Source organism: Populus nigra, chromosome 3 (assembly GCF_951802175.1).
Source record: "Populus nigra chromosome 3, ddPopNigr1.1, whole genome shotgun sequence".
NCBI classification, from domain to species: Eukaryota; Viridiplantae; Streptophyta; class Magnoliopsida; order Malpighiales; family Salicaceae; genus Populus; species Populus nigra.
Window position 1 is genome coordinate 20,226,204 of NC_084854.1, and position 140,755 is coordinate 20,366,958.

The window sequence follows — 140,755 nt, forward strand, 5'->3', positions numbered from 1 at the left end:
CGACCAAATAGTATGCGATTCAGATTATCTGCAGGACTCAAGCCATGTAAGGTCTTATACTTGTGCTTTCTGCAAGAGAGGCTTCTCAAATGCACAAGCATTGGGAGGCCACATGAATATCCATAGAAGAGATAGGGCAAAACTTAAACAAGCTTCCAACGAAAACTTTCTTTCTTTGGACATCACAAAGTCCACTGAGGAAATAAGTAGAGCGCCTAAAACGCCATGTGCTCTGCCAGTTGATCAACATGTTAGTTTTAAGCTTAGAAATAAAGCTAGCGAAGAAGTTCAGCCGCTACCCTTTATTGTTGATGTGAAGGCAGGCACTGATGGCGATGAAGATAACAAGATGCAATTGAATCAAGCTACGATGCAGGCGGGATTGGACCTGGAGCTTCGATTAGGGTCCGATCCACACGAATCATCTACAAGGTCGAGTCCCAGAGAATTCCTTTGATCGTAGTGAGCTGCAACATGTTTGGGATCTGCAGAGAGGTTTTTTCTCTTGCCCTTTCATTTTTCTAAGAAATTTTATCAAGTACTCCACGTTTTTATCACAAAACCAAGGGAGGTTATGTTTCTTCTTCCTTTTCCATAAATTTCAACTGTTGTGTTGTAAGAGAAAAAGTTTAATATACTTCTTCTAAAGTTATTCACTCATGGCTCCATTCATTTAAAGCATCAAACTTTCTGTATATTCCACTTTGCGAATTAATTGCTGCTTTTATGACTTTATTGTTAATTTATTTGCACTATCGAACTTAATTTTGATGCTTATAAAACTTATATCGCATATGAAATGAATGATACAAGGATCAAAATATTTTTATTGAGCTACCAAGTTAACTTTGCTGGTTCATATTCGAATCTTGGATAGTACCAAGAAATTTGTTGCCTACAATGACCAGAAAAAAATTAGAATTGATGTCAAATTAATCTGACAATTATATGGATTTTTAAATTCAATTTGCTTGCAGGCAATTAATGCATGTAGTCATTATGCACGCTCCAGGAGATCCAAAGCATATACTTGACTAGCAATGATCAATCAATCAGTAACGTAAGATAATTCATAGACTTTATCATAATCTCGTATCTAGATAGCAAGTATTCACTTTACTTCGACATAAGAAATGCTTCATATAAAAAAGAAAGTTACAATTAATTAATAATGGCATAGTTTTCTACTCATTTTTTGTAGTTATATAATTTCTTGTTTTTTTTTTACTTTCATTTGTAATCATTCACTAGTCCCTTCAAGGCTTCAAATCATTCTAAAATTAACTATGCTAATAGTTGTTTGGCCAATTTATCATGAGATAGTTGGAAAGTGGATGTAAGATCTTAAGAATTTTAACTTACCTTTTAAACTTTACCAGATGCTTGCTAGATGAATGATCAACACCCAAATTCATCTAAATTATCTCGTACTATATAGTATTCATTATTGTGGTACGTACGTACTTATAATTTCTCTTAATCGAATTCAATGGATAATGAGTTTATCATCCAAAAACTGCAAGTCAGTCCAATTTCTTGCATGCCTTTTAGCCTTGAATATTATTACAAGAAGTTAGGTTTAGGGGTTTTCACATTTTGTGAAAAATGTTTTTCTCATATGATTGAGAACCGAATAATTAAACGGTGTATATATGCTGTATTGTAAGGTACAAGTATATAGTACTTATAAGAAAGAATTGCATAGTAGAAGTCCGTTAGCTGTAACGCCAGATGGTGGAGCGGATCTTACACTGTTACACGACTTAAAACACCATAGAGAAACTGATTTGCAGGTAGGGGCTTCGTCAAATTTTATATCCACAATCTGATCACAATGAAATGAATTGAGACCTAGGGATCATAAGCATGTCATACACATAGGGATCGTGGACGTGCTTGGCATAACCATGAAAAATAAGATTAATTAACAATTACATTGCACCAATTATCAAACTAGAGCATAGGAATGCGGGGGAAAATTAATAAATGTTCGCTACTCGATTTCAGTTTCGAGTACTTTTGATTTTGTTATGGGAAAGTGAAGAGATCGAGATGTTAGAGTTGTTTTATTATGTAGATTGAAGAATATTGCTCGGCTCTTTGGTGCACATGACCAAGAGTTGTGTTCTCATTCAATGCACGCTTCTATGTTTTTTCCTCGTGGTTAGCATAAGGCAGACCAAGTTTGATTAGGAATTAATGTATTTGAGTGTAGTAGTTAGCTTTGTATCAGCCTGCCCAAGGTTTGCTCTTCATAAAATCCTAGCGAACCTCTTATCTTAATGTACTGTCTTGTTAGACCATATAAACACCCGGATCTAATTTGATGGTGTATGATTTGGACTTATTATAATTTTTTTTTTTTTGAAGAAATCAATATATTGAAGGGGCTTACTATAAAGTAGCAAACAATAAGATACAGGTAAAAAAATAGAAAAGAAAAAAGAATAATACAAAAATAGAAAACATACAATAAAATATAAAAAGTCAACAGATACAGATCAGAAAAAGAATATTGGGACTGAAGGAGTTGATGCGTCATACTTAAAGCCTTGATTTGGTGTTATTATACCAATCTATAATATCTTCAGGGCCCGTAATTAAATAAGTTATAGTAGTCATGGAGAATTTATCAACAGACTTGAGCCAATTTGAGAGACAATATAGAATTAAGAAGAAATTGTCTTTGAAGGTCGCGGTTCCATCATTGAAGATAACCTTGTTCTTCATAGGTCATATACTTTAGCTAACATAATAAGAAACCATACACCAAGCCTTACACTGAAATTTTCCAAACACTAGGTTGGGCCACTAAAGTAATAGATCATCCACACAGCAGGGAAGACAATCACTAATACCCCATCAATCAAAGAATTTCATCCATCATTTCCACACTGGTCTACAATGAATGAGAAGATGATTTGAAGTCTCAATCTCATTTTCACAAAAAATACAATGGCTTGATCAACTGAGATTATATTACGTTAAAGTAAGAGTATCTTAGTGCATAATCTATTCTGAATAGCTAGCCAAAGAAAAGATTGAACCTTAAAAGGGACCCCTTTTATCCAAATCGAAGCCTTAAGAGTTCTAAGCCTTGGATTCATAATTTTGTCAGTAAGTAAAGAGCAAGTTTTAATGTATAACCTTCGTTTACTAATGTGGACCAAATTTTCTTATTTGAAGTTGTTACCTTTAGCTGAAAGTTTTCTAGAAATAAAAGAAGGTAGACGACCTATTTAGATTTGAAGAGAAAGAATTGTCTCCTCCAAGATAACTCCCCCTTCCATTCCCCTCGCTCCCAATTTTCCATATCAGCAATTGTGGCATTCAGTTTAGTGGAGAGAAAATAGAGTCGTGGGTAAGTGACTTTCATTAGAGAGTTGTTAAACCAAACATCATACCAAAACTGAGTTAGAGTCTCATTTCAAACTACAAATTTGCAGTTATTGGCTAAAGCTGAAGATATAATGTCTAATGAAATCATAAGGGATATGATGTCCCTTCAGATACAAGACAATCTTCTTTAAAAAATAAAAAGATCATTTTCAAACAACAATTTGAATTTGTTGTATATCATTTTCTTCCATAGCTCATTACTAGGAAGACAGAGCCTCCAAATCCATTTCAAAAGCATTACTTTATTCTTGGCTATCAATGACCCAATCCCAAGGCTACCCTTATCCTTATCTCGAACAACCACACTCCATTGGACTTTGTAATTTTTTCTTATTTTGATAGTTCTTGACTATAAGAATTTGCATCGGATGAAAGTAAGCAAACAACACATACCTTTTGGTATAAGAAAGATAGACATGAAGTACAAAGTAAGGGAGTTTAACACACTTTTCATAAGGCAAATGTGACCCGTTATGCTTAATATTCTCCATTTTCCACGAAGTGAGTTTCTTTTGAAACTTATCAATGGACTTGTTAGGTTTTTTAGGCTTCTCAGTACTCAAATTGATAATCATTATTCTAGAAGAATATTAGGTCACATATGATACTCACAAACTTGAATAGATGTGAGCTTTATTTAAGTTTTGAATACATGGATGAGCTTCATCATCATAACTTTGAATTTATGTCCCTTATATGTATAATTTTGAGCATTATGGCATAAACCATATCCCACGTATGTATAATTTTTAGCATTATGGCATAAACCATATCCAGAGGGTCCATCACATGTTATACTCATTGTTTTTACAAAATCTAAATAGTATCTTTGGTGATGTAATTTTATTTATTGATTAATAATAAAATTTCATAAAAAATCACTAATTGGGATTAATGTGGATGATTCTCTAGTGTGAATTGCAACCTAATCAATTGCACATAAAATGAAAAAGTGACAAAATAAAATTAAGACTTGCTATATGGAAATGCTTATATTTTCATTTTAGACCAGATGACTTTAATCAAGTCAATAATAATAAATCTGCATTTCTATCACTTATTTTCATTCAAAATTCCAAAGGATTTAGAAAGTACATTAAGAAGATCTTAAGGTCATTTTTCTTAGGTAATGATGATGAGGCTAGCAAAAATCATTTTTATTAGTTGAAAACACTTCATAAAAAAAACAAAGAGTGAGAAAGATGAAGGTTAAGGTATTTGATCAATACTTGATAATAACAAGATTCTTATTTAATAGTTGTGGAGGTTTGGCTCAAAAAAGAATATTATAAATTGTTAATATTGGTGTAAATGAATTTTTCTTGGAAATACGGGTCCAACCAAAAACACATTTGTTTTTGCATAACAATAATTATGGATAGACTATGTATTTTTTTCCCATTGATAACAACTAGGTGTGTCTTCTTGACCTTTTAGACCTCTGTGCATCTAGAATTTTTTCTGAAGCTAGGCACACCTGGCCTTCTTATGGATATTTGTTTTTTTTTTTTACAAGAAAATTATTTAAATTAATTTATTATAATAATATTTAAGTGATTCTTAAATTATGTCTTTATTTTTTATAAGATTCAGCATTTTTTATTATGATATTATCAATTTCTTTATAAATAATTATGTATTGGCCTAATATTTAGACTTCTTAAAATACCTTTTCTCATTAATATGGAATTAGAATAATATATATTTTTTTTTATTATAATTGTTTTATATAATTTCCCAAATTTATTTTTCCTAATTTTTTTCATATTAGTGCATGAAAAATGATTGATTCATAAATATAATTTTTAATTGAAACTATACGTCTTTAACTATCATAATAAGTCTTTTACTTGAAAAACAATGCTTTTAAAAAATCATGAATAAGAAATTTTTGTTTTTGATTAAAAATATAAGTTTTTCCCTTTTTTTGCTTCTGATTCCTATCACTTTTTATTCATTGAACTATGTTCCTAATTAAAAACAAATTATCAAAACAATAAAAAAAATTATATGAATCAAAAAAGAAAATTATAAAAACACATTTTTCCCTATAATTTTATTTATTGTCTTTTCAGTGTATATTTATTTTTCTTATTTTATAATTAAATTAAAAATAAATTTCAAATAGTTACTCATGGAAGCACGGGAGTAACTATGATATTACATTCTAAAACTGAAAGGAAAAAAAAAGATAGGAGCTACCCATAATAGACAAATAATTTAATTTGGCCTCATATAATGCGGTTATTTAAAAAATGTTATATTATTTCAAGCTAAACACTTAATATTTAATCTATAAAAGAGAGATAGATATTATTAGAGAGAATACTAAAAATCATATTTTAAAATATTATTTAAGTATTTATGCTTTCGGGTTAAGATAGTTTTTGATATGTTATCCAATACTAAAAAGAGTACAAGGCTTCAATTAAAAAAATAGACAGAGTATTGGGACCAAATTTTGGCAAAACTCAAGAAAATATAATTATGTCAAATTGGATAGAAAAATTGGACAAAGAAAATCTTGGAGAATTGGATGTTATACAAAGACATAATGGACACGTTTAGAAATATAGAAAATTATCAGAGATTTCCCCAATATAGGATATATTGTGTCATTTTCCCTGTAAAAATCATGAAGTACATGCACATATGCCATTTATCTTTGTCAATTTCTAATACTTAGCCCACTTTGCATGGAGATAAGTTTCATATTAGCATATTTGTAACAAATACTAAAAGAGATGCTTGATTTATCAATTTTTTTGAATACAAGTACTTTAATAAAAAAAATCATATAGGTACTAAAATAGAAATAATGATAAAGTACAGGTACTTTAAATGTTATCACCTCTAAGAAAATAAAAAAATATTAAAATAATATCTAATTGGACTCACCTAACAGAGGGTTAATCAACACATTAGCATTTTAGTAGCAAAATTAATAAGGTACTTCATTGATCAAATTTTAAGAGTTTAAATACTTAAATAAATAAATAAAAACAATTAGGTACTCCAACAGAAAAAAACCAGAGTACATGTACTTATCATGTCATTCTCTCTTTCGTAGACGTGAAAGGGGTTTTTGTCAAATCATTAAACTTTGGAGCAATTTCCATCATTTTACAATACTTTATGGGGTTATCTTAATTTATCAAAGTTTTAATAAACATCACATATTCACATGTCATAATACTAACTCGCGACATCCCAACTAAGGTACAATTAAATGTTGTATTTACAAAAAAAACCGATTGAGAATTTTTTAAATATTTGATATGAAATTGATAGAAATTATAGATCTGAGACTCAATTAAAAATGCGAAATATATTTGGACTAAATTGAGATTTTTCCGATTCCTTTTCTCTTTCTTTAAGGATCCAATCGGAATATCACCTATAGTCCAAGGACTTCGTAGTAATAAAACCACCAACCTCTCGCTGATTGACACGAAGTGTAGAGACAAGCACCCAATGCTCCCATTATCCCATCCACACATTAAACTTGGATATAATAGTTTTGTCGTTAAAAATAAATTTATAAAGTATATGTAATTCGCAGGTGTAATTTATGTTCATATATTTATTATGATATATTAAAAAAAAACATTTACTGAACAGAAAAATATGTTGGAAACAAACATAGACAGAATTATTTTCTCTATATTATTAAAACATATATATATATATATATATATATAAAAGTTTTTTGCTAGATTTATATGTTGGAAACAAACATAGACAGGTTTGGAAACAAACATAAAATAAGGTTTTTGTTTTTTTGTTAGATTTATTATGGTTGAAGCTACTTGGATTAATGTCAGACTATTTTTGTTGCTATCTAATTTTTTACCCATATTTTGATAAATTTTCAGAAAAAATCCAAAAATAAAGAAAAAACAAAAATCCAAAAAAATATGTTTTTTTAATATATTTTTGTCATTTTAGCATTTTCAACGTCGTCTAAAAAAAAGGAATTTATATTTTCATGATTTTCCTCATCGAGTCGACGTTGATATTGCTCGTTTTCAAAAAATACAAAAAAATAAGAAAAATCAAAATTTACAAAAAAAAGAAGTTGAGGGACCAATTTTGAAAACCTAGCAATATTTTTATCTATAAATACTGGTCCGTTCAACACACTCAGGGGGGCATTTTGTAATTTGGGAGAGGCAACACAAAAAAAGGGGGAAAACCTAACCCTAAACCTATCTAACCCAAAAAGCCGCCCCCCTCTCCTGGGATTTTCTTCTTCCCCTCAGCAGCGGCGCCCACAGAAGCAGCCCACTTCCAACCGAGAACCGACGGCCGGATCTGCAACCAGCAGAGAACAACGAACCTAGAGAAAGAGAGAAGCCAGAAAGGATCAGATCAAAAAAGGGGGGGAAGAACCGAGACTTGGCTTGCTTTTTTTTCTTCTTTGCAGGCGACGGTGACCTTCACCGCAGGCATAGGAAGACGGAGAAGAGCAAGGAGGCCCCGATCTACTGGTTCTGCCACCTTTATCGGCGGCGGCACGTGAATCCATGCGCCGCCAGTGGCGGCGGCGCGTGGGAAAACGCGCCACCACTGTTCCTGCTGTCCTTTGGCTTCACAGAACTGGTCCCAGCACTGTTATGGATTTTTGAATGGCTGTTTTGTAATTTATAATTGTTTGATGTAATTTTTGTTTAATGTAATATTCGTTAAGTTTTGAGTTTTTTGTAATTTGTATTTTGTAAACATGGAAGCAAAAAAAAAAAGAAAAGAAAGAGAAAAGAAAAAAATACAGTAAAGAAAAAGAAAAAGAAAAAAAAATATAGTGAAGGTGCATGTGTGTGTTTGTATTTTTTTTTATGGATGTTTTTATTTATGATAAAATTGCAAAGATTAAAGAAGAATTTAATATTTTGATTTACTCACGGTCCAAAATTATTAACTTATACTTAAGTTATATTTCTAATTCCGATGAAAAGATAAAATTTTTAAAACTTTTTTAACATGTCAAAATCACGAAGCAGCTTACCTCAGGTAGGGTGTGTTAGGGGTGCTAATACCTGTCCTAATCACAACCTGTCCCTTACCCGCGAATCTCTGACAAGACCAGTACATCCGGTTTCCTAGTAGCCTTTAATAAATTACTAGGTGGCGATTCCAATGAACCAAATCAAAGCAAAACGCATAACAAGAAAAAAAATCGCCAGTCGACGCCACGCGGATTTTGACGTGCGACAATGTTAATGCTATTGAAGAACAATTCATGTAATTTTAGCAACAAACCTGAAACATTAATAACCATTTGTTTTTAGCTAACTTAATTACCACAACTTAGCTTACATAAATCCACTTCATTAGTATCCTAATAAAAGGTTGAAATGCACTAAAGGGACAATTTTTTAAAATTAGCACAATATTTTAAAAATTTGATAAAATAACATCATTTAAAAAAAATAGCGAAATAATATATTTTCACTTTATCGTGCTTCAAAAACACGACAGAGTAAAACTCCAATCATCTAGCCCAACTAGTGGACTGGTTGGATCCAATTATATGAATCGGTAGGCTATTTCACACAAAAACCATAATTTAATGAACTTTTTTTTCTAAAAATTTTTTATGAGTCAAAACATACATTTTTGTCTAACTTGTAGACTCAAAAATAGACTTCAATTAAAATTTCAAAAAGGTATAGTAATTGTCCTATGTTTTTCAATGTTAATGATATAGTTGAACTTATGATAATGAGTGATTTTAAACATTCTGGTGTGTCTGTCATAACTAAATAAAAATTTGTCCAAACATGTTATGTGGATGGCTTAACATATGCATTTTTAGACTAGTAGTACAAGTCTAGACTCAAGAGGAGGTATGGTCACACTGGACTAGACCGAAGGCTCAAAAGGGCTATAATTTGTTATTCGATTATTAGATCACACTCAAATTTTTACACGAGTTTCTGGAGATCGTTTGTTCTATAATAGACACTGTTTCACTACGCGGATAATCGGATCTTTAGACATTAAAAATCTCGCCGAGATCCCCTGATTTTAGCAGTTTTAAGATTTTTCTTGTTATTTTTAGAATCGGTCAACTAATTTCATTGATCATTACAAACCACTCAATCAGTTAAGTTAGATATTTAGATTTTTACTTTATCACGCTTCAAAAGTGCGAAAATTATTAAATGTGACTATTTAGAAATGTAACATCTTATCAAATAACAATATTTAGTAAATGTCAGGTAAAAAAAATTTATTTAATTTGCTCGATTCACCAATTATTTTTTTTGATTTTGTGTGATAATTTCCTAATTTACCTTTGAAAAAGATCTCCTGTACCTAAATTACTCGAATTGACGTATTAACCCTCGGAAAGACAAATGTGCCTGCCACTTCCCTGTTTGTTAGGAAAAGAAAAAACTTTGAAAGATTCTTAAGTGTTATTATCATGATCAACTAATTCATTGATTTTCACTTCAAAAAATCCCCTTTAAAAAGGAAACCTTCAAGGCGACAAAAACTAAAGTACGTAATCTGCTTTACATAAAACTCTTCCTTATTTTCTTCTTTATCAAAAACCAATATATCTCTCTGAAACTCTTCCTTTCAGGGGAAAAAATGCCATCTCCAACACCATCTATTCAAGATCCTTTCAAAGCTTGGAAATTCTTGGTTTTGCCGACGCTAAAAGTAAGTGATGTCTTTTCTTTATTTCTAAAAGCAACCATAGCTATTTGCACCTTCATTTCAATCTCCCTCGTCTTCTACTCCTTCCTCAATCAATCTCAATGGCAACCTTGCCCAGAATGCCACAAGAGTTTAATCTCTGATCACTGGAAGATAACAAACGGTAATGTTTCTGGTGATTTCTATGAGAAGACAAATATTTCACACGTTTTATTCGGCATTGGTGGCTCCGCAAAGACGTGGAATAAACGCAGGCACTACACTGAGCTATGGTGGATGCCTAACATCACCCGTGGCTATGTCTGGCTCGACCAGAAGCCTCCAGAGAATAGAACGTGGCCAGAAACTTCACCCGAGTACAAAGTCTCAGCCGACACGTCACGGTTCAAGTACACCTGCTCGTATGGCTCTCGGTCAGCGCTACGGATTGCGCGGATAGTGAAGGAGAGCTTTGAATTAGGAGAGGAAAATGTGAGATGGTTCGTGATGGGAGATGATGATACAGTATTTTTCATAGAGAATTTGGTAATGGTATTAGCAAAATATGATCATAATCAGATGTATTACATCGGCGGCAATTCGGAGAGTGTTGAGCAAGATGTGATACATTCATATACAATGGCATACGGTGGTGGTGGGTTTGCTATTAGTTATCCACTAGCAAAAGAACTCGTCAGGGTTTTGGATGGCTGTATTGATCGGTACGCGTCGTTTTACGGCTCTGATCAGAAAATTCAGGGTTGCATGAGTGAGATTGGAGTTCCTCTTACTAAAGAGCTCGGATTCCATCAGGTTAGTTTCTTTATATATTTTTTTAAAATTTTTTCTCTCTAGAACTATACAATCTCGTGCTAAAAGTAAATTTTGTTACAGCTTGATTTTCCATACGTTTCTTTTTCAATTAATTCTTATTGTTTTCTGTTGCAATGGATGATGATTAATTCACAGGTTGATATAAGAGGAGATCCATATGGTTTACTGGCAGCGCACCCATTGGCGCCATTGGTGTCCTTGCACCATCTAGACTACGTCCAGTCAATATTTCCAAAGCTGAACCGCATTGACTCAGTCAAGAAGTTAATATCTTCTTATAAAATGGATCCGGGTCGGGCTTTACAATATAGTTTTTGTTATGATTTGACGCGTAATTGGTCTGTTTCAGCATCTTGGGGTTACACCATACAGATACATCCTTCTTTGATGACGGCAAAGCAGTTGGAATCCGCGTTCAGAACGTTTCAGACGTGGAGGAGTTGGAGCAATGGACCGTTCACATTTAACACCCGACCCATGAGTCAACATCCGTGTCTAAGACCAGTTGTGTATTTCTTGGATCGGGTTGAAAGAGTCGGGGATGGTACATTGACCACGTATAAAAGGTCTCTGCAAGAGTTTGGTCAAGTTTGCGACCTACCGGAGTATGCTCCAGTTTTGGCCGTGAAGGTAGTCAATGTCACAACTTCTACATCGTTGAAACCTGACATTTGGAATTTGGTGAGCTACTTTTCTCTCTTAGCATTCCTTGAAAAACTTTAAAACTGAAAACCCAAATCAAATGGCTTCTAATCTGTTAGGCTACAGAAGATTTGGTGGGCCTGTTAGGTCAAAATTTTCAAGTCCGATAGCCTTAATTTAAGGTAGGAAAGTGTTACGTAATTTGGTTGGTTACTGGTCGGAAGGCCTTGACTGTATCACTCATTCTCGAAACAAATTTAACACCTTAGCAAACATAGCAAAATCTAATTAGCTTTGCAACGTGGACCCCCTCTAAGGAATGTTGGACGCACAAACGTTCAAACCATGAAAAAACAGCACGTCAATATTTTTTTATACGCCACTCATCAATTTATGCGCAATTGGTGCTGGAAATATGAAAAGATGGGTTGAATATTTTTGTATTGATGCATAGTAAACATCGGCTGTTTGATATCTTTGATGGATCTGTAAAACCATTAGTGTCTAACACGTTTGAAAAATAATTGAACTATCAGGCACCACGTAGACAGTGCTGCGAAGTAATCAAGGGAGAAGACGGGGTGAACAGCGTGGTACAGCTCAACATTAGAGGGTGCAATCAGTTTGAGAGCGTGACTCCTCCATAGAGAACATGTCCGATTTTACCTCCAATTTTCACATCGAACTGAAGCCCTTGCAAGAATCCCAACCGCATACCATGATTATGGGAGAGAGACACTCGATAGCTTACGTACCATTATTAATTAGCTCCAGCTCTCCATGTAAATATACTTTTTATTTTATATTATTTGCTACTTTTGTTGCTACCCTTTGGCATCTATAATGAAGAACAGTTTTAATTCATAAACTTACTCTTTTGTTTTCTTAGTCTGGCACGACTTGAAGCATAATTTAATTTTGACAATCTATCTTGCAACCACGCTTTACCAAACTGTTATATATCTTACCTACTTGGAACGGCTATGAAGTAGATGGATTAATTCCTTTGTGATATGCCCATAGTTATTAAACCGGAACCGGCCCGACGGGTCGACCTGAGATCCGGTTAACCCGGTAGCTGGACTGGTCTGGATATGTTACAAGACTGACCGGTGCAAAACCCAGTCGACCTGGCGAGTTGACCCATGACCCGGGCGACCTGGGTGAACCCAGACATGACCTTTTTTTTTCAAATATGATTTTTCTTCTATATCCCTATTTTTTTATATTTTTTTAGTTGGTTATTAACACTTTTTAAAGTTCACTATATAAATATTAAAAAAATATTTTATTTTTTTAATATGGGATTTGAAACCCTTTAATATATATATATATATATATATATTCTATGTTCCCAAGAAAAAAATTATTTTTTCAATGTGGGATTTGAAGCCCTTTCGTATATATACTCTATGTTCACAAAAAAAAATCATGTTTTTTTAATGTGCGATTTAAAAACCTTTTAGTATATACACTCTACGTTCCCAAGAAAAAAAAATAATTTTTAAATGTGAAATTTGAAGCTCTTTCGTATATATACTCTATGTTCACAAGAAAAAAATTATGTTTTTTCAATGTGAGATAAAAAAAAACTTTTTGGTTTAAATACTTCAACTTAAAAGAATAACATAGTATCTTTTCAATGTGGGATTTGAAACCCTTTAATATATATATTCTATATTCCCAAGAAAAAAGTTATTTTTTCAATGTGGGATTTGAAACCCTTTCGTATATATACTCTATGTTCACATAAAAAAATTTATGTTTTTTCAATGCGGGATTTGAAACCCTTTAGTATATATACTTTTTGTTTCTAAGAAAAAAGTTATTTTTTCAATGTGAGATTTGAAACTTTTTCGTATATATACTCTATGTTCACAAAAAAAAAAGTTATTTGTTTTCAATGTGGGATAAAAAAAAATTTTAGTTTAAATACTTCAACTTAAAAGGATAATATAATATCTTTTTAATGTGAAATTTGAAACCCTTTAATATATATATATATATATATATATATATATATATATATGTTCACAAGAAAAAAATTATGTTTTTCCAATGTGGGATAAAAAAAAAATTTTGGTTTAAATACTTTAACTTAAAGGGATAACATAGTATCTTTTTAATGTGGGATAAAAAACTCCTTAAAATATTCGTTTAAACTTCATTATTTACAACATGTATAACATATATTCACATGGATTTTTTTTTTCATATGAAATATTAAAACTTTAAATATTGTTTTTAATTTTTTCGAGTTGATCCGGGTTGACCCATGAAACCCGAGACCCGACCCCTTAGCTGGGTCAACCCCCGAGTCAGGTTTGATAACTATGGATATGCCTGCCTTGTGGGCTTTAAACAACTTGTAACCTCTCATATATATATATATATATATATATATATATATATATATATATATATATATATCAAGTGTAAAGTTACTTTGATATGTTTTTTATATAAAAAAATTTAAAATGCAAATTGAGAAGTTTATGAACGCATCTAATTAAATAAATTGATAACTATCTATGTAAATAAATACAAAAAAATCATTAACAATAACCAAAAGAGAAATTTAAAAAATTAAGAAATAAATGTAAATCAAGATATTCAATCATACAAAATAAGACATTCACCAAAATATGTTCATTGAACTTGTTTATTTAAATTAATAAAAGATAAATTTACACCATAAAAAACATATGATCTAAAAGATAAACACAAATGAAACTGAATGAATAAACTCGCATCCTAAAAACATATTTTACGCAAGACTGAACACATTAGAAATATTGTTTAAGATCATAAGAACCAAATCCCTAACAAATCAAATATTGAAATATGAAATTAGAAAAAAAATCAATAACACAAAAGGATCTAAAAAAGTGAGAGTGAAAATAAATAAAAAATCAGAGGGTAAACAAAAATTTTCAATCAGAGAATTAAACTGAATTGAAAATAGCTTTAACTAAAGGAAAAATCAATCAAAAGAAAGAGTGTCAAATTAAAAAAAAAACAATAAAAATTTTGATTGAAAGATAAAATTGAAAGCCAAAATAAACTTCAACAAAAGAGCAAAGAAAAAAAAATCAAAAATCAAAAGAATAAAGACCGAAATGAAAAACAAAACATACGAGAAATTGTAATTGAAGAAAGAAAAAACTTCTATAAAAGGAATAAGAACAAAATAATAAACTAAAAGAATGAGGACTAAAATTGATAAAAAAAAAAAGAGGATAATCATGCACTTTACTTGGTTAGAGAGAGAAAATAAAGAATAAAAAAAGAAATGATCGTCGATGACAATCCAACTACCATACGTTGTCACGCGCCACACCATATGGTAGAGAACATGGTGGGGCATCCAAGCAGATGATGAAAGGTCAGGTTTAGACACTAGGTGACGTTACACTCATTGCTTGAATGACACAGACGCCACCCACTTGTCAATGCCTGCTGAGCAGGCGACAACAACTTTTCTAATTAAAAGATAAAAAAAGTCAATGTGAAAATACCAAAACCCCTATGACCTTAATAATTACTAAAAACCCGTGTAAAAGTACAAAAATACCTCCAAATACAAACCTGAATTTTTGTCTTATCTAATGCCAAAAAATCACTTTTACTATACATGAATATTGGATAAACAAAAAATACATGTCCAACAGCTCAACAATTTTTGGATCATATAAGTAAAGAAGTATTTTTATTATTTAAAAATTTATGAAAAATTAAAAAAGCTCATGGTCAATTACTTTAAGTTTTGTTGACTACAGGGGTAAGAATATTTTTACCGTGCAAATAAAATGAAAAAAACCTAGACACCCTCGAACAAGTTTTTAATAACCAGTGAACTAGTAAAAAAGTCTAAAACATGTCTAACCTCAAGACTCTCTTTTTTTCCCACACAAGGATAAATAATTAATTTCACTATAACCATTCACAATAAGCTAAACTATGTATATAGGTATAGTAAAAAACGCACTCCCGTTAATGTTATGGGTAATATGAAACCACAAAGTTGTTGTCTTGGGCTCCATTCCATTTACGTGGATGATCATTTATGATGTTGGGCTTTTATTTTTATTTATTGGGGTAGTTTTTTATTTTATTTGTAATATAGGGCTTTTCAGCTGCTAGTTTTTGGGTGTGTTTAGTAATAATAATAAAAAAAAAGGAACAGAAGGTGGGGGCAAAAAAGCACCAGGAGAAACAATTACAGAGAATTAAATTAACAAAAAAAATAAAAGCATAAGACCTTAGAGAGGTATGAAAGAAAAACCAAGATAAAATTATAAATATTATATACACACACACTATTATACACAAACACGTGTATATGTTTTATCAAAATTAAAATATGTATATGTTATATTATATTAAAAAAATCTAAATATTTTAAAAATATATCTATATAATATAAATATATATTAAATAAAGTTTGAATTTAATAATATTCATATCTCCTCTTCAAATAAGATAAATATCCATAAAACACACATTTATTTGGATTGTGTAGGAAGCCATCATATTTGGATTGTCTAGGATTGTGTAGGAACACACATTTAACAACTCAAGTCTTGGATTTTTTTTTATAGTAATCGAGAATATTATAAATAAAGCATCCCCATTAAGAAGATGAGGGCTGCTAAGGAAGATTACATAGGGAATTTAAAAAACATAAAGAGAGCAAGGAATCTATAGCTCAAACTAGTTAGTCCAATTCATGATACATTCAGGATTCCTATAAAGATCAGAGCCTGTATAGCTGAAATTTTTAACAGAGGACTTCAACCAAAAGGCTAACCGATGAAAGGTGAGGTCAAAAATCACATCCCAGTCAGGATTTTTGGTGTCAAAGATCATATGGTTACGCGCTATCCAAATTGACCAGTATAATCTTTTACATAGAAGAGTAATTGCCTGACGCTGAAATTTTTCTTTTACCAGGCCGGACCATTCCTGAAGGTTATGATTTGGGTCTTTTGGCAGACAACCTACACACCCAAACCAACTAAAGAGTCTACCCCAGAGAGACCATGATGTAGGACAAAGATGGAAGAGATGATGTATAGTCTCAATCTCCTTACAGCAGAAAGGACAAAGAGCTTACTCATAATTGATGATTCTCCTCTCAGCTAAGAAACCTTTTATGCAGATACTGCTGTTTAAGATAAGCCATATGAACACAGCTATTTTCAGAGGTGCAAACCCTTTCCAAATCAGAGTAGAGGAGTGAAGGTTTGCTGAAACGTTAAAACCATAAAAAAGATGGCACCCAGAGGAGACTGTGTAAACGTTGGAGCTGTGGGATTTCCAAATCTTGCTGTCTTCACCATTAGAGAAGACTAGACCACGTTCCACTTCTGCTATCAAGCTTTCACGTATGCAAAGCTCTTGGGATCGAAAAGGTCTTCTCCAAGAAAGATTGATTGAGTTATCTGTTGGGTTATGAACTTCTACAACATTTAAAGATTGCTGCAGGGAGAGATTGTAAAGCCTAGGAAACATGAACTGGAGAGGAGCTGCGTAGGCTAGCCAGGAATCAGACCAGAACCTGATGTTTCTCTCATCACCCACCTTGAACCCAACATTGGATTGGAAGGGAGCGACTATGCTGTGATTTAAAGAAATTGCAGATATCGTGCCACGCCAAGTTGGAGATAAAGAACCTACAAACACAGGAAGACCATTTGCAAAATGTGGCTGGTACATTCGTAGGATAAGTTCTTGCCAACCTCCTACCACTCCTTTATCAAGGTTCCAAAGCCATTTAAACATTAGAGCTAAATTTTTGCTGTAAATAAAACCCAGCCTGAGACCTCAAAGCGGCTTACTCTTAATTACCTTGTTCTAAGCAACCATACAAATACCATGTGAATTTGAGGTGCCCTTCCAGAGAAAACAACGGTTGATGGAGGATATAGTTTTTGTAATGCCCATTGGCATAGTAAAAACCGATATGTAGTATAGAGGTAGAGAGTTTAAGACAGACTTAATAAGGCATATCCTCCCAGCCATGCTCAAAAGCTTCCCTTTCCATTTGCTTAACTTTGCTCTGATTGTGGACAATACCGGTTTTCCTAGTGAAAAGCCTATTTGGGTTAGCACCAAGAGGCAGCCCAAGGTATCTGATTGGGAAGGTGTCACTACGACAGAAAATTGCATTAGCCAGACCTGAAGTGTATTCATTATCCAAATTAATTCCTATAAGAGAGCTTTTATAGAAATTAACTTTCAGTCCTGAAATGATCTCAAACCAGTGTAGGATCCTCTTAGCATGCAGTAGAGAGGAATAATCATTTGGCAGGAAAATCAGATTGTCATCTACATATTGCAAATGGGTTATGTGATGTCCTTGAAAAGTCTGCAAGCCTTTAAAGTAACCCGAATCCGATGCCTTGTTGAATAAAACTGTTAGCCCTTGGACTGCTATGTCAAAAAGGAAAGGAGAGAGGGGGTCCTCTTGCTTGAGACCCCTTTCCATATTGAATTCTCTGCTAGGAGAGACGTTAATCAGGATGGCCAATTTATATGTGGACAAACATTCAAAAATTAATTTCCTCCAATGAGAGCCAAAACCCATATAGCCCATGGTAGAATTAATATGCTCCCACAAAATCGAGTCGAAGGCTTTATGAAAATCTACCTTTAGCAAAAACCTGTGGTCCTTCTTGCTATGAATACCATGGACAACCTCGTTTGCTATCATGAACCCATCTAAAATCTGACGCCCGGCAATGAAAGCAGACTGGTTTACACTTATCACATCTGGAAGAATGCTTCGGAGCCTAGTGGACAAGAGTTTTGCCACTATTTTATATAACCCATCAATCAAGCTAATCGGTCGAAATTAGGAGAATCTGCTCGGTCTCTTAGTGTTCCGGATCAAAGTCATGAAGGACGAGTCGATCCCCTTTGGTAATTTACCTGTTCTAAAAAATTCTTTGACCATCACAAAGATGTCGGAGCTAATAAGATTCCATGCCTTTTTATAGAAGAAGAAGGTGAACCCGTCAAGACCAGAGGCTTTTGAACCATCACAATCCCATACGACTTGCTTCACTTCCTCCAATGAAGGCAGTCTTTCTAACCAAACTGATCTTGCTTTTGAAATTTTAAAGAACCCCGAGCCTCCCATTTCAATTCTTCTGCATTGTGGCTTGGCAAAAATAGAGTTAAGAAGAAGTTGACAACACCCTCTTTGATGTCATTTGGAGAGACTAAAAATCTGCCGTTCTGCTCAATCTTGCTAATGTGGTTGTGATGATTCCTCAAACTTGCCAAAAAGTGGAAGAAATGAGTGTTTTTATCCCCCATTTTGCACCAGTTTTGGCTGGATTTCTACCTCCAAATATCCTTAACCTTTATGCTAACCTCCCAAAGCTCAAAGCTTAGATTCTTGAGCTTTGTTTTTTCAGTCTCAAACAAGAGGAGCACCTCGCTTACATCTTTGATGGTTATGATGGAGTTCTGAATGTCTGCAAGTTTTGAATTTTTGATTACCGAAGGTGGATTTGTTCCATTGTCTCAGTCTTTTCCCCAGAGTTCCTAGTTTCTTTACCAATCTATAGGTACCTGGAAATTCCTTGCAGCTATCAAACCAGAAGATCTCAAAATCAGTTGAGAATGAAGGGTGTGACAACCAACTATTTATGAAGCGAAAAGGCTTTCATCCCCAATCTACCTTTGGTGTCTGAAGAAGCAACTGACAGTGATCAGACATCCCCCTAGGGTAGCGGCAAAGAGATAAGAATGGAAATTGAAGGTGGAACTCTGGAGATGCAAAAGCCCTGTCGATACAGCTCATGAAACCCCCCCTAAACCAAGTGAAATGGCTGCCCTGCAGTTTGAATTCAATTAGAGCACAATTGGACAGGAAATTACGGAGAGCAGTTGACCCTGAATGATTAATGTAGCCTCTACTTCTCTCATGAGTATGAAGAGTTTCATTGAAATCACCTATCACCACCAATGGTAATTCAAAGGCAAACTTCAGAGTGGTGATGTCTTCCTACAGCTTAGCATGATCTTGCACAGAAGATGCAGCATATACACCAACTACCATACAGTTAAAAGAAGAAGTAACATGTTTGCCGCATAGGCTGATCCATTTCCCCCCAAATTCTATGGAATTAACCTCAAAGATAGAACTATCCCACATCACTATGATCCCTCCTGATTTGCCTACAGACTCTAGAAAAGCCCATTTAACAGTTACAACATTCCACAAATTTCTGATGTAGGAATCACAGCAGTTATCTTTTTTTGTTTCTAATAGAAAGCAGATATCAACATTACTGTTGAGCAACCTATTCCGGATGGAATATCGTTTGTTCAACATACCTAACCCACAAATGTTCCAAGCAAAGATATTCATAGATAGAGCAAAACCATGACAGATCAAAACTTAGCAGGGTGAGGAACTTACAACTGATTGGCTGATGTCCACTCGTCTACTTCTCTGTCAATGTTCCCTCGAACTCCCTCTTCATACCCTATAAGATCTTAGAATATTCCCAAGCCCAGATTTGCTGCATCATGTAACATCTGGGTCTCCTTTTCTCTATCAAAACCATCAGCTTGATTATTCTCGTAGGCTGTCTGGAACCGAACATTTCCTTGCTTAATTCCTAAATTGAAGGAATCAGAAGAGACACCTTTCTCAGTAGTGTTAGCTACACTACCACTAGCTTGCAACAGTTTTAGTTTCCTTGTTTTGCTTCTAGCATTCCTATTGTTTTCATTGATCGCTTCTGAGGAGGCCTGCTGGCTGCACTAAGAGCTCAAGGGGATTGGTAGACGAGCCTGTGTGTCACTGGTCTCTGTATCCATGGATGCATGTTTAGAGGTAATGTCTTCATGTTTCTCAGTAGATGACTTAATAGCAGCGGATGAGCCGTTGTCTTTTAGAGATGTGTTTCTGTAAGAGTCAGGTACAACATCTGATATGCCGCTGTGAGCCAAAGCATGTCTGTCTTTCTTCACTTTCTTCCCTTTTATGTATGTATATTTAGGGCCAAGTCTTCTGGTTCGTCTAAGCTTCTTCCTTTTTCTTTTCTTTAGTTCCATTTCCACTACTTCTTGGGGCTCTGCAGGTCACGTATGAAATCAGAGAAGGAGTTCTGCAATTGGTTCTGGTCTAAATTCAAGGCTCTGGCTGTTTTGGAGGAGGGTCTTAAAACCTGGGCTGAAGAAGTGTTAAGCCCTATTACACATTGGGTTTATTGCCTTGTTGATTAGCCTTATTCCTTTCACCTGGCCTGTGATTACCCTTTTTTACAAGGCCCACTCCTGTAACTAAATGTGCTAAGACATTTGTACTGCTATCACTGTCGGCTGCCTCTTGCGTGTTTTCCTTTAATTTGTTATCGTGTGACATGGAAGAGGGCGATTGATATGTAGCAGAGTGCAGTTGCTGATCTTTCATCTGGAGGTTACGTGTTTCCTTTGTTTCAGGAAAAAGGCAGGCGGTTTTTAAACTTGTGTCAGTATGATTCAAATTGTTTGTTGGTCTAGTGTGCCATTGACAGAGGATGAGAGAGAAATCGCTATCCGTATTCGCCTTCTGTTGCTCTGTTAAAGTAATATCCGTTGCACAACGGTCACCGCCAGGGTCAGTAATCTTTATGCCCGTTATCGTAACCTCATCTGAAGCTACAAATTCGCTGCATGACTCTTCATCTAATGTTTGAATGCTTGTTGCATCCATTGAATGTTTGATTGTAGACAACAGGGGACTAAAATCCGGTTTGATTTCCATGATTGAGATTTCAAATTCATCGCCATCTAAAACCAGCAAAACACTTTCATTTAGAGTCTCAAATGAGGTTGTGCTCAGCAACACTTTTACTCCCGTGAGAGATCATTGGCTCACGCTGGTAATGTCATATCCAACCATCTTCCCTGCTTTTTTAATAATGGATTTAATACATCTGCGGTTCCATCCTATCAAAGGTAATCCTAATATAGACACCCATACAAATCTATCTATAGCTTTAGCTCTCTTTTCCCATGGTTTCAGATGAAAGAATGATGTTTCCAAAATAGAGGATCCATTTACCAGCTCTTTCTCCATAGATTCTCTATTTGTAAAGGTGATGACTACTTGGCTTGCTCCCAAAAAAAAAAGCCAACTTTCTGCTTGACATTTTTTAGAACCATATGCTCAAGGTGGGCATAGTCCACGTCTGTGGCTATGAATCCCACTAAACTTCTCAGAAACCATTCCTTGTCATTGGGGATAGACTCATACACCACCGTCTTCTTTGGATGCTTTGTGACAGAGAGAGCTTCAGCAAAGGTCCGGGTGTCCCTAAAGGTGAGTTTGGGCATGGTTTTTGGTTGTGGTTTTATAACAAGGTCTGGTTTTGTTTTCTGGAGGTTTTTGAAATCTGACTGGGTTTGCACGAATTTTGTATGAATCGAACCAGATAAGGTTCAAGTTGTCACAAATGTTTGATTCTTTTAAGGTGGAGAGGAAGGAAACAAAACCAAACCGTCTCCCTCATAATGTTTTTTTCCTAGAGACAAAAAGATTGGTAACAGGACCAATCTTTGAAAGTGTCTTTTTGAGGTCATGATAATCTAACCATGATGGGAAACATTCAAAAAAGAACTTAGAAGGGGCAAAGGCCGGGAAAGTTGTGTTAGAAGGTTTGTTGTTCTGGACGTTTCTTGTGTGGTGCACAGGTCCCGGTAAGCTTAGTGTAACAGGGAGAATGGAAGGTTGTTGTAGGTGTTTAGAAGGGGTAGGGTGAGGATCTGTGAGCTTGAAGGTTGTGTTTGCAGGTGTTTGAAAGGCTAGATTATTCAGGTGAGGTTTGAATAACGTTGCTAGGGTCTGGTTTGCAGGGGTGAGCGAAGGCTTTTTTGGTTGGGAGCATGTTTGCCTCATGAGTGCAGCTTTACCTTATATGGTGCTCTTCATTTATCCACACAGCAGGTGTTGATAGATTGAATCGATTTAAGTCTTGGATTTGTTCTCTAAAAATTACTAGTACAAGTTCCACAAACTTCAGGGTCACTGAAGACTTACATGGTCATTAACTTCAAAGCTCGTGGGATTAGTCGAGATGTGCGCAAACTAACCTGGATATCCATGTTAATTAAAAAAAAACTATGTAGCATTATTTGTTAAGGAAGAAAAAAAGAAAAACTTTTTGATGTTGTACATTTTTAAAATAAAACATGTATTATTGTTTGTATCACATATAAAATTAAAAAAATATAAATATAAATTACAATAGCCTAGGTAAAACATTATAAAAATACAAAATCATTGAAAAAATAACTATTATTTTTAAAAAATCAACTGAAAAATTTTAAAAATAAGAGAGATGAGGTATTAATTTAAATTGAAATAGGAAATTATATAAACTTAAAATACATAAAAAGGGAGGATATTAGCTAAAAATTTTACAAAAACTTTTAATAAAAAGAAAAAGAAAGAGAGGCAGGTCACTACTAGGCCTAGCAAGTCAGGCCGAGTGCTCAGCAAACTACCCCGGCCAGGTTTAGATATTTTTTTAATTCAATATAGAGCAGATGATATGTTGTCTTCCTTTTTATTTTGTTGCTTAGTTTCTGGCTACCTTCATCTTAAGTAGTTGGAAACCGTTGGAAGGTTGAATTTTAGGGTTTCGGATAAAAAAATCTATTTTTAACCAATTGTTCACCTTAAAACATTTCAAAAATACTTTACAAACCTTAATAAACCCATATAAGTCCTTAAAATAAAAAAAAAATTAAAATTGCAAAAACAACCCTAGATCACAAGACTTCTCTAAGCCTGATCTATTTATTTATAAGATAAAATTAAAAAAAAAACAATAATTGAACATTTTGACTCCAAACTTGATTGTTTTGATCATTAGAATTATGATAACCAACAACTTTATCTTTAACGTTATATTTCGATGAGTCTTTATATTTTTTTTTTAAATGCAGGAATTGAAAAATAATTTTTTAGATCAAAATCAAATTTATAAGAACTTTGGAAATGCTAACTATATTCTCCATGCTTTACATTTAAGCATTCTTTCTTTTAAATTTTTTTAACACAATTTTAAACTTTATTTTATCTCAAAAAAATTAAATGACAGCAAATAAAAAAAATAGAGATTCAAAAAATAAAAGTTATGAATAGTGAAGCTAAACAGGAAAATTCAAATCTCTCATTTGTATAGGTAATAGTACTATAATTAACCATCAAATCCAATTGGAAAATTAAAAAGTTCAATCCTGACCATTTTCTAGTTTCAAGGGAACATATTTGTTTTTCCTCGCAATAACTTTCCGTATGGATGCCATAGCTATCAAATCTGGTGTACCCCGAAAACCTGGAGCATATTTCCAACCGAGTTTAATTTTGATTTTTCTAAGATGATTGAAGTAACTTGGTGACTCAATTAAAATCTAATTAATTTTTTTTATATATCTAAAATCACATTATTATTATTTTTCTTTTTTTTTTTGAAATGAAGGTGGTTCTGGCTCTATAATGTTGATTCTTCCATGAAATGATTGATTTGGTCCGAGTTGTGAATATATATATATATTCTCCTGACGTTAGAGTTAAGAATTTTAATAGAATAATATGATAGAAATATTATCATAACAAATGACATAATACGGATATTCTTAATATAAATGGGAAGTGTACAGTGTTAGAGTCTAGGGAAGAAGGGGTAATTGTTGAGTCTAATGATAAAAATATGTTTGTTTTTATCCTAGTTTATGAAGAATGAAGAGAAGTAAGAGATGAAGTAGATTATAGAAAATCAAAATGAGGTAAGAAAGGGCACGATGTGGGACAGAAACTTTAGAGATGAAAAATCCCTCCTTAATAACAATATCTCATTCCACTCACTGACAAAAGTTTGCAAGATTCCTCTATTTCTTTATCATTTTATTTCGGTTGATCCAAGTAAGTTTAGTTTAAAATACCCTGAGATTTAAGAAACAAGACTTCCTTCTTGTAATCATCGAACAATTATACCGACAAAATATAATGTTAGAGAATAATATAAATCATATCATGTGATCTCATCTAACAGTTTAAGCTATTGGGTTGAGATGATTCTTTAACATGGTACCAGAGTTTTGATAACCAAGCGGTCACGAATTCGAATTTCATCATCTCCACTTATTTGATAAAATTAAGCATAAGGTAATGTGAGTCTATGTAAGTTTCAAGCTCAAAGGGCTTTCATTTGAGGGGGTGTGTTAGAGAATAATATAAATTATATCTTAAGACCTCACCTAACAGCTTAAGTTATTTGATAGAAATGGTTCTTTGACAATCGATCATAAAAAAAAAAAAAAAAACTAACAAAACATTTTGATTTGGTTTTAAAAGTTTTCATAGTTGGATTTAATACCATCAACTTATGATTTGGTAGCTAGATTAAGGAAATGAGCTTGTATGAAGTCCAAAATAGATCCAAAATTTATTGTGTCGAGCCACCTAGGGTTTAAAGCCCGAACTTGGTCACAGGCATTTGGAAAAAGTCTTGAGCACTTATGGTCAAGCCGAGAAAGAGTATAGGAAGCCTGAGTAGTTAAAGTTGAGTGGAGTCCAAGGTGCCTAAATGTTGGACGGGAATCGAGTTCTGCACACCTAATGATCTAGGGCGTCGGGAGTCGAATTGTGTCTGGTCCAATGCACCCAGGCTGGGTTTTTTTGTTTTTATATAAGAAAAGGTAATAAAGCCTAAGAAAGGCACAAACCACAGCCCATAAGGACACATGGAAACAATTACATCATAACTCAAAAGACCAAGCAAAATAAATAATCAACCGGGGTAGAATATTGTTAGAGATCCATCTCTTGCTCGATTCTATCTCTTATCAACTACCACCAGTCTACTTCTTCTCGGAAATTAATGAAATCAAAATATCAATCCAAACTTTAAAGAAGCCAAAAACATGAAAATCTCCGTGGTGATCATAACATATATAAGTAACCTGAAAAAAGAATGGTTAAAACCAAGTCCTCAATTCATAATCTGTAATAACACCTTGTTTTGCAAGGGCATCTGTCATACTGTTACCCTCCCTCAAAAAATATATGTGAATACTTTACCAGTCTTAAACCTGAAGAAAATCTAGATGCAAGGATGAAAAGCACATGGAATTTCCATGGTCTATTAGACTCTTTAATTATCCGGTTGATCACATTGGAGGAATCAGATTCAATTATAATTCTCTTCCCTATACATTCTTCTCTAGTAGATGATAGTTCCAATGCTTTAATCACTGCAATTGGCTCTGCTTCATTGGAATCTTTAATCCCTACTGGTATAGATCTATACAGACATTGTACGATACCCTTATGATCTCGAAGAACACCCTCAATACCAGGATCACTAGGTTTTCTAGTGGAAGAACCATTCACATTGTCACACGTATACGGCGTTGCGGCGATCGCCCACCACTCTCAGGTAAATGATGGAAATGTGGATGTTGTAGCAAAATATGAAGAGACAAGGAATTCTTATCTCTTATCAGTGGAAAATTTGAATGGAAGTCGTCACCTAGTATTCTGGTCACTATGAACCTCAACTGGTCTTAGAGATCGGGTACGGAGACTGGTTGTGTAAAGGGAAGGTATTAGCACTCCAAATATACCCTACCTAAGGTAGGCTGCATTGTTTTGTCTGATAAAATCTCAATCGTGTTATGGTTTCTAATTATTGGTCCAGTTTAGGGTTCAAGACAAGCCCTCATTTAGAAGGAGGTTCTTATCTTAATGCGATAAAAACTAACCGTTCTATTATCCGAAAAAAAGAATTAAATATCCGAAATACGCATTACGTGTAATGTCATACCCCGAGTTCTATTGTCCGGAAAAAAAATTAAATATCCAGAATACGCATTACGTGTAATGTCATACCCCGGATACTAAAAGACAAACAAAATAAAATTTTTGCTGTTTTTGAAATTTTGGCCAATGTTCTCTTGACTTTCATAAACTAGTTATTAAAGCCAAAATGCATGCTAAACATTGTTTTTTGGTGTATGAAAAACACAATATAAATTTTTTAGCTTCGAGACAATTGATCGTATGCACAAATTTTTTTTCCTATTTTCTATTTTTTTTGTATTTTTAAAAGTTTTGATGAAAAAAATCTGGTATTTTAATACCAGATTTTATATTTTGAACGACATAAAAATATATTCCAATACTAATAAAAAGGAGTAAAAATACGCGAGGAAATAGTACAAATCCCAAAAAACTAGGCTGGGCCTGGCCCAAAAGAAACTAGGCCAAGATCAGCGCAAAAGAAAATTGGGCTAGAACCGGCCCCTAGATAGCTAGTTACTGTGTTGTGCGCATAGTAACCAGTGAATTATAATTAGGTAGTTACCGTGCTCTGCACAGTAACTATCTAATTATATTTCATTTGCTGCAGAACGTGAATTGCTCACGTTCTGCATGCAAATGCAAATGAACACCAAAACAAGGACAGAAGAGGAGGAGAAGATTACCTGGAGTGGAGGAGCTTGTTTGCTGTCGTTTGCGGTGGCTTGCAGTGGCAGAGGCGGTGGTTAGAAAGCTCGGTGGCACAAATGGTAGTGGCTCCAGGCGATGATCTTTCTCTCTTCTCTCCTCTGCTTCTATGCGTTTTTTTTCTTCCTCTTTTTTTCTATTCTTTTTCTCTTTCGGTCTTCAGCTCCTTCCCTTTATACTCTCCTCTTCTACTCCCCTTCCTCTCTTTTGTTCTCTCTTTTTTTTTCTTCTCTTCTTTTGGTTCCCGGTCTCTCTCTCCTCCTCTTTTTTTTTTTCCTTCCCATTCCCTTGTTTTTTATAGGCAAAATCAGGGGAGGGAGACATGGCTGGGGCGGCCACTATGCTTCCGCCCCTCCACCGGCTCTTCAACAAGTGGAAAGTGGGTTGTGTCGGTGTCTTTTTGAAGTCATTGGGGGGAGGGAAGTAGGTGAGAAACAGAGGAAAAAAACAAATCTTCTTCCCCTGTTCTCTGCTGTCCAGGGGAAGAAGATGATGGTGCCATTCCAAAAGGGCACCATTTCTAGCTTTCTTCTTCTTCTTCTTCTTCTTTTGTGAATAGTAGATGAAACAACGCCGTTTTCCCCAAAACACGCCGTTTCATTTAAATAGGAATTGGTGCCAAAAACACGTCAGATTCAAAATCAAGCCTTCAATTTGCGCGTGTTTTACAAGTTGGTCCTTGGTCTCAGATTCCTTCAATTAAGTCCCTAATTGGCCATCAAACATCAATATTTATGCAATTAAACCTCTGATTTGATCAAATTAACTCTAAAAAATTATATTTTGATCTCAGAACTTGAATTTCTTCCAATTAAAGCTCAAATTAACTCCAAAATCAATTTTTCTTGCAATCAAAATCTCCATAAATTCAATTAAACCTTCAATAAAATTTAGTTGAGTCCATAAACATATGATTTTGGACTTTTCTTCCTTAAATTGAATTTTCTTTATCAACAAGGCTCTCATCAGTCAACAAAATATTGTCAAATTTTAATTTTTGTATTTTTAAACCTCCTCAACCAATTTTTGATCATTTTCTGAACATTTTGACATCCTTTTTTCACTGTTCTATTTTTTTGCTCATATTTTTTTTGATTTTTTTATATTTTCTCCTTTTTTGTGTGGGGACCCAAAAATGGGTTGTGACACACATTCCATATTAGCCATTGATTTACCCGTGAAGACCATATAATAAGAGGTCTAACACTTTTAAGATTAGTCCATCAAACCAACCCATCAGCAGATATAAGCGAATCTAGGACATTATATGAAAAAATAGAAAAAATAGCTATTAACCACACATTAAGATAAGAGGAAACAAAGTATCATAACCTGGCTTTTTTTTTATTATTATTAAAGATCAGGTCATTACGAATGAGCTATAAAGACCATATAATCACAAAAAAAAAACATAAATTATACCTTCCTTTGAAATTTTCCTTCAATCATAACTTCTCATTGGTAAAGAAAAGCTGATAAACTACTTGGACAACACCGGGATAAAACCCACCATTCCATGAATTTTCTAGTGGTTTTGACAATGAATAAGGAGATGTTCCACTAACTCTTCATATAGAAACATATTAGACAAAATGCATCCTCAACTCCAATAATGCATTTTGTTTTTGCTAAAACTCCTATGGTGTTGATCAAGGTTGTTAAAATCACGATTTGACTCGTAAAATCGTACGATTTTAGGAGTCAATATATATAGGCTTAACGTGTTAAATCGTTCAAAAAACTCGAAAATGGGTGAAATCAGGTTGAAATCGGGTGAAATCGTATAAAAACACAATTTCAGAACCGTTTTAACGATTTTGGCAGAAAACATATATTGCTCGTAACCTTTGCCTCCACGCTCCAGCTATCCAGCGACTATTTGGCGATTTGGGTGTTCTTTCATCTCTTTCAGCTGCTGATACACAAACAATCTACAAAAAAGAAACAAAATCTAAATCCCTAAGCCTAAAATTTTAAATCCCTAAATCTAATCTCTTTCTCTATTAATAGCTCACGACCTAACGCTAAGACGACTTCCTCTTTCTCTTCATCAACAACGATAGCGCTCTCCTCAACGATAACGCTAAGACGACTTCCTCTTTCTCTTCATCAACAACGATAGCGCTCTCCTGCTAAACACCGACTCATGCCTGCCAAACACCTACTCACGGCTCACGGCTTCCTCTTCCCCATCATCAACGGCTCACGGCTTCCTCTTCATCAACAACGGCAACGCTCTTTAATCTTCAAACTGTTCACTCTTCATCAACCATGGTCTTTGTTTTTTCCATCATCAACGACTTCCTCTACAGTCTACACCATAGTTTTAAGACTCGGCCCGGTCCAAGGCCCGGGTTTCAGGTTTTGACCGGGTCAGTTCGTTTTAGTAAAAAAAACAAAAGTCAATGGGTTTGCAACTCGTTAGGTCAGCCGAGTCACATCGGGTTTTTCCTTCCTTTGTTTTTTCTTCAACCCGGCTCGGTTCCAACCCTGGGTCGGCCGGGTCCCGGGCGACCCGCCGAGCCGGGTTTCAAAATTATGGTCTACACTCTACACCGTAAGTTCCATTTATAATGTCATTTTGTTTGGTTGCTGAGAAAGTTTTTGAAAAAAAATGTCACCTTTTTATTGTTATATGCTGATTAGTTGAACTAAATTTAATTAATTTCTTGATAAATTATTGTGCTTAATATCGATTTGGTTTGCTAATGATTTAGAGGTGATGAAAGTTTAGATTTTTGATAGACCAGAAGTAGACTGTGATAAGAAAAAATGTATACAACATGAAATTATTCAAATCGGGAAGAAATTTGGAGGATTTTATGGGTTTTTTATTATTATTATTTTCTGTTGATTTTATGGGAAGAAATCGAAAAGAAATTTTGATAGACCAGGGGGCTATGTTTAACTTGATGGTTTTGCTCTGTGAATAAGCTGTGATTGATGGAAAGATTTCAAAACGACTTGTGTTTGTTTGATTTTAGAGTTGGAAATCGATTATACAAAGAATTGGTTGGTGTGGATTATTTGAACTTAGAGCTTAAAAAAGGTTTTGAAATCCTGGAATGAAAATATGGTTCTAGAGTGAAATCACTGGTCCAAATTGATAGTAGTTTTTGTTTTCTATTTTTGTTGATTTGCCCATGTGATTGATTGATATATTGGCATTGATTCTACGTGTACTGTTGAATTATTTGTTTTTGGAAAATATGGTTTTAGAGGAGAATTACTAGTTGAACATGGATAGTAGGCTATTTTTGTTGATTTTCCGTTGTGATTGATTATTTTCATTGACTATGGGATGCAGCTATTGAATTGTTATTGGTTGATTGATCAATAATCATGCTAAGGTTGTTGAGACACAGTCAATGTTGCTTCAACTTATACTGGTGTTCGTCATCTTCTCAGGCTTTCTCAAGAATGGAAATGTTGGGATAACGAGCGCTTTCATTTGGTCAGAATGGCCATCTATTGACATCCTTCTTGATAATGAAGTATTTGTTGTCCCAAATGGTCATAATGCACCACAACAAGTAAACAATTGGAATATCTTGTGCTTAAAAGATCTGTGATGAGATTGCATATGGGTATATGGATCTGCTTGATTATCTTGTATGTTCTGCCCAACTTTAATGCTCATAGAATTATCATGCAATTATGTGAAGATAGAAAGGGAAAGAAATGACGTTTTGGTGCATGTGCATATTCTTAAACACCAGCAGATTATTTGTTTTAAGTTTGCTAATTGTTAGTTAATGAAAAGTTACTTCAATTATGTATAAATTTTATTTAAACCATGTATTTTAACATGCTTAAACTATGTATGAATTTTTATTTGATGCATGTATTTTAAGGTGCTTGAAGCCTTGAACTATATATGAATTTTTATTTGAAGCATGGATTTTTATTTTTTTAATGTATTTTAAAATTCCTTATGATTTTATAATTTTACGATCCGTTTTTACAATCCGAGTTTATTTTGCATTTTCCGTACCGTGTCAAAAATACATTTTTAACAACCTTAGTGTTGATTCTATTAAGAATAACCAATCAACAAAAAAAAATCCACTTTAGGAGGGACTAAACCTTTTCATAGACCATCGAAAGAAAAAACAAGTACCATATTGAGAAGGAGATGATAAGACCCCACACATGGACTTGACAATATACATCCTAATAGAGTTTGGCTTCTATATCAATTTATCCTTCACCTCACAAGATATTACCACTTTGGATAATAAATCAGATAAAAAGATTAATAGATTTCTCCTCCAATCTCCAAGGGGCCTTCTCCACTTAAACTTTTAAATCTAGACTAAATCATCTCATACACCTATATTTGCAATAGATGAATCTTTGTCCTTATTAGGGGTTATCATTTTCAGTTCGGTTCGGTTTTTACCTATAAAAACAACCAAACAAAAATTTGATCGTAGGTTTGGCCTGTTTACCTAAGTTTATGAGATTTTTTTTATTTTTTAAAATTGATTTTTTCTAGGGTTTATGGGCTTTTTAGTCTTTTAACTTCTTTTTGCACAATAAAATGAAATAAACATATTTTTTTAAGAAAAAAAAAGCTGGTTACATGTCACTTAGTATGTGTGAGCTAGGTACATGTTGCATATTTTGAGTAAAAAGATGCAATAATGGGATGATAGAACTTCTTCCAAAAGGGTCACAATGAAATTAGATCTCAAGTAAGAAATATTCTACTAGTGAACTTAAAAATCCTTGCGCCTTGGGCTCGAGCTAGTAAGCTCATACCTAATATATAGTTGGGGCTCAAAGAGCATAAGCTCAGGCATGGCAGCTTGAGCCCATACTAGGCATAGATGCATGGGCCCAGACAACATGCTCGAGCCTATTTTGTGATGGGCACACACCTATCCTATTGTGCATGTTGTCATGCCCAGTAGGTGTTGGGTATACACTCAGCGCCTAGTAGAGGGGCTGGGCACCTCAGCACCCCCTTGGACTTAGGCATGCACCCAAGCCCAACATGCTCAGGATCGGGAGCGCTTCTCGAGCCCAACATGCTTGGGTTCAAACAGTACACCTGAACCCATTTCTCACTTTAAATGAGCTGGAGCCCAACACCTTCCAAGGATTTTTTAGGGATTCCACACGAGTCTCTTAGTATTTTATATTGATCTAATATGTATTATTTTAAGTAGAATACAAGTTAAAATATCACAATAATGAAATTATATTTTAGCCCCTCCTCTCCATAAAAAAAACAAGATTTATGAGCTATAAATATGTTATGAATCCTTCAAGTCAAAGGTTCACAATCTCTTCATTCTTAACATTTTTAGCATACATATTTTCAGAGTCTATCTTTCTAAAATATCATTGTATTTTTTCTCTCTATAAAGTTACTGACCCATCAGAGAGTCTCCACGTCCATAATAGGGGACTTTTTGCAGGTGTCAACTACCAACTACCTGGTTTACTAGGCACCACTTGGTACTACCATAACTACCGATCACCAGATTTACTAGGCACCATCTACTACTAGCACAATTATCGATTATTTGGCTTACCGAGCACCACCTGCTGCCAGTTACCAACTCTTTAGGCTTTCTATATCAAGTCACTGGATACCATGATTACTTCTTTTTCTCTAGGTGCTTCACCTTGTAGGCACGTTTAGGAGTGAGTTTCAATTTTCTTTTTGTTAAAATTTGAAAATTGTTTTTGCTTCAAATTATTTTTTTAATGTTTTTGAATCATTTTGATGTATTGAGATTAAAATTAAATTATAAAAATAAAAAATATATATTATTTAAATGTTTTTTAAATAAAATATACATTAAAATACAATCACTGTCACATTTTCAAATAATTATTTATGATACCCTCCTGGGCTCACTCCCAGGGTAGAAAGTAACCTCAGGACCAGCAATGATTTCAAACACTAACAACACCAGCAAGCTACACCGAAAAGAACCAATCAAAACACAGTAATTAATTTTTTCTAAAAAAATAATAATAAAATGGACAGTACTTGGTAGAAATCAGCATAGGAGAGGATGGGTAACTGCCCCTTGATGGGCTCAAGGAGTCTGACAGCAATGTCGAGACCATTGTTAGCGCCATGTGCCAGCTCTGCCGAGTACCTCATGGTAACAAAGGGCCCACTGGTTTTTGTCTTAACACCGAAGGTTCCAGCTGAGTACCATCTGAATCATAACCACAACAACCAATCCGATCGGATCCGATCCAATCAAACATTTACATGGAAAGAGGAAAAAGAAAAGGAAAAATAGAAAGGGGAAGGGGAAGGGGAAGGGGAATGGGAATATACGCTAGACAAAGACTGAGATGAGCGCAGTTCATCTTAGCAATCAAGCTTCTCAGCTTCTTCTTGGCCTTTTCAACGGCTTTGCTGTAATCTTTTTATTTTGAATAGAATTGAAGATACTTATTTACAATAATACAATGAAAGTCTTGCAACATGAGGGAGGAAATTCATGAAAAAACATGCTGTCAACAATTAGCTAGCTTAGTGCAAAATGCCTACTTAACATGCGTGCAGGCTGGTGATCTCATCATAACTAGTATGGCAGCAGAGTGAGAAAGTGCTGCTAGAACAATAAACACTTGAAAAATCTGATGGCTGTGCCCTGCAATGACAAATGCACCAATATGGAGGTTAGATAAAAGAACCGTGGATTGGGGTTGCAATAGAAGGTATAATAGATGGGAGCAAGGAATGAAGAAACTATCACAAGGGAGATGCCAGCATAATCTAGGCGCCGAAAGAACAAATTGTAACGTTTGCTGCAGACCAAGCACACCATCGTCCCAGATAAGAAAACGAACCATGGCCATCTAGGAATACCATCACCAGAACCATCCTCTTTATGGTCAAGGGGCTGGATCCCGGGTTTCATGGGTCAATTTAGATTAATTCAAGTCAATCCGAATCAACTCGAAAAAATTAAAGTTTTAATATTTTATATAAAAAAATTAAAAAAAAATTCATGTAAATATAAGTTATACATATTCTAAATAATGAAGTTTAAAAAAATATTTTAAAAAGTTTTTTATCCCATATTAAAAAAATATTATGTTAAACTTTTAATTTTAAGTATTTAAACCAAAAAAATTTTTTATCCCACATTGAAAAAACATAACTTTTTTTTTAGAACATAGAGTATATATACTAAAAAGTTTCAAATCTCACATTGAAAAAGATAATTTTTTTCTTGGGAACATAGAGTATATATACTAATGAGTTTCAAATCTCACGTTTAAAAAAGATAACTATTTTCTTTCGAATATAAAATATATATATTAATAAGTTTCAAATCCTGTATTTGAAAAAAAAAAACACCTGATCTCGCAGGTTGTCCGGGTCACAAGTGGACCCGCCGGATCATCGAGTTTGAGGTTAATAACCATGCAGAAATCTATGTATAACCGTGAAATTTCACGGAAGAGTTGCCGAAATTGACTAGTTTTTCATATTTCCTTAAAATTAGGGTTGTGCTTTCACATCACCTGAAAGTTTGAAAAGTTAGATTATCTCAACCATTGAATGCAAAGTTTCTCCTCATTGTTTGGCTAATTGGCTCCATCATTAACTCTTGGATGGTGTGGATACTCCATTATAACTGACGAACATGAACAAGAAACTGTTGGGTGGAGATAAATACAGTTGCAATGTTATTCAGGATTGTCTTAATGGTGCGTCTCTTGGTTAGCTTAGCAATAGCAGCCTCTCAAGATCTCAACTTCACCTTCTCTGGCTTCCGATCCACTAATCTAAGCCTTGACGGCGTGGCTGAGTTAACCTCCAATGGCCTTTTGAGGCTAACCAATGAAACCTACAACCGAATGGGTCACGCCTTCTATCCAAACCCAGTAACCTTCAAGAACTCTATAAATAGCACTGCTTTCACCTTCTCCACTACCTTTGTTTTCGCTATCATACCTGAATATGCACGTTTTGGTGGCCATGGTATTGCCTTTGTCATTGCACCCACAAGAGGTCTCCCAGGAGCTCTTCCAAACCAGAACCTTGGTCTATTTAATAACACCAACAATGGGAATCCGACCAACCATGTTGTTGCTGTGGAGCTTGACACGATATACAGCACCGGGTTCAATGATATCGATGATAACCATGTTGGGATTGATATTAATGGTTTAGTGTCTGAACGATCTGCTCCAGCTGGATATTATTCTCAACTTAATGGTAAGCTCACAAACTTGACACTAATTAGTGGCCATCCAATGCAAGTTTGGATAGAATATGATGGCATGGAGAAGCAAATGAATGTCACTATAGCTCCGATTGATGTTGATAAACCCAGTAGACCACTTTTGACTCTGTCTCGTGATTTGTCGCCAATCTTAAACAGTAGTATGTATATCGGATTCTCATCATCCACCGGTTCTGTTTTCGCGTCCCAGTATGTGTTGGGTTGGAGCTTCAGGATGAATGGCCTAGCTGAAGCACTAAATATCTCTCGCCTTCCTAAACTTCCTCGGGTAGGACCAAAGAAGACATCCAAATTCTTAACCATTGGACTGCCTGTGCTTTGTTTAAGTTTGGTTTTAGTAGCAGTCTCGAGTATATCTTATTCCATACGAAGGACAAGGAAGTTTGCAGAAGTGCTAGAAGATTGGGAGCTTGACTATGGGCCTCACCGATTTAAATTCAAAGATCTTTATACTGCCACCAAAGGATTTAGAGACGAGGAGCTGTTGGGTAGTGGTGGATTTGGTAGAGTCTACAAAGGTGTCTTGCCAACCTCTAAGATTCAGATTGCAGTGAAAAGGGTGTCTCATGAATCAAGACAGGGGATGAGGGAATTTGTGGCGGAAATTGTCAGCATTGGTCGCCTTCGTCATCGGAATTTAGTCCCTCTCTTGGGGTACTGCCGGCGTAAAGGAGAGCTACTTTTGGTATATGACTACATGCCTAATGGAAGTTTAGACAAATACCTCTATGACAATCCAACAGTCGCTCTCAATTGGAGCCAAAGATTTAGAGTCATCAAAGGCGTAGCTTCAGGGCTATTATATCTACATGAAGAATGGGAGCAAGTTGTGGTTCATAGAGATGTCAAGGCTAGTAATGTCTTGCTAGATGGTGAATTGGATGGAAGATTAGGGGATTTTGGCCTTGCAAGATTGTATGACCATGGAACAGATCCTCAAACGACCCACGTTGTCGGAACTCTTGGGTATCTCGCACCTGAGCATGCACGAACTGGAAAGGCCACGACAAGCACTGATGTGTTCGCTTTTGGGGCCTTCCTGCTTGAGGTTGCTTCTGGTAGAAGGCCAATACAGCCAACTGAGGATATAATCTTGGTTGATTGGGTGTTTAGTCGATGGCTTGGAGGTGAAATTCTGGAGGCAAGGGATCCCAATTTGGGTACAGAATATATTGCAGAGGAAATGGAATTGGTATTGAAACTTGGTTTGATGTGCTCTCATTCTGAGCCTGCAGCAAGGCCAAGCATGCGCCAAGTAGTGCAGTTCTTAGAGGGGGATGTTCCTCTGCCTGACATTTCACCACTTTGTCTTTCTGCAAGTGGCCTAACATTTTCACATCGTGAAGGTTTTGATGACTTTGCCATTTCTTATCCTTCTTCTATGGACAAGGCATTTGCACATTCGTCCTCGGTTGCAGAGTCCCTCCTTTCAGGTGGCCGTTAATTATTACTTTTCTTGAAGGACCTTATCAAGAACTCATGTAAGATATTTTTGGTGAATCAGAGGAGTTCCTGTATGCAATACATTACCTTATGAGCGGGTTTTTTTAAAAAAAAAAGTTTAGTAAACTGCCTTTAGGAGATGTACATGAAAGATCACCTGCGAAACAATGATGCAAATTAAATCTAATGGATAACACAGTATCTCTCCCTTTAGTTTATGTTGATGAATCACATAAGAAAGCAAACATGGTAACAAATCATGAAGCATTTTACTAAGCATGAAGCAAGAGGTAATGTTTAAAAGACTAAGCATGAAGCATTTTACTAAGCATAGTTATAGTTGGAAGTAGTACAACAAGTTACTGAATTAATCTTCCAAGTAGCAAGTCTGTCTGTCAAAGAACCAATTTAAGTAATGGTTTTACAAAGAATCAGAGTGTTTTGAGGCATTGATTTTTGACCAACTTTATTCAAGTTGGCTAATTGTATAGTGAACACACTAGAGGTTAGTGGAGTGCAAGGATATCCCTTCTGATGGTCCATAATAACAGTAACATGGATGGATGGATGGCCTGAACTCAAAGACGAGTTCTCTCCAATATAGAAACATTTATGTAGAAGATTTTTTTTTTAATGTATAATTTTATGTTAACATGTATAAATTTTAATCCAATTGTTAGATCAATTGGAAATTTTGCTAAAAGCTTCTAGAGATCTTGGTTTTTTTTAGGGTTAAATTTTCTAGCAATCAGTGTCGAGAAAACTTTATGATAATGCTTAGAAGTTTCTATTTGAGATTTGCTATATTTTACTTAGTTTATTTAGGATTCTTTCTTCTATTTGATTTAGAAGTATTTTATTATTTTTTCAACTTTGTTTAAGACTTTTTACTAGTATAAAGCAACTTAAAAGAGCTATAATAGAGAGTTTTGATCAAAATATTTGTGTGGTGAAATATTTAGTAACAAAATTTCAAATTAGAGTTTGTGTTGTACATAATTTTTGTGTCGCTTGTTCTTCTAGCTTTCTTGTGTTGCTTCCTTTTGCTCTTAATGTGGAACTGGGCTTGGTGGGCACCATTCAATTGAATTTCAGGATCTCTTGGAATTCCTACTTGGAAGTGGGAATACATTCTGATACATACAGAAACTTCAGAGATGAAAAATCCCTCCTTGATAACAATATCCCATTCCACTCACTGATAAAAGTTTGCAAGAGTACTCTATTTCTTTATCATTTTGTTTCGGTTTATGCAAGCAAGTTCAGTTTAAGAGACCCTGAAATTTAAGAAACAAGACTTCCTTCTTACAACCCATAGTGAATGACATGAAAAGAGAAGAAAATGATATCACGCAACATTCACAGGCAAATTGACGTACCTATTACAAACACAAGGTAAACCACATAGCCAATCCAAGATCGACTTATAGACTCGGTACATTCTCATACACGAAAGCAAGATTAACCAATTCTAGGAGCTCTCTCGATTTTGCCTAAGGAGTCAACGTGTAATCGTACTCTATTCTGTCGAAAATCCATGGTCACAAAGCAATCAGGTTGAACAACTTGAATTTGAGCACCTGGCTTCTCCTCCTTTATCTTTCTTTCAGCTTCTTCCGCTGTTAAGCCAACTAACTCAGGCCATGTTGTTTTTGCAGCAGGATTTGATCCCAACCCGTACATTCCTAAAACTTGTCCAAAGTAAAGCATTCATAAATGGAAAACATAGATGTCATAATCGTGTGTAAGAAAAAAAGAAAAGAAAAGAAAATTAAAATATGCCATAATTGTTAGCAAATTAAAAATATTACTACTAGGAAACTAATGTTTAAGATTATCCGAATATAATGGTTTTGAATTACTGATAGAATCTTAGGTATATCATCCTTTCCCCTTGTTTTTCCAGAGAAACTATAGTTGTTAAAATCAGGACCGAATGGTCGGATCATATAAAATTAAGAACCTTCAAGACCTCGATGGAATAATATTTTTGGATCTCTGCCTTCGATCGTGATCGCCAGAATCACGTGATGGGACTTCTTACAAACAACAAAACATCAAAAAATGATTTTTCTTTGTACTTACTTGGCAAGGGTGGTACTGCTTGATCAGCAGGTGGTTCTTGAGGGGACTTGATCTGTTGATTTTCTTCGGTCATAGCAAAGCTCTGAACAGGAGGGGACAGCTGGTTTCCTTGTATTTGAGAGTGCCGATGAAATGAAAACAGCATACCCATTTATAGATCACACAACAAGGTCTCACTATTTCACTTTCTAGATGCAATTGAACACTCGGTTTTCCCGACATAAAATTTGAGCAGAACAAACAAAGGCACTATATTCTCCCATTTTGCGTCAAGTCCGTCCAAAAGCAAAAATATGACAAGAGATAACTACAAGTAAATCTCCAAACTATATAGGGTTAGTTTCAGTTAGTCCTCAAAGTTTAAAATTAATCTATTTTGCCCTGAACTATTGAGCATTATCCTTTTTGTCTCCCTAATCAGCACGCCTTGAAAGCAATCAACAAAATTAGTATATTACGCATGTCTTTTGTAGTTTCCTATTTTGCATCGACATCTATTTGAAATTCAATCTTAATTTCTTGCCACAACAAATATAAAAATGATTGAACATACTCGATTTTTATTATTATTATTATTATTATTTTGCAAAGACTTATAATTATAATTAGGTTTTATGCTTTGTTTGTTAGGAGGGTTGGAGGATGGATATGATCAGGGGAGGGACTAGTGAGGAAGCATTTAGTATCATTTGGCAAAAAGGATAAAAACATTAAAAAAAAAAGGATTGGAAGGTTCCTTCAATCCTTCCTCACTTATAATTTTCAATCCTTTTAATTTGGGTAGATTGACTCTTATCCTTTCATTCATTTATAATTTATGTGCTTGATATTAGCCTTTTACTGCACCTTATTTTAGCCATTTTAGTTTTGAGAGGCTAATTTAAGATAAAATAAAGAATTAATGCCTTTTGTTTTATTTTTTCAACTTTTGAAAACAAAATGTAAAAACCTATTCGTTTTTGTTTTTAAAAAAAATCACAAAAAAAGTAACAATACATTTTGATTTGGTTTTAAAAGTTTTCATAGTTGGATTTAGTACATCAACTTATGATTTGGTAGCTAGTTTGGATTCGATAAGTAAGCAAATGGGCTAGTTTTAAGTACAAAATAGATTCAAAATGTATTGTATCGAGCCACCTAGAGCTCGAACTTTGTCAGAGGCATCTAGAGGTCAAGCCAGGAAGAAGTCTTGAGCACTTATGATCAGTATAGGAAGCCTAAATAGTTAAGGTTGATTGGAGTGCAAGGTGCCCATTTGTTAGACGAGATTCAAGTTCTGGACGCCTAATGATCTACTAAGACGTGTTTAAAATTATAGTAATGATGATAGTTTAAAGTATTTTTTATTTAAAAATATATTAAAATATTTTTTTATTTTTTAAAATTATTGTTAATATCAGCATATCAAAATAATTTAAAAATATAAAATAATATTATTTTAACAAAAAAAAATTAAATTTTTAAAAAATATAGTTTGCACCTCATTATTCTTTTTAAATAATCCAATGCTCCAAGACTCAGGTAAGGGGTTGAGTCTGTTTTTGTTTATAAGCATAAGTAATAAAGCCTAAGAAAGGCACGAACCACAACCCATAAGGACACATGGAAACAATTACATCATAACTCAAAAGACCAAGCAAAAGAAAAAATCAATGTCATGCTCGATTCTATCTCTTATCAATTACCAACAGTCTGCTTCTTTAAGGCATAAACTCTATATCCCTCATAAATTAATGAAATCAAAATATCAACCTCAACTTCAAAGAAGCTAGAAACCTGAAAATCTCCATGGTGATCATAGCATATATAAGTAACCTGAAGAAAGAATTGTCAAAACCAAGTCACCAATTCATAATTTCTAGTAGCACTTTGTTTTGCAAGGGCATCTGTCATACCGTTACCCTCCCTTAAAATATGTGAATACTTTACCAGTCTTAAACCTGAAGAAAATCTAGATACAAGGATGAAAGCACATGGAATTTCTAGTCTATTAGACTCTTTAATCATCCAGTTGTTCACATTGGAAGAATCCGTTTCAATTATAATTTTTTTCCCTGTACATTTTTCTCTAGTAGATGATAGTTCAAATGTTTTAATCACTACAATTAGCTCTGCTTCATCGGAATGTTTAATCCTTACAGTATAGATCTATACATACATTGTACCATACCCTTATGATCTCGAAGAACACCCTCAATACCAGGATCACTAGGTTTTCTAGTGGAAGATTCATCCACATTCCATTTTAGCCGTTGATTTGCCCGTGAAGACCATATAATAAGAGGTCTAAAACTCTTAAGATTAGTCCATCTAACCAACCCATCAGCAGATATAAGCAAATCTAGGACACTAAATGAAAATTTAGAAAAAAAAATAGCTATTAACCACACATTAAGATAAGAAGAAACAAAGTATCATAATCTGGCTTCCTCTTTTTTTTTTTTTATTAAAGATCAGGTCATTACGAATGAGCTATAAAGACCATATAATCACAAAAAAAAAAAAAAAAAAAAAACGTAAGGTATACCTTCCTTTGAAATTTTCCTTCAACCATAACCTCTCATTGCTAAAGAAAATCTGAACTGCTTGGACACCACCGGGATAAGCCTCACCATTCCATGAATCTAGGCCAAATTTTCTAGTGGTTTTGACAATGAATAAGATGTTCCACTGACTCTTCATATCAAAGCTCAATAGTTCTAAATTTGAAAAATTGGAACAACTTTTTGAAAAGGTTTTGTGAGACTCATACGAAAAATATAGAAGTCCAAGCTTTTGTTAGGTAAAAACTGGTAGACCAATATCGTTTCATCTCTTTAAATGCCTCACTGGATTCTAGTGTTGAAGTTTCAAAACATCTTTTACTTCATTTTTTAACTCATCAAGTCCTTGTCTTGAACTATTAGAGAGCCTTTTGACAGCTATTTCTTATCCATGGATGTTCCACGCAAATAATGACTCGGCATCCTAAGAAAATCCTGTGTTGTATTTCTTAGAAGAATTTTTTCTTATTACTTAATTTGTTTTTAAAAAAAAAGCATGGTTTTTTTTTTCAGTTTGTTTTTTATAGAGTTATTCTAGTATTATAACCAAGGTTGTGAATTTTATGGATTAATATGAATTGACTTATTTGAATTGTTTTTTTTTAATTTATGTTCTTTTCAATTTTATAGTTCGACAATAGATTGATGAAGAACCAGTCTTTGAGTTTTTTTATTTGTTTTCTATATGATTGTCGCACCCGACATCGCGGCAGCCTACAAAATAGCAGCCCTAAAAAATTTACAGGTAAAAAACAGATTTCTAGCATCTTATTCTTTTAGGAGAAAAGATCTTATTTGAGGAGTCGCCACCTAGTATTATGGTCACTAGGAACCCTAACTGGTCAACAGAGATTATATGGTTTGGGATTGGTTACGTAAAAGGAAAAATATTATCACCTCTTAAACGTTCTGCCTAAAGCAAACTGCATTATTGGTTTTGTCTTCAATTGCTAAACATTTATTCGCTTATACTATGATGATTTGTTTATAATATTCCTGACTCTGACGCCAATGAATATTCAAGCTCGAATAATTCCAACTCTGGCGTTGGTAAAAATTCGTAGATACGAAGAAAAATTAGATCAATATTTTTTTATTCCCTACTCTAGCGCCAGTAAATAAATAAATAAAAATAAATTTATTTTTACGTATGCACATATTTTTTATTTTTTGTATCTAAATAAAATAAAATACGATGAATAAAAATAATAAAAATTTAAACCAATATTTTTATTCCTGACTCTGACGTTAGTGAATAAACCAATAAATTTACATTATTTTTATTCATGCATGCCCATTTTTTATTTTTTCTACCTTTTTTTATTGGATCCCAGCCCGTACATTCCTAAAACTTGTCCAAAGTAAAGCATTCATAAATGGAAAACATAGATGTCATAATCGTGTGTAAGAAAAAAAGAAAAGAAAAGAAAATTAAAATATGCCATAATTGTTAGCAAATTAAAAATATTACTACTAGGAAACTAATGTTTAAGATTATCCGAATATAATGGTTTTGAATTACTGATAGAATCTTAGGTATATCATCCTTTCCCCTTGTTTTTCCAGAGAAACTATAGTTGTTAAAATCAGGACCGAATGGTCGGATCATATAAAATTAAGAACCTTCAAGTCCTCGATGGAATAATATTTTTGGATCTCTGCCTTCGATCGTGATCGCCAGAATCACGTGATGGGACTTCTTACAAACAACAAAACATCAAAAAATTATTTTCTTTATACTTACTTGGCAAGGGTGGTACTGCTTGATCAGCAGGCGGTTCTTGAGGGGACTTGATCTGTTGATTTTCTTCGGTCATAGCAAAGCTCTGAACAGGAGTGCCGATGAAATGAAAGCAGCATACCCATTTATAGATCACACAACAAGGTTTCACTACTTCACTTTCTAGATGCAATTGAACACTCGGTTTTCCCGACATAAAATTTGAGCAGAACAAACAAAGGCACTATATTCTCCCATTTGGCGTCAAGTCCGTCCAAAACATTTGTAAGCAAAAACATGACAAGAGGTAACTACAAGTAAATCTCCCAACTTTATAGGGCCGTTAGTCCTCAAATTTTAAAATTGATCTATTTTCCCTGAACTATTTAGCATTATCCTTTTTGTCTCCCTAATCAGCACGCCTTGAAAGCAATCAACAAAATTAGTATATTACGCATGTCTTTTGTAGTTTCCTATTTTGCATCGACATCTATTTGAAATTCAACCTTAATTTCTTGCCACAATAAATATAAAAATGATTGAACATACTCGAATTTTTATTTTTTTTGCAAAGACTTATAATTATAATTAGGTTTTATACTTTGTTTGTCAGGAGGGTTGAAGGATGGATCAGAGGGGAGGGACTAGTGAGGAAGCATTTGGTATCATTTGGCAAAAGGGATAAAGACAAAAAAAAAAAAAAAACTAACAATTCATTTTGATTTCGTTTTAAAAGTTTTCATAGTTGGATTTAGTACCATCAACTTATGATTTGGTAGCAAGATTGGATTCGATACGTAAGGAAATGGGCTAGTAACAAGTCCTAGATAGATCAAAAAATGTATTGTGTCGAGCCACCTAAAGTTGAAGCCCGAACTTTGTCAAAGGCATCTGGAAAAAGTCTTGAGCACTTATGGTCAAGCCAAGAAAGAGTATAGGAAGCCTGAGTAGTTAACGTTGAGTATGAAAAAAATATTCAACTGTAACTCAAAACTATGCCTAACCGCGAAATTTCACAGAAGAGTTGCCGAAATTGACTAATCTTTCATAGTGCCTTAAAATAAGGGTTGTGCTTTCACATCAACCTGAAAGTTTGACAAGTTAGATTATCTCAACCATTGAATGGAAAGATTCTCGTCATTGTTTGGCTAATTGGCTCTATCATTAACACTTTGATGGCGTGGATACTCCATTATAACTGACAACATGAACAAGAAACTGGTTGGTAGAGACAGACACAGTTGCAATGTTATTCAGGATTGTCTTAATGGTGCGTGTCTTTTTTAGCTTAGCAATAGCAGCCTCTCAAGAACTGAACTTCAACTTCACCTACTCTGGCTTCCGATCCACTAATCTAAGCCTTGACGGCTTAGCTGAGTTAACCTCCAATGGCCTTTTGAGGCTAACCAATGAAACCAAGCAACGAACGAGTCACGCCTTCTATCCAAACCCAGTAACCTTCAAGAACTCTATAAATAGCACTGCTTTCACCTTCTCCACTACCTTTGTTTTCGCTATCATACCTGAATATGCAACTCTTGGTGGCCATGGTATTGCCTTTGTCATTGCACCCACAAGAGGTCTCCCAGGAGCTCTTCCAAGCCAGTACCTTGGTCTATTTAATAAGGCCAACAATGGGAATCAGACCAACCATGTTGTTGCTGTGGAGCTTGACACGATATACAGCAGCGAGTTCAATGATATCAATGATAACCATGTTGGGATTGATATTAATGGTTTAGAGTCTGTACAATCTGCTTCAGCAGGATATTATTCTCAACATAATGATAAGGTCACAAACTTGACACTAATTAGTGGCCATCCAATGCAAGTTTGGATGGAATATGATGGCAAGGAGAAGCAACTTGATGTCACTATAGCTCCGATTGATGTTGTTAAACCCAGTAGACCACTTTTGACTCTGTCTCGTGATTTGTCGCCAATCTTAAACAGTAGTATGTATATCGGATTCTCATCATCCACCGGTTCTGTTTTCACGTCCCATTATGTGCTGGGCTGGAGCTTCAAGATGAATGGCCTAGCTGAAGCACTAGATATCTCTCGCCTTCCTAAGCTTCCTCGAGTAGGACCAAAGAAGACATCCAAATTCTTAACCATTGCACTGCCTGTGCTTTGTTTAAGTTTGGTTTTAGTAGCAGTCTTGACTACATCTTATGCCATACGAAGGACAAGGAAGTTTGCAGAAGTGCTAGAAGATTGGGAGCTTGATTATGGGCCTCACCGATTTAAATACAAAGATCTTTATACTGCCACCAAAGGATTTAGAGACGAGGAGCTGTTGGGTAGTGGTGGGTTTGGTAGAGTCTACAAAGGTGTCTTGCCAACCTCTAAGATTCAGATTGCAGTGAAAAGGGTGTCTCATGAATCAAGACAGGGGATGAGGGAATTTGTGGCGGAAATTGTCAGCATTGGTCGCCTTCGTCACCGGAATTTAGTCCCTCTCTTGGGGTACTGCCGGCGTAAAGGAGAGCTACTTTTGGTATATGACTACATGCCTAATGGAAGTTTAGACAAATACCTCTATGACCAACCAACAGTCGCTCTCAATTGGAGCCAAAGATTTAGAGTCATCAAAGGCGTAGCTTCAGGGCTATTATATCTACATGAAGAATGGGAGCAAGTTGTGGTTCATAGAGATGTCAAGGCTAGTAATGTCTTGCTAGATGGTGAATTGAATGGAAGATTAGGGGATTTTGGCCTTGCAAGATTGTATGACCATGGAACAGATCCTCAAACGACCCACGTTGTCGGAACTCTTGGGTATCTCGCACCTGAACATGCACGAACTGGAAAGGCCACGACAAGCACTGATGTGTTCGCTTTTGGGGCTTTCGTGCTTGAGGTTGCTTCTGGTAGAAGGCCAATACAGCCAAATGAGGATATAATCTTGGTTGATTGGGTGTTTATTCGATGGCTTGGAGGTGAAATTCTGGAGGCAAGGGATCCCAATTTGGGTACAGAATATATTGCAGAGGAAATGGAATTGGTATTGAAACTTGGTTTGATGTGCTCTCATTCTGAGCCTGCAGCAAGGCCAAGCATGCGGCAAGTAGTGCAGTTCTTAGAGGAGGATGTTCCTCTGCCTGACATTTCACCACTTCGTCTTTCTGCAAGTGGCCTAACATTTTCACATCGTGAAGGTTTTGATGACTTTGCCAATTCTTATCCTTCTATGGACAAGGCATTTGCACATTCGTCCTCGGTTGCAGAGTCCCTCCTTTCAGGTGGCCGTTAATTCTTACTTTTCTTCAAGGACCTTGTTGAATTAATGTCTCAGAAGCTGCTGATGTGGAAGATGGAAGAGTTTAGAGTCAAATAAAACTCATCCTGGTTTGAAGTTTTAGAAGTTTGTTAGGATTTGCATAATCTTCTTTTCTGTTATGTAACAAACAGCAGCAGAGGAGTTCATGTAAAATCTATTCGGTGAATCAGAGGAGTTCCTGTATGCAATACATTACCTTATGAGTGGGTTTTTTTTTAAAAAAATATATTATGTAGTAAACTGCCTTTAGGAGATGTACATGAAAGATCACCTGCAAAAAAATTATGCAAATTAAATAAAACGCATAACACAGTATCTCTCCCTTTTGTTTATGTTGATATCACAAAAGAAAGCAAACATCGTAACAAATCATGAATCATTTATTTACTAAGCATGAAGCAGGAGGTAATGTTTAAAAGACATGCATAGTTATAGTTGGTAGCTCAGCAAGTTATCTAAATTAATCCGCAAGGGTTATCTATTTTATGGAAATAATTTAATTTAATAATTTAAATTATTAAATAACATCTTAAAATATGATTTATATTATCATCTAACATACTATTTCAAGTAAAAAAAATTTAAATTTGAAACTTACACAGATTCATATTCTCTTATACTTAATTTTTATTTTATAAATAGAGATGATGAGATTTAAACTTGTAACGGCTTGATCATTAAGACTCTAAACTCTGATAATATATCGAATAATTATTTTAATCTAATAACTTAAATATTAAATAAAATTTTAAAATATAATTTATATTATTTTCTAAATACGTTAAAACCCATGAGTTTTATAAATAGTCCAGCTCTGCATCAATTCTAACTAGCTACGTGTCAGGATTGAATACCACATGGCTGGAATTGACTCGACACCTAGCTAGTAACGTTACAACTAGTCGGGGTCAACCGAAACAACCTTTTCAATCATCACGATCACTCTTTCCCTAACCTGGAAGACACGCAACTCAATAAAACAGAGAAGACCACCACAATTACTTGCGTTGTTATTGTTTTCCTGTTTTGTAGCAGGAAATTAGGACAAACTAAACTGGTAGCACGCGTTACGTCTTACGCTATCGGTCAAAACTAGTATTTCTCAGCATAAAAATAGGTATTCGGGCAAACGTAAGTCATTTAAAAATATATAAAAAAAATAACTGAAACTCAGGTTATTAACTAACTCCATAGGATTCAATAAATTATGATCCTTTTGTCATACTGATTAGTCCACGTAACGCAGATTCTTCTCTAACTTAAATATCTGTTTATTTTTATATTTTAAAAATATTTTTAAAAAAAATTAATATTTTTTTATTTTTTTCTTCAAATTAATATTTTTTTAGTATTTTCAGTTTATTTTTCATGTGCTAATATAAAAATAATTTTAAAAAAATATATTATTTTGATACATTTTCAAGTAAAAAACACTTTAAAAAACAACTATAACCACATTCTTAAAATACTCTTAACATTACCCATAAATATTTCTAAAAGCCATCAGGTTATAATATATCCATAATCTGAGTGGTTAAAATTACGTTCATTAAATTTGAGATAAATAATTTAATTGATTAAATTTTAAATTTATTTTTTAGTAGTTATTAGTTTAAAAAATCTCATAATTATAAGAAATTTATATGGTTATTAATTTTAAAATTTTTAAAAATTAATTAAAATATACATAATTCAAATATCCTCAATTATCAAAGAACAAAATTACCTGCATCACTTGAACTGAAATCCACAGACGAAAGAAGATCACATTTCAATTTATTTTATTAAATATTTACATTAAATTTCCGGTTCATATATATATATATATATATATATATGCGCGCTAGAAAATGCTTTGAAAATTAAAGTGTGTATTTGCCTTCATAAAAACTTTTTCACCCAACTCACTCAACAGACCAGTAGTTACTAGACGAAGCGGCAGTAAATTAATCCCATGATAAATCGACCGATCATCACTTTGAGACGTGGGCCCATGACCAGCTGGATAACGAGAAGTTTCGTGAAAACGCAGGACCCACTTAAACCAAAAAAAAAATATCTTTCGATCCCAGACCACTAGGTCCACTACTACTCTCCAGACTCCAGCTAGCTCCTCTTCCCGGCCCTGCTCGTAATCCCTGTACATGACTACAGTGTGCTCTTCCCCTACAATGAAGGCTTGCACATTTATGTATCCTCGTGCGCTCACGTAATTGGTTGCTGCAGTAAAAAAAAAAAAAACCCTCCATGCAGCAGCATTTACCCCATTTCATGAGGGACGTCGTGTCCACCTTTCTATATCCATCCACGACGTCTAACCACCCCACCATTCCTAATAACTACCCTAAACCGCTAATCCTCTCTCTCCCTCTCTCTCTTACATACACTGCACATACACAAATTAATGATAATATACTGTATGGTGCTATAATTTATACACATAATAACTCTAGCTTGAATGATTTTCATGTCAGACCATTTCCCGTGTCCCCATCCATATCAATATTAATTCGTTCCGGCTCTATATATATATATATATGAGAGAGAGAGAGAGAGAGCCTTGTGAATCACTAGCTCAATAATATGGATAGCTTGCTCTGTGATGAGGTCTGGCTTTCTAGTCCTGCAACTCCCGATCACCACAATCAACCACGGTATAGCCATGGAGACAACTACGCAGCTGCTTCCTCATTCTACACAACCAAAGAAGACTGTGAGAAGGCCGTCTCTATATACCTGGAGAAGGAGTTCACTTGCATGCCTGAACCCGGATACGTAGAACATCTTCGGACCAAAAATTTGTTGTTTGCTAGGCTCAGAGCCATTCAGTGGCTCATCAAGGTTTGTTTCTCAACTTGCATATGTAGAAACATAGTAATCAAATAGAGTATTGCTTTTACGTACAAGTCACAATCACCCCTCGCTCTCATTATCCGATGCATATGTATATATGTTTTCAGTCTCGTCAAAGGCTCAGTCTCTCTTTTGAAACTGTCTTCAACGCTGCCAATTACCTTGACCGATTCATGTCGATGAATCAGTGCCATGTAAGGGCTCGATTAGCTCTTAAATTTTCATTTATATTTTTGTCTTAAACTCTGAGATTTGATTAGTTATTGTCTTAAGATAACTAATTAAATCTTATGATCCCATTGATGTCCAGGGATGGAAGTGTTGGATGGTTGAATTGCTGTGCGTGGCATGCTTATCAGTTGCATCCAAATTTACTGAGACACGTACTCCTTGCTTGCATGATATTCAGGTGATTACTGTTACATTAATTACTGTTGGCCTTTCTTGATTATTATACTTTAATTACTAGCCACTAGCTATTTATGCATCGATCTATTCTTGTGATTAAATTAAGATGGAAGACCTGGATCATTCATTCCAACCAATCACTATCCAGCGGATGGAATTGGTGCTGTTACGGGCTCTTGGTTGGCGCCTTGGCTCTACCACTGCATATTCTTATGTAGAGCTGATGATGATGAAAATTGACTTCTTGCAAAAGGATTTAGTTGCCTGCAGAGTCACTGAGCTGCTTCTTGGAGCTATGCAAGGTACGTGTGGGTGTGCGCATGCATCCCCATTGATTGATCGAGATGATGGTACAGGAATACGAGTCAATAAAAATAACTAAGAGATGTCCCTTGAAACTCAACACATATATGATTAAATGATATTGCATGCACGCAGATTGCAGCATGGTGGAATTTCGACCATGTATAACCGCTATATCAGCTCTCTGGTGCAGTCTAGAGGAGTTCGTTCCATCTAAATCCGATGCCCACCTTGCCCATATTAAAGGGTTGTTGAATGCTCTAGATCACAAGGTAATTAAAGACTCGAAAATCCTTATTCGGATAATTAATATGAATTGGAAATTAATTCATACCATCATCAATGAACTAGGGTGATGTGGTGATCAAATGCCATGGCATCATGGAAACACAGTTAATCAATCCAGTGTACAACGTGCTAGCCTGTGGGAAGAAGCACTCCTACTGCTGTCCTTCAAGTCCTGTCACTGTTTTGCCCACGGAGCGGATTGGCATTTACGACTGCGATGTTGATCTCTCTTTCTTTAACGATTCAGGATCGAACAACAAGCAAGAAACAAGCAAAAAGAAGCGAAAGTGGCACGAGAAATCAATTAAGGATGATGGTTTTCCAGAAACGAATCAAGTAATTGTAGATTTGTGGAGTGTTTAGTGTTTGTTAAACCTTGATTAGGGCAAACAATGTTGCCGATAGAAACAAACCGAGAAATTAAGGATTGTTCTAACAACTCCATCTTCCATTCCTTTTAGTTTGGAAGGATATCAAGTGTACATCAAGGTGGAGCTCATTTCGGTCCATGACTTACTATTTTCTTTTTATTTAATTAGGGGCCATGCCATTCAATTAATCCCATCAATTACGTAGCTTAGAAATAAGATCCATCAAACCAATTTGGTTGAAGCTAAGCCATCCATGCTAGATACCAGCTCGACCTTTAAATTACTTAATCTTTAAATGGCTTCTTAACTATCCAAAAGTGGTTCTCCGCATGCAAAATTAAAGGGCATATTCAACATCTTAGTATTTGGATTGTTTGAAATATTTTTTTTATTTTTAAAAAATTATTTTTAATATTAATATATTAAAAAAATATTATTAATTTAAAATAAAAAATATAAATTATTTTAAAATATTTTTAAAACACACAAATAAACTATGTCTAGCTAGCTAGCTAATTGTTGGCTGGTTTCCTTTCTTGACCCCATTGTTATAGGTTATATAATGGTATTTTTCTTTTTTCGGTGATGTGCAACATGTACTTGCCTTGCTTTTTGTTTAAAACCTCAATTTAGTCCCAAATATATACACATATTCTTAATTAAACTTTAAACCTCTAGATTTTATCAATTAGATCCCCCAATGCTTCAAAAATTCTCAATGGAGTTTTTTTTCTAATATTCATCAATATTTTATCAAATTCTCTTCAAGTTGATACTGTTTTAGTGTATAAATAAGCACATTGGACCCGAAATATTAATTTTACTATCAAGCCAATGACTTTGTGAACTATTAACTTGATGGAATCAATATTTTAATCAGACTTAATAACATTAGATTTTTTACATACTAATTTTGGGCTATTCATTTTTATTTCTCTTAAATATATCACTCCAACTAGTTGTTTTGCGTTTAGCATTCTACTTATTTTGTTTAATCCACTTGAAAAACAGGAATCAAATCATTATTGCTGCAAAAATCATGAAGATAGGCCGGACACGGATACAACTTTATAAGACAAAGTTAAGGGGTGGTAATAGAAAGTGGGCCGAACAACTCCAACAATTTTCTTGCAGGGCCGGACCCCTGCCAGCCCCTCCTCTCTCCGCCCCTGAGTTGAGCTATGCCGTTAGGACAATAAAGTAATTTACTCCAACATTATGAGTATACATTTCTTATCTCAATGATCTAAACATAAAACTTTTTTACCATATTTATTCTTAGCTTAAAACTTTCATCACCACAAAATGTTCAACCGCATATGGAGATTCAATGTAGTGTAAATCATGTTTTTAAAAATTTAAATTTGTTTTATTAAAATTTAATATGTTTTGAATCGTTTTGATGTGCTGATATTAAAAATAATTTTTAAAAAATAAAAAAAAAATTATTGGCATGCATTTCAGCACGAAAAATTATTTAAAAAGTAATCACAATCACACTGTCAAACAAGATTAGAAAAGTAAAAATTATCTGTTGTGCTTGTCCCCTTAAGATTGATTTTTTTAATAATAATCTAATCCTAACACCATTTAGATTAGGCTTATCTTCTAATAAAATTCAACATTGCATAAAATTATAATTTTTTAATGTTTCTTTTTTTATATAATTTATGTGGTTTTAAATTAGCTTGTGAAAAAAAATATTTATAGTGAATTACATAATTACAAAATTAATTTTAAAAATAAATCAAACTTTGCCCCTTAAAACACAATTACAAACGGGGGCAATCATGAACAGCATTTAAAGAGATAAAACACGAAGGGTGTGAAAAGCAAAGCGAAGAAAGGGCCATCGTTCATGAGCATCCCATCTCCACAAACTTAAGAAGTGGGCCTGGCAATATATGAAAAGATTTTGCTTGGTGTAGATTGAGATTGAAATGGGGATTAGATAAGGGAGTGGTGGAAAGAAGTCAAAACACAAAATGGCTTCTCCTTCATCTCTCCTTTCATCATCTTCTCTCCTCCTCACAAAACCTGTAACACTTCACCCTCGTAAAGGGAAAGTCTCTCTGTTCAACCATCGTAGTCAAATTACCAAAACCTCCAAGGAGCCGGTCTTTAGAATTCAAGCTGCAAAACTTCCTCCTGGAGTATGTGCGCTGTTTGATTTTGCTCTTTCTTTTTCTTGCTTTTGTAGGTTCTTTTTTGTTACTTCCTTTTTAATTCCCTGTGCATAAAAATGATTGTTTTTTTTTTGTCTTCTTTTTTTTCCCAGGTGGAATTGCCAAAAGTGGAGCCAAAATTCCAAGCCCCATTTCTTGGATTTACTAGGACTGCCGAAATATGGAATTCTAGAGCTTGTATGATGGGCCTCATTGGAGTTTTCGTTGTAGAATTGGTGAGTTTTCTTTTTTTTTTTTCATTTATATAATATGTTAATTAAAGAAATAATTATGCCTTGCCAAGATTATAATAATGGGATATTTTAATTAATCTTTTCAGATAATAAACAAAGGAATACTGCAAGTGATTGGGGTGGATATTGGGAAAGGTCTTGATCTTCCTCTCTGAAAATACAACAATATATTGGATGACTAGCCTGCAGCAGCTCGTGTTACTTTGCTCGACTCTGTTGTAACTATGAACTCCATATGCATTGGAATTCAATACTTTCTTGTAGTTCATGAATTGTTTCTCTGTAATATGCAAATTTCATTTCAATCCTAGTCTATAATCCCAGACTGATGCATCTTGTTGAGATGACACATGAATACAAATTTCAGATAGGGTAACCTCAAATTTAACCCCCCATCTATTCATTTATATTTATCAGCAGTGTTGTCAAAAGGCGCGCCCAAGACAGAAGATCTCTCCCAAACCTTTTTTTGTATGGAGAGAATTAGGTAAAAAGAGAGAAATACTTCACATAAATTTGCAGAATCTGTTTCTATTGTCATGAGAAATTTATTTGACAAGGATTGTCAAATGAATTATGGTTACTGTACAACACTACTCAGCAGACGATTACATGATAACAAACTTACAAGCCACGAGGTGATACATTCATTCTTTCTAAAGAAACTTCTCATGTAACCTCGCTGAAGCATCAAATCAACATTGAATTGTCTCTTCCTTTCCAAGAGATAACTTATCGATTTGAGCATTATAGCAGGTTGTTTCTCCATGCAAGTTGCCCACCTTTCAATAATCTGCCAACCAAATGATAAAATGAGCATTGTGGTGGTTGAATGCGAGGGGAAAAATATCCACCTTTCAATAATCTGCCAACCAAATGATAAAATGAGCATTGTGGTGGTTGAATGCGAAGGAAAAAATATCTGCAAAAATTTTCCCTGGCAATGGGCCTTTAAAGTTCAACGTTGGAGCTTTCAATAGCTTTATCGATCTTCTATCAAATCTTATCATGTGGTACCAAAATCCGTTACAAAAGTTTGAAACTTGCATAAACAACAACGACAAGGCTTAATCCTGAGCAGATTAATTGTTGTACGATGTCATATTTGATGGCTTCAGTCAACAAATCAAGCCTTCTTTTGAAAAATATTACTGAAATAAAAGAAGCAAGATAAAACCACAAAGATCGGCACACTAAAATCGTGTTTCCACATGAACAATAAAATGGACAGAATATTTGAGAGAAGAATGATATTCTATATTTGTATTCATAATGAATATACAATCTTTACTAAGCATAATTAGTGGAGTAAGATTCGCTCAATCAGTCAGACAATTACCATAAGACAACAACTCCATATTACGGGCAGCATATCGTGCACATCAGATAGGAGCATATCAGGCATAATCCTTGTCCAAGACAAAGTATCCACGGGACATTTCTTGTTTCAGCATGATTTCCTTAGCCTTCAGGAATCAAGATGTGTTTTTTGCAATAAAAGCCTGGAATCCTCAATGGCAGCTTTGTTCTCCTGCATTGTATGGAATCTTAGGCTTCATCGGAATGAAGTCATCTCTTTAATGGCGCTGCCCCTAACCTTCAACTCTGTTTTTCCATGGTTCACCGAAGTTTCACATTATGGCTGAGGCTTGACTCCAATTCTTTGGACCTTGATGGCAAGAATGTTCATATCAGCTGTGATACAAACGGTTCTGCAGAAAGGAGGAGCTGATTTCAATTGTCTTTTCTTTTGCCCCCATGTTTTCCTACCCCTGATTCAAAGCCTCAAAACCTTGTCTGCTTTCTTACTTACTTTCTTTTTCTTTCCTTTGCAGATAGAACTTTTGTAACCTGGGCTATTATCTTTATAGTCATTCTCTTATTAATACTATTGACTATTATAAAAAAAAAAAAATCCTAGCTCCTAATCAAGATCGATCAACTTCTCCTTTTTTCCATTCTATCATGCCCCGCAAGCGCAATGCTTGGAACGATGTGCTTGAAATAGCTTTTTTGGAAGAGGTTTTGTGAGAGAATGTGCCAATTGATCAGCTGAGTGAACATGAGAAACTCATATTAAATTTATCGCAACTTGATAGCGAACAAAGTGGAAATCAATGGTAATATGTTTGATGTGAGAGTGAAATATTGGATTAGCACAAAGATTTGTGGTCTCAACATTGTCACAATAAATAGTTTTAAGTTATTGAATAAGTTAGGTTAGCCAATTAACTTCTGCAGGAGTAGATGCAATGGTCTGATATTTTGTTTCTATTGAAGGTCTTGCAACAGTAGGTTACTTCTTTAAGCTCCAACTTATTGGATTGGCACCAAGAAAGATAACATAAGCCAAGGTGGATGTTTTGTCATTAATTTTACCAACCTCGTCTACGTCAGCAAAGGCATTGAGAGATGTAGATAGTTGTTGATTAAAAAATAACCCATAATTAGTACTGCCCTTAAGATGTCTTAGTATCCTCTTGACAGAAACCCAATGAAGGATGGATAGTTTGTGCATGTACTGAGAGAGTTTATTAACAGCAAACATAATATCAGGACGAGTGAGAGATAAGTATTGAAAAGAACCCAATGCTTGTCTATACGTAGTGGCATCATGAGCAAGAGATTCATCATGTAGCTTTGGTGACTCTGTGGAGGATATGGGAGTATAAACTTTTTTAGCATCATTCATTTTGGTTAATAAGTCTTGAATGTAGCTTTTTGTGAAAGAAATAGTCCAGTAGTAGTTTGGCAGGCTTTAATTCCTAATAAAATAAGGAAGAGTACCAAGGTCCGTTCAAGAATAATCGATTTGCAAGCTTTTTTATGAACACCCGATTAGCATGATCATTGCTACCTGTGATTATGATTATGATTATGATGTCATCGACATAGACAAGGAGATAAATTATTATAGTAGATGTTTGTTGAATGAATAAAGAAGTGTCACATTTTAAGTTGAAGAAACCATTGTCAAGAAGAAAATTACACAGCTCAGTATACCATGCATGTGGTGCTTGTCTCAGACCATAGATTTCTTTGTTTAACTTGTAAACATAGTTGGGAAACTGGGAATGAACAAAGCCTTGAGGTTGTTGTATAATGATATTTTCAGTTGGAGTACCCTGTAATAAAGCATTGTTAACATCCACTTGTCGCAAAGACCATCCATGAGACACTGCAATGCTAAGAACAAGATGTATAGCTGGTTTGATGACTGGGCTACAGGTTTTAGTGAAATTTATGCCCAGAAGCTGATGAAAGCCTTCAGCTATAAGCCTGGCTTTATAGCGAGCTACGGTTCCATCAAGAGACCATGTGGAATTTTTGTGTTGGGTAAGGAGGAACGAGAGACCATGTTGAATTTTTAAGTAACGCGTTATATTCATTACACATAGCTTCTCGTCACTATTAATGTTTTTGAGCTAGTGAAAAAAAATGCAGGTTCTATCAAAACTGATGTGGAGGAGGCAGTAGCCATATAAAGATCAAATATTCTTTTAAGTTCATAAATATTGTTTTGAGCATGAGTTACCATTCTAGATGAGGATGGATATGGAGTATTGTGAAAAAGCAGCTCATGGTTAGAAGGAGAAGAAGTAAGGGATTCAAACATATTTGTGTCGTGTTTGAGTCACTACCAGAAATTCGTTTAATACCAACGGAATTACCGACGTCAGAATAATTCTGTCGGTAATTTGCGGTCATAATTACCGACGGAATCTTTTCTGTATGTAATTCAGTTGGTATATATCGATGGAATACTTCGGTCGGTATATACCGATGGAATTATATACGGAATATTCATAATATAAAAAAAAAGTCGGTTCGCTGACGTGGAATTTTTGCGAGTGATTTTACTTACAGAATTACCGAGGGATTCAAACCTAGATCTCCATATAGTGACGTGATCGATTCACCGTCAAAATGGCCGACGGAATCACTGACAGAATTAGTGCATCGGTGATTCCATCAGGAAAAGTTACTACTCTGCCGACCCTCTCCTCCCCTATTTCTCCTTCTTCTTCCCCATCCCAACTCCCCCCCCCCCAAAACTGCAAACAAGGCCCCCCCTAAAAAAAAAAAATTCCCTCTTCTTAGCACAAGTCATATTTCTTTAAGTTTTGTGGTCACAGCATCTGTGTTCTGATTTATTGTGGATTTTATCATTTTTTGTAAGTAATTTTAACATTTAAATGTTAATTTTATTGTTTTTTTAGTATATGTATTTTGTTAGTATATGTACATGTTTTATTGTTATTTCTCAAACAAACTTGTAGTATATGAATGTATAATTTTATACTTGTTATGGTTTGTTTTAGATTTTGTAAAATTGTATTTGTTTGTAAATTGTTGAAACTTTATTAAATTACCGAATTACATGTGTTTTTATTCAAATATTATTGGTATGACACGACTGACAGAGAAATCAGAGTTGATCCTCACTATGGTCTGGTCGAAATCAACTCAAAAGTTAGACTTTGCAACGTAAACGATGTCTTTGTTTTCGCAAAGCAATGTCAACAAGTTTATTAAACATACACCCCTTTTTTTAGAAAGGATTGATCAAGAGTTGATTGGTTATCCATTATAAAAATAAAACTCAGGGGTCGTGTCGAGGTTGTTCAGGATGAGAACAAAGATACAAGTGTGGGAGATGAAGTCTTTCAAGTTAATGAGTTGGTTCAAACATATCGAGTTGCTCCTTTGATTAACTTGGAAGAAAATTCAATTTTTTGTGTTTTCGATGATAGTCTTGTTGATATTGACACAAAGGAATTAAATGTTGTTTTGAGCTCTAACGGACAAGCAAATGTCGATGAAGATAATGATCGATGATATCCATATTGAAGATTACAATGAAGGTGATGACTGTTCAATTGACGACGAAGAAGAAGAAAATTCTAACTAACTATCAGAATGAAGCAATGTGTAAAACATTTTTTTTCATGTAATATATATTATGGATGATATATTTTGTAACACAAAATATTTACTTTATAAGTTTGTATTGTTTAAGCACTATTATTATTGTTTTGTGTGATGGACAGTTTGTAATTTAAGTGCTTACAAGAAGGTAAATAGGCAATACAAACATAATCTTTCTTGCACATTGCAAATGCCACAATCATCACTGACGACTTTGCGGACGGATTACAATCCGTCGGCATTTCACAGTAGCCTCACTGGAAATGCCACAATCATCACCAACAACTTTGCAAACAGATTACATCCGTCGGCATTTCACAATAGCCTCACTGAAAATGCCACAATCATCACCGACGACTTTGTGGACGGATTACAGTCCGTCAGCATTTCACAGTAGCCTTACTGGAAATGCCACAATTATCACCGATGAATTTGCAAACGGATTAAGTCCGTCGGCATTTTACAGAGGATGGTAGAAATGGCACAATTATCACCGATAACTTTGCGGACGGATTAAGTCCGTCGGCATTTTACAAAGGATGGTAGAAATGACACAATCACCGACGATTTTATAGACAGAATCCTGTCCGTCAGCATTGGTCGGCAGTTCATAATCACCGACAAGTTCACCAATGAACGGTGCGAATTCCAAAGGGCGGGGCATTAAATGCACCTCTAATCGATTGCAGGTGCCGACAGAATTACCGATGGACCGCAAAAAATATGGAGGGTAATTAAAAATTCTAGTGCGAAATTCAAAATTTAGCGACGGATTTTTGAAACACCACTGACGGAATAATTAAAATTAATATTATTTAACTGTATGTCGGTGATTCCGTCGGGAAAAATGCGCTATAAATCCCAACGAGCGTCCTTTCAGTTCATTTTTTCGTCTGCTTCTTTTCAAAATTTTGTTTTTTCCTTTCATTTCCTTCAAATTTTTTGTGTTTTTGGCTTGTAATCTTTAGTTCAATCTTCAGCAAATTAATAGGTATGTACTTCCTCTTCTTTTTTTGCTTTAAGATTTTATTTTTTTATTTGTTCTTTGTTTTATCTATTGTTATTTTTGTTATGTATTTCTATTAATTTTAATTGTTATTATTAAATTTACTTTGTAATTAGTGATTGAATATATAGAAATAAATTTAATTATTTTATCTCAATTTTACTATATTATTGCATGATATATTTTTGAATTATTATGTTGTGTGTGAATGTTGTTTTTGGTTATGTGGTGATGTTGTTTTTATTTGTTATGTTGGTATTTATTTTTTGTCTGATGACGTTGTGCATGACTTGTTGTGTTGTGTGTTAATGGTTTTAATATGTAATTTTATGTGTATTTATAGTTTTATTACTCACAAATTCGTCTAGGATAAATGAACTATTACTGGGTATTGTTCTAGAGTGTTGATTTATGAGTAATGAAATTACTTAATACATTACTATATTGTACTCAAAATATATTTCACCTTTCCGAACAGGCATGCTCAAAACTCATTTTTTTTATAACTTATTCTCTAAAAACTTGGGTGCTCTCTGTATTCAATTTTAACCTTCTAACTTTCTGTTTTTGTAAACATCAAGAAACTTGTTTTTTTTTATATGGAATAGAGTTCTTTTAGAAGGTTTTTTTATTTCACCAAAATATTTTTTAAGATCAATTTTTCATTCACTCATAATTTATTTAAATCATCTTAATATTTTAATATTAAAGAGCTTATGTTAAAAATTAAATTTCAATAAAGTTTTAACCTAAAAAGTTAGTAGACACCACTTTTAATTTAACCTAAAAAATACTTATTAACCATATTTTAATAAATTTTCCAACGTCTTTTTCACAAAGAAAAACTTGCACCGTTACCAATAATTTATTACAGGAAAAAGAACATGCGTTCAAAAAAGTTCATGATATCATTAAAAAAATTAATTTAGAGATATTAAATTTTTGGATGCAAGTATAACTTACGAGATTAAGAAATTAAAGAGAACGAAATACAATCAACCTGTAACGATTGATGATTATCAAAATCAACCAACAATTGTTATATAAATAAAAACCGTGTAAATTAAGCAGCAAGTGTCAAAACCACTTGTGAGTTGTGATTTACAAGTAAGTCGTTGTTTACAAAAAAAAAAAAAAAACGAAGTTTATGCCGTTAATTAATCTCGCTTTGGCTAGGTGAAAGGAAGGAACTTGTGGCGGAAGAAGAACAAAGCGAGAGGAATGATTATATTCGAGGATAAATGTTTATTGTAACTTTTTCCTTTAGTAATGATGAATATTATCATTGTTAAATTAAAGCCATAAGCATTGAGCTGCCACTTGAATTAGAAAATAGTGACAAAATGCAAAAAAGAAGTGGGTTTTATTCTCAAATCACATGATCAGAAGTACTTTGATCACATTTAAGTGTGATCCTTTGAAAGATGCTAATTGCAATTTTGTGAACTTAATTAACAATTCTTTCTTGCAGTTTATTCCTCTCTGAGAGGCCCCTTTTGCTCCAATATTCAATGGAACTATGTTTATAGCTCAGTAGCTATAGGCAAACTAGCAAATTTAGTGAGTCGAGTTAGGAGTGATAGAGAAAAGAAACCCCCACTGGAAGCAATGCACATATACCCTTCATCTTGAAAGTGAAAGTGAAAGTGAAAAGAGAGCAGAGAAAAGAAAAGTGAGATCAGTGGGACTCAGCAACATAGCCATCCATTGTTACACAATGTCCTCTATCCACATTAACTGCTTTACTTAAGAACAAGCTCCTAGTCGTGATCTTTCATTCTGCTGCGTTCATTTGAAACTATGTCGCTGCTGTCCTTTTCATCAGTTCTCCAGCTTTCTCTTCTCCTCTACCTGCTTGCTTCATTCCCCACTACAAGTGATTGCTATTCTCTTTAATTTATATTTTACCTTCTTGATTTATGTGTATTTAAAGTGTGTTTTTAATTTTGTTTTTGAACACTTGTTTGCAGATGGGGAACAGCTCATATTGGTGAATAACTGCAATGAGAACCTATGGCCTGGAGTACTTGGTGGTGCAGGTCACTCTACGCCGAAAGATGGCGGTTTTCTTCTTGGCTGTGGTGAGGAAGTAGTCATTGATGTGCCCGACAAGTGGTCAGGGAGGATATGGGGTCGGCAAGGATGTTCCTTCGACAATGATGGAAAAGGATCATGTGACACCGGGGATTGTTCAGGCTTACTTCGCTGCCAAGGCACTGGTGGCACTCCCCCAGCAACCATGGTCGAAATGACTCTTGGATCATCTACTTCGCCCTTGCATTTCTACGATGTTAGTTTAGTTGATGGCTTTAATCTGCCAGTTTCAATGGCTCCAGTTGGGGGCGGAATTGGATGCGGAGTTGCATCGTGTGAAGTCGACTTAAACATATGCTGTCCATCTGCACTGGAAGTCAAGAGCAATGGCAAAATTGTGGGGTGTAAAAGTGCTTGCTTGGCTATGCAATCCGCCAAGTATTGCTGCACAGGGGATTATGCAAACCCGAAGACTTGCAAGCCAACCCTTTTTGCCCATCTATTTAAGGCTATATGCCCAAAGGCCTATAGTTATGCCTTTGATGACTCCTCCAGCCTTAACAAATGCAGGGCCTCGCGGTATGTTATTACCTTCTGTCCTCCTAAATGAGGGCCAGCACGGGTAAATTAATTATAGCTGTCTAGAAGTCAATGGTGTTAGCTGCACCCTGTTATCCTTCCCAGCTTTTTGTTCTTCAAAAAAAAAGTTAAATCAGTTGTTTTTACATTTTCATTTTTCCCCTGAGTTCTCTGTTGGAGGACGTGTAATTTGTTTGCTTCGATCGTCTTGATATTTTTAGAAGCGATTTTTTGCAATGTTGGAATGTATATTACTGCAGTTTTCTGAATTTTAAAAGATACTCCTCTGAAACAGGCAGCTATAATCTTTACACGATATGCACACCCACTTCCTTCAGGGGAACTCTTGCTACGGCTCCCACTTTCATACTGACGGCAGCCTTTCAGAAGGAAGATAGTTGATGGTCCCTCCGGAGATTATTTAAGAAAAATATGCATCATTGAATGATAACAGTTAAAAATGAAAATCAACATTGAATGTAGCATTTTCAGCAACATCAGCTATTGCCCAGAAAGATACGATCTTGTTACAATACATCTCTAACTACCATGGCAACCACATATAGTTTGCCTTCGTGAAGATTCAGAAAAGTAATGACGACTAGCCAAAACAGATCCTATAAAGAAAGGAACCGATAACTTAAGAGATAAGAGTCCAATTCATTCTTTTCATAAGCTTGCTTCCATTACACCATGATGGATATCAACATGCATTGGCAAGCTGTCCTTTCAGAGGGCTAAGTAGACGCTCTGGATTTCAACCACCTTTCTTTCTCGTGTTCCTGGCATCACTGTCCACCTAAAAGAGGAAATGATTGTAGAATTAGATTGAGTGCAGGCCATGTAAAACCACGCCAATCTGTGAGCACAATGATCTCATCATGAACGCACGTCATATTACAATACAAATGTTTACAACCATTTCATAAGCACAAAGTCCTGCCTTGAAGATGTTACATGAGCTGGATGATTGTCCGGGAGCAATGTCAAACTAATCGTATTGACATCCAGACCAAAAAAAATACATGATAATCCAAAGATCTCAAGTTCGGCAACAAAATTCCCACACATTGGTTGAGGAATCCACACACTCAAAACACCAAGTAAGAAACATGGACAAATCTTTAATTCGTACTTGTGTTATAAAGAACAAAGTTACCATCCCTATTCCATTATCACAATCAAAGGATCTGTCAATTCAAGTCAAATTAGAACAAAGAGGTGAATATATATTTACATACACCATCAGGAGAGGACATAACATGACTTCAAGCCCACGTATTTTACTTCAAATGTACATTAGGGATAATATAAAGTACCTAGTATGAATATTCGATCCATCCCACTTTACTACGAGCACAAAAAAAAAATCCACTAAGAGATAATAAGTGCGCACTATAAGTGGAAAACAATAATTAAGGGAAAGACATAACAAGTTACTCAAAAATCTATAAATCACGTTGACAACCTTGGAAATTGTCTGAGCGTTATGTAGAGGTGTTGTTATGCTCATCACCATTGACTTCACCACTTGAGGTCCCTTGGACATTAGCAGCCTCAGGTGCAGGGCCCAATCCTAATAACAACGGTGCTTGTTTCTTTTCAGTACCAGGATTTTTACCAGCATCAGGTCTGGCAGCCCAAGCTCTAAGAGGAGGTTCAAAATGCTTGCTGGCAACATCAGGAGGTGGTGAATCTTCTCCAGGGAGAACAAGAAGCCCCTTATCACGTAGAGATGATGGTTCATTGTAGCAAGCATTCCAGAGGGAGTCTACAAGCTGCCTTTCTTCCCTAGCTGCCCCAAGATCTTCAGGTGACATCAGGCTGATACCATTAACCCGTTCTTCAAGGACTTGCTTCAATATTTCATCATCTTCACATAATCTACCAGTGTTCCCATCTATTTTGTTTCGAGCAAGTTCAAGAAGGCCACGAAGGGCAGCTTCTCGTACTTCTGCATCTTCACTTGAGGCAAGGTGCAACATTATGCGGGGGAACCCCAGATCACTGACTATGCTGCCATCTGAACTATTCTCATGCAGTAGGTAATGGATCAAGTTCAACGCTTTTCTGAAAATTAAATTTATAAGAAAGTTAAAACGGAGAACTAAATCAAGAATCAATTCAGTCAGTCATGGAAGTACTGGCAAAAACCAAACTTTTCTCTCAGTTGAACAAAAGATTTGATTTTTTCAACTGTCTATAATAAATTAGTGGTACACAATTCATCAGTGGTCAAAGAGAAAGATTGATTGCAGAAAAACAGAGTACCACTCTAAATACCTTTGAAATCTCACATTCCCAGAACCCAGGGCATTTCTCAAAGCTGCAAAACCATTCCCTAGACGAAATGCAGCAATACCTGGCTTGTTATGTCGGATTAAAGCTGTGAATCACCAACAATGAATCTCGCATTAAGAACCTTCTAAACCAAGGAAAGTAGCAAAAACAAAACCGACATGCAAGCTCTAATGATCAAGATCAAGACATACAACCAAAAACAGTACTTACATGATATTGCACCTAGTGCTTTTGTTCTAACAGTCACATCAGGATCTGAAGTGAAATTAGAAAGCAGAGGCTCAAAACCATTTGCTTCCATAACCAGTTGCTGACTCCTAGGGTTGTTCTGGACAATGGTGGTTACAACTTCAGCAGCCTTTGCTCGAATATTAGCATGGGTGTTCTTTAGATAACCAAGGAGAGGAACCAAACCCCCGATTGAGTGAAGATCTGCCACATATCCATATATCAAGCAGATGAGGGAAACTCAACTTACAAGAGAGTCAAAATGAACTGAATTATTGCATATTGATAAGTAACAGAGCCAAGCTAAGATGAAATCACATTTTCATAGAAAGTAATAACTCCACGAACATAATTTCATCTCATTTGTCACTCTTCATTCATTAAAAGACATATAGCTCATAGAACATGTCATGATACAAACCCATGCAAGTAGATGTTCCACAAATTTCCAACTTTATCAATAAGTTCCAAAATGTGACCATTTACAATAAACAGAAACAGAAAGAGAGACATCACATTATAGAGTTGTGTTGCACAGAGTGTCACCCAACCCACAGTACAAAAGACTCCCCTTCCAAGTGCCAACAATATCAACCAATAAGGTGAACAAACTACAGGGAACCCAGTATTTATTTGAACTAAAGGGCCAGGCGAAGAAGGGACATAAAGCATCTATTTGAACAAACTACAGGGAACCCAGTATTTTGAATTATAAGGCATTGCGAACAAAAAAACAGAGAGAGAGGGATTCTGTCATCTGAGAAATCAGATAATAAGTAAAATAGCGGGATAACTGACCATTGGCCATGTCAATGGCTTCAACATGTTCTTGTAGCTCATCCAACAAATCTGTCAAGGTAAGTAGATGATGATAAGTAAACAAAAACCCAGAAAGGAAAAGGCAATGAATGAAAGAGTGGGTCTCAGACTCAGTCTAACCTTCGATATCAGCAGGAGTGACTCCTTGAGACTCCAACACTTGTTCAGGGGTCTGCATCACAAGAGTTATCTCCTTCATCCTCTTTACTACATCAACACTTTGTGATTGCATTGCTTCCATAAACCATCTTCTATCCTCCTCGCTAACATCATCCAATTTAAATTCATTTCATTTTCTTTAACATTAATTAAAAAAAATAAAAAATACAACAACTACTTGTTGTGATGAGCATCAATTAAAAGTTACCTGAGATTGCGATTGGAAGAAGTCCCATCAGAATGGGCAAGGCTCCACTTGAGCAATCCGTCCCAGTTGGGTCCGTCTTTTGCCATGCTTCTTCTTCTTCTATTAACTACTCCCTTCCAACCCTATATATTGTTGTTCTCGCTTTTCTAAAACAATAATGAAAATAATAATAATAATAGTATGGGTAGAGGTAAATGATGCAATTGCAAAGACAGATAATAAGAAAGAAAAGGAAGAAGAGAACTAAATATAAATAGAAAGGCGAAGAGAAGAGAAGGTAATAGAAAAGAAGACCGACTGGCTACTAAAAGCAGCCCTACTGATTCATTACTACAACTCTGGAACTCTCTCCAGCATTCCAGACTCTACGCGAAACCAAGCTGGACGTTGAGCGCTGCTGCACAATAAAAACTTATAGTTTGATTTCTTTTAGGCCCAATCATATTTTGGGCTTGGGCCCTGTTTTAAGACAAGAAATGGAGCGTGCTGATGTCATCCCTATCCATTATTTGAAAAATCAAAATGAAAAATGATGTACAATTTTCATATATATGACTAGGAAAAGCATAGAACATATAAACAGCCAATAAATAATTGATTGAGCAATATTTGTTTTTAAATAATTTTTAATTTAATAAGTTAAAAATAAGTAAATATTATTTTGAAACATTTAACTTTAAAGTTTAAAAATCTCAAATTGATTTACTTTTGAGGTCCAGAGATATTTAGTTCAAATTTAGTACGTAGTCGCACCTTATTTTCATAAAAAAAAAATATTTTTTACTTCAAATTAATCCTGATTTTCATAAAATTTTAAGTTTTCTTTTTTATTTTATTTCATATTAAATTGTTTTTGTGTTTCTAAATCAATAAGCCGAGTGTGTTGTGATAAAAGAGATCAACATTTTGGCTCCATTCACCTTTACGGGCACTAATAACTATTATTCACTACATCCTTGCTTAGCTTTATCATTCATAATCCCTCCAATAAGTTTCAAACTCCGTAGAAAAATAAATGTCCAAAGGCATGAACAAGCTACAAAACGTGTCTTTGAATCTGTCCTGGAGCCACCAAGCCCCTGTGGAGCTTCCTGTCTAATGTTTTACATCTTCATCAAGTTCCCGCAGAAAATGCCTGATTTGCAGCATTTCTGGTTTCAATGGCTCCTTGCCATCAAATAGAAAATTTTCATAAGAACAAACCACATGAACTTCGAAGCGCACAGTAAAAGAAACCTTGAAGAAAGTTTTGTACTATTCAAAAAGACATTCAAGCAGCAGATTCAAGAGTCAAAAAATTTAATAGCATCCTATCTGCTGCAATTATAAGACTGCTGAATAAAATAACACTACAAAAACTCATCAACAGGTGTTCTTCAGGCCTCTGTTACAGGGAAATCAAAAACCACATCTTTCCCAGTAAGCTTCCTGTAAACTCCAGCATATGACTCCAGCTTATACTCGGTGTTGTTGCGCTCCTTAGGATCCAAGAAGATCTGGCAAACAATAAAAAGAGAATTCATGACAAGGGCAGAGATTATGGTGACAAAGAACACAATTCTAACTACAAATTTTCAGTTCCTTCTGATTTAAAAGTGTCAAAGCTACCTTGCTAATTTTGGATCCATCAATCCTGTATCTGGTGCGCTTTCCAACAATCTCAGCAGGATACACTAAATCCTCAAGCATGGCTTCATGCACGGCAGTTAGGGTACGGGAGCGGGGACGCTGAACAGCAGACCCTTTTTTGGGTGGCCGCACAATCCTTCGGGTAGCAAGCAGAACAACATCCTGCCAGCAATTGATGCATAATTCATAATTCAGATTCAAACAAGTAATGGACTGAAACTGGAATTTACTTTGTGTATTAACCATGAATAGGAACTTCAAATGCTGAGTTTCTTCTTCTAAGGACTTGAACCTGCAGCCTTTCAGGTTGCAATCTCAGGTCCTTATTCCCCATCCACTACACATGTAGAAAACTAAGAATCTGAGATAATAGTACCTTCCCACTGAACTTTTTCTCAAGCTCTCGAACAAGGCGAAGATGAACCTTGCGGTAAGCTTTCCTCAGCCTATATGGAACATAGATAACAATAGCTTTGCGATTTCCAGCAACATCTATTTGACTGCAACATTTACAAAGTTTAAGTTTAGCAAACAGACCTGGCACCACAGGGAAGACAGAAAATTGAAAGAATAGGTTGGAAAACTTTCACATAGAACATGCATACAATTATGTACATACACTGCGGAATTTATAAAGAGATCTTTTAGATCACTTTTCAGGTCTGAGTTGGTATTTTCCAAATCAAATAATGCCTGCAGAGAAGAGCATTTAGTTTTCAACATATTTAATTCCTTTAAAACATGAATCCAAAAACACAGATAATAAGAGTAAAGAGCTAACCTGGGCAACTGTCTCCTCAAACTCAGTGGGTTCAGCATCCTTGTCCTTTTGGATCTTCTTCCTAGTTGTGAACATCTTCACAGATCTGGTTAGCCACAACAAGAGATTAGATTTAATAACTGAACTAAAATTATCAAATCCAAATGTATCAGAACATCATTATGAGCTGTCATCCTAATGAACAATTAATTTCCAGTCATATATCTGCAAGTATGATTCCTTTTGTTCAGAAACGAACTAGCCTAGAAAATAATCATGCCTAAGTAAATCCAACACCTAATATCAATCCATACAAGTCTTTCGCCACTAAAAAACTTCGCTTTTTCATAATCTTATTCTCCGCTATATCTTCCTCGTTCAATTTACTAACAAAACAATATCACTGCATCATCAAAACATCAAATTTAGGTACACACAAATGACAACAAGAATAATCCATCACTCTAATCTACAGTTAATGAACTGTAAAACACACAAAAAAGCAGCTTTGATACTTTAAAGAAGTACAAAACAAAAGATAAGAAAAACAGCCCATTTACTATGGACACGGAATGCACCTATATAAGAAAACAGATGTCAAAATTCAATCTTTTACGAGAACCCAGTTCACAAACACCAAAAATTTAAACAGCCCATTCTATCTTACAATCCAAAACAGACGCTACAAGCAAAATAGAGCAGGTTCAATCTGAGCATTAATAGCAGGTTCAATCTGAGCATTAAAAGCTTGGCATTTGAAGAAACAGTATTTACCGAGCAGGCAGCTGGCAAGAAGATCTGGTTGCTGTCGATACTGCTGCTATGAGGTGAAGGGGGGAGATACTGCGGAAGTTGAGGTTTAATAGTAGGGACGAATTAGGGTTATAAACTCACCCTACTTTGGACGGCTAAGATTAGTCTTGGGAATTAGACGGACTGATTGGTTTCTTTTATTTTTCTCTTTTTTTTATTTTGTCACTATTTTTCTTTTTTCCTCCAATTATTTCACGGAGAATGTTAGAGGTGCCCTAGCTACCGTATATATGCCTAATACCGAATTTTTTATGTCTGTATCATACTCCGGTAAAAAGTTTAGATATATATAAATTATTTAACAGTTATCAGGTATGTATGGATATTCATTATCTCATGATTATATAATATTAAATAGTTATAAAATTATAAATATTATACATACATATATATATATATATATATATGTTTTATGTCAATATTAAAATATACATATATCATATTGTGTTAAAAAAAATCTAAATATCCTACAAATATATCTATACAATATAGACATGTATTTTGGATTAAGTTCGGACAGTTTCATGAAGGTTTGACAATATTCATATCTTATTCATTACCCATCGAATAAGGCAACTATCCAGAACCCATCGAGTAAGGCAACTACCCAGAAAATACTCATTTATTTATGTCAGGTTGGATCGATATCTATTAAATTCAGATTAAATTGACATCCCTAACTATATAGATGTTTGTGCTATGTCACATGTTAAGTCAATTTTTTTCTAATATAAAAAAAATACTTAAATGATGGAGTTTTTAAAGGAGTGAGAAAAACCAAGAACCCGTGTCACTAATTCGAATAGTTTTAATAAACTCAATTAATTTAATAATATAATTATTAAAAAAAAATTTAACAACAATAATAAAAACTAGAAAAAAAATGACAATGATTAATAAAAAAAATGAATACTTGTCAATATTATAAAAAGATACTAGTATCATCAAGAGATGATTTCCCTTAAAATCAAAATAAAATGGTCTCATTAAAAGATGATCATCCTTGACACAAAATAAAATGGCATAATCTCATCAAAAGACGATTATCTTTAACATGAAATAAAATGGTCTACTCAGTAAAAGACATGAGCTTTCTTAAATCACTTTAAACCTTTATTTCAGATCACACAACTAATTAGCATGATATTGGGCTCACTTATTTTCTTGAATTCAATTTTCAAAAAAACAATCTAGTTATGAGCCTTCTGTCCATTTCTCTTATTGTTAATTTTAATACCTACCAGCAGTTTTTGCATTGAAGCTTTATCTCCTCAGATTAACGGTTCCTATGATTAATTGTCTTCAAGAATTATGGTCCCCAATATTGAATGCATTTAAAAAGAGTAACCTTTCTAGCTCTCTTTTTCTATATTTTAGTCTTTCATTCCCCTTTAATGATCTTCTTTATAAAACCTTCATTTTCCCTTATATTTGTAATTTATATTTGAATAGGATCATTTTGTTTATTAAGTCTATAAATAAAACTCGATTTTTTTTCCTACTTCCTTCATTTTATTAACAAGTTTAAGTATATAATATCAATATTGAATCATACAATGGACCAAGGAATGTGAATTTTTTTAAAATATAGTTGTATATCAGAAAGTTAAAATAATAATTGTGTTAAAGAGAATAGACATACATACAAAACAAATACTTTAAATAAAATTTGTCCAAAACTTCAACCTTTTCATTATATTGAGCAAAAAAAATACAACTTTAAGCATAATTTTTTTTTTTTACAATATATGAATTCACAAGTTTTGACAATTCTCTTCCATCCATATATGATAAAAATAAGGGTTCTCTTCAAAAATATTTCTTAACTACATAGAAACCTTTATAATTAGCCGTCCATTTGCTTCAATTCTCTTCGGGAATTGATAAAATATTTTTCAATACTAAATCTCCTTCATGAAATTCTTAGGAATGAACTTTTTATCGTAAACTCTAATGATTCTTTTTGTATATAACTACTTGTGGAAAATCACAAGTAGCATTTCCTTACTAATAAAATTCAATTGTTTATATAGGACACTAACTCATTCTAACTCTTTTAACTCTACTTTTTTAACACCCTTGGAGAAGGTATCTCTACTTTAAGAGGCATCACTACCTCCATTTCATATACCAGGAGGTAAGAGATTGCACGTATAGATGTTCTCACAACAGTTCAATAACTATGAAATACATATGGAATCATTTAATGTCAGTCTTTATAGGTAATGATCATTTTCTATATAATCGTTTTTATATTATTATTTGCTACTTTTACTAAATGACATTTTAGGTTGATAAAATGAATAATTGAGATATTTGATTTTCCACCGTTTTCAAAAGTCTTGAGTCATTTTTCCATTAAAACTTTGAACATTATTAGTAACTAAGTTCTCTAGCAAACCATGCCAATAGATGATATCTCTCTCAATGAATTTTCAGATCATTTTCAAAGTAACATGGGCGTATAAAGTCGTTTTGCTCTATTTTGTAAAATAGTCAATTATTACCAAGATGAATCGATGTTTGTTACTCACCTTTAGGTTTATTGGGTCAATCACATCCATTCCCACATCACAAAATAGATAAGGTATGACTATATTATGAAGAGGTATCAATGATGCATTTATCTTGTCAGTAAATACTTAACACTTATAACACTTCTATACATAATCAATATAATCTCTTTCTATGGTTATTTAAAAGTACCCTCCCTCCCCTCTGCATTTGTCTTGAAATCATGTGTCTATTAACATGTGTAATGCAAAACACCTTCATATACTTCTTTCATTATCTTTTTAGTTTTTCTTTCATCTAAACAACTTAGTAGAGTTCCATCGAAGCCTTTCTTGTACAATTTCTCTTCATCCAAGTATTGATCTATAACCATTATTCTCAAAGTTAACATTTGTTGGATACTAATCATGAATTTTAATAAATTGTTTGATATCTTGATATTAGGGATCCTTATTTACTTTCTTTTCATTCAAACAACAACAATAAGTAAGAGAATTCATTATCTTAATATACATATGTTATATTTTTACCTCACAAGTAATATGAACTATTAATACTAAAATGGCTAGTACATCTTCAATTTTATTCTTGTCTATACTTAAATGATTGAATTTGATTTTCTCAAACTAAGATGCAAAGTTAGTGAGGTATTATTGGTAAGGCCCTAACTTCTTACCTTTCATCTACCACTCCTTTTTCACTTGGCAAATTATGAGTAATGAATCTCTATACACATCTAGCTTATTAACTATTCTCTTCAAAACGACTCCCAACCTATGAATGTATGCTTCGTATTATATAAATTATATTGTTGGTATAACTAAACTATAATCTTATTGATATCATGTATAATTTTTCTACTAATGAAATGAGTACTGCACCTATGACATTACCAAAAATATTAATGACTCCATCAAAATAAAACATCCATATATCATCACATGAACCAATTTCCTCTTCTACCAACATAATGATTTCATCTGAAAATTCAAATTGTAAAGGCTTATAATTATCAATTGTATTGTCTGTCAAATAATTTGTTATAGCACTGTCTTTCATAAAAATTTTAGTCATGCAAATAATGTTGTACTCTGCTAACATGAATTACCACTATACAACTCATCCTCATTTAATAGGTTCGCATAGTTGTAGTAATCAAGTGTTTTCAGTTAATGGTCTCTCGTTACAGTCATACAAGCTTGTGCAAGTGGTAAAGAATATTCTGAACCTATAGGCCACATCTAAGTAATGTTTTATGTAATACAAAAACCATTAACATTAACATTAACATAACTATTAATATTAATAACATTGATAGTTAACAAATAAACTAAAAGCTTTGGGGGGGGGGGGGAATTGTTCATCTATTATAGATGATTTTTTTTTTCCTTTTGTCCTGGGAGTTTATCTCCTTTCATTTTGATTACTAAAATTTATTTATTTTCAATTAAATTCTCATATGTTATGGTGAGATGGTTTTATTTGTTGTTATCTACTTTGATTTGTATGTTCTTCCATGTTCAATTTGTCATTAAATATTCCAACATTGAGTTAAACATTGATTTTAAAAAAAATTAATTTTATGTTATTCTTAAGATTGAAATTGAAAGATCAAGGACCTTAATATTTTTATTAAAAAATAAAACTTTTCACGCATTTTATGTTAAAATAACTAGGAAATATTCAATTTGGTCTCTCAAATTTCATTTTTTTTCATATTCGATCCCTCTTATTTGATTATATATATTTCAACTTGTAAATTTATGTTTTATTCATTTCATTCCCTTGATGTTTGGAGAGGAGAGAGAAAATTACTGGGAAAAAAAGAAAAAGAGTTTTGGATGGATAGATTTTAGCCACTTTTGATGTCTTTAGATTTGTCTGTGAGGAGGATTCAGTGAAGGTGGTTTCCACCTTCAATGATGCCCTACAAGATAGATTAGAGCTTGAACTTTTTTTTAATTTGGTTTTATTTTGAGTCTTTTTTTATCCAATTAAAATTTATTTTGTGGATAATAATTGGGTTTTAAAGGTCAATATGATGGTATTTTCATGTTTTCGAGTAAAAAAGTAAAAAAAAAAATTGGGTTTTTTAGTGCAAAAATTAAGGACCCCAATTTTCAGCCATTAAAGATAGCTCTGGTTGTTAGAAAATATTATAAGTAGATGATGCATCATTTTATGCTATTCTAATATAAAGGAGTGGATGATTAAAAAAAAAAACAATTGAGCGAGCCTAGTCTTTCAGGTCCAAACATGCCTGAGCTTTATAGTTTTAGGTTAGACGCTTGGGCCAATCTCTCCTGCTCAGTTAATCCTGATTTTTTTTAAATGACTCCAATTTTTTTACATTTTCTAAATTTAATTTAAATAAATTTATTCATATGATATTTAAAAAATTATCCAATTATATCATAGTTTTCAATATTATTATAGCTTTTTATGATAATGTTGATGCTTACTTTTTAATAATTATATATCAACCTAATATGCTTAATTTTTAAAAACTTTTCCTTATTAACATTAATGCAAATAAAATATTTATCTAATTATTTCTTATTAAAGATTCTTAATATGATTTTTCTCCGATTTTATATTTTTTGATATTTTACATAGAAATTATTCTATATTTTACATAGAAATTTAATTTAATTTTTTGATATTTGATAAGTTTAAATTTTAATAATAATAATTTTTAATATATATATATATATTTAATAAAACATATGAATAAAAAAAATAGAGTTTTGATTAGAGAGACATTTTTCACTCCTTATATCAAATCAATAGAATATTTTTAATTTTAATTTTAATTGCTTTATTTTGTAAAAAATATGTTTTTGAAATTATAAGAAAAAAAATCTAACTAAAAAATAATTTTTTTATAATTCAAATAATTTTTTTTACTGATATCTTTTTTATTACATAATTAAATAAAAAACTTAAAAAGTTATTCACAATTAAATATTTTTTTTTTGTTTTCTACATTGAAGATTAACTTGTTCTCTTAATTTTTTATTTATATTAACTGATTTATTAATTTATATATTTATTAATTAGTTTTGTAAAAACAAATATTATATTTTTGATTTTTAATTAAAAACTTTTATAGCATAAGAAAATAAATTTATAACGCCGGGTTTTTTTTCCCGATGCAGAATAGCTTGGAATCTCATTGGCAGCACAGAGGTGGGACCTAGCTAGTTTGTCCGAAAGCGGATATGTAAGAATGAGGCACCTTCCTTCTACATCCGTTAGAAGCTTAAGCCGTTGACTGGACTGACTTCCATCTTTAAACCCTATCTTATCGCTTGTATTTTAGTCTTTCATTTCTATCAAATTCATTTAACAATGGCTTCATCAATCGAGTCCTCATTTTGGTGCTACAGATGCAACCGATCCATCCGGCTCCCCACTCAAAACTCAATTCTCTGCCCCGACTGCAGCGGCGGATTCATCGAAGAAATCGGCACCACCCGTCCCCACCACGGACTCACCGCCGCCCATCGCACCCGTCGCCGTACCGGCGGAGACCGCTCTCCCTTCAATCCAGTCATCATCCTCCGCGGTGCCACTGCCGGCTTAGCATCCGGGAACTTCGAGCTCTACTACGACGACGGTGCAGCGTCGGGTCTCAGGCCTTTGCCCGCTAGCATATCGGAGCTCTTGATGGATTCTGGGTTTGAACGCCTCCTTGATCAGTTGACTCAAATGGAAATCAACGGCGTAGGTCGATTCGATCATCCACAAGCCTCTAAAGCAGCCATCGAATCGATGCCAGTAATAAAAATAGTGAATTCCCACGTTTCTATGGAATCCCAATGCGCTGTTTGCAAAGAAGCTTTTGAAATTAATACCGAGGCTCGCGAAATGCCTTGTAATCACATTTATCATTCTGATTGTATTTTACCCTGGTTATCAATCCGTAATTCGTGTCCAGTTTGTCGTCATGAGTTACCCACCGAAACTGGAAGTGGGAGTGGGAGAAATTCGCCCGAATCAGATGAGGAGACCGTTGGTTTAACGATATGGAGATTGCCCGGAGGTGGTTTTGCAGTTGGGAGGTTTTCTGGAGGAAGGAGAGCAGCAGAGAGGGAGCTACCGCTTGTGTTTACGGAGATGGATGGTGGATTTAATAATGCGGGTTTGCCTAGGAGTATTTCATGGGCTCCTGATGGGAGGAGATCAAGAGAGAGTGGAGGAGTGGGGCGTGCTTTTCGGAATTTCTTCTCGTTTTTCAGGAGGATTGGAAGGCGTTCAAGTAACCATTCTGGTCAAAGAGCATGAAGTAGGTCTAGTATGGTGTTGGATAGGTTCTCCATGAGGTGTGGTGGGATGCTGTAGAATGAGTCACTGAATTGTTATGTTGTGTCTTGGGAGTCTTTGGGTTACTTATCTGATTACCAAAACCATTAATTGTTTGTTGCAGTCCTCCTTCCTCTTAAGAAAGGGAAAACATCTATATATTGTATGATGATTCAGATTACTGTAAATAACAAAACTTGAGGTTGGTTTAAATTATGTTGAAGAGAAGAATTTTGAGTTGGAGATCAGTTTTCATTCACAAGGAAGAGGGAGAATAAGAAGACGAGGAAGAAAGCTGTGCATTTGGAGCGGGTCTTTGTAGAAGTTACTGAGGTACAAATCCTTGCGTACAACTGTTCCTCTGTCAATTTTAGGCCTTAAGAAGTGTTTGACTAATGATCCTCTTACATAGTTTAATGCATAACTTTTTTTTTTCCGGTAATGTAATTTATTGATTGTAGTTTTGCTGTGTTAAGCCTCTTCTTTATGGAAGATTTTTGGAGTTCTTTTTCTTCCTTTGTGCATAACATGGTACCTGTCTCACTGTCTTTGCAATATTTCGTTTCAGTTGCTTATGCCAAACTGTCAATAGTAGTAGGTTTACTTTGCTTGGTTATGTCCCTTCCGATCGAGTGTCTTGGACCATGTGGTTGGTTATGTGAATTTTAATTTCTTTCCAGTGATTCATTCTTCAACAGAAACTTTAAGTTGGCATGGGACCGTGGCATCAATTTAACATCGTGGTCTGCATCATAATAACACAAGCTATGTAAGGACTAAATTCTGATTGATGTGAATATAGTGATCCAGAAGGCTAATAGCCTGCTTACTTGTGCACAGTGCTTGTATCTTGTTCATGGTCACCTGGTTGTCCATTACTGATTACTAGGTAGTGGAACTTGACAATGGTAGGACTTGAACCCTCTCTTGTTTTTGCAAGGCTACCACTAAGCTGCAAGCTCATTAGTAATTTTTTTTTATCTTTTATTGTTTGGCATGAATAATTCTCTATTGTCACAAAAAGAATTATGTTGGTGATTTTTTTCCCCTTCAAAACCTCATATGATATGCAGAACTCAATTTGCTCTTGATAGTTCATGGCAAGAGGTCAGCTTGAAAAGAATCGAAAGAAGAAAACAATTGGTGCGGTCTTGTGCTTGAAGATCTCAAGAAAAACACCGGGTTAAAATTGTCGTTCAGCACGTAGTTTATTTCTTGTATGTTCCATCCTTTATATTTTGTTCATATCGAGTTGGTTGTCTCCTTTACTGATTATTGTTACGACATCACATCAAATAAAACACATTATAGTCTATGTCAGAGGTTAGCACTGGTTTACACATGTTAGGTATATCATATACAGTGAAAAGAAGTTGACAGATTCTAATATGTTCCCTAGAAGCTCATTTTGGCAAAGGAAGGAGAAGTATGATCTTCTTACACTAACCATCTTGTGTCTAGAAGTTTATTGCTAGGATGATGAATTAAGGTACACAACTTAGTGAGTACTTTCATGATATTTATGAGCTGTCATGATCTTCTTACTTGTCATTATTGTTTGTATATGTTTTGCATATCAGTTATGTCAGCTGCTGTTTTCATAAGATCTCTACTCTTCTCTTATGGTGTCCTATTTCTCGAGAATTTGGTTCATATACAATCATGATAAAAAAAAATTTTACTCGAATACATAATGGGAAATGTAATTTTAAACAGGACTTTGGACGAAAATGACCTAGAGAATTGCAGCTAATTCGGGACCTGATTTAGTTAAGCCTATCTCTTTTCTACTCTGCATTAAATGTTTAATTCCTTGAGGGGGTCAAATGGTTGGGAGTCGAGCTTCGCATAGCACTTTGTTAAGAGGCTAGTCGTGTATGTTATGTTGGAGAACTTTTACTCCAAGACAAACTAACTAGCAGCATTTTTTGCTATCCTTTCGCATACTTTAGCGAAGGAACGGTGTTGGAAAAATGGCAGAATCAGCGCCTACTTTCGCCTGCCCAGCGACAGGTTGTCTTTCTAGTACTTTTTCTGGCTTACTGGTTGGGCAAGGAGGTGCGTGGCCTATACTGTGGTGTAGGAGACTTCTTCCTGTTTCTGCCGGCGGTGTATGCACCTTCACTAAAGCTGAGAGATACGACGCCTGGGATTTTTAGGCAGCTTGCAAATTTTGGATTTTCTTTTGTGTTTTCTTGTCTCTTTTTGTTATTTGATTAGGATTTTCTTTGCAAAAATGTCTTCTCCTCGGTCTTGATGTGTATCCCCCCTCTTTTTATCCCAGATCCTTAAAAAACTAAACTCGAAAAGTAATATTAATTAATTATATTGTTTTTTTCTTGACCATGTATTCTCAATTAATTAATTTTCTATTTTTAATGTGTATGATCTTTTTTATTAATTTTTTAATTTTGTTGGATCCTCCCAATTATTCTTTTCTCTCTTTTGCATAATCTCCAATTATTATTTTTTTAGTCCCTAACCACCTTATTTCATAACCTAAACTTTCTTTTTTCTTTTTATCATGATAAAAATTAAATTAAATATCAAAAACTAAATTAGACCAAAAATATAATTTTTTAAAACACAAAAAAATCAGGAGTAAAATGGATTATGATTGTCGCTCTCTCTTTACAATACTTAAAATATAAAGTCATTAGAAGATTTATTTTCTTTTGACAATGTGTTATTATATAATTATATTAACTAAATCATTTGTATTGCTGAATGTTTGTCCTATCTCTAAATCAGAGTTTCTTGGAAAACATCTATGACAAAGTACTCAATCATTCCAAACTCAAGAATAAGAGGTATTATTTCATTATCAACATCATCATTAACATCTGCTATCATATTTGGGTTTAACATCTCATCATCTTCATTATAACTAGGCTAAAATAGTCATATATATATATATATATATATATATATATAACATCTCATCATCTTCATTATAACTAGGCTAAAATAGTCATATATATATATATATATATATATATATATATATATATATATATATATATATTAGCGAATGAATTGTTAAATATAGTATCATCACTCTTTTATAGCAAATCATTCGATAATAAACTCCTTTTCTCTTTACTAATTAACCTTGAAAGATCGATAAATTATGATGTACTTATATCTATTTGACCAAAAACTTAAAACACACAGGATTTGGTTTCCTCACATACACCACCATCATGTTTAATCCACTTTGAATGAAAAATCTATTATTGTTTTAAAATTATCATCACATATAATCAGTACAAGATAATACTAGTATTTTTCACATGACACCTCTAAGTTATATAAATTTTAATATCATTATAATTTTACCCGTATCCATGACATTCAATTGTTTTTTTTTTATATATACCATGCCTAAATTATCATTTAATAGCATATTGCTCTTGTCATTGTATGTAATGCTACTGCTCATATCTGGAACAATAGTATTACAATATTGACATAACATAAAGATATTATAATACATTCTATATATAAAAAAGAAACAAATATGATTTTGGTCAATTGGATATAATTTTAACTAAATTGCATTAAATTAACCTTAACTGTCAAAATTCAAAGCAAATCAAAACAAATTTTCACAATTTAACGCCACACATATTTCACCAAAATTCAACATAACTCATGATATGAAACCTAATTGATATTTTCATGCTCAATTGCATGAAATCAAACCCAAACTCATAGCAAATTAAAATAATTTAAAGAAAATATCACATTCAACAACTTCTCCATAGTTAACGGAACATGTAATTCATCAAAATTCTACCCCTTTCATGCTTTATTGCATGAAATCCTCAAGCGTAATTGATGGTATTCGTAGCTAATTCCAACCAATTCACACAAAATTCCTTATTTAGCAACTTATACAAAAATTCATCGCAATATATAATTCATTGAAATGCTTAATTCTTAATTGATATTATTTTTATGTTCAACTACATCAAATCAATCCTAATTGATGGTATTTATTGCTAATTTATCATTAATTCAAAAAAACTCTAAATTCAACCTCAACTCTAAACAATAATTTCATTTCAACTAAACCAAACACAAATTAAATATAAAACCCATATAATTAATAGCAATGTAGTATATTTACCCTGCTTGGAGAACTAAAAAGTGCTAGGATGGCGGCAACAATGATGGTTTTTGGTGGTTTTTGAAGAGAAAAACATCATAAAAGGCTTGGAGACTATGATGGGTTTGAGTTATGGATGTTTTTAAGAGAGAAAAAAAAACAAGTGATTTTTGGGTTTTTTTAGAGAGAGGTTGTTGGCATTGTTTTTAAAGAGAGATGGTTGATGTGTGTTTGTGTTATTTGATCTGAGCATGGATTTAAATTTCATGAAATGTTATGTTTTTAAAATTTAACATGTTAAGTTGTTTTTATTTTAAGCACAACATAATAGTTATCGTGTTTAGAAATAAAAACATTCACTAAATATCACTATTTTACAACACAACAAGCTCAAATTATACTATTTCACAGAAACTTTTATAAACTATATTAATCTGCCGAAATTTATATTTAACCATGCTATTTTTTAAAAAAAAATTTCCAAAATCAGACAGCATAAACTTGGCTTCCACAAGTAGCCTCTCAAGTTAAGTCGTTGGGCCAACCTTATCCATTTAACCTCAAGAATCTAGATTTCTGTCCGACGTAGCCTTATCCAAGTAGTCATAACCAAATCCATTCAAACTGGCCGATATAAACACACACAAAATCCACTTGCGTTCAAATTTTTACATCCAACGATAGAAACCCTGGTCCCTTTCCATATATCTCCAGCCAGGAAAGCTACCAATATTTCCTTCTGCAGTGGAAAATTAACTGCTGAAGTTTAACGATGGCAACTTTAACTCCTATTCAGGCTTCTCTTTCCAGATTCTCACCACAAAAATGGCCAGTTTCAGGCCCAGGCTTTTCAGCTGCGATGCCTGCTGGTTCCAAGTTTCTGTCATGGAATATCAGCCAGAAGAAGAACAAGAATAAAAGGTCATTGACTGTGGTTGCAGCGGTGGGAGATGTATCAGCTGATGGCACCACTTACCTAATTGCCGGTGCTGCTGCTGTAGCTCTACTCGGAACTGCTTTTCCCATACTCTTCTCTCGCAAGGACCTGTAATTACATCCCCGCCCCCCTCCTCTCTAAATATTGAACTTGCGTGCAATTCTTTTTTGTAATTCAGGCTCTGGGTTCATTTTAGATGTTATTAAATAGTAATAGTAGTCATTGCAAGGCTAAATTCAAAAGTTAACAGAAGTTAAGCCTAAACATGTTTTTCCCCTAAATTGCATTAAACTAGAAAACCTTGGATTTGTCTATAGGGTTTGTAGGCTTTGTTAGTCTTCGCACCAATTACTGATTTTTAACTACCTTATGCCTATCGTAGGTGTCCTGAGTGCGATGGAGCAGGTTTCATTCGGAAGTCAGGAGCAGCCTTGAGAGCTAATGCAGCACGGAAGGACCAGGCCCAGATTGTCTGCCCTCGTTGCAATGGCCTTGGCAAGCTCAACCAAATTGATAAATAAACATCGTCTTGTAAACTCAACGTTCTATATTTTCCCTACTTTCATTTTTAATCCCATGCGAAGGGTGATGTTTATATATAGCCGAGAAACACTGCGACTATTGGTGCCATTTTGTCTGGTTTTCTTTCCCTTAATGAATAACATCTTGGTTACTATGGTCTTATGGGTGAATAATACTATATAGCATAAAGGAGACAATGTAACCCCTCTCTGGAAGCCTGAACCTGAAGTAAGCCAGGACAGGTGATGAGATGTTGCTGGCCTTTCACAGGGGTCCATTTTCCCTTCTCACAGATCGTAAGAGTGCTTTATCTGTCAAAAGAATGAGAGCAGTCGCTTCTGTTTTCTTGGATCATTTGGTCAATTGTATTGAAGCAGCAAAAGAATTAGGCAGCATTATGGGAGAATAAAAGGAGTTAACCATGTAACGATGCTGTCAATTAATTGTCCCTGTTTTCAAATGGCTTTGCTGGTTTGTTGTGTTGTTGTTGTTATTGTTCTACAAGAACCTTGTAGCGCTGATTTTTCCAATGAACATGTAACATATATGGTGAGCCAGTATATCACCTGGAGCGAGAATAATTGGAAAGCGGAGCGAGAATAATTTTTTCCAATGGGGAAGTAAATATTAGGTTTTTTGAAATACATGGATGCAACGGAAACAATAAATATAAAAAATTTTAGGAGATTTAAATCTAGTTGTTTTAAGTTTTTATATGAAAATTATTTGAAGTTCAGATGTTGTTTTTGGTTTTTAATATTTATTTTAAAGACTTGGTTGTTGCAAATCACAAGTCATCTAATTAACCGGTTTATAACAGTAATCCACACGAACCATTATTGAGAAATCTCCTAAACTCTTTTAGAAGAGAGAATTTGTTATACCTTAAAATGCTAGCTCATTTCTTTTATATTTTGATGTTTATTTATTGTATTCGCCTTCACATCACACCCTCTCATAGAAAATAAGAGGCATAATATTCATTTCTAAAACTTATTTATAATCAAGTCAGACTTAATTAATCATTCCATTTTAATTTTTGACCAATAGTTTTTATGTATGCAACGCATTAGGTTCCCCAATAAGTTGGCCTAAATATAAATTATAATCCTAAATAAAATAGAACTGAATAAATTAAACAAATTAATTTATTATCTAACAACCTGTTATAATCCTTCAAATATTAGAAAAGTCATAAGTGCTTTGACTTATCCTTTCAATAACTAGTTTCTCGGTGTAAGTATTATTCATTTATTAACAATGTCCTCATTTAGACATTATAGCATGTAGTGTGTCTACTATGTCAAATCATGTTTGTTCTCAACACCATAGTCATTGATTATTTGAATAAGATTTAAAACTCTTTCAAATCTTATTCCATTTTGCGCAAGGATTTACAATCAATACTATTTAAAAACAAATGAAACATTTTCTCTAATTCATCTATGGTGATGAACCCTCTCTTAATTACTCAAATACTTTTATACAATTCGTGTTATACACAATATTTTTCCATTTGTTATCCTTTATTAGGACAACATGTAAGAAGATTAAAACAAAACACTCTCTATATAAGATAACTTAATGATTTCAAGTCTAAGAATTACTTACACAACTATCATGTGAGCATTTTTATAGACACATATTATATCTCCATATAAGATTCTCATGCGGGTTAGTTCAATATACATATCATGTGATAAGCACCTACATATTAGTTTTAGGTATCTCTCATACTTTAACTTATGAGAACAACTACTTCAGGAAAGAATATAATATGTAGCAGTTTTAACAATTAATTAATATTCATTTTTAATAGAACATTGACCAAGAATAGTTAGGAACAATGTTTTGATGTAATGAGAATCTCATAATTATAACAACTTTATAATTTTCTTTGCAGAATATTTTTCTTCTAAAAACTTTATATATACTCTAGATTCATTAATTAAATATTTGATAAATATTAAAGATAAATAAATCTTTATTGATATAAAAAATATTTACATGAATAAAATTAATATTATATATAATCAACCGATTAGTAATATGATATATACAGAGACATATGTGGAGACATATGTGGAGACACTCAGATATCATAAAAAAAAAAAGGTAGATTGACACTTAAATATGTATAGAAAAGCAATAGACATGCTTCCTGGCTTGACTCTTCTTTCCGTTAGGTTCTTGAGAGGGGCCAATACGGCGGGCATAACCAGTTAACTTCAGTTTAGATGAGATGTCAAGGTTTGGAAGTCAATTCTTCACTAAGTATCCCAATCATCTCCGATCAAAGTTTCGGCAATGAAGATCCAAGCTCGATACCACCTGTGAAGTCATCTACATTCTCACATTCAAAATTATCTACCAATGAATTGGCATCATCACATCAAAGAAGTTCTTTATTCCAATCGGTCCTCAATAGTAGAAAAACTTCTCATCTCTAAGCTTTTTTTTTCTCCATTATTAATGTGATAAACAAAATCATTAACCTTCTATAAAATGGTCAAATCTCCGAATCAATCCAGAAAAGTCTTCAAAGGACTACATGCCACTTAACATGAAAATATTAAAATAAACAAAAAAATCATGTTTTTTTTCCATCATGGAGGTTGATTTGATTTGCAGTTGAAGGTTTTAATGTTCTATAAACTACTGGATTAACTATTTAATTTTTGTTCATAATCGTCTAAAACTAGGCCATAGAAGAGTTGTGGCATTATGAAACTGACACCATAATGTTCCGATCAAGAGATGATAGAGCTTGGCTTCTTTCTTTTCCTTTAAAAGAAAAAATCAATCTGGGAACTCATGCTAGCTGATGGTTATTTTCTAGATTCTTTTGTTCTCTAAAACTTGCTTTATTTTATATTTTTATTGTGTAGAAATAAATGTTAGTTATTTTAGAAAATAATATAAATCATATCTTAGAGGCCTCCCTAAACAACTTAAACTTTTCAATTGAAATTGTTCTTTAATATGATAACTTTATAAACCAAGAGATTATGAATTTTCAAATCTCATCACCCTTATTTTATTTAATAAAAAATAAGCATAATGTAATATAGACTTGTACAAGTTTCAAACCCAAAAAACTTTCACTTAACAGAGTATGTTAATTAGAGAATAATATAAATTATATTTTGAGGTCTCATAATGCTAATGGACAAAAAAGAGTCTGAAAAAAGTGTCGTCGACAAGAAAAATAGCGTAGCTTAAAATTTTAGATAAGATAATTTTTTGATATAGTATTGAAATTTGAATAATTAAATAATCATAAGTTCAAACTCATCACTATTATTTTTTTTTAATTAATAACATAAGATAGTGTGTGTGTATATATATATATATATATAAAAGATTGAAGCGTAAATAGTTTGAAATGGTTATTTAGTACTTCGGCCTTATGCCCTTCAAAGAAGGAGGGTTGTTGAGACTTTAGCCTCATAATACTCTCACTGCTGCTGCACTGGGATATTATTAAAAAATTGCTTAGAAAGCTCTGATCCTGCATTAAAAACTTACCCTGATATTGGACAAATTGCTTTTGGAGTTAGTGGGCGCTTAGTAATATCAGTAAGTGAAATCATAATATATGTGATATGTCAACAATTAATAAATTTAAGCACACACAGAAGTCAATTTAATGCATTCAGGAGTTGTATTTGCTACATTAAAACCAGATTTCTCGTTGTTCCATAGAGCAGACAGTTGGATTTGGGCCACTGCAGATGGTATTCTACGTTGAGTTATATGTAAGGGCAACGAATTCTTGCTGTATTATGTTGTTCATCTCACTTCTCTATTACTGTTAGTTTCAGTATCTTTTTTCCGAGAACTAAATGGACAATAGCTAGCTTCAATCCGTATGCTTCGTGTGTGGAGTACGTGATCATGCATGATGACTGATAGCTTGTCATCATCGTTCCCAAACACGCACATGAATTTTGCTGCAATACATCTGGATTCTCATCAAATCTTTTCCATCACGGCAACAACTCTCATTGTTCTTCCAACCTTGCGGTCATACCTTTCAGGCTCTCTTTTTTCTTTTCCTCTTTGATGGTATATTATTTTGTGCTTTTATTTTTATTTATTTTTTTTAATTTTATCATTTAATATTTATTTAATTTTACATTGATTTTCATAATTTATTTTTAATAAAATTATCACAATCTCAAACAAATATTTAAATATTTGATTGGTGCTTAATTTTATAAGTATATATTTTTGTTATTATATCATTAAGTAAAAAATAATTTTAAAAAATAAGGTTGTTAAACCCAGTAAAATCCATAATCCAAATCACGAGTTTGATGGATTAAGTTGCGAAGTCTGGGTCAGTCTAATATGTTATTGTTTTAAGTTTAAAAAAATATCATATTTATATTTTTTTTAGTCAAATCAAGTTTTTTACTAGTTATTCGGGTTGATTTTTAATTTTTTAAGTTGATAATGTCATCTCAAGTTAATTTATACATATTTAATTTGAATTTTAAGCTAGATAAAAAAATTAAGTTAGGAATGTTAAAAATTTATCTGATGAGTCTACTATAATAACAACATCCTCACAGTCTACATATTTATTTTTAGATATAAAAATATTTTTAGAAAATAAATGTACGGCCATTACCAAAAGACCCCGACAGCAAAATGGGAAACATCACCTCCTTGTTATGGACCCAAAAACGCACGATTATATGTTTTGCTGTTAGACAATTCAGCATTTGCATGTGCTACCACCTGACTCTTATGTGCTTATAACGAGGCTACCTGTTTCATTTTGTGAAAGCGGTTCTTGTTCCTGTACAAGGTAGTGAATGCAGTTGCTAGTATAGTAACCCCGCGTACCTGCAGACAAGTTTATTAATTTTGTTTAATGTTCTAATTAATGTAAGAAAATTAATTTAATGAAATTAAAATAAATCAATATTAATTATATGAATATATATTTTGTAAGTAGCATTTAATATCATACTTTTTTAAAATATATATATATATATATATATATATATATATATATATATATATATATATCATGAATATGTTTAATTCTGATAAATGAAAAAAATAAACACACATCACCTAATTAAAAATCTAATTAAAAGAAAGTAAGAATCAATTGTGAAAATGTGCTCGAGCAATCTATGTTAATTGACAACTAATTTTAATCAATAAATCCATATCTATTAATTAAAAAATATCATTATTTTTTACTTGATAGTTAATTTTTTATTATTATCATTTTAAATCAACGTAATTCAGAACATCAATTTTCTTAATATATGTCAAAGAATGTTGAAGAATATTCATGCATGATCACTTTCTTAAGGACGACATCTTTTGTTATATATATAATCTTAGAATGATTAATTATCAATTATCAAACCTTTATTATCTTAAGAAATAGAAATTAATAGTTATTATTTACAACAATAATTATATTTCATACTGATTTAAAAAGAAATAAAAATAATGGAAAATAATTATTATTTCCATGCCCTTGAACACCTAATTAACATCTAAATCATGCCCTCCCCTCAAACAGAGATTCCATTATTTTGGCGAATCTGGGAGCAACGTACGTTGTTGTTGTTGTTATCTACAGAAGTGATTGGAGCCATGCTTTGAGCACGAGGGTGCCATTGTTTTATCTTTTCTCAATAATTATTCAGGATGGCGAGGAGGAGAAAAAACAAAACTCTCTATTCATGGTATACGGTGGCCGGTGCAGTGTCAATATCAACCGGTCCTGTAAGACTAAAAAGTGCTACTAGAGTATTTAATTCACCACAGAACAGAATGGGTATTTAATGTATTTTTTTTAAAAAATGTAAAGAATGAAGGGGGAAATGGTAAAACTGTGAGATGAACGGGATGAAGAGAGAAAAGATATGAAGAAATAATCAATGAATGATGCGGTCCAGTGGCGGGCAGTCATGAATAACGTGAAAGTGCGAGAGAAGTTGTGATTGGTAGAAAAGAACATTTTACCAACTCACCATGCAGCCAAGTCTTTTGAAGAGGAAAAAAGAAAAAGCTTAGGGCAAGAAGGGAATGTCGCCGTTTCCATTAACTGGGCTTGGTTTCACCATGCAGCCAAATTACTGGTTAAGTTCACCTTCATCAGTGAATGAAAGACCTAATTGTGTAGGAGTCAAGTGGACTTGAAGCTGTAATTCTTTCAGAACGACAAAGAAATCCACAGGTGGACCGGGTCCTTTTCATTTCTCACAAAAAGGGATGTCTTCAGCCTTCAATCAATCAATAATAATAGATTACTCTGAATGCATATGCATTTGCTTCTGCTTGAAACAAACTGATATAAGCTAAGCTAATTTACTGGATTGGCAAGAAACCATAACATATCAAAGAATCTTCTCTGTTTGGCAACACTGCTCCACCCTCTCAGCTTGTCTCTACAGACATCACCCTCCAAAAAATGAAAAAAATCCAAAATAGAAAGAGAAGTTTCTTTAGTCAGAGTTGGGTAACCCAAGCACGGTTGCAGATTTTCTTCACTAGCAGTGTCTAGTAATAGATCTCTGTCCACATAAACGCTTCTCTGCTCAGTCTCGTCTCTCATTTCCAACAAAGATCTTTAATTCTCAGTACTTAACCTAACTTGTAATGTTTCATTCCATCATGGAAAGCACTTCCATTCCCTGCACTTCTTACACAAACCCATATCTCAAATCCCTTTTTCTTCTCTCTCACACTGTCTTAACCCTTCTCTTGATTATGGAATCTCAACACTGCTTGTCTTCTTCACCAAAAATGCTGATCCTGCCACTCAAAACCCAAGTTATCCCTTCCGGGTCAGTACCCAGATCACCAAACAAGCTTCCTTTCCACCACAATGTGAGTCTTACCGTCTCTCTCACGGTTGGCACTCCACCACAAAATGTCTCCATGGTTATCGACACCGGAAGTGAACTCTCCTGGCTGCACTGCAACAAAACACTATCCTACCCAACTACATTCGACCCGACCCGATCCACTTCTTACCAAACCATCCCTTGTTCTTCACCTACCTGCACCAATCGGACCCAGGACTTCCCTATACCTGCTTCATGTGACTCCAATAATCTCTGCCACGCCACCCTTTCTTATGCTGACGCTTCTTCCTCCGATGGAAATCTCGCGTCCGATGTTTTCCACATTGGGAGCTCCGATATTTCCGGTTTGGTCTTTGGGTGCATGGATTCGGTTTTCAGTTCTAACTCTGATGAGGATTCTAAGAGTACCGGTTTAATGGGCATGAACCGTGGTTCGCTCTCTTTTGTTTCCCAATTGGGTTTCCCGAAATTCTCTTATTGCATTTCAGGAACCGATTTTTCGGGTCTTTTACTTCTCGGCGAGTCCAATTTGACGTGGTCGGTGCCATTAAACTACACCCCCTTAATCCAAATATCAACCCCGTTGCCTTACTTTGATCGGGTTGCCTACACGGTACAGCTTGAAGGCATTAAAGTTTTAGATAAGTTGCTTCCTATACCGAAATCAACTTTCGAACCCGATCATACAGGTGCTGGTCAAACCATGGTTGACTCGGGAACACAGTTCTCGTTTTTACTCGGACCTGCTTACAATGCTTTGAGAACCGCGTTTCTGAACCAAACCAGCAGTGTTTTAAAGGTTTTAGAGGATCCAGATTTTGTATTTCAAGGGGCTATGGATTTATGTTACCTGGTCCCGCTAAGCCAACGTGTTTTACCACTGTTGCCAACGGTAACTTTAGTGTTTCGGGGAGCCGAAATGACAGTATCGGGTGATAGGGTATTATATCGGGTTCCGGGTGAATTGAGGGGAAATGACTCGGTGCATTGCTTGTCATTTGGGAACTCTGATTTGTTGGGTGTGGAGGCATTTGTGATTGGTCATCATCACCAACAAAACGTGTGGATGGAATTTGATCTTGAGAAATCAAGGATTGGATTGGCTCAGGTACGGTGTGATTTGGCTGGCCAGAGATTTGGTGTGGCCCTGTAGGGTCCACATATTTCATTTCCCACATGAGAGATTTCTTCTTCTTTTTTTATTTTTTTTTAAAGATCATTTAGGAGTACGTGTGTGATGATTCTATTCTGTACGTTGGATTTTGGAAGGGAGGCAGTAGGTAGTAGTTTTCTGTGAAGGAACTACTGTCCATTTTGTGTTCCATGCTATTGATTTTTTTATTTTATTAATAGAAATATTTGGGGAAGTTTGTATTTATTTTGATTAATTTTATAAATTTTAAAGATAATAATTATATAAGTTTTTAATATTATTAAGATTTATAAAACTCAAACTAATAACTTTTAAAATACAAACTTAAAACCTGATAATTAAATTACACTGATTTTAATTTTATAATCCAGGGATGGCGAGCCACTTCCTTAGAGTCAAGGTCCTAAGAAGGAGAGAATGGGAGACAATTTTCCTTCTTCCTCTTCGTAAATTGGACATTCGGTCTTTAAAATTGTTTGTGATGGAGCCAGGGTCGGAGAGATGGGAGCATATTGCTCCCTTTTTTATATATTATAAATGTGTATTGAGATATAAAAAAAACCTTCTATTGATGTCTATAATTTAATTTAATTTCTTAATGGTGTATTTAAATGTCTAAAATAAGAGTGTTAGATTTTATAAGATATTTAACTTTTTAGTTAAAAAAATCATAAATTTATAAATCCCCAAGTTATTCCACTTTTTTTTTCTTATAAAATTGTTATATTTTTCTTTGATTCAACAGTTGAATAAGCTTGAGATTATTATTATTATTATTATTATTATTATTATTATTATAAGTGTAATAATTTAGTACTTCAAGTTAATGTAGCAATCACGATTAAGATTAAGAATTGATTTTTGGGGGGCCTAACTGCTGTGGTCAACCGTGTGACTTGTTCCGTTCCCGTCCCGGGTTCGACATTTTATGTGCACGTCTGTCACCCCCGCGGTGCCTAACCTACCCCTGGGCTTGCAGGATGTCCAGTGGGCCGTGGGGAATAGTCGTGGTGCGCGCAAGCTAGCCCAGACACCCCACGTGAATCAAAAAAATAAAAAAGAATTGATGGGGGGAAAATGAGAAATGTCTGTATGTTTTTGACGCATCACCTTAAGTTAATCCATCACGTCGGACCAAATCTTACCGATTTATGCATTAGTCGCAGTCATGAGCATGACCCAAGTGGCTGTTCAGGAATTTTCTCTTAAGAAAAAACCGTTAAGAATATTACTAGCACTTAATTATCTCGCTTAAATATCACTCTAAAGTTAAGCCTCACCAGCTGCCAGTCGGACCAAACAAGCTTCCTTTCCACCGCAATGTGAGTCTTACTGTCTCTCTCACGGTTGGCACTCCACAAAATGTCTCCATGGTCATTGACACCGGAAGTGAACTCTCCTGGCTTCACTGCAACAAAACACTATCCTACCCAACTACATTCGACCCGACCGGATCCACATCTTACCAAACCATCCCTTGTTCTTTAGTAATTATAATTATGCTTAATTTTAGTTTCCACAATTAAAACTATGCTTAATTTATGCTTAATTTTAGTAGGGAGATGTTTTTCATCATTCTCAACTCTCTTGGCATGTAATCATTCAGTGTAACGAGCTTTCTTAAGCTTCAAGATGAAAAAACATCATCTCTAACTAATATGGACTTTTATTGTATTTTTCAACGCATCGGCTTATTAATTCCCTTTTTCATGATCGAGATTTTTTATTATAGTTGGCTTTATCATACATACATGTTTTTTCCTTCCTATTTTGTAAATGACTAAAGTCCATTATTTGTTGTCACAATTATAAGATGAATTAAGCTTCAAGTCACTAACTCAAGGTAGAAGAGTTGTACTTGAAGCTTTGACTTAAGGAAACAGTGAAGTAGGAAAAAGGATGCCAAGTTTCATAGGTTCAAAAGAGCGAAAACCTATTGCTGGAAGTGATTGGTGAAAACCTAAATTCATCAAAGTGGTGATATTTAAAGTTGTTATTTTGGCATCGAAAATGATATCTCCATTCTCATTTAGCCTTGCGATCTTATATTTTAGCATAAAATACTTTTCTACAGGACGACTAATAAAACAATGATATTTGCAATAATTTAGATTGACCATTTGGTTTTTTTTTTAGAACGTTTCAAATCTAGTAACTCAATGAGATTTGCTTTGAGCAAATTATTTAGCATTCTAGATATGTTTGAGCCGAAGTACATATTCTTATCGCTCTTTCAGGAATGACTTCTTTCTTTCACCTTTTGAAAAAGTGGTCAGTGTTGCCCGATCATTCATTTTAACTCTAGTTGGTACCTTTATGACAATAGAGTTAATTACTAAATACTATTTTCCCTTGACTTTTGGAGCGCTCTTTCTAAATCTACGACCTTCAAATTTATTTCTCTTGGGCTCTTACATAGGCAATGATGATTTTTCATTTGCAACGATGCTAAGTTACATATCGTGTGCTTGAATAGTTAATTCTTCAAAAGACTATGGTTTGATGCCTTGTAAAATTTAGCATAGTCCTTAATGCATCCCTTAAATACACATATATAGCAAAGAAGTTTTGGTAAGTCAATCCCTATAGTTGAGGCTAAAGTTTCTTCATTGATTAGTGTTGTCGATGACAAGCTCCTTTTTCCATTGACATGCATTTGTGAGTTCAATCATGCAAACCACATGATGAGTGTTATAGAAGCGGTTAAGAAACTTGCATTGTAATTGCTCCCAACTATCAGTTGAGCTAGACTCCAAGTTAGTGTACTAGTCAAAAGCATTACCTTTAAAGGATTAAACAAACTATTTTACCATGAGATCACCATCAGTACCGATATTATTGCAAGTCTTCACAAAGTGAGCCATATGTTGCCTTAGATTCCCCTTGTCATTGAATTATTGAAACTTTAATGGTTGATAACTTGGAGGCATCCTTAACAGGTTGATCCTTTAGGTGTATTGCTTCGTATAAAAATATGAAGGTTAAACTAAACTTTTACTTGGTCCATGATAGCTTCGTTGATAAGTTTTTTCAGTTGATTCGTGGTGAAGATGTCATTGGTACTACTATAGATATTCCTTGTAGCATTGATTATAGAATCCTCAATGACATCTAGTTGATCTACTTGCACAACTTTGGTAGATGAAGTTTGGCTCTTCTTTTGAGTTTATTTATCAACTTTCTTATCTCGTGGTCTTTTGTCTTGAGTGAAGCCAAAAGCTCATCGATGAGTTTTTTCAAGTTATCTACTTAAACCTCCAAAGATGTAGTCCTTGTCATCATCTTTAATATGGTGCCACAACCCAAAGCCTTATTTGGTGATTGACATAGAGAAGTCTTTACTGGTGAATTGCCAATGTAGTTACTTTGAGTGCTGAAGAAAAGTCTACATGCCTCACTCGACTCTTAAGGTGGAGTTACTTGTAGTTTCAACCTTAGAGTAACGAGATCTCGTTCTCTTTTTGCATTCGACATCAGCTTGAGATTCGTCTTAGTTTGCACATATAACTCGGTGATGGATTTTATTTTTTATGATGGGGTTAAAGAATATTTAATGGTATGTTAGTGACTTGAATTAGCAGCCTTGCTTTTGAAAGTGACAATGGTTATCATGCTCTTTTTAGTTGCCATTAATAGGTTGTTGGAAACTTTTTCTTGAAGAGAAGAGATGAGAGGTAGAGATATCTCCAGTGGAGTTGCTAGAAAATTATTAACATAGTTTTGAGCACCTGGAATTAAACAAACACATATGTATAAATATTGGATTTTATCAAATATATGACTGGGTACAATTTCTATTTAGAATATATAAAACTTAATTTTTTCCTAAGGTTTTTCTTTGGCTTTTGAAAATAAAATAAAAAATTAATGGTAATTGGCTTGACATTAGATTGAGAGGCCTCTAGTGCCTGAAAGACTAAATTAATAATAGGAACTCAATTATATATAAAACAAAATCGATAAAAATGAGCAAATTAAGATCAAGTAAAAGAGAGGATTGATTAGGGTCTTCGACGATGGGGAATTAAAAAAGGATTCATTGCTAATAAATTGTAGCTCCACTTATAATTAATGTCCTCTTCCCTTTTTACAAGTAATTAGAGAAAGATATTAAACATGGAATCAGCTATGTTGATACACGCGCACACGCAACATCCTTTTACTTAAACAAGTAATTAATAGGCTTATATCTTGTATATATTGAAAAGATAAAAAGAACATGTTCACAGGTAGAACTAACACCTCAAATTATTAAAAATTAAACATATCAACTATATTTCATGAACGGAATTTATTGTCTGGATTATGAATTATTTAAATCAATAGATATTAATTTATAGTGTCTTTTAATATCTTACACTATATAATATTTATAGTTAATTTTTACTACAAAAAACAATAATAAAAAACAATTTTTTATTTACACTACACCATTAAACAGTTTTACCAACAGATTCATTCCGTCGGTGTAAAACACACAACTCGTTGGTAAACATTTTACTGAAAAAATATGTCTATCAGAATTTTAATCGTCGGTAATCCCCCTATCTGTCGCTGATTATGTCGGAAATAAAAAAAACCAAACACCGACTGTCTTACTGACGAGGGAAGCGCCCAAAAAAATTTCCGTGAGAACTTTATTGACAGACATGTTCCATCTGTATTTCCAATGGTAAATCACCGACGGAATGACCGTCAGTGATTGTGACATGAGCGGTAAATATTTCAAAACTCTCTGTACATTATTGACGGATATATTTCGTCTATAATATTAATGGTAAACACCGACGGAATATATTCGTTGGTAATTGTGGCATGCGTGGTAATGTTTTGCAATTCTTGGTAAAATACCGACGGGTCGGTTCCGTCTGTAAGGCCGTAGGTATTTATTTAAAATATTTTTAAAAAACTATTTATTAATAGTAAAAAAACTAATTAACCAAATAAAATTGTATTAAACATTAAAAATATAAAAATAATGTTAAATAATATTCATCCAAATATTCATTACAAATTTAATGTGTTTCAAAAACAAAATTAAATTAGATTAACAACGAAGCTGGAGGAGGAGCAGGGGGCTGGTTGTTCCCGAGACCATACGACTAAAAAGAGGCTGCAGATTTATCATCACCCATCCTTGATCTAATGTCCATGACCATTTGACGGAGTGGATCATAATCCGCCGAGAGTCATTCATATTGTTGTTTCAAGGCCATGAACTCCTCAGACTGAGTGCTCGATACTAATGGACAGCTCCTAACGGTTGAGACACTACGGGCCACCCGCAAGATTTCGGCTGTAGTGTTGGAAACCCGTAGACCCGATTTTTTTCAGGTCCACCAGACAATCCTGCCTCCATCCACAAATCCATATCGAAATCCGGATGGGTCGAAGAATCATCCCCATATCTCTCCCTCAACCGGCTATTATAGGTCTCCTGAAAATTAAAAAAAATCATCATATTCAATTCAAGAAAATAATAACCTGTGAAATAAAATGATTGAACGAATATACCACGAAGTGTTGAGCACAGCTGTCCACGAACTGTTGCACCCGCTTTTGGCGGACTTGACTTCGCACTTGCGTCTCTACAAACAGCTTCATTGGGTTCGACTCACGTCCAAGAGATGTAGCCTATAAGGAAAAAAAAGGTTGCAAGTTAAATATATTTATAAGCAACAACAATTAATTAATAATATATTTCATTTAAATTAATCTTACCATCCGCTTCACATGTGCACCGAACAGGACGGAGCTGCCGATGTGTGTGGTCATCGAACCATGAATTTGTCGATTCTAATTATCGACATCGGATTGTGAGCATCGTGTGAACTGCTCAGACATCATGTGCTCAATATATTGCATCCATATATCCCCCGAGATGAATGGCGGTTTGAATTCCCGTCAAACCGCCACCTCATTCCAACCTTCTAGACCGTTATCTCTAGCATATCTTTTTGCTTTTTTTTGTGTCATATCAAAAATCACGCAACATACTTCCATAATAACAAATTAGAATTTAGAACATAAAATTATAAAACAAAAAATTATATTATTGTCGTTGTTATCTAGTTGCCGCATGATTTTCCCATACCCTCCTCACAACATTGTTGTTCGCGCTATCCCACTCAAATTTGTGATGTGTATAAATAATACATTTAAAATAAAAATAGTACAAGATATAAAATTATAAAAATAATTTATTAAAAATAAGCTGGAAATTAGAAGTTAACACCTACCTGAAATCATCGAAACCATGCATCGATATTAGGTCTCCACTCAGGATGTCTGAAAACCTGACTCCATTAAAATAATGAAATCTCCATCAACGATTTAAATGTCGATGTTATTGTTCGAGCAGCCTCAATGTTTGTGAACCTGAAATTAAATAAAATTAATAAAATATTCATTAGTCCTTGGTGACATGAATAACATCTACAGTCTAAGTGTGATTGGAAAGTATCTAAGTTTTTTATATGTCATGAGAGTCTTTCCCCTGCCAGTTCCGAGTTTATAACGGGAATGCCCACATGTCATGCACTCGGTCAGCTCAGCATTTTCAAGGTAGTATAACATGCAGAATTTATGGCACATGTCAATTTTTTGGTATCCTAAAGCGAGGGGTTTCATCATGGACTTTGCAACATAGAAGTTATTTTTCAGCCTGTTCCCTTCAGGTAAAATGTTTCTCGCACATTCGATAATTTATTGTTGTTCGTGTAGCCATCCCATAATGGTTCATCGGAATCTTTCAACAGATTAAAAAACCTTGTTGCATCTGCATTAGGTTATTCTTCTACGATTGGACATTCACTGACATTGCCTTCATTCATTCTTATTGCATCCATAACCATATTCCTATAAGGATTACTGTTGTCATTTACAACTTCATGCACGTTGCTAGCACTAGAAGTTGACCCAACCACCCTTTCTACCATGCTCTCATTAGGAACAAATAGTTCTCCGTGTGCAAACTAACACAAATAATCCTCCATGAACCCTTTAGTTAGAAGATGCATCGTTACAACATCTTAATGCAAAAACTTTTTATTTTTACTCTTTCTGCATGGACACCTAATATCGCCATCAGTAAAATTCCTTGGAATAGATGTTGTGAAATTAATAAAACCCTGAACCCTGTTACAATAATCTATTCTCCTCAATCCTTGGGATGAGTCCCGATACATCCATGAACAATCATCCATGACTTCTATCGAACCTCTATAAAATTATGATGACAACATGTAATTCGGTGTAATTCAAACAAAAAAAGTTTCAATAATTTATAAACAAATATAATTTGACAAAATCTAAAACAAACTATAACAACTACAAAATTATACATTCATACTACAAGTTTCTTTGACAAATAAAAATGAAAAAATACATAATAAAAAATAATAAAATTGACATTTAAATGTTAAAACTAAAAAGGATAGATTTACATACAATAAATGATAAAATCCACAATAAATTGCTTAGAGAACAGATGTTGTGACCACGTATAAAATTATAAGAAACTTGAGTGCTTATGTTGAGAAGAGGGGGAGAGTTGGGATAGGTGGTTGGCTGCAGTTTAGGAGGGGAGAGTTGGGATAGGGAAGAAGAAAGGGAAGAAGAGGGAGAAATAGAGGAAGAGAGAGTCACAGAGTGGGTATATATTGGCTTTTACCGATGGAATTACCGACAGAAACGTTTCATTGGTATACCCGTCAGTAAGTCCGCCGATGACTGTGCCACGTCACTGTATGGAGATCCCGATTTGAATTCCTCGGTCTTTCCGTCAGTAAAATCATCTGAAAAAAAAATCAACGTCATCACACCATTGCAACTTTTCAAAAATCTACATAATCTGTCGGCAATACGGTCGGTATATACCAACAACATTAGAGACATAATTATTTCTGTCGGTAAAAATTACCAACAAAAAAATTCTGTCGGTAATTCTACTAGTTTTCACTGATTTTCTGGTAGTTAATAAAATTACATTTGAGTGAAATTAAAACCATTTCATTAGAAACTCTAAATATCTTTTGATTATGATAATAGTGTCTTTTACCATAAGTAAAACAATTATAATTGTTTGTAAATATGTAATAGTACTTATAATTTTTAACGATAGAGAGAAGGCCTTGTATTATTACCTTAATATAAGTAACTCAAACTATTACAATAATAATAGTTGTTTTACATCCATCACACTAATAAGATGCGTGTATCAAATAAATTCTTTTAATATAAGTGTATAAAAAATAATTTATTAATTTACATTAACTACATAGAATCATTTACCGATACAAAAGTTAAGTTACTTTTGATAATATAATTTTTGCTTCATTAAATATAAAATAGCAATTTACAATCATTGTAGTAGCTACAAATTTAAGAGTTAATAAACAAATCATTGTTACAAAAGTATTACTCACTTTACCTCCATTGAAGTGGATATATTAACATGTTCGTAAATAGTGTTATGTACCTAATGCAACAATTTATATAATAAAAAATTACAATGATTTGCTTTGGTTACTTTGGTTTAACTCCATCATTACGTACCCTTAATTTAGAATTAATTATGGTGTTTGAATATTAATTCAAAATAATAATTTACATTAATTTAATTTTTTATTGCATCTGATCTTCTTTTTAAAAAAATTATATAAGTGTAATTGACTATTGAAATACACTACAAGAATCTCTTTAAAAAATGACAAGGAAAAAGATATAACAAGTATTTATTCAGTCTTCATTATTTTTCATATAATATAATAATTGAGCATTAGAAATATACTGCAAATACCTATTAATTATAAAAATGCTTGTCAAATAGATAGCATCCCAATCAGTCAAAATCTTAGAGTTCGGTTTCCACTCAAAAGCGAATTAGGGTTAGAGTTATTGTTGATTTCTCTTCCATCCTATAATGATCGATATAATTCTCTTAAAAATATAAATATTTATTCCTAAATCATTTAAATCCCTAATTTTCTTTCTACACTCACTATAAATTTCAAATTCAATTTCAATCTTTTTATACCAATGCTTGTACCTAGGGCTACAATCAAGAATGTCTCCAAACCAAGGATGATCAAGCTTTATACCAAAAAAATAACATTATAATTTGCTTTTTTATTTCATGTTATCTTCTAAAAAACACTATATAATTATTGAGTGTTGAAAGACACTACAAGTATGTATTAAGAGAAAAAAAATTGTATCAATTAATCCTTTTTATACATATATCATAACTATTGAGCATAATTAAAAAGACATTGTAAAAATCTATTAATTTATAAAATGCACATTCTCCAAACATATATATGGTTTTTCCTAGTCATATATGAGTATAAACCTTATAGTATATTATAAATGTCTATTGAGATATAAAAAAAAACCTTCTATTGATGTCTATAATTTAATTTAATTTCTTAATGGTGTATTTAAATGTCTAAAATAAGAGTGTTAGATTTTATAAGATATTTAACTATTTAGTTGGAAAAAATCATAAATTTATAAATCCACAAGTTATTCCACTTTTTTTTCTTATAAAATTGCTATATTTTTCTTTGATTCAACAGTTGAATAAGCTTGAGATTATTATTATTATTATTATGATTATAAGTGTAATAATTTAGTACTTCAAGTAAATGTAGCAATCACGATTAAGATTAAGAATTGATGGGTGGAAATGAGAAATGTCTATATGTTTTTGACGCACCACCTTAAGTTAATCCATCACGTCGGATACCAAATCTTACCGATTTATGCATTAGTCGCAGTCATGAGCATGACCCAAGTGGCTGTTCAGGAATTTTCTCTTAAGAAAAAACCGTTAAAGAATATTTAATAGCACTTAATTATCTCGCTTAAATATCACTCTAAAGTTAAGCCTCACCAGCTGCCAGTCGGACCAGAACTGCAATTTGCAGCTGAAGGCAATGGCTTCCTGCAAGAAAAGCTTGATCTCAGCCACCTAATTAACAAACCTACCTTTTTCTTCACTGACTATATAAGCATCAGAACCAGCTCTTTCTCTGCATCGAATCATCAGCTTTCTCACACCAGTTTTTCTCCCTTACTAGCTCTCCCATTCTCCATTAAAATTAAGAATCTCGCTAGCTAGGGAACACAATGGGTTCTGCCTTTTTGAGGATTTTAGTCACTGCGTTGTGTGCTCTTTGGATTTTCTCTGAGCTGGTAATTGCAAAGCATGCAGGCATTACTAGACATTACAAGTTTGACGTATGTATTACGTACTCGATTGCTTTTACCATTTACTTGTTAATAATATTAGCCTCTTGATTATATATCTGCCTATCAGTTGGTGTTAGACTCAAAATCTAAGTTGTGTTTCTTTCTTTCTTTCTTTGTATAGATCAAGTTGCAAAATGTGACGAGGTTGTGCCGGACAAAGAGCATCGTTACCGTCAATGGTCAGATCCCTGGGCCTCGAATCATAGCAAGGGAAGGGGATCGGCTCTTGATCAAGGTCGTTAACCATGTCCAATACAATGTCACACTCCATTGGTATGGAAGCCTAATCAAGCCTCCCATTACTGTTAGCTTTAGTTTTGTAGATATTAACACTTAATTTTCTTTCTTTGATTGGAATATCTGATCGGTGTTGTGTGTATGAATTTGGAGAGCAGGCATGGAATCAGGCAACTAAGGAGCGGATGGGCAGATGGACCTGCCTACATAACACAGTGCCCAATTCAAACGGGACAGAGCTATGTATACAATTTCACAGTTACTGGACAAAGAGGGACATTGTTCTGGCATGCTCACATTTCATGGTTAAGAGCTACCCTTTATGGACCCATTGTCATCCTCCCTAAGAAAGGCGTTTCTTACCCATTTCCACAACCTCACAAAGAAGTCCCTATCATTTTTGGTAATTCATCATGACTGCATGTTTATGAGAACTACTAATTAAAGATGGCCAATATATATATATATATATATATATATATATATATATATATATTAGCCACGTACGTATTGTATTAATTAATTTCCATATCCATTCATTTATCTCTAATACTTCGTAAATTAACTGAAATTACAGGAGAATGGTGGAAAGCAGACACGGAGAAAATTATCAGCCAAGCCTTGAAAACAGGAGGAGCGCCAAATATTTCTGATGCCTACACCATTAATGGTCATCCTGGACTTTTGTATAACTGTTCAGCCAAAGGTACTAATTTGTACCCATAATAGTAGCAAATTGCAAGAGTATGGACGCCATAAATTAGTGCAGTAAATACTCTCGGGATTAGCTAAAAATCAAACCAATTTATTTCATGCAGATACATTCAAGCTCAAGGTGAAGCCAGGAAAAACCTATCTCCTTCGTTTAATCAATGCTGCACTTAACGACGAGCTCTTCTTCAGCATTGCAAACCACAGCCTCACCGTGGTTGAAGCTGACGCAGTTTACGTGAAACCCTTTAAAACCCACATTGTACTCATCACCCCGGGACAAACCACCAATGTTCTACTCATGGCCAAAGCTAAGGCCCCTAATTCCACCTTTCTTATGGCCGCTAGGCCATATGCCACCGGCCCAGGCTCCTTTGACAATACAACCACTGCTGGAATACTCGAATATGACCAGAACCCTTCTGCAACAAACTCCAAAAGCAAGAACAAGAAACTCCCTCTTCTTAAACCGTCTCTTCCAGTGTTTAATGACACAACATTTGCCACAAAGTTTGTCAGGAAAATCCGTAGCTTGGCCAATGCAAGATTCCCAGCTAAGGTCCCGAAGAAAGTTGACAGACGCTTCTTTTTCACAATAGGTCTAGGATCACTCCCTTGCTCACAAAACAAGAGCTGCCAAGGACCTAATAACACCATGTTTGCAGCTTCCGTCAACAATGTGTCATTTGTGCTGCCAAATATAGCCCTCCTGCAATCTCATTTCCTTAACCGGTCAAAGGGTGTGTACACAACTGATTTCCCTACCAACCCACCTTTCAAATTCAACTATACAGGGACACCGCCTAGCAATATCATGACTGCCAAAGGAACCAAGGTGGTGGTGCTTCCTTTCAATACTAGCGTGGAGTTGGTGATGCAGGACACCAGCATTATTGGTGCAGAGAGCCACCCTCTTCACCTCCATGGCTTCAACTTCTTTGTGGTTGGTCAGGGTTTTGGCAACTTTGACCCCAAGAAGGACCCTGTCAAGTTCAACCTTGTTGACCCTGCCGAGAGGAACACTGTTGGTGTGCCATCTGGCGGGTGGGTCGCCATACGGTTCCTTGCTGACAATCCAGGTGGGCTTTATAATTTATTATAAGATATATACTATACCTAATGCAAATCATAATATAGCACAAAAGTTTCAAATCTGAAAGGATTATAAAATAGAACATGAATATTTACAAATTCTAAGTTATATGCAAAGCAGCGTCCATAACTCAATATTCAAATAAATTAAAACAAAAATACATGTCTCACTTGTTGATTTTTGGATGAGCAGGGGTTTGGTTCATGCACTGCCATTTCGAAGTACACACCAGCTGGGGCCTGAAGATGGCTTGGGTGGTCAATGACGGAAAACGGCCGAGCCAAAAGCTGCCACCTCCACCTTCTGATCTCCCCAAGTGTTAAAATTCTTCTTTCTTTTCTTTCTTTTTGCCACCGATTGTCCCGAGTACTTTGTTTTTTTTTCCCCTTTTCTTTCGATTTTAGTAAGCTGTCTACCCATTCTTTTAATCTTTTTTTTTTCCTTCCTTCCTTGTTTAGTGTTCCTTCAGCTGGCCTGAAGGGTACAATAGTACTCTTAGCTCATGATAATTTCTTTGAATTCCAATCTGTGACAACCCATAAAAAGAGATCGGTGGGTGGGATTTGGACTTTTTGTTTAGTAGCTAGCTAGGATTGTCAGACGGGCTATCGTTGTTGAATGAAAAAATAATAATTTCTTTTATTGGAAATTTCATTTCAGTGCTTTACATTGTACAACCTAGCAGACAATGCGATGTCAGCTCAATTTCTTTCTTATACTCTGACCAATATCTTTGCATGAAATATATGGCAGTCAATACGTACTTTAGCGGATGGCTTAATTATAATATATTTTTATTAATAAATACTTATTTATATTTAATTAATGATCCTTGAATAAATATAAACTTCATAGGATAAAAATATTTTATAAAAAATAAATTATAAAGTTATTATAATTATGATAATTATGTTATATTAAAATATTATTTTTAAATATTTATGATTAATATTATATTAAAACTAGATATTAATTAAAGTTTCTAAAATTGATATATATATATTATGTTTTATATATATATATAAAAGAAACAATTACTCTTATAAGCTAAGTATGAGGTATATCTATAATTAATATGTAGGTGCTTGTTAGATAAAATGTATACTAAACTAACCCAAATAAAAATTATATATAGATAGATCACATATGTTTATAGAAAAGCTTACATAACAATTGTGCAAGTGATCATTAAACTTAAAATCACTAAGTTATTTTTATGTAAAGAATGTTATGTTTCGATTTTGACTACACATTATCCTGATCAAGGGTAACAAGTGAGCAAATATTGGATATAACATAAATTATATAAAAGTATTTGAGTAATAAAGAGAGAGTTCCTCACCCTATGTGAATTAAAAAAAAATATTCAATATATTCTTAAATAGTATTGATTGTGAAATATTTAGTTAAGATGGAAAAAGATTTGAAAAGAGTTTCAAATCTTATTCAAAAAATCAATAATTATAGTGCTGGTAATAAAAATGACTCAACAAAGCATTCATGCTCCATGTTATAATATCTAAATCAAAAAATTATTAATGAATGGATATTAATTATATAAAAAACTGGTCACCGAAAGATTAATACAAACCACTTATGATTATTTTAATATTCCGGGGATCATGACAAGTTTCTAAATATTATACTTGATCTTCAAATATAAATTAATTAATTATTGAATTGATAATAAATTTAATCATTTAATTTATTTAATTCTATTTTATTCAGGATCATAATTTATATTTGAGTCAACTTATTATGGAACCTAATGAATCACACATATAAGAACAATTAATTAACAATTAAAATAGGATGATTAATTAAGTGTAATTTGATTGTAAATAAGTTTTAGAAACTGGGGACTAGACTTGAATGAATAAATTTTTAAAATTATTCTGAAATAATATATGTGCTATTATTTAAAAGAAAAATAGATATTTTATTATTTAAAGGGTTTTCAGATTTCTCTATAAATAAAATATTTTATCTCTTATTTTCCGTGCATAGAAAAATATTACGTTAGTTACAGAAATACCCGAAACACAAAAGAAAGAGTTATAACTCGAAAGTAAAACAATCTATCTCCCCTAAAAGGGTTTAGAAGATTTCTCATTGGTAATTTGTGTGATTACCATTAAAAATCAAATACTTGAAAAACATGTGGTTCGGACAACCCAACTTTAAAATAATTATTTAAAGCTAAAAAGAATATTTAATCTTCAAGTAATTTCCATATAAACCCTAAACAACTCTAGATTTGTTTTAATAAGATTCTCGAAACTCTTTAAAAAATTTAAATTTATCATTTTGACTATGTATATATCTTTTAGAAAAACCAATAATATATGTCTGTTTCTACCTTGTACACGGGAGTATTAAAACAGAAAAGAGGAAATCAAAATTTGCACAAGTTTTTATCTCTAATTTTAAGGTTCTTTTTATCCAAAACATGAAACTGCAAACAAATTTAGTACCTAACATAGATTTTCAAAACATACATTGAAAAAAATATAACATGGTTGTTATTTTGTGTTAATTATATGGTAAAAAGTGTGCTGAAATTGAAAAATGGCAAAAAGAAAAATCCTCATATTTAGCACTTTAAATTTTATTTTTATTTAATTCCTATTTAGACACTCCACCTTCACTTTTATCTATTTAGTTTAAATTTATGAAATTTATTTTTTATAAAAGTGATGATGAGACTACTTTCTTATCCCACACGAGTCATTACTAAAAAAAAGAAAGAATACGGATTGAGAAAAAATGAAATAAATCAAGAAAATAAATTAGCATTTTGAAAAATTAAATTAAATTAAATAATATGAAAAATATAATATTTTAAAAATAATTAAATATTAGTTTCAATATGAAATTGTTATAAAAATAATATTTATTTAAATTTAAGATAATATTTATTTATTTAAAATTCAAAATTTAAAACAGTTTTTTTAATTAATAAAATTATCTCTACCATAATTTTTTTTTTAAGAAGTAACAGATGAGACATGAGTTTTGAAAGTTTTCTAAAATAAGTTTTTAATTATGTTATTTTTTTTTCTATTTAAAATCTCTCACAATTACTTAAAAAACTCGAAATCCAAAATCACACGTGTCTTTGATCTCTCCACACAACCACCATTCTCCGCACTCAAGATGAGGTGTTTCGATCTATTACATTGAGGGGGAAATGAATTTGAAAAAAAAAAGAAAAAAAAGAAAAAAAAAAAGCTGATACTTGTAGAAACTCCATTGTTAGGTCGAAAGACAGCGTAAAAGATGCCATTAAAATAAAAAATGTTCATATATATTTTTTAATATATTGAAATTGAATTATTCTTTTTTATGATTTATTTCCTTAATAATCCAATATTTGATTTTCCTTGCTGCTATATTATCTTCCTCGTATACTTAAAAATTACCATTTAAATTGGTTTCTTTTGTAAATGTTTAAGATATCAAATAGTTTTTCAAGCAGTATTAATTTAGTTGCTAACCAATAAGATTTTGATCAGATTGGAGTTTTCTTACATTAGATAAGGGATTCAAAATCAAATTCACCAAAGTAATTTCTATCCTTTTCTTTACGATTAATTTATAAATTAACACCTATTTTTAACAAAATTAATTAATTCTTTTATAGCTCAGCCCCTCTCTCAATTCATATTCTTTTTAATTTAAATTATCTTTTATTTTTAAAAAATAAAATAAATAAAAGAGAAGTGAGTAAGATGAGAAAATTTAATCTGTTAAGAAGGTTTGTTTTTGAAGGAAATTAATTAATTAACATTATAAAAATTAATTAATTAATTTTAATAAATCATATGGTTTAAGTTATAATTAAGGAGATATCTTAGAGTTAGAGTGTGGTTGTAGTTTTTTTAAAAAATATTTTTTATAGTGGTATAAAAATTTAATTTAAAAATATAAAAAAATTAATTTTAACTAAAAAAAATTCAAATTTTAACAAGAAAAAAACTTGTTTAACATACTTGAATAAGGTTTATATACAATTGAATGAAAAAGGAAAAAGAAAGAAAAGGGCTTTGTGAACGCAAAACAGGCAGTGGCCATTTGAGTAGTAAAAGCAAAGAAACCAAACGGCAACGATCTTAGAAATTAGAAGCAAGCCGTCACCAACCTCCTCAACTCTGTCCTATTTTAGTCATTCCCTTCCCTTCCCTTCCCAGAGGCGCCGCCGTTTCAACGCCGGTGCCTTTGGTTTCCTTGCCTCCAAACGATGAAGCGACCCCTCAGCTTCTCCCTTCCGGTAACCGTCGTCGTTTTAGCCATACTTTACATTTACTTGTCCACGATCTTTGTTTTTATAGACCGTTGGTTCGGTCTCATGTCTTCCCCAGGCATCATGAACGCCGTCGTTTTCACAGCTCTTGCTCTCATGTCTGTTTTTAACTATGCCATCGCTATCTTGACGGATCCGGGACGGGTCCCTCCCTCTTTCATGCCCGATGTCGAAGACTCTGATAACCCAGTCCACGAGATCAAACGCAAAGTAGAGTAACAAAGGACTTTCCCTTTTGGAATTTTCCATGCCATTGTTCTGTTTCTGTTAATTTCATTGATTTCTCTGTTAGTTAAGTTGTAAATGTAATAGTATATATAAGGTGTGGACATTGCGTCAATGCTGCAACTCTCTTTATTGCCAAACGGATTGGTAGCTTAAATGAATGTTGTCTACTGCTATTCAACTGATTTTGATTGCTGCAATATTCCTACGTTGGACAAGTAAGTGTGTATTTGTCTAATTGAATCGAGGTGTTAACACACAAGTCTTGTTGACTATGCTTGTTGTCTGGCTCCCAGAAGTTGATGTTTGGGAAGCTAATTGAGTTTGAAAATTCTGTGCGTTGAAATATTCGACTGTCCTTTTTTACTTTTTGCAATGTTGATTTTATGAGCTAAAAAGTTCGACTTCCTTTGTTTGAAGCCATTTACATTGTACCTGGATGCTTGATTTTGATACATCATCTGAGTTGATGGATGTTTCAGGGTCTGATTTCATTTTCTGGAAATAGAATGCCATCATGACTTTACTAACTATAGTTTTCGTCGCCTCATTCTCTTTGTGGTTGACTGATCTCTTCCCATATCTAATTCAAATGCCTGTAAAAGAATAAGATACTGCTCTGTTCAAATGATTTTGAGGATGGATGAGTGGTGACCTGGTGGTTACGGCCTAACATCCTTCTGGATTTCATGCCAGATGGCTTAAAGTTTAATAGTCACTGTTGCCGTGTGGTTAAATGCAGGTTAAAATACATATAGAAACAGAAAGAATATTTTCAATTAGTTGTTTTCTTTATTTAGACCTGTGAACTGATCATTGTAACATACAAATGCACTTAAAACCTGAAATTGCAACATTTCTTGAAAGCAGGTGATTTTCTATATTAGTGAGAAACTCGAGCCCTGGCTTCCTATATATGACACTTCGGTGGATGTTTGCAGGGAGGAGACTTGAGATTTTGCCAGAAGTGTTCTCACTTCAAGCCTCCACGTGCTCATCATTGCCGTGTTTGCAGAAGATGCGTGTTGCGAATGGTACGCATGATCTAAGTTTTCATTCATCCCTTATCTCAAATGTCCTTGTTAATCTGTTAAAGTGCCACCTGTTGATTGTAAGGACCATCATTGCATTTGGATAAGTAATTGTGTGGGCCACGCAAACTATAAGGTCTTCTTCGTCTTCGTTGCGTATGCTGTAATAGCATGCATCTACTCCCTGGTATGTAACTGTTTATGTCCAACATCATTTGAGCATGTTCTCTTGAGAGTTGTACTGTTTCTTTATCATTCTGTAACTTTAGCTTTTAATTGTTTGGTTGTCATTGCCTTTATTTCGTATGGCATTCCACCTTTCCCCTCCCAAGTTTTTACACTATTGAACTGCAGTTGGTGGATGACAACAGAGAAAGTCTACAAATTCATTTTCTTTACAATTCTCCTCGCTTAAAATTTTCAGGTCTTGCTTGTTGGTAGTCTAACTGTTGACCCTCAAAAGGATGAGCTGCAAAGTGGTGACTCTTTCAGAACCATATATGTATGTCCACTTAAATTTCATTCTTTTCTGAACCATATATGAATGTATGTATGTCCCTGTAAATTTCATTCTTTTCCAAATCATATATGTATGTATGTTTGTCCCTGTAAATCTCATTTTTTCTTCTATTACATAATACATTAAACTCAGCGCATCACTTTACTATTGCAGGTCATTTCTGGGCTGTTGCTAGTTCCGTTAAGTGCAGCACTTGGTGTTCTTTTGGGTTGGCATGTGTACCTCATTTTGCAAAACAAAACCACTATCGAGGTTATTGGAAATTAATAAATTATTGTCTCATAACTTTTCTAATACCCGATTTATTCCTAAATTTTTATGGTTTTTATGGTATCTTGACAGTACCATGAAGGGGTGAGAGCTATGTGGCTAGCAGAGAAAGGAGGGCATGTCTATAAGCACCCATATGATGTGGGCGCTTATGAAAATCTGACAACAGTGAGAACATTGTGCCCTTCTCTTTTATTTTTTTTCTTGGCTGAAAAATTTGTGATTGACATGATGCATCCTTGGAAAATTTTACCATAGTTGGTTTTCATGTCCTCCGTGCTGATACTTTTCCCCTATTGTTGTTTCTCGATAAATGACACTGATTTAATCTCTTGAGGAACATGAGAAGGCTTGAATGTATTTTATAGCTTTCAGGCTGCTGCTTCTGTGTAGATGCATCCTGCATCCCAATGTGTTTACACAGTCATGATCATGTAGACAGCTAGCAGTGATCATTTGAGTTGATTTGGGTGTGATGTTTTAGTGTTCATCTTGGTTGAAGCACTCTACATTTATTCAAAGTGGATATAAATTCAAGTTGTTTGGTTTCTTGATGAAAACTATTAGTCTCCACATACTCCACGTCCGCGAAACTTGGACTTTCTATTGTGTTAAGCTAAATGGTTCAACCACATCAATTGCAAGACCTATTTGGTTCAACCACATCAGCTGCAAGTAGCTCATCGAATTGCAGAACCACTAAAGCTAGAAAAGTAACTCACTCTAGAGACAGGCTATGCTTAATTGCTCCATGTCCAGCTGTGGCAGCTGTCTGGACCAATTTGAGCTTCTTAGGTATGGTTTATGTTTGCACAACTTATCTTACCGTGTCAAGGCCCTGTGGCTTGGCTAAATTGGCCTGTTTAGACAATTCTGGTTCGCTACTGCTGTGGGAGTGGTGTGTGATTTGTTAAAGTAGTATAAATGTAGCTGACACTTAAGGATTAGGACAATTATATTCTGCATGTCAATTCATGAACTGACTCAATTTTTTTTGGGGGGGATGCTTTAGGTCTTGGGTCCAAGTATCTTCTGCTGGGTGTGCCCAACATCAGGACATATTGGTTCAGGTCTCCGCTTCCGTACAGCCTATGATAGTGCCTATGATAGTATGGCCGGTGCGTCCGTGAGATAATCAAATTACATTTTGTATCAGTGTAACTCCATTGGCAATTGCAGGGCTGGATGATTGTTGATATTGAGATGCTGTCGTTCAGCCCCCATTTATCTGCCCCAACTTGTAGACTTTGTATTTAGCGTGGCCCTTGAATTACCACCGCGCAATCATAGAACCAAGAGTCTAAGAAAGGCCGTTGTCTGCTATATTTGAGGAAGGCAATGTGATGTGAGTGGCCGGATCAAGTACGAATCAGTTTGGGAAGCAATTTGATATAGCAAAGTGCAGTTCCGTGTCTTTTTTTTTTTGTCCTGTTCTTGTTTCGGGGAATTTCAGGATAATGTAGAGCTCACAGACGATTAATACATTATGTATAAACTATAAACAAGGATTTCGAATCCTTGATCTCACCTACATGAACGCTTATTACTTAGAATTGTAAGATTTGTAACATCAAAGAATAAATTAATGAAGCAATTTTGTGTTTTGGCCTTCATTATCATACCCGAATTGCATATCCTATTTCCCAGATATCTTTGATCAATGGCTGCATCCTTGTATAATGAATTTTGCAAGAATATGAGACTAATTCAGTGTGCAAATGCGCTGTGTGTATATGTATAATAATAGGAGGGGGTTCTTTTCTAAATTTATAGATTCACCAATATTTTAGTCTCAAATCTGGTCCTTAAAAGTTTCAATTATTTTGAATCAATATAATTAAACATTATTTTGTTAAATCAAGTATTAAATCAATATCAACATTTATTGTTAACATTGTGAGGATTATATATTAAGTCAACTGAAACAAATCAAGTTTAATTTCAAATCAATTCAGTATAAAAATACCAAATTAAAATAAAATAAAATAAAATAAAATGATTATAAAATTTAAAGAATAAAAAAATTAAAAATTAAAATATAGCAGGGAACCATTGCAATCAAGAGTTGATTACATATTCCTCATGTTGCATTTTCATTTTTTTCCCCTAATATATCTTTCCCTTTATATTTTCTCTCATTCATGATTTCAAACAACATTTCCTGATTCATCAAGCGTCAATTTAATAAAATCAAACTATAATTGTTGTTAAAAATAATAATTAAAATAACAAAAATCAAATTTAACATAAAAAATTGACTTGCCAATTTGTTATTTTAGAGAGGACAAAAGCACAAAAACCAAGGATAAAGAGAAAAGAAATGATAATAAATAAAAAAAGAATTGGTTGCCGGATTGGAGCTTGCCATCGTCATGTGCCACCTCGTAAGAAAGCTTCAATCAAGAAGATTCCAATGGTACCAAGGAATTCAATAATTGGAGCTTGGAGGAAGCCACACACACCACCATAATACAACGATCTCCTTCACTTGTTACACATGTTATCCACTTCTCCATTTTAGTCCGTGGTTTGGCAAAGAAAGAGTTTGAGCATTTGTTTCAATTTCAAATTCAGTCTCTAAAGATTTAAATATTTCAAATCAATAAAATTTCATTTTATTTTGCCAAATTTAGCATTAACCGAGTCTTGAAATTTTTCTTGAAACTCAAAATCGAGTAAAAAAATAAATCATCAAGTTCAATCTCACTTAAACATTATGGAAAGACTCTAAATGAAAACAAAAAGAAGTTAAGTGGCAAAAAAAAAAATTTGAAAAAGAGATTGAATATATAGTTCAGGATAACTAAAATAAATTATTATGCCCAATCTCATATCAACTCAATACATAAGATTGAATTAAAAAAAAAAATCAAGTGAAAAAATATATTGTAGAGAACTATTACAATCCTTGGTTTTTTGTCTCTTGGTCTATAATGAAACCAATAAACATTTTTGTTTCTTTTTAATTTTTGAGACCTTCAATTCTTTTGGAATATTGAGTGGGTAGATAATATTAAATTATAAAAAGTTTTATTGTATAGTGTTTTCGTGTATTTTTTAAAGGAGATTGTAAGTAGGTTTTAGTAAACAAATATAGGGCCCATGATGAAACAAAACTCACGCCATCCTTTAATAGTCCTGTGTGATATGAAATGGTGTTGCGTCCGAGTCATTAAAAAAATAATATTATTTGATCTTTTAACGCTTTAATTGCATAGTAAAATCACTATATTACTCTTAAAAATAAAAAAAAATAAACACCGACATCCAGGGGCACTTTCATCATTTCATTATAGTTTTTTAGTTGTAATTGATTTAAATAAAAGACAATTGAGTTTTTTAATAAATATAAATATTATTAAAAAAATAAAAGTTATTAACTCATACCACGTACGTGCTAGTGAGTGAGAGGCGCCCACCCTCTTTAGGTAACGTGTTTGGCTCTTTCTAATAGTCAAATGCCACCTTCCGTGATGGCATTGACAGTGTCATGCCGTCCTCTTCACAACAAAGTAGCAGTGGGCTACGATGATTTTTTTTTTCTTTTGATCATTCTTTTCTCTCTCCTCACCTTGAATTTCATGTCAGCCCTTTAAAAAATCAAATGTGTCCTATCAATTTGTATTACTATCAATTTCGATCCTTATTTTTTTTATTACTATTTGTTTTTATTTTAAGACTTTTTAAAGATTTTTTTCTTCAATTTTTCCCTCAACATTTTATTTTATTTAATTTTTGTGTATAATTTGATTATTATTCTTTTAATTTTTATTTATTTTGTATTTTAATCTTGGATGATTATGAATTTTTCTTTGTGATTTTTTTGTATTTTTCTTCTATGAGATAATCTTGGTCTTATGACCTGAGTTACAGGTTTTGAAAATTATCCCTAAGTTTTATGATTTTTTTTCGCTTTCCTTTCTGTGTGGTTATTATGATCTCATATCCTGAGTCATGAATTAACTTAGATTGACTTGGGGTTTTTTATGATATTTTTTTAAATTAATTTTTTTCTCATTCTCACCTTTCATTATTTAGTTTGCTTGATAATAGATCTCTATTATTTTTTATTCAATTTTATCTGTGCATGATTATTCTGATCTCATAATCGAATCACAAACTCAAGTTATTATTATTTAAAATTTTTTTTCTTTAGTTTGTCCTTCAACATTTACTTTGCTATTAATTAAGCTTCATATTTTATTTTAATATTATTTTATTCTTATTCAATTTTTATTTTGTTATCAAAATAATATTGTTGAAATCTTTTAATAATATTTAAAAGGTAGTTTTTAATAATATTTACAAGTGTTAATGTTTTTATTAAGTATTATTATTATTTTTTTTGATTTTTTTATAATGTTAAAATTAAATTAATTAAGTTTATTAAACTCATTCAAATTAACAAATTAATTAGTAATTTGTTTTTTAAAAAATTATATAATTAATTGAATTTTTTTTTATATTAAAAAAAATTTAACCCGTGTCACGAAGCAAAGCACGGTCACCTTTTAAGTGATGCCAGAGCTCCGGATCCTATTAGTTCGTGCAAGACACGCTCCATAGTGGCGCATCCAGTTGGATCGCCACTGTTAGTTATAATCTCACAGTCCCATCTCATTTCGGTGTCTCTCTGCCTGATATGGATGAAGATAGCGATGACCCATCTGAGATTAACAGGTTTGGTTCCTGAATTTTTGGTTCTCTTGCTTTTTAATCACTATTTCTCTTGGAAGAAACCTTGGATTTGGTGAAGGAAGCATGTTGAGACTTGTGGTTTGATTTTTATTGTTGCGTAAATCAGCTGAAATGTGCTAATTGTTTTTCCTTTTGTAATATTGTAGAAACGATCTTTGTTTGAACATCAAAGGAATAGTTTTTAGTACTGTTTAAATTTAAGTAGTTAAGCTAGTATCTCAAACATTTCTTGCAGTTCTATACAAAATTACTAAACATATAGAGTTACGTGGCGCAATTGAATAGTATTTAATACTTCTCGCTATTTTTTTTCTGTTTTCTTTGGCTGAAAGAAATTCAGCGATTGTTTTGTATGATCTTGGACGAGAAAATGTATAAAACATATAGAGTAACAAGGTTAGCGGCAGCTTGTTTTGGTTCAAGGATTATTTTTTGACTTAAATGCTTAAAGAATTTACAGCATTGAATAGGATTGAAACTATGTCGATGTATTATTTATTCATTAAAAAGTGATGTTCGTAGAATATATGAATCTAATGCTTTTACCTAGTATCCGTAATAAGATGGAATTAGAGGAGAGAATTACGTTTTGAGCATCTTCTCGTATTTGTGGTTAGCAATAATGGAAACTTGTTCATCTCCTTAGTATGCATTTTTATCCAAATTGATGATCATGTACTTTTGCTTCGTGTCCATATTATCAAAAAAACAGCTTCTTACTCGTCGTATGGTGTTCGTTTTTTTTTTTTCCACTTTTGCTTTCAGCTTCCAGTTCAAAGAAGCACCCAACTCCAAATTGTTTTGCTTAAACAAGAAAAGGAAGTTGCAGGATGAGCAATTAGGCTTGCCCATTTCAAAGCATAAATGCTGGAATCATCGCTTACCTCTCGAAACTTCCACAATATGTGAAGAAAATCAAGAAGAGAAAGGCTTAATCACACACATAATCAAGGAAAATGCTGAAAGACGGGCCATTGATGAAGGATCAGATCCTGAATCAGCTAAAGATAGCAATAGCTTTGTTGGAGATTCTGACTCTACCATGTCTGTGTCTGGCGAAGCTAAATTGGAGATGGAGGTTTCAAAGATATGGTCACCCGACATGCCCTCAACTTCATCATATAACTGGGGCAATAGTCTCAAGGATACACAATATTCTCCAGACAATGCTGCAGCTCCAAGACATGCTGGAAAAGAGGAATTGGTGTTTGTGGAAGGGGAGGATGATCACTGCTGTCATTATGAGGGACTACAAGTATATCAGAATCTTGAAGAGTCCATCCTAGAAATTGAAAGCCCTTTAAATTACAGTTGCTCTGAGTTTGGGACCGACAACATTGACCCATGTACAGATAAAGAAGTTGATGACATTCTCTATTCCAATGAGTTGAATCTAAATGGGCATGTCCTTTCATCTGAGGGATGGGCCGTCAACCAAGGTAATTTAATTTGCCAGCATACCTGTGGTTTGCAAATTCATGGGTTCAAACCATGCCATCTTATCTCTGTCCTCTTTTGCTTGTTTAAATGACAACATAATTTGAATAGTATTTACCTGCATTTGTATTTAACTTGATGTCATTTACTTTGATTGCAGATGCTCAATCAGGCCCCAGAAAACCAACCATTGATCAAGAATTTGAGCAGTACTTTTCCATGCTTATGCTGTAACAGTGAACACTTTTATTTAGTACAACATATCTGTTGCTTGTGACTGATTAGAGTGCCAGTCAAAATGTGAAGTAGCTTTCCTTTTTCTGGCATGTGTAATTGTAAGTGGTTCAATTTAGATATAGCGATGCTCTGTTCCTTCCAATGTTTTGAGCCAGCTTAGTTTTGCTTGCTGAACACAGCTGTTTACTGCTTCTCTATGGTTTTTGTATCATACAATTTGTAAACCTGTAATTATATTGACCGAGGTCAATCTTAACGGATCCTCATTTTGGTCGTATGGATTGAGAATTTGCGCGGAAACAACTCAACTTCTTAATGCCCCGGTCTGTTCCGTGGCAGGTTACTATTCTACCACTGTTGCTTAATGGGATCCTTTTCTGCGTAAATTACTTCTTAATATGGTGTGATTGAGGGATCCCAGGCTGCAGAAGCATCATGGAAGGCTTTATGGAGTGCATGTCGAAATTAAAAATGTCATTGATACGTGCTTGCAAATGATGGTGGACATTTGTTTATTTAAATTTTATTGACTATTCTTCAGATAACCAACGTTGCCTAAGGTTTTTACTAACATGATCTTCCACAAAACCTTCATTTTATTCCTTTTCAGTCTCTGGTTTCCACTGTTTGACACTGAAAATTGTATTGGTGGTTTCACGGAGGCCGAAGAATCCACATCAGTGATATTCTATAAATACGAATCCAACTCTTGTTCAACTAGAACACACCGGAGAACATGTAGTTTTTTCATAGAAGCCTAGTATGAACTAGAGAGAACCTTTTTCCTTGCAGCATTGAATTGCTCCATCAAACATGTTGTTAATCCCATACTTTATTCGAAACCAGTATCCAGTAGTTGGGTCTAATGGCGAAGACTTTTAACTTCCTTCAGATATCTGCCAAGAAAACGAAATCAAACAACTTGTTTACATTTTCAAGACTAAAATTGGAATGTTGGGAAAAGGATAAGAATTACTCACTCCATTGTTGATATTGGGCGCTCAGGGTACTTGGCAGAAAGAAGATTATTCGTCTCTTCGATTGTTAGCTTGTCTGAAGAACAAATATACCTCCCTTTTGCTTAATTCAAGGTATTAAAAGAGGAAGATATATGATATAACCGCATCATCAATGTTTAGATGTTTATCTTATCATAGATTGGGATCAAGATAAATATTTTTTTTCTAATTTAATTTTATGTTTTTGAATCAATTTAGATATGTTTAGAGTTGGATAATTGATTTATTGAGATTATGAAAATGTTTCCTAAGTACTCTTGGGTCAAATGAGTTAAAATATAATTTTAAACCTAAAAAAATCTAGATCGATTATTAGATCATTTTTCTAGTGGCTGAAATATATTTTGACAAACTACGTATCATCAACTCTTTTTTAATTTTTCTTTTTAAAAACCAAACATGTGAGCTTGGCCTAGTAGGCTCATACATACACTTCATTTTTTTTCGATTGAGCCAAACGCTCGAGTGTGAATTTTTTCTATATTTTTTTTGTTTTTTATTTTTGGATTTTAATGTAAATGCACTATAAGAATAACTCATGAATATTCCATTAAAATAAAATTTTTATTTTTAAAATTTTTTTGGATTAGTTTTTTTTTCTCCAATCACATATAAAATATTGAAATATTATTTTAATATTTTTTTAAACTTGCTTTTAAGATTATTTTTGGTTTTTGCAGTTGAAAAACATGTTTTTGTTAAAACAATCAAGGGATATAATGCAATAATAAGGAGACTAAATTTAAATAGAAGATATACATTTTTCTTGAAATTTAGACTATTGAAACTTTTACAAATATTTATTTATTTTAGATAAAACTAATATTCCATAAGGTACTTGAGATTCTTTAAGATATAAATCTTCATTATTACAACATTAAATAAAAACAGGTTTCGGACAATCGCCTCGCAGGAGCACATTGGCAAGTGGCTAGTTTGTCCTAGATTCATTGAACTAGAGAAGACCCTTTTCTTTGCAGCATTGAATGGCCCCGTCAAACATCTCTTCAAGCCCATACCTAAATTTGAAACCAGAATCGACTAGTTTCTTCGAGGATAGACCAGAGGTTTTAAGGCCTTCAACATCCTTTAAATATCTGCCGAAAAAGAAACATTAATACGTTCGTACTTTTCGGATTTTAAGATCAAGTGAAGAATGCTGCAGAATTATTAAGGGATAAGAATTACTCACTCTAATGTTGGTATTGAGTGCTCAGGATACTTGGCAGAAAGAAATTCAGACATCTCTTCAATTGTTATAGTGTCTTTAGAACAAATATACCTCCCTTTTGCTTCAGGATATTCAAGGAGGAAAATATGTGCCCTAGCCACATCATCAATGTGTACCATGGGTGTGTTAATGAGTAACCCGTAATTCTCCCGATCACCTGAAACGATGTCCGTTAGGCCAACAGCTTTCAGAAGAACACCATAGAAGAAAAGCTCGGATAAGAGAACTTACCCAGCACCATAGCCAAGGAAATGCGAACTGAAGAAGGCATGTTTGGACAGATGAAGGGGCCATGAATGTAGGTTGGGGCTAAAGTTACAAGGTCCAATCCATGTTCTTGTGCGAATTCAAGAGCTCTTTTCTCCGTTAAAGTTTTGGAAATAAAGTAAGGGCCTATGGGCAAGTTTGAGGCTTTAATATAATCAACATCGCTCCAGTAAGCTTCATCCATCATCTCCACACCACTGCCATTAAAAGCTACCGCTGATGCACTAGAAGTCAACACAACTCGCTTCACTGTCTTTGAGTTCAAGCAAGCCTTCAAGATTCCTAATGTTCCATCAGTTGCTCGTTGGATAACTACTTCCTCAGGTTCTCCATTTCCAAAATCTAGAGTTGGGGAAGCTACATGAAAGACACCAATACATCCTTTAATAGCCACGTCAAAGCCGCTGGGTTCACTTAAATCTGCATGGAAGATTTCTAGCCTCTCTGATCCTCCTGGTAGACTCGTCAGGAAGCTAACGTCCCTCTTGTGTTCTGGTCACATATACAACACAAAGTTAATATATATATTGAAAATCTTTAAATTATTATTATTTTTTAAATAGTGATTTATCTTTAAATTATTTTGATAATTTCATAATACTTCAAAGAGAATATTATAATTTATCTTTAAATATTTTATATTAAATTATATATAGATAAGTTGTTTTTACATGATGTATTGATTAATAGAATGAAAATCATATGAGCTTAGAAATAAAAATTAACTACAGAGACAAATAAAAAAAACATATAAAAGAAAAAGAAAAAACAAGGTAAAACATACATGTAGATCTATCTTTTACCTCTTAGTTTCTTACAAGGAAGATTAATTTTTCACTTTTATCTTTAATTAATATAAACAACTCTTTTTTATGATTTATCAATTAATATATTATTAATTTATTTTATTACAAGCATGCAAAATCCTTCTATTTCTCAATGGATTAATTTTATGATATTGAAATTTTTCATCTGTCCTAACATAAGAGGAAATAAATAAATAAATAGAGAACTTACCTGGGTGAGGTCTAACAGTCGTGTTAACAGAGTAGCCTTGCTCCAGGAGCTTCATGATCAGCCACGAGGCTACGAACCCAGTCCCCCCTGTAACACATACTCTGCCTTTCTCTCCTTCCATCTCTCTCTCTCTCTCAATTAAAATGAGTTCAAATAATATTGTGGTGGTGGTGGTGGTGAATCTTTTTTTTTTTTTTTTTTTTTTGTGGCGGTGCTTCTTCCATCTCTAGCTAGCTTATGTAGCCATGGAAAGAAACGTGTCAATCCTTCGTTGTTATTTTTGTAAGTGGCGCAATGAACCAAAAACTGTCATTTATTTGACTTTTCAAGCAATCACTTGGATTTTTCTTGTCCTATCATTTTTCCCTTCAAATTGCAGAAGCGGTTGATCTGTATTTAAACAGTAAGGGTTTGTTGAGATTACTGTTGAAAGTGGTTTTTTTTTTTTTTAAATAGAAATATATTAAAATAATATTTTTATTTGATATTATTATATTAAAATGATATGAAAGAATTAAAAAATATTAATTTAAAATTAATAAAAAATTAATTCTTTTTTAAAATATAAAAAGAAACAGGTGCCGCGGGCTAGGGAATTGTCTCTGCTTTTTATTAACAACTGTTGATCTCTTTTGCCATCTTTTGCACACAGTTAACAACGTAATTCCTATACAATTCGAAGACGAAGCGTTCTGGTCAACTGAGTTGTTCCACCTGTCCAGCAATTCGGCCGTCATTATTCTGGTTCAGGAATTTTACAGTGCGGAAAGAAGAATGAATTATTATTCTTGTTCTTTTTTATTTTAATATATAATTTTAAAGGTTTGGATCACCATTTAAGTATTAAAAATTATAATTGATTTTTAAAATTGGATAAAAAAACTAAGAGGACAATACTATAACTTAGATAAATTGTATTTTTTATTTGTCTGATTATTATCAAGTTATTGTTGTGTTTCTTTAACTGTTGGTTTGTTTATTGGATAAAGCAGGTCTACCTTGGCAAGATAAACCATGATTTTATGAATTAAGTCTAACCATTCTAAACCCAAATTATGTTTTTTGTATTTTTTTAAATATTGAAAAAACATTATAAGTTTTTAATTCTTGATATTAAAAATAAATAAATTCGTTTTTATTTTTGTCTTTTTAAAATTTAGATCAAACTCTAATAAATATTTACAAACTTCCTGTAAAATTTATACATGCAAAAAAAAAATAATAATAAGTTACGACATAAGTAATGAAGTAATAAAGGGTTTGAAATAATGATTTGTGGTCTCGATTCCACAGTATTGACCAATAAAATCGATTACACTCGTGATATTTTCATTAGAAAATGGCAAAATAGAAAATGCTATATGCCTATGTTTGTGGATCTGCTTTTGGATTAAAATATAGCACAGCTGATTGTCATGATTAGTGTCAAAAAGTGTGTGAACAACACAAAAACATGCTATTCTATGGTAATCAAGTTATGCTTAAGAGCACATGATGGGCTGTTTTACCTCTTTAGCACAGTAGTTGTCATTCTCTTGAAGAATATATATATCCTACGTTAGAGTAGTCATAGGAAGAAAGGTCAAGCGAGCCTATCACACGTACTGCAAAACATTATTGAAAGAATGTGAAAATACTGCTGCTATGTATTGCCCAATTGAATAAAACAGGAGGCCGTAGGTTACAATATTTATACAGGGTGATAATTCTAGTCTAAGTAGGAAACCTATTCTAACAAGGAAATCTCAGTGATTGTAATACAATAGGGAAACTATGATTAGCTGTATCTTTCTTTTAACACTCCCCCTCAAGTTGGAGTATGGATGTCAATTACACCCAACTTGTGAAGGTGAGACTGGAACAATGGTGCAGGCAGTGGTTTGGTGAAGATATCGGCAACTTGGTGTTTTGTTTGCACGTGAGCTGTCCGGATTTCTCCATTGTGAATTTTCTCACGAACAGTATGGCAATCTAATTCAATGTGTTTGGTTCGTTCATGATAAACTGGATTGGCTGCAATGTAGAGCGCTGCCTGGTTGTCACAAAATAAGGTGGCAGGTTGATTGTGCCGCACTTGGAGATCATTTAGGAGGTATCGCAGCCAAGTGAGTTCACAAGTGGTGGCTGCCATGGAACGATACTCGGCTTCTGCGGAGGACCTTGAAACAGTAACCTGCTTCTTGCTCTTCCATGATATGAGTGACCTGCCAAGAAAAATACAATAACCAGTGACTGAGCGTCTGGTGAAAGGGCATCGTGCCCAGTCTGCATCACAATATGCAGTTAGGTGTAGTAGTCCGTTAGAGGGAAATAATAACCCTTGGCCAGGGGCTCCTTTCAGATAGTGGAGGAGCCGTCGTGCTGTGGCAAAATGATGCTTCTGAGGCTCATGCATGAACTGACTGAGTGTATTTACGGCATATGTGATTTCTGGTCTTGTTATAGTGAGATAGATTAATCTTCCAATGAGTCTTCGGTAACTGGTGGGATCTTTAAGGGGGTCACTCCCTGTAGGCATGAGGGCAAGGTTAACTTCCATAGGAATTTTTTCAGGTTTGGCACCGAGTAAGCCCGCATCTTCTAAGATGTCTAGTGTGTACTTTCGTTGACAGAAGGAAATCCCAGATTTGGACCGTGCTATTTCAACCCCAAGGAAGTATTTTAAAGGTCCAAGGTCTTTGATTTTGAAACAGTTGCCGAGGAAATGTTTGAGATCGCGGATGGCAGCATCATCATTTCCAGTGAGTATCATATCATCAACGTATAACAATATAACTGTGAAGGACTGTCCACGTTTATGTGTAAACATAGAATAGTCTGCTTTGGATTGAAGGAAGCCAATATTCTGTATAGCAGAGGAAAACTTACGAAACCAGCTGCGAGATGCCTGTTTAAGGCCGTATAAGGATTTGTGGAGACGACACACCGTATGCTCCCCCTGTCGGCGATACCCTGGTGGTGGGAGCATGTAGACTTCTTCATGGAGGTCGCCATGGAGGAAGGCATTGTGCACATCCATTTGATGAAGCGGCCAATTAGAGACAGAGGCAATGGTGAGAAGGCAGCGAACAGTAATAAGTTTGGCAACAGGGGCAAAGGTTTCAGTATAGTCGATGCCCTCCCGTTGGTTGAAACCCTTAGCGACCAGCCGGGCTTTGTGCCTCTCAATGGAACCGTCAGACCGATATTTGGTTTTGAAAACCCATTTGCAGCCAATAGGGCGATGACCGGTAGGTAAGGGTACCAAGGACCAAGTGTGGTTCTCCTCCAGAGCATGGATTTCAGAGTTCATGGCCGCAACCCAGTGAGGGTGATGACGGGCCTCCTCATATGTGCTAGGGTCAACAAACTGAGAGATATTGTTGACAAAATTAGTATGAGGAGCAGAAAAATGAGAGTAGGAGACATACCTAGTGATGGGGTAGCGGGTGCCAAGCGTGATCGGGGGAGGAGCGCCAGGAGCAAGCAAGGCTGCGTGGTGAGCTTGGTAATCTTGAAAGTGGGGAGGTGGTTTGGTGGGGCGTGTGGAGCGGTGGAGAGGTGGGGCTGGGATGGTTAGTGTTTGTGAGGGGGACTGGGTAGCAGGGGAAGGAGATGGGTCGGTGTCTAGAGGAATAGGGGAATGGTGTGGGGAAGGGGAAGATGTGGTGTCTGGAGGTGAGTCGGGTTCGGGTAGAAGTATGGAGTCATGGGGTGTGTTGGGTAGGGTAGGTGAGTCATCTGAATAATCAGATGGGGATGTGGAAAAAGGGAATAAATGTTCATGAAAAACCACATCTCGAGAGGAAAAAAATTTCTGTGTATCAAGATCATATAAGCGATAACCTTTTTGACCAAAGGGGTAACCAAAAAACACACATCGACGGGCCCGGGCATCAAACTTGTGTTTAGGAAGAAGATTGGTTGCGTAACACAAACAACCAAAAACCCGTAAATGAGAGTAATCAGGGGAGGTATGATGTAAAAGTTCATACGGTGTTTTGTGGTGGAGTAAGGGCGTGGGAAGGCGATTTATGAGGTAGCACGCAGTTTGTATGCTTTCCCCCCAAAAACGTAAGGGAATGTGTGCTTGGAAACGGAGTGCCCTACCGACATTCAAAAGGTGGCGATGTTTCCGTTCGACGATGCCATTTTGTTGGGGTGTGTATGGGCATGAGTGTTGGAAAGAAGTTCCTTTGTGGTGAAAAAAAGGTTGGAGGGATAGAAATTCACTCCCATTATCGGACCAGAAGGTTTTGATGGGAAGATCAAATTGTGTTTGGACCCAAGAGAAAAAAGATTTGATTATGTCTTGTGTTTCAGATTTAAATTTTAAAAGGTGAATCCATGTAAATCGGGTGAAATCATCCACAATAGTGAGAAAATATCGGGCACCAGTTTGAGTGGGAAGTTTGTGTGGCCCCCAAATATCGCAATGAATTAAATCGAAGGGTGCGTTGGAAGGTTTTGAAGTAGACGGAAAAAAAAATAAACGAGTTTGTTTTGCTAAAGGACAGATATTGCAAATATGATTTGGATTACACATAATTTCTGGAATTTTATTTGAAAGGAATTGCATAGGTGCGGTGGAAGGGTGCCCCAAACGTTGATGCCAAAGATGAGAGGTATGGTGGACGTGGTGAGCTAGGCGTGGGTTTTGGGTGGCTTTGAGGTAGTAAAGTCCATTAAATTGCTTGCCCAGGCCAATCGTCCTCCCCGTGTTCACGTCCTGCACAATACAAAATTTATCAAAGAAAATCACAGTGCACTTCAATCCTCGTGTCAATTTGCTTACAGATAATAAATTCACGTTGAAGTGTGGCACATGAAGGACACCGTCAAGTTTTAAGTCCTCAGATAATTTAAGTGACCCAATATTGGCAATTGTTGCTTTGCCTCCATTAGGTAAACTGACAAAATCATGTTGAGTATTGATGATATTGTGTGTCGGTGCTGAACATGAAATATGGTCAGAGGCTCCACTGTCCATTATCCAATGTATATTTGAAGGTGAGTCATGCTGTGAAAGATTGCAGGTAGGTGTAACAATACCTGTTGCGTTCGCAATTGGAAAATTACCGGGTCGGTTATGCAAAAGGGCAATCAGTTGATTGTATTCTTCAGTGGTGAAGGTCGGGCTCTCGTTGGGTTTGTTGTCATGTAATGGGATGGTCTCCTTCGCTGTACTGTAAGCTGCGGGTCTTTGATTTTTTGGCTTGATATTTTTTCCATGTAGCCTGTGGCCCACAGGAAAACCATTAAGAAAATAACATTTGTCCACTGTGTGGGTATCTCCATGGCAATAAGAACAACTTAAAGATTTTCTTAGGTGAGAGCTGTGTTTGCCATCCCCATAACCAGCACCAGGTGGTCTCGTGCCCATTGAGTTGCCGGGTCTTGTGCCGCCCTTGATGGAGCGACTGATTTGCATCGCATGGGATGTGATCTGTCGATTTGCTACTTCCATCTGTCGCTCGTGTTGGAGGATTAAGCCATGGACGCGGCGTGTGTCAGGGATCGGCGACATCATCAGAATCGAGCCGCGCATGGTGGAATAGGGTTCATTAAGCCCCATCAACAGTTGCATAACTCTCTCCTTTTCTTCTCTGCAGGCATATGCTTTTGAACCGTCACAGGTGCAGGTGATAGGTTCATGGTAGGAATCTAATTCATCCCATAGGGCTTTGAGTTTGGTGTAATACTCTGAGATTGTAAGGTCCCCTTGTCGATGTTCGGCGATTTCTTAGCGAATTTGGTAAATTCTGGAATCGTTGCTTTGTGAGAATCGATCTTTAAGGTCGTTCCACACCATGAACGCACTGGTGCAGTAAAGTACGCTGCTTGCGATGTCGGGGTTTAGTGAATGTAGAATCCATGACAACACCATATCGTTGCATCTCTGCCAAATAGCAGATCTAGCATCGGTGTTTGCTGGGGGTTTGATGGTTCCATCGATGAATCCTAGTTTATTCTTGGCACTCAAAGCAATGCGCATTGATCGGCTCCATTGTCCATAATTATGTCCTTCAAGGGGTTTGGAAACAAGAACAAGTCCGGGTGAATCTGAATGATGTAGGGTAAGTGGGTCAGCTATGTTGTCGCTCATGCTTGCTTATCTGTGTTGATAATTTACTTGTAATGGTGGAGGCAGTATGTGTACAGAGTCACCAATGTGGGTGCTCTGTTTTGTTTGGTTGTTTTTGTTGCGGCGGAAGGTGTGTGGGCAGAATCACCAATGTGGGTGCTCTGATACCATGAAAGAATGTGAAAATACTGCTGCTATGTATTGCCCAATTGAATAAAACAGGAGGCCGTAGGTTACAATATTTATACAGGGTGATAATTCTAGTCTAAGTAGGAAACCTATTCTAACAAGGAAATCTCAGTGATTGTAATACAATAGGGAAACTATGATTAGCTGTATCTTTCTTTTAACAATTATAAAATTATATTCATTGCTAGAAATATTCTCTGAAGACAGTAATTAAAAAATAATATTATATCCTAGGTTTGAGTAGTCAAACGAAGAAAGGTCAAGTGAGCCTATCACATGTACTGCAAAACATTATAAAATTATATTCACTGCTAGAAATATTCTCTGAAGACAGTAATTAAAAAATAATATTCCCTCTTTTATCGAATAATCACTAATACTAGCAGGGAGTTGTTTCAGTTAATCAACCTCATGATTCAACTGCAATATGATCATTTATCTATCCATGAAATTAAAATAACTTTAAACAAAATAAATTATAATAAATATAATATTGAAAAACAAAATAAAAAGGTACATAGTACTAGGTTTGTGAGGAGGGGTAAAATTAAAATCCCTTTTCTTTTAGATTTTACTATTTAGGATGCCCGCACTCCAATGCAGGCCACCTCTAATGGCGTATTCGAAGTTATAAGATGCATTGAGAAGGAAAAAGCAAGAAATTAATTTTCAGAATGTATGCTGAAACAACCGAGGAATGAGTAAGCAAAACAGCAAAAGTAGGATGACATGACATGATCCACACAAAACAAAGTAAAGTCATAAAGTACGAATCAAAAGTTTTAAACAAAACATTCGCAAATGAACACAGCGGAGCCATGTTTTATTAGAAAAGGCGCAGATAGAGATGTCATTGGCGCTGTCATACAACCAATGCATCTCATGATTTGGAGTCAGGCATCATGCAACAAAGAAACGAAATAAGTTTCATGCGTTAAAGTGAACAAGAAACTTGAAAGAGGATGTGAAAAAGGAGCTCAAGTCACTCATCTGTTCATGCCATATTCATCATTCAGTGGGTGGAAATTAAAAGGTGATCGCGATTTGCATAGGGTCTTAATTGGAAATAGCGTAAGGAGTAAGGACCCATGCAGAGTTTATTTCAGGATTTAATGTAATCTACATCGCTCCAAAATCCCTCATCCATGATGTACACACCACTCTCATGAAACTCTATTGCTGACAGACTAGAAGTGTACACAAATCGCTTCACTGTCTTTGAATTTAAGCAAGCCTTCAAGATTCCTGATGCTCCATCAATTGTTCTCTTGGTTACTACTTCCTCAGGCTCTTTGTTTTCAAAGTCTACAGGGTAGCTAAATGAAAACTATTTCTCTCCTGTGCTCCTGGTAGACTTGTTAGAAAGCTATTTCTCTCTTGTGCTCTGTTCACATGACAAAATTCTGTCATGATTGAGATTTCCTAATTAAAAATTAATTAATTGAATGACAGGATCTGGTGGTATAGAAAAGCTCATAATTGAATCACCGCGCCCCTTCTTAATTTTCACTCGAGAGAAATTCACTGAATAGCTAGGATTAAGACACTTTTTTTTTACAGCTGCTGTTGGAGCTTCATATTTTGCAGGATCCACCAAAGGAGGGATGGGCAACAACTAACAAGTTTAGCAACGTGGTTTTGCTTAGACGCCGTGGATGTTTTTTAAGATTTCTGAAGTGGGCAGATCACAAGTTTGCATGGATCAAATTGATGAAAGAAAACATGAAAATTATCACAAATTTCTGGTTTCGGGGCTTCTTACCTTCGAATATTGATTGGTTTATATCTAAACTCTTCACCCCAAAATATGAATTCCTTGGCTCACGAAAAGAGATGAGATGGGAAACTAATTACTCCATCAGACTTAAAACCCTAGGAGGAGGAGGGTTTTTGATCCGTAGACTTAACTAACTACTAACAATTAACTATTTTTTCAATTCCCCTTCCACGAGCATAACTCTTGCTTCTGGTACTGCATAAATGTTCTGTTGGTGCTTCCTTTTTTCTGCATATGAATGATCAACTAAATCTCTGTAAAACAGAGAAGAGAAAATATTTTCCTTGTATTTATTCAATGATACTCTGCCGCTTATATACAAGTATTTCCCTAGCTACGCTATGTTAGGAATATGAATTACAATAGAAATAGTATAGTTGATAGAACATGTCTACATATTTCTTTCCTAAACCATTACTTAACTTTAGGATATTTATTGATCCTTTCTTAACACTCCCTCTCAAGTTGGAGAGTGAATGTCGAAAACTCCCAACTTGCGAATCATGGTAGAGAAAATCTCCTTTTCCAATGGCTTAGTGAAGACACCCGCAAGTTGATTTGCCGAAATAACAAATTTGGTTATAATGGATCCATTCTGTATTTTATCCCGAATAAAATGACAATCAATTTCTATATGTCTGGTTCTCTCATGAAAAACTGGATTAGCCGCTATATGCAAAGTTGCTTTGTTGTCATAGTATAGTAATGCTGGATTCGGATGTAATATCCGTAAATCTTTTAATAATGAACATAACCACGACAACTCACAGCATGTATCTGTCATGGCTCGATATTCGGCTTCTGCTGAGGAGAGTAATACTGTTTTTTGTCTTTTTGTTCGCCAAGAAACAAGTGAAGATCCTAAGAAAACATAATAACCTGTAGTGGATCTCCGAGTCATTGGGTAGCCAGCCCAATCTGAATCACAAAAAGCCCGCAATGATAAATCATTTTGAGAAGAGAAGAACAAACCCTGTCCTGGTGCACATTTCAGATAACGCAACACACGCAAGGCAGCTTCCATGTGTGATTTGCGTGGTGCATGCATAAATCGACTTAGCACATGTATAAAATACATGATATCCGGTCAGGTAATAGTCAAGTAAATTAGACGACCCACAAGTCGCCTACACTGAGATGGATCTTTAAGTAAATCATCTGCATCTGAGAGTTTTGTGTTTTGTTCCATAAGAAAGTTCACAGGTTTGGCACCCAAAATCCCACCATCCTTCAGAATTTTCAAAATGTACTTCCGTTGTGAGATAGCAATGCCTTTTTGTGATCGAGAAACCTCAATTCCCAGAGAGTATTTCAAGTTGCCCAAATCTTTAATTCAGAAACGACCATGCAGTTTCCAACATGTATCTCGTACGTGATGATCATTATCATATAATGAGCAATGCAGTGGCTTACAGTTAAAAGAGTTGGAGATAGAGGAAGTGCCTTGTCTTGACTGAACTGCTGAAGCTGGAAGGGCATCTCGTTGGATTGTCATGGTTGCAGTTTCTGCTGTCTCGTGTGTATCATTTAAGCTGCGTTGCTTCTCTTCTTGAATAATAGAGGAATATGCTTGGTGAACATCAGGGAAAGGATTCAGCAATAGGATCTGTCCTCTAATGGCCTTGTAAGAGTCATTAAGTCCCATGAGGAACTGCATTAGCTGTCTTCTCTTATGGTCTGCTCCACAGGAGCAAACAGTGCTGCTATAGGAACCCAATTCATCCCACAATCCCTTCAGCTTTGTGTAGTAAGCTGCAATGGTCATCTGCGCCTGAGAAGTACAAGCAATGTCTCTCTCAATCTGAAAGATATGTGGGGCATTGCTATGAGAAAACTGATCATGGAGGTCCTCCCAAACCTCTTGTGCTGTAGTTGAATATATAACTCTCTCTGCAAGTTCTGACGAGATTGAATTGAGAATCCATGACATAATCATGTCATTGCATCTCTTCCATGAAGCATAATCATTTAGTTGGCTCTTGGCAAATGGTATCTGTACTGTTCCATCTATAAATCCCAACTTATTTTTAGTGTTCAAAGAAATCGCCATAGACCTGCACGAGGTGGAATAATTGTCGCCATTGAGAGGCTTAGAGACCAGCACTAATCCTAGGTGATCAGAATGGTAGAGACAAAAAAGATCGAAGGCATTGTTCTTGCCTTCCCTAGAAGATTGTTCATGCTCCATAATACTGGACAATTAAAAGGGAAAATTGGAGCAAGAAAAAAAAAACAGAGAACTAGGTTACCAGCTCTGATACCATGTAAAACAGAGAAGAGAAAATATTTACCTTGAGTTTATTCAATGATACTCTACCGCTTATATACAAGTATTTCCCTACAATTGTGCTATGCTATATTAGGAATATGAATTCCAATAGAAATAGTATAGTTGACAGAACAGGTCTACATATTTCTTTCTTAAACCATTACATAACTTTGAGATATTCATTGATCCTTTCTTAACAATCTCTCTCATCATCATCACCAGCCATAGTTCTCCCATGTCCTCCTAGTACACAATATTGAACAAGGAGCTTAATATAAATACAACATATACACGGTCATACGAGTGTCAAATTGTTGCTTCAACTTATTCCTTCGACTGCCCCTGCCAAGACTAACCCGACTGCTCTTCCTATGGTAACTGCTGAACCTCCTGAAGAAAACATTGAAGCAATTCACGTAAGCATACTAATCTTATGCGTATCCTTAATTATTGTGTTTGACATAATTGCAAACACTTAATCTAGCACCATGCATGTCGCCCATCCAAGCCTTCTCCAATTTCTTTAACTTTTCTTCCATTTTTTTTATTTTTTTTTTTGGTAACCCGGGGTGTCCGGGCCATCTTACACGCACCACAACTAATCCCCGGACCCACTGAACACCCTGCAAGCCCAGTAGACATGTAAGATACCGCGAGGGTGATAGACGTGCACGTTAGGGCTCGAACCCAGGTGACAGAGGCAAGGAAACCTTGCCTCTGCCGCTAGGCTACAAGCCCTGGTGTCTCCCTAATTCTTTAAACAAAACATCAGGAGAAGGAGGTCATGTCTTATGGCTATCTGTATATCTCAATCTTGATCTTCAATTGTCAATAACGCTAGGATATGCATCTTCTCTCCTAGTATTTAAGCCGTGCTTCAAGCTGATTGGTTTTGATAATGACTTTCTCAAATTAAAATGCAATTTAAAAAAAAAAGATTGTTTCCAGATGTTTAATTTAATTAATCATTTTTTTTATTTTTTTAATGTTTTTTTTTAGAATTTGATTTTTAATATTAAATTTGATTCTTCTTTTATTATTATTATTTGTTTTTCTCTTGTTATTTTTTTTAATTCAAATCTTTTTTATTTATCACATTTAGTTATTATTCTTTTGATTTATATTTAATTTATTGAAAAGAATTTATGAAACTGATTTTATTTATGAATCTGATTTTTTAAAAAAATTTCATTATCTTCTAACTTTTTTTATTTGTCAAATTTTCTCTTTATTTGTTATTTATTTTATTTAAAATAATTTATAAAATTAAATTATTTTTTTCAATCTCATCTTTCTTCAACCTTTTTATTTATCAGCTTTGACCTCTATTTAAAAAAAAAACTTGAATTAAATATTTAAATATTGATAATTTATTTTCCATCTTATTTTACATGGCATAGTCACATATTAAAAAATATTTTTCAATTTAATTTTAATAACACTACTAAAACTAAAAAAATAATTTACTTTTCTAGAATTAATTTTTTATAAAAACCATAAAAAAATACTTGCATTATTTATTTTTTTACTATAGCCTCTGTGTTTAATATTTTTATCGGTTAGTGTCAGTATAAAAATTGACACATATCACATGCTCGCAACTTAGATTTTTAGTGTCATTCCATCCCAGCTAAAACATGCTGGACATTAATTCTTCATTTCTTGTTTATTAGGCTTATTTTATTTTTTATTTATTTTTTATTAAAATAGATGTTCAAATCAACTTGTATATATCTCGACTAATCTCACGAATCCTGAAGTTAACAACAAATTAGACTCATTTTAGTATTTCTGATGATTGCCTTTCTTTCCCTCCATTTTGTCCTCAACATATTTTTCTTCAATGGCATCATTTTAATTATACATTGTTTTTTTTTTGGTTCTTGATTGTCTCTTATCTTCATGTGTTTTGTAGATCTTGAGATTTTTTGTCAAATTTTAAAACTTGAGTGGGGTCTCATTTAATGAGCTATGGTCTGAGTTTGCTGTGGAAGGACATTCAAAGAAATCGAACCAAATTGTAAAGTAATGGAAATATGCATGACCAATCTTCAATTTGTGCGAAAAACTTGAGGGGGGGTTTTCTTAATTTCTTTGACTGACCAATGGCAATTCAAGAATTTAAGTCTGTCAGCACCTCAGCATCAACCAGATGTCAGGACTCAGCTTTAGTTAAAATTAAAGCAAAATAGTAATTATGAGAGGGAAAGCTCGATCGCACCATAAATACGAGGTAGCTGAGCCAAATATCGAATAAATATTATTGATAAACGTGATTAATCCATCCGATGTTTACAACTGAGCTGCTCTTTCGAATCTCAGTTTTAATTTGACTCTCGACCACACCCACTAGCAACAAGCCACAAACAAACAAGGCAAAATCAACCCCTTACTTTCTTTTCGTTTTCTTAATTTTACCAGCCTCGCCTTCTCCCCTATGCTCAAAAAAATCTCATAATTATTAAGTTACAAGGCATTTAAAACAAGAATTCATAAATGATGGTATGCCGACCAGTGATCAGCCACAATCAGCACTTTGGAAGATCAGACGGTGGTGGTGGTATTTTTTGATTCGGTTGGGGTCCATCCAAGACTATCCATGCCATTCTTAGCCCCCAGCTGGTGTGCACATCAAGATGGCAGTGCATGAACCACACCCCTGATCACAAGTTTACACAAAATCAATATTGTCGTCGATCAAGAATTTTTAAGATTCAAGTTAAGTAATTGTAAAAAAAAAAACAAAACAAAAAAAAACATACAAGAATTATGCTACAAATAGCATAACGCACCTGGATTGTCCGCTAGGAAGCGAATAGCGATCCAGCCACCAGCTGGAACTCCTGCCGTGTTCCTTTCCATAGGGTCGACCAGATTAAAATTGGAAGGATCTTTGTTGGGATCGTAGTTGCCAAAACCTTGTCCAACCACAAAGAAATTAAAACCATGCAGATGGAGTGGGTGACTTTCGGCAGCGACTATGCTTGTGCCCTGCATTACCAACTCCACGCTCGTGTTGAATGTTAACACCACTGCTTTTGTACCATTGCTAACCATAGTATTATTTGGTGGAGTACCCGTATAATTGAATGGTATTGTTGGGTTCTGAGGAAAATCGGAGGTGAAGACACCATTTGACTGTCCGAAGAAGTAGGATTGCAGAAGAGCTACAGAGGGTAATACAAATGACACATTGTTAATCGAAGCAGCGAATTTCGTATTATTATTTGGTCCCTGACAGGTTGTATTTTTAGGGCACGGGTTAGTCCCAAGTCCCACAGTGAAGAAGAATTTCCTGTCCACTGTTTGTGGCACATTAGCTGGAAATTTAGCGTTGGCTAAGCTACGGAATTTCTTGGTGAAATTCGCAACAAAGCCAGTGGCATTGATTGGTGGCAGAGTTGGCTTGAGTGTAGGAAGCTTTTTCAAGTGATTATTACTAGATGGATGTTTATAAACCAGGACACCAGCAGTGGTAGAGTTGTCAAAGCTTCCCATGCCTGAGAAATAAGGCCCGGCAAACATGTAAAAGGTTGCATTAGGGAGATGTGGCTTGGTTTTGAGTAGAACATTTGTAGTTTGGCCTGGAGTGATGAGGAGCGTGTCAGCTTCAAAAGGCTTGACATAAACAGCATCAGCTTCAACGACGGTGAGAGTGTGGTTCGCAATGCTGAAAAAGAGCTCGTCGTTGAGTGCAGCGTTGATTAGTCGGAGAAGGTAGGTTTTTCCCGGCTTTACCTTCAGTTTGTATGTATCTGCGAAGGCCACGTTGATAATTATTTTAGATATATCAAAATTCAATTTCTTTGAAAACTCAGTTTTTATTTTATTTTTAATAAAATCTCGATCACACCTTAAAAAAGAAAATGACATCCGTATTATAATTTACGCAGATTATGAATGCCGTTTCTTGCATGGGTGAATGCTACCCTCCATCCAACAGATATCGTAATTTGCTCTTTGACGATAGTATTGCAACTAATCCAGATTAAAGTTAATAACTCTAATTATTAACTATATTCATTAATATTAATTATGTTCTGTTTATTAGATTAAAAAAAAAAGAAAACTATATGGTGCATGCGTAACATGCCCTCAATTCTGACCTTTCTCTTGCAACTTAATTTACACTATTGCATGTTGTAGGTGGTAATATCAACCGCATTTCTCCCTTGCAAAATCTTAAAAAAACCGGAAATGGCCAGCGCAGTCACTACATATCATCATCAAGTGATATTTTACCTTTAGCAGAACAATTGTATAAAGGCCCTGGAAGGCCATTGATGGTGTACGCATCTGAAACATTTGGACCTGCCCCGGTCTGAAGAGCCTGGGCAATTACAGCTTCTGGGTCTACATTAAACCATTCTCCTGTAATCCCAAATTCATTAGAGATCTATTCTCTGTTGCATAGCATAAAATTTAGGGAGAGAAAAAGAATAATACACTGATATGCTAATCAATTAATTACCAAAAAGAATGGGGATTTCCTTGTAGGGTTTCTTAAATGGGTAGGACTCGTTGAGCTTTGGTAGAATAATAATGGGTCCATAGAGTGATGATCTTAGCCATGAAATGTGAGCATGCCACAAGAGTGTTCCTCTCTGCCCAGTGATGGTGAAATTGTACGTATATGCCTGGCCAGTTTGTATGGGACATTGTGTTACGTAAGCTGGACCATCTGCCCATCCGCTTGTTAGCTGCCTTACTCCATGCCTGTTCCCTCATTCAAAATAATCATATTAAAGGTAATGCTTCGGCCGTAATTGCCAATACCTCGAAGCCACATAAATGCAATAGCTTACAAATTGATTTAACTGTTTGATAGACTATACATATTCATACCAGTGAATGGTAATATTTTCAGCAACATGGTTGACCACCTTAACTAGAACTTGATCACCTTCCCTTGCTACCAGGCGAGGACCTGGGAACTGTCCATTTACTGTCACTAGGCTCCTTGTGTGGCATAATCTCGTAAAATTCTTGTGTGTGATCTTTTATTAATCACATCAGGAAAAATAAATAAAACAAATTAGAATAGGGGGGGAGAATTGGCAACAAAAACTTTGAAATCGAAGTGTTAAAGATTTATGTACATTGAACGTGTACTGCCTTGTTATGGCCGCTGCAAAGTCCGGCACTAAAGAGAAAATGAAAAAACACAAGAGCTGCAGAGCTGCCATTGAAGGCAATACTGTGGGACGCGGAGAGTTGCCCATTTCGGACCTTTCTCTTGAAATATTTCTCTCACACACTGTTTGGTATGGAAGAAATATTTGGAGGAGGAGGAAGCTAGCCAACGGGTGCAGAATGTATGGAGATAACAATTGACACGCATTATATAGAGAAAGAGATTAGGTGATGCGAAGAAAGGAAGATTAATTAAGGAGCTTCATTCACTTCAGGTGATAGTTGAGGTGGTCACACTTGTCTCCTATGCTTTGCTTTTCTTGGTTGAGCTGAATTTTAGAGTGTTCATAAAGTAAGATTTTTCATTAACTATCTATTTAAATCTTGATTACCAGAATAACCTTTCCTTATTGCATCATTCTAATCACATGAAGTAGACTACTGCAACACCAAAATTCCCATTAACTGCATTAATAAATTTAACAGAGAGAATTAAGCTTATGCTCTCTCTCAACAAAGTTCATGCCAATCTATAGATCGATGAGCAGAGTCAATATCCCTAATTCATTTGTCTATCTATAGAATAGAATGTACTCTTCTGGATGTGTTGAGTGTGTGTGTGTGTGTAATAATAATAATAATAATAATAATCGAGTGTATTAATTAAAAAATAATCTTGAAAAATAAATCACATATATTTGTGCGTTTTATTTATTATCCATATTCACACACCCATATATATTGTCTCTAGGAAGGCAATTATATATTTACCAAAATCAAAATTCTTAAGGATACATATTGTAACAACAGACTCCGAATTAGTAAAATATATTAATCCTCCTCAAAGTAAATGAAAATTGAAAGATGATTTTATTGTTCTTGTCAGAGTATGAGTGCATAGTTTTGAGAATTTTACATTTAGATTTCTCATAATTTTTTTTATCGTGACTTCCAATTAAATTCAAGTTTGAAAACGAGAGTAGAAAGCCAACTCCTAACTTGAAACCAACACCCTTAGCTTGTTCAAATGTTTAATTAAAAGATGGTATATATTTCATTTCGAAGTTGCATAAAGGAACTCATTAAAACTCTCAACTCAGTAAAGAATCCAAAAATATGGAATATGTCTTGTAAAAATCTTCTAAATTGCATGATTATTGATGTGATCCTTAATTATTAGGGCTTTAGCTTGTTTTAGGTTAAATTCCGCGATCAAATCTCAATCTATGGCTGCCTTCCCCCCAAGCATGGAAATTATGATAAGTACTTCGCACTTGTAATTAATGATATATTACAATGGTGATTTAATTGGATAGAAACCACCTCGTACAGCAATGTTCCTGAAAGTAAACATGTGAGTTTTCTTAATCACTTCACCTTTTGAATTTACCATACACTGCCTTCCATTGACTTCTTTCCTCCCACCAATTTACCATATACCATATATAATTCAAGCGTTTATGGTGAGACTGTAGCTTTCTAGAGCAGTTGGTTAGTTGAAACCCTTGCAGGTACGAGCTAGCCACTTAGTCACTTCATTCCCTTCACTTGATATTCCTGGGCCCTTTCTCCACCTGTTCCCTCTCTGTTTTTTTTTTCTTTTTTTTATCTGGAGACAATACTCTACCTATTCTGTCTTTGAAACTAAGGAATATTATATTCATCATAAATAATGACACGATGATTTTCATGTACGCAATATATATATATATATATATATATATATATATATATATATATATATATAGAATTAGGTTCACGTCCACCATTTCCTAGTCAATATTATAACTCAATTCTCAGCATCATTATCTTGGGTCACCTGTGAACCCTCATGTTTGATCAATGAGTTCAAGATCTGGCTAAAAGCAGAAGACCACAACCAACACCATCGATCCGTACATGGGATGTTTTGCTGGTGAAGTTGCTTTTTGGCAACTCTCTGGAGGAGAAGGATGTGTCAACTGAATGGAAAATGATGTCCGCCCTAGCTAGCTCTAATTAGGATTGGGTTTTGAATGGCTGAATTGTTTAAGGGTTTAAGATGTCATTTCATTAGTCTTCGCGACAAAAGCAATCATACAAATTCAGATGACCCAAACCTGAGTTTGGGAGATGCATGTCATTCATTGGTCAACAAACACACCCTATGTTATTATAATGAGGGCCTGCATTATTTTTTAATAAAATATTTAAATTATGTAATGACTTTTTTAAAAAAAAATTAATAACTCAAATTATAGTTCGAACAAACTACATAACTTGTATTTAAAAAAGACAATATATATATATATATATATATATATATATATATATATATATATATATAAAAAGAAGAAGAAAACAATGCATTATCAACTTGGATTGAAGAATAAAATATAAAATAATAAATTTTTTATAAAAGAGTTAAGGAAAAAAAATTAAAAATCAGAAGAATAAGGATCATATTGAAAACAACATAATGAAAAAAACCTGAACATGTAGAATTTTCCAACTCATTTTTTAGATAAAAAATTCATAAATGTAAAATGAAAAACTTAAACACACATTTAGTCAGATAAATCATGAACCATTGTGTAAATACATAAAAAAAATAACGTTGAAAAAAAATATAACTGGAAAAATTAAGATATCAATGTAAATCAAAATATTTAATATCTCAATACGGATTATTTATTAGGTTGTATTTAGTGAATTTGTTTATGAGAATAAATTTATAATAGAGATTGACATATATAAAATTTATTGAATAAAATAAAAAGAAAAAAAATATTATTCAAGGTTATATATATTAAAAATATTATAAAAAAATAAATATTAAATTTATATAAAAATAAAAATAATTAAAGAAGAATCATTATACCAAAAAAAATTTAACATTATATATATATATATATATATAGACACACACATAGACACGCACGCTATGCCACCATATCTTATGTAACTCGTTAACTTTAAGCTAGTGAAAATCTATGATATCTGATACCATAATGCCATTGTACTTTTTTCTATTAATTAATAATTGATGGTTTTGTGAGTTTTTATGCACTTAAATTTTTTTAAAAAATTACATAGTACAAAAATATTTAAAAAAATAATATAATTAAGAAAGTCGTAAATAATATCTCTAACTCATATGTATTATATGTAACTCTTTTTAAATTTAATTTTTTTTCTCTTTCTTTTCTCAATTTAATTTTTCTTAGGCCATTTTATAATTTAGCAGAGTCATATTTGATGCATATAACTTGTGAGTCGTAGATATAATTTGCAATTCTCTTAGCTATTTTATTTTTTAAAATGTTTTATGAATTGTGTAATTTCTTTATATTTTTTTAATTGTGCTAAAGTAAAAAAAAAACATCATAATTTTCTTGTTAAATAGAAAAATAGGTAGCAACAAAAAAATATGAGTTAATCCTTGTAGTAATAATAATAATAATAATAATAATAACAACTTAATAGTTCTTTAATCAATTTGATCATACTTAGTTGTATTTTTGTTTTAAATATATTCTTTTCTTATTAATCTTTTCATCATATCTACTTTTTTGTTTTGTATTCATCAAAATAAAATAGAGAAGAATGTAAAACAAATAAAAATATTAAATTATAAATAGATTTCAAAATTTAGGAATTAAATATATAGTTTTTGAAACGATGAAAACTAATTAATTATTAAAAAAAAATAGCAAACTGATTAAGAAAAAATTTACAGTGTAAAAAAATTAAAAAAAATACTAATTTTGAATATTAGAATATCATCTCAACACATAATCTAAAGATCTAACTAGATTAATAACTATAAAAGTAAAATGCGTCACTCATATTTGGTAATTGTCACTAGCATCTAGCTCAGAGATTGAATTGTTTTTTCAACCACACTTACATCTATGCTGCATAAGATTTACCTGCTGGGTCTCCACTATCGAAGTACCTTCGAGCTTAATCATCTTTCAGGTTGCTTGATTTTGAGTCACTAACATTTTTTTAATTGTTAATGATAACATCAGCGTCAGGCTAACATTATATTTTTCTTCGGTTAAGGATTAAGACAATTTCTTTTTTTTTTCTTACAATTCACCACCATAGAAAGTTCCTTCCTTTCTAGCCAAGAAATTACTATAACCAATCCTCTAACACTGTTCTTGGTGGAGTAATGCGAAATATCACCGAACGTCACTACTACTGCACATATATTTATTAATGGCAGAAGGTCATATCATGTTTAGTGAACCTTCGCTCTTAATTAATTCCATAGTCTCCTCCGTTCCAAAACATCATAATGTTATTATTCATATAAATTATGTCTTGGAATGAATGTTATTAAATAGCTTAAATTACTGGGTTAAAATAATTTTTTGATATGATATTAAAATTTTGATAAGTAAACGAGTTTGAATCTCATAATTTTCATTTATTTAATAAAAAATAAGTACAATATAGTATAAATCTGTACAAATTTCAAGTTTAAAAAATTTTTATTTGAAAGAATGTGTTAGAGAATAATATAAATGATATCTTAAGATTCCATTTAAAAAATTAAACTATTGAGTTGAGATGATTATTTAAGTGATAATCCTTTCAAAAATACTGAAATTTATTTTAAGCACCCCTGCTTACAGAAAGCAAAGAAAATGTTTGTGTGCTTTAAAGATTAGACAATCGATAAACAAACAAACAAAACTATATATATATATATATATATATATATATATATATATATATATATATATATATATATATATACATAAACCCCTACTCCTACAATTATATTGTTATATGAATTGAACAATTAATTACAAATGACACTCCCAAAAGTAAGATCTAACAAATTATATAAGAAACCTGGCTAGCATTAACATAATAGATTAACATTATATGACATGTGCTGTAAATTAAGGAATTTTTGATGAATTATATGTAAAAATGGTAAAAATTGAAAAAAAATTACACATCTAATTTTATAATAACTAGAAAATCTAACTAGTTTTTAGATGTTATGAATAAAAAGTTGTCAAGTTATAAGAAAAATAACAATTACCTTAGACATCATACCTGTCGGGATCATCGATGCAAACTACATGTAATAAAGGTAAAGTATAAAAAGTAACTGCCACCTATTTTTATGGTAATTAGAGATTCTGACTGAATTTTAAAGGTTCGGGGTAAGAGGTCAGTTATATAATAAAAAAGATAACAATTATCTTATATATTATTTATAAGATAATAAAATAAGTTGTATTGTTGTTTATTCCGAGGTAAGTGATTTTAAAAGAAAAAATATCTTCCCTCTTCACTTCATATATATGCCTTAATTCAAAAAACTATTCTCATTTTATTTTTCACTATTTCTCCACTCTTTCTTGGATTGCTTTCTCTCCTTCTAATCTTCTCTCTCTCTCTCTCTCTCTCTCTCTGAAATCATTACCCTCCCATATATTTGGCATTGCCGCTAAAAATATTATTTGTTAAAAATTTATTTTTTATTTAGAATTAATTGTTTTATATTTTTGTATTATTTTGACGTGTTAAGATCAAAATTTAATTTTAACAAATAAAAAAATATATATTATTTTTTATATATTTTTAAATAAAAAATATTTTAAAAAACAACTATTATCAAAATATTAAACATGTTCTAAAAAGGTATACACGTTGATTTCTCTTATTCCTTTTCTCTACTCTTTGTAATTTCTTGATTGATTATGTTGTTAAAATTCTTTTCTCACTTTCTCATCTTCCTCTTTTATTTTAAAATTAATTGATGGTTATAATAATTGATTTCTTCCATTGTAATGTGTTTATCTAATAATTGGTGATTCGACATTATTAGGATAGATTTTAAGAGCATGTTTGATTATTTTTTTTGTTTAAATGATATTATGATCTAGGGTTTTATGTTTTATGAATATATTTCGTTAATGCTTTTTTAAATATTATTTGTGTGCATTGAATTGCAAAAATATTATTCATGATTTCATATCATAACTTAGCCTAGTTCATTGGTAGGTGCTAGTTTCGTTACCCATGTTTCGCTACAATTATGAATTTTAAGGTGTTCATTAACATTCTTGTGAGTTTATTTTTATAAAAAATAGATGTAATCTATACAAAGATCACCTAGCTGTAACCCGATTAATAAAAACAAATCTAGAAGAAGAAAATTTTAAGGGACTTTGTTTTCTTGGACCAAAAAAATGGTCTTGTCATGGAAATTTTTTTAACAATATCATTAAAATTGAAACTGATCTAGGAGATAAACCCTTAAACCTCCCACCATGATTGTTTGCATAGTTCGAGTAACAAATTAACTATGTAAGAGCTATTATGATTTAATCAAATTAGTTTGATTGACCATAAACAATCTAGATTACTAATAAAAATATGTGTTAATTTAAAAAAAAATTAGTATGATATATTTTATTATTTTAATTTTAAAGCAGAAACATAACTAAACACCCCTAATCAATCCAAATTTAACTCAAAAATTACAATCATGGTCATGATCACGGACACAATCATAATATATAAACTCTTCAATCAACTTTCTTTTTGGGTCCTTGCACTTATTCACATTCAAGCATAAATTTAAATTTTTTTAGATAATTAAGGATTGCATTAAAAGAAAAGTGCTTAGACTTATGTGAGATGACATTCAAGACTTAATTGATGGGTTCTTATACAATAGGAACCAAAGTAAAAAAAAAAAAAAAAAACTAGAGCATATGAAACAATCACCAGCGTGTAAGAGTACTCGCCGCATTATAACGGCACGTGTAGTGTCCTCCAACCTCTAAACGCAGTTTTTCTTGGGGCATATGGATGCGTCTTGATGGCATCTTCCATTAAAGGCAATATGTGGCAAATGTTTATCCACGTGGTGGCGTTGGCGACTAGTTTTGCTTTTATTCCTTTTCTTCTTCTTTTTCTCTTTCTCCTCCCCTTAAATTCCATAATTTTTGTTTTTTTTTTCCTTTAAGTGATTGATTTTTTTTATTTGCCAATTATAATCCATTTGAGTTTTGATCTCTCAGAAAACAAAAATCCAAACAAAATTGCACAACATCGAGTCAGAGTCAAATAACAAATCTTTTTTATACCCTCGAGAATCTTATAATAAGCTCATTCATATAAATTTAAAATCAAAAAAATCAAATTGAATCTATACTAAAAAAATCAAGTCAAACCAGAAAAAAACTGAATCAAACTAAAAAAATCGAGTCAAATCAGTTTGAACCGGTTTTTGTCTTAAAAAACTGAATCGAAACGGCCGGTTTGAACCGGTTTCGGTTTTAAAAAAAAAAATTTAGTTTAATGATTTTTTTTATACAAAACTAATTAAAAATGATCACTCCTGGTACAAACATTAACGCTAATCACAGAGATAAATATGTGGAAAGATCACATCGGAAAAAAAAGTTCAATGGCAAGAAAAAATCTGACACTGTGTGAATGCATAGTACTAATGGGTCTACGTTCAAGGAACTTGAAATAGTGGATTGCGTAGCACAATTAGTTTTTGTTAATATTATTGATGTTATTATTTGCAATTCAAATTTTAAAAGAGATTTCAAACAAAAAAAAAATACTATGGAAGTAGTGCGGATGAGCTCTTAAGAACCGACTAGAGAGTAAATTATAATTACCAACATATACTAAAACATCAACCGAAGTTTATTTTCTAAGTTTCATTCTCAAAGCTTTTTTTTTTCAATTACAGCTTTTTATACCTAAATTAACTACCAGTTTAATAAAGTTTGTTAAGGAAAAAAAAACATTGGAGGGTTAAAGTATAAAACAAGGAGAATTTTCATTGTCAATGTCAAATTTGCTAGAAAACATTATGTTTAGTCTACTTACTTTATAGTATATTTATTTTTTCACAATTTTAATTTTGATCTAAAATTTTATTTTTTTTTAAATTTTAATTTTGATTT

The 140,755-nt window shown here is 33.9% G+C and overlaps 18 protein-coding genes across 34 annotated transcripts in view; 13 read left to right on the forward strand and 5 right to left on the reverse strand.

The window, feature by feature from the left end:
* The window catches only part of LOC133688009 (transcriptional regulator TAC1-like), an 828-nt gene extending 172 nt beyond the window's left edge, over positions 1-656 (forward strand). Inside the window, exon 1 of the mRNA XM_062107375.1 lies at positions 1-656. This exon is cut by the window's left edge and continues 172 nt beyond it. Coding sequence (XP_061963359.1) covers positions 1-457 — 457 coding nt within the window. The 3' untranslated portion in view covers positions 458-656.
* Positions 657-9,887: 9,231 nt separating this feature from the next.
* Positions 9,888-12,388, forward strand: LOC133687770 (uncharacterized). Its single transcript, XM_062107081.1, has 3 exons — positions 9,888-10,857; positions 11,014-11,559; positions 12,057-12,388. Exons 1-3 carry the CDS (start codon positions 9,997-9,999, stop codon positions 12,165-12,167), a joined length of 1,518 nt encoding a protein of 505 aa, XP_061963065.1. The 5' UTR covers positions 9,888-9,996; the 3' UTR covers positions 12,168-12,388.
* Positions 12,389-34,634: 22,246 nt separating this feature from the next.
* Positions 34,635-36,802, forward strand: LOC133688965 (L-type lectin-domain containing receptor kinase IV.1-like). Its single transcript, XM_062108641.1, has one exon. The coding sequence runs from the start codon at positions 34,706-34,708 to the stop codon at positions 36,710-36,712; it is 2,007 nt and encodes a 668-aa protein (XP_061964625.1). The 5' UTR covers positions 34,635-34,705; the 3' UTR covers positions 36,713-36,802.
* Positions 36,803-37,910: 1,108 nt separating this feature from the next.
* On the reverse strand, positions 37,911-43,170 carry LOC133688883 (subtilisin inhibitor CLSI-I-like). Of its 4 annotated transcripts, none has more exons than XM_062108523.1 (2): positions 43,084-43,170; positions 37,911-38,396 (listed from the first exon to the last, which is right to left on the reverse strand). In XM_062108523.1, the coding sequence occupies exons 1-2, from the start codon at positions 43,154-43,156 to the stop codon at positions 38,173-38,175; spliced, it is 297 nt and encodes a 98-aa protein (XP_061964507.1). In that variant the 5' UTR covers positions 43,157-43,170; the 3' UTR covers positions 37,911-38,172. The 4 variants fall into 4 exon arrangements, with proteins under 4 accessions (XP_061964507.1, XP_061964506.1, XP_061964505.1 ...); XM_062108522.1 differs by having other exon boundaries at positions 37,911-38,402; XM_062108521.1 differs by lacking the exon at positions 43,084-43,170 and adding an exon at positions 38,797-40,138.
* Positions 43,171-44,092: 922 nt separating this feature from the next.
* Positions 44,093-46,542, forward strand: LOC133687944 (L-type lectin-domain containing receptor kinase IV.1-like). Its single transcript, XM_062107302.1, has one exon. The coding sequence runs from the start codon at positions 44,306-44,308 to the stop codon at positions 46,313-46,315; it is 2,010 nt and encodes a 669-aa protein (XP_061963286.1). The 5' UTR covers positions 44,093-44,305; the 3' UTR covers positions 46,316-46,542.
* Positions 46,543-48,437: 1,895 nt separating this feature from the next.
* Positions 48,438-50,693, forward strand: LOC133687797 (putative cyclin-D7-1). Its single transcript, XM_062107124.1, has 6 exons — positions 48,438-49,183; positions 49,303-49,389; positions 49,506-49,604; positions 49,710-49,905; positions 50,042-50,178; positions 50,258-50,693. Exons 1-6 carry the CDS (start codon positions 48,926-48,928, stop codon positions 50,555-50,557), a joined length of 1,077 nt encoding a protein of 358 aa, XP_061963108.1. The 5' UTR covers positions 48,438-48,925; the 3' UTR covers positions 50,558-50,693.
* A 1,780-nt stretch (positions 50,694-52,473) lies between these two features.
* LOC133688680 (light-harvesting complex-like protein OHP1, chloroplastic) lies at positions 52,474-53,307 on the forward strand. Its single transcript, XM_062108255.1, has 3 exons — positions 52,474-52,718; positions 52,844-52,966; positions 53,071-53,307. Exons 1-3 carry the CDS (start codon positions 52,551-52,553, stop codon positions 53,137-53,139), a joined length of 360 nt encoding a protein of 119 aa, XP_061964239.1. The 5' UTR covers positions 52,474-52,550; the 3' UTR covers positions 53,140-53,307.
* Positions 53,308-60,467: 7,160 nt separating this feature from the next.
* LOC133689706 (thaumatin-like protein) lies at positions 60,468-61,801 on the forward strand. The gene is made up of 2 exons (XM_062109698.1): positions 60,468-60,795; positions 60,890-61,801. Exons 1-2 carry the CDS (start codon positions 60,720-60,722, stop codon positions 61,561-61,563), a joined length of 750 nt encoding a protein of 249 aa, XP_061965682.1. The 5' UTR covers positions 60,468-60,719; the 3' UTR covers positions 61,564-61,801.
* A 176-nt stretch (positions 61,802-61,977) lies between these two features.
* LOC133689704 (hsp70 nucleotide exchange factor fes1) lies at positions 61,978-65,627 on the reverse strand. Of its 2 annotated transcripts, XM_062109697.1 has the most exons (7): positions 65,248-65,627; positions 65,001-65,143; positions 64,860-64,910; positions 64,044-64,265; positions 63,816-63,918; positions 63,001-63,602; positions 61,978-62,331 (listed from the first exon to the last, which is right to left on the reverse strand). In XM_062109697.1, exons 1-6 carry the CDS (start codon positions 65,331-65,333, stop codon positions 63,020-63,022), a joined length of 1,188 nt encoding a protein of 395 aa, XP_061965681.1. In that variant the 5' UTR covers positions 65,334-65,627; the 3' UTR covers positions 61,978-62,331; positions 63,001-63,019. The 2 variants fall into 2 exon arrangements, with proteins under 2 accessions (XP_061965681.1, XP_061965680.1); XM_062109696.1 differs by lacking the exon at positions 61,978-62,331 and having other exon boundaries at positions 62,741-63,602.
* An 846-nt stretch (positions 65,628-66,473) lies between these two features.
* LOC133688494 (small ribosomal subunit protein eS7-like) lies at positions 66,474-68,556 on the reverse strand. The gene is made up of 6 exons (XM_062107991.1): positions 68,411-68,556; positions 67,658-67,742; positions 67,496-67,569; positions 67,253-67,376; positions 66,856-67,038; positions 66,474-66,743 (listed from the first exon to the last, which is right to left on the reverse strand). The coding sequence occupies exons 2-6, from the start codon at positions 67,730-67,732 to the stop codon at positions 66,624-66,626; spliced, it is 576 nt and encodes a 191-aa protein (XP_061963975.1). The 5' UTR covers positions 67,733-67,742; positions 68,411-68,556; the 3' UTR covers positions 66,474-66,623.
* A 5,649-nt stretch (positions 68,557-74,205) lies between these two features.
* Positions 74,206-77,653, forward strand: LOC133689868 (E3 ubiquitin-protein ligase RDUF1-like). 11 transcript variants are annotated; one of them, XM_062109950.1, is made up of 3 exons: positions 74,206-75,601; positions 75,949-76,037; positions 76,342-77,653. In XM_062109950.1, the coding sequence occupies exon 1, from the start codon at positions 74,315-74,317 to the stop codon at positions 75,248-75,250; it is 936 nt and encodes a 311-aa protein (XP_061965934.1). In that variant the 5' UTR covers positions 74,206-74,314; the 3' UTR covers positions 75,251-75,601; positions 75,949-76,037; positions 76,342-77,653. The 11 variants fall into 11 exon arrangements, with proteins under 11 accessions (XP_061965934.1, XP_061965935.1, XP_061965937.1 ...); XM_062109951.1 differs by having other exon boundaries at positions 75,967-76,037; XM_062109953.1 differs by lacking the exon at positions 75,949-76,037 and having other exon boundaries at positions 76,363-76,485; positions 76,985-77,653.
* Positions 77,654-80,025: 2,372 nt separating this feature from the next.
* LOC133688765 (uncharacterized) lies at positions 80,026-80,989 on the forward strand. Its single transcript, XM_062108376.1, has 2 exons — positions 80,026-80,426; positions 80,699-80,989. Exons 1-2 carry the CDS (start codon positions 80,152-80,154, stop codon positions 80,835-80,837), a joined length of 414 nt encoding a protein of 137 aa, XP_061964360.1. The 5' UTR covers positions 80,026-80,151; the 3' UTR covers positions 80,838-80,989.
* Positions 80,990-87,105: 6,116 nt separating this feature from the next.
* Positions 87,106-89,058, forward strand: LOC133689102 (aspartic proteinase PCS1). Its single transcript, XM_062108844.1, has one exon. It carries the CDS (start codon positions 87,472-87,474, stop codon positions 88,831-88,833), a length of 1,362 nt encoding a protein of 453 aa, XP_061964828.1. The 5' UTR covers positions 87,106-87,471; the 3' UTR covers positions 88,834-89,058.
* A 9,796-nt stretch (positions 89,059-98,854) lies between these two features.
* Positions 98,855-101,777, forward strand: LOC133688372 (laccase-17-like). The gene is made up of 6 exons (XM_062107842.1): positions 98,855-99,075; positions 99,209-99,360; positions 99,483-99,727; positions 99,902-100,030; positions 100,143-101,114; positions 101,321-101,777. The coding sequence occupies exons 1-6, from the start codon at positions 98,965-98,967 to the stop codon at positions 101,449-101,451; spliced, it is 1,740 nt and encodes a 579-aa protein (XP_061963826.1). The 5' UTR covers positions 98,855-98,964; the 3' UTR covers positions 101,452-101,777.
* A 3,390-nt stretch (positions 101,778-105,167) lies between these two features.
* LOC133687849 (probable protein S-acyltransferase 16) lies at positions 105,168-109,090 on the forward strand. 3 transcript variants are annotated; one of them, XR_009841052.1, is made up of 8 exons: positions 105,168-105,641; positions 106,598-106,690; positions 106,773-106,874; positions 107,112-107,189; positions 107,361-107,459; positions 107,550-107,645; positions 108,094-108,272; positions 108,490-108,611. XR_009841052.1 is itself a non-coding variant. In XM_062107185.1 (8 exons), exons 2-8 carry the CDS (start codon positions 105,495-105,497, stop codon positions 108,610-108,612), a joined length of 738 nt encoding a protein of 245 aa, XP_061963169.1. In that variant the 5' UTR covers positions 105,168-105,398; positions 105,490-105,494; the 3' UTR covers positions 108,613-109,090. The 3 variants fall into 3 exon arrangements, 2 of the variants coding, with proteins under 2 accessions (XP_061963169.1, XP_061963168.1); XM_062107185.1 differs by lacking the exon at positions 108,094-108,272 and having other exon boundaries at positions 105,168-105,398; positions 105,490-105,641; positions 108,490-109,090; XM_062107184.1 differs by lacking the exon at positions 108,094-108,272 and having other exon boundaries at positions 108,490-109,090.
* Positions 109,091-112,003: 2,913 nt separating this feature from the next.
* LOC133688261 (protein FAR-RED-ELONGATED HYPOCOTYL 1-LIKE) lies at positions 112,004-114,126 on the forward strand. The gene is made up of 3 exons (XM_062107689.1): positions 112,004-112,157; positions 112,941-113,614; positions 113,773-114,126. The coding sequence occupies exons 1-3, from the start codon at positions 112,120-112,122 to the stop codon at positions 113,844-113,846; spliced, it is 786 nt and encodes a 261-aa protein (XP_061963673.1). The 5' UTR covers positions 112,004-112,119; the 3' UTR covers positions 113,847-114,126.
* Positions 114,127-115,647: 1,521 nt separating this feature from the next.
* Positions 115,648-117,672, reverse strand: LOC133689136 (vestitone reductase-like). The gene is made up of 4 exons (XM_062108903.1): positions 117,384-117,672; positions 116,331-116,858; positions 116,061-116,256; positions 115,648-115,965 (listed from the first exon to the last, which is right to left on the reverse strand). Exons 1-4 carry the CDS (start codon positions 117,502-117,504, stop codon positions 115,824-115,826), a joined length of 987 nt encoding a protein of 328 aa, XP_061964887.1. The 5' UTR covers positions 117,505-117,672; the 3' UTR covers positions 115,648-115,823.
* Positions 117,673-129,920: 12,248 nt separating this feature from the next.
* LOC133688553 (laccase-2-like) lies at positions 129,921-133,002 on the reverse strand. The gene is made up of 6 exons (XM_062108062.1): positions 132,782-133,002; positions 132,528-132,679; positions 132,154-132,398; positions 131,925-132,053; positions 130,475-131,437; positions 129,921-130,341 (listed from the first exon to the last, which is right to left on the reverse strand). Exons 1-6 carry the CDS (start codon positions 132,902-132,904, stop codon positions 130,211-130,213), a joined length of 1,743 nt encoding a protein of 580 aa, XP_061964046.1. The 5' UTR covers positions 132,905-133,002; the 3' UTR covers positions 129,921-130,210.
* Positions 133,003-140,755: the final 7,753 nt, after the last annotated feature.

What these genes read in the sequence shown, in the direction of transcription:
- LOC133688261 (XM_062107689.1), top strand. Translation starts at nt 112,120, where the DNA reads ATGGATGAAGATAGCGATGACCCATCTGAGATTAACAG. An exon ending in GACCCATCTGAGATTAACAG is followed by an intron (nt 112,158 to 112,940) that starts GTTTGGTTCCTG and finishes TTTTGCTTTCAG; the next exon opens with CTTCCAGTTCAAAGAAGCAC. An exon ending in GGGATGGGCCGTCAACCAAG is followed by an intron (nt 113,615 to 113,772) that starts GTAATTTAATTT and finishes CTTTGATTGCAG; the next exon opens with ATGCTCAATCAGGCCCCAGA.
- LOC133687849 (XM_062107184.1), top strand. Translation starts at nt 105,369, where the DNA reads ATGAAGCGACCCCTCAGCTTCTCCCTTCCGGTAACCGTCGTCGTTTTA. An exon ending in ACTCTTTCAGAACCATATAT is followed by an intron (nt 107,190 to 107,360) that starts GTATGTCCACTT and finishes TTACTATTGCAG; the next exon opens with GTCATTTCTGGGCTGTTGCT. An exon ending in AAAACAAAACCACTATCGAG is followed by an intron (nt 107,460 to 107,549) that starts GTTATTGGAAAT and finishes GTATCTTGACAG; the next exon opens with TACCATGAAGGGGTGAGAGC.
- LOC133688765 (XM_062108376.1), top strand. Translation starts at nt 80,152, where the DNA reads ATGGCAACTTTAACTCCTATTCAGGCTTCTCTTTCCAGATTCTCACCA. An exon ending in CTCTTCTCTCGCAAGGACCT is followed by an intron (nt 80,427 to 80,698) that starts GTAATTACATCC and finishes TGCCTATCGTAG; the next exon opens with GTGTCCTGAGTGCGATGGAG.
- LOC133689704 (XM_062109697.1), bottom strand. Translation starts at nt 65,333, where the DNA reads ATGGCAAAAGACGGACCCAACTGGGACGGATTGCTCAAGTGGAGCCTT. An exon ending in AGCACTAGGTGCAATATCAT is followed by an intron (nt 63,919 to 64,043) that starts GTAAGTACTGTT and finishes GGTGATTCACAG; the next exon opens with CTTTAATCCGACATAACAAG. An exon ending in GGGAATGTGAGATTTCAAAG is followed by an intron (nt 63,603 to 63,815) that starts GTATTTAGAGTG and finishes TTTAATTTTCAG; the next exon opens with AAAAGCGTTGAACTTGATCC.
- LOC133688494 (XM_062107991.1), bottom strand. Translation starts at nt 67,732, where the DNA reads ATGTTCACAACTAGGAAGAAGATCCAAAAGGACAAGGATGCTGAACCC. An exon ending in CTCTTTATAAATTCCGCAGT is followed by an intron (nt 67,377 to 67,495) that starts GTATGTACATAA and finishes TAAATGTTGCAG; the next exon opens with TCAAATAGATGTTGCTGGAA. An exon ending in ATGGATCCAAAATTAGCAAG is followed by an intron (nt 66,744 to 66,855) that starts GTAGCTTTGACA and finishes ATTGTTTGCCAG; the next exon opens with ATCTTCTTGGATCCTAAGGA.
- LOC133689706 (XM_062109698.1), top strand. Translation starts at nt 60,720, where the DNA reads ATGTCGCTGCTGTCCTTTTCATCAGTTCTCCAGCTTTCTCTTCTCCTC. An exon ending in TGCTTCATTCCCCACTACAA is followed by an intron (nt 60,796 to 60,889) that starts GTGATTGCTATT and finishes ACTTGTTTGCAG; the next exon opens with ATGGGGAACAGCTCATATTG.
- LOC133688965 (XM_062108641.1), top strand. Translation starts at nt 34,706, where the DNA reads ATGTTATTCAGGATTGTCTTAATGGTGCGTCTCTTGGTTAGCTTAGCA.
- LOC133687770 (XM_062107081.1), top strand. Translation starts at nt 9,997, where the DNA reads ATGCCATCTCCAACACCATCTATTCAAGATCCTTTCAAAGCTTGGAAA. An exon ending in AAGAGCTCGGATTCCATCAG is followed by an intron (nt 10,858 to 11,013) that starts GTTAGTTTCTTT and finishes ATTAATTCACAG; the next exon opens with GTTGATATAAGAGGAGATCC. An exon ending in AACCTGACATTTGGAATTTG is followed by an intron (nt 11,560 to 12,056) that starts GTGAGCTACTTT and finishes TTGAACTATCAG; the next exon opens with GCACCACGTAGACAGTGCTG.
- LOC133687944 (XM_062107302.1), top strand. Translation starts at nt 44,306, where the DNA reads ATGTTATTCAGGATTGTCTTAATGGTGCGTGTCTTTTTTAGCTTAGCA.
- LOC133689136 (XM_062108903.1), bottom strand. Translation starts at nt 117,504, where the DNA reads ATGGAAGGAGAGAAAGGCAGAGTATGTGTTACAGGGGGGACTGGGTTC. An exon ending in TTCCTTGGCTATGGTGCTGG is followed by an intron (nt 116,257 to 116,330) that starts GTAAGTTCTCTT and finishes ACATCGTTTCAG; the next exon opens with GTGATCGGGAGAATTACGGG. An exon ending in CACTCAATACCAACATTAGA is followed by an intron (nt 115,966 to 116,060) that starts GTGAGTAATTCT and finishes CTTTTTCGGCAG; the next exon opens with ATATTTAAAGGATGTTGAAG.
- LOC133688553 (XM_062108062.1), bottom strand. Translation starts at nt 132,904, where the DNA reads ATGGGCAACTCTCCGCGTCCCACAGTATTGCCTTCAATGGCAGCTCTG. An exon ending in GAAAATATTACCATTCACTG is followed by an intron (nt 132,399 to 132,527) that starts GTATGAATATGT and finishes ATGAGGGAACAG; the next exon opens with GCATGGAGTAAGGCAGCTAA. An exon ending in GGAAATCCCCATTCTTTTTG is followed by an intron (nt 132,054 to 132,153) that starts GTAATTAATTGA and finishes TTGGGATTACAG; the next exon opens with GAGAATGGTTTAATGTAGAC.
- LOC133688883 (XM_062108520.1), bottom strand. Translation starts at nt 38,947, where the DNA reads ATGGGTATGCTGTTTTCATTTCATCGGCACTCTCAAATACAAGGAAAC. An exon ending in AGCAGTACCACCCTTGCCAA is followed by an intron (nt 38,403 to 38,796) that starts GTAAGTACAAAG and finishes ACTTTGGACAAG; the next exon opens with TTTTAGGAATGTACGGGTTG.
- LOC133689102 (XM_062108844.1), top strand. Translation starts at nt 87,472, where the DNA reads ATGTTTCATTCCATCATGGAAAGCACTTCCATTCCCTGCACTTCTTAC.
- LOC133689868 (XM_062109944.1), top strand. Translation starts at nt 74,315, where the DNA reads ATGGCTTCATCAATCGAGTCCTCATTTTGGTGCTACAGATGCAACCGA.
- LOC133688372 (XM_062107842.1), top strand. Translation starts at nt 98,965, where the DNA reads ATGGGTTCTGCCTTTTTGAGGATTTTAGTCACTGCGTTGTGTGCTCTT. An exon ending in CTAGACATTACAAGTTTGAC is followed by an intron (nt 99,076 to 99,208) that starts GTATGTATTACG and finishes TTCTTTGTATAG; the next exon opens with ATCAAGTTGCAAAATGTGAC. An exon ending in GTTCCTTGCTGACAATCCAG is followed by an intron (nt 101,115 to 101,320) that starts GTGGGCTTTATA and finishes TTGGATGAGCAG; the next exon opens with GGGTTTGGTTCATGCACTGC.
- LOC133687797 (XM_062107124.1), top strand. Translation starts at nt 48,926, where the DNA reads ATGGATAGCTTGCTCTGTGATGAGGTCTGGCTTTCTAGTCCTGCAACT. An exon ending in CCATTCAGTGGCTCATCAAG is followed by an intron (nt 49,184 to 49,302) that starts GTTTGTTTCTCA and finishes ATATGTTTTCAG; the next exon opens with TCTCGTCAAAGGCTCAGTCT. An exon ending in CTTGCTTGCATGATATTCAG is followed by an intron (nt 49,605 to 49,709) that starts GTGATTACTGTT and finishes GATTAAATTAAG; the next exon opens with ATGGAAGACCTGGATCATTC.
- LOC133688680 (XM_062108255.1), top strand. Translation starts at nt 52,551, where the DNA reads ATGGCTTCTCCTTCATCTCTCCTTTCATCATCTTCTCTCCTCCTCACA. An exon ending in CTGCAAAACTTCCTCCTGGA is followed by an intron (nt 52,719 to 52,843) that starts GTATGTGCGCTG and finishes TTTTTTTCCCAG; the next exon opens with GTGGAATTGCCAAAAGTGGA. An exon ending in GAGTTTTCGTTGTAGAATTG is followed by an intron (nt 52,967 to 53,070) that starts GTGAGTTTTCTT and finishes TAATCTTTTCAG; the next exon opens with ATAATAAACAAAGGAATACT.